This window comes from Topomyia yanbarensis, chromosome 1 (assembly GCF_030247195.1).
Source record: "Topomyia yanbarensis strain Yona2022 chromosome 1, ASM3024719v1, whole genome shotgun sequence".
Lineage (NCBI taxonomy): Eukaryota > Metazoa > Arthropoda > Insecta > Diptera > Culicidae > Topomyia > Topomyia yanbarensis.
In genome coordinates this window covers 203,149,092-203,292,176 of record NC_080670.1, presented here as the reverse complement: position 1 = coordinate 203,292,176, position 143,085 = coordinate 203,149,092, and the positions used below count along the sequence as shown (strand labels likewise).

Here is a 143,085-nt window from a genome sequence, read left to right as displayed (position 1 = left end):
CCGCAGCAATCAGTCTTCCTTGAAAACTCTGTCCCCGCCTGCTTCAGCTGAATGTGGGCTAGTAGAGAGTCGCTCGATCGTCCAATAACCGAGACACAAAAAATTGCACACACAAAAAACGCACTTGTTTTCCACCAAATCATCGCACCGACATCAATCGACGCCACGGCTCCTCGATAATCACACGGTGATTGGTGATCAGCCACAGCGGCCGCGAAGACAACGGTGACGATGATCCTCGTTTCGTAGATCATTTCGTCGTGAAATTGCATGACGTGGTTATTTGTTTGCAACTCTTGTCAACTCGAAGGTTCCCCTACGATCTTTGCAAGTTGCGAATAACGTAATAGAGCAACCCCCAACCCAACAACATGATTGAACAAAATCATGGTGACACACGTTTTTGGGGGCACTACTACTATGTATATAGAGACACTTAATTAGATTTCATTGTTGATCGTGCGATCGTGTAATGAAGTGTTTGTAAACAGAACTTATCTTGATGTCAAACCGCCTCCTGTCGGATCTTTTAAATAACAATCCTCAAACCAGCGATCACGGGTGAGGTAGAGGTTGGTAATCCATCAATTTCGATAACGGTCGTCAAATTTATTGATCGAAGATATAAATTGAAAACGATTTTTGGATAGACCAGTTCACGGTGTAAAATCTACGTCCTAAAGCACTGCTTCGAATATGTCAAAAACAATGTGATGAGTTCAAACAGTTCACAGATTGTTTGGTAGACATTTTCCAGGATTTTATTTGAAAATCTCTTCGGAACGGAATTTTTGTGTATTTTACCATTTTTCAAAATCAACAAAATTGAAACCTTTTCTCTTTTGCTTACTATCTTTTGTTTACTAAGATTTCCAAAATCCTAAAATAAGAGAAAAGGTCTAACGGAAAGGGTACATTCCAAAATTTGATTCGTTCGATACTAAAGATTGGATACTCCACGCTAACAATACGATGGGCGAATATGTGTCTGAACCGGTCTAACGCTAGAAGGTTGGGTACCGTGCGTTGCATAACCGAGCCCGCGAATAGTGCGTACACTTTGGATGTGGTGATCATCGCCGATATATGCAGCATGTGATTTTCTACGCCATCACCTTTCTTTGTTTCCCCCAGGCACCCCTTCTCGGACCCTTCTCACACTGCGCTGCCCTCGAGATCACTCTTTAGTAGGCTTAAATCGTGAGGAGATTTCTAAAGAGCTATTAGTATTTAGTGGTGTGGATGCTTCCCGGCCTTTTGTCAGAAGAATGTTACGAAAGAGCGCGCAACTTTGATTTGCCGGGCTGTCGTTCGTTTCGCGTGGAATTTGATCAATGGAGAGATGATGGGAAAATGGCAAAAGGACGGTTGTTGGGTTTCTTTCGTGTCCTAATGACCGATATTTTGCAGACAAAAATTGATTTCTTCAGTATTCCAAACTTCTGTACTTGCAGGACACTATCCTGAGTGTGAATGTTTTGAAAAAAAATATATCGGATCTCTCTAATTGACTTTCCCAAGCACAGCATACTAGCGCTGAGCAAACAAATGGGTAATAAATGACTACTTCAGTTTTGCATAACTAGAGAGAACTTGGTCCTATAGCTACTGCTCTATAATCGATGTCGATCGCTACAGAATGTTGTTTGTTGTTGGCAACGCTTTTTTTAATCAGACAATAGCACGAGAAGTCGCTTTCAGCGCGAGGAGTCACACCGCATTCATGTGATGAGCCCAGAGAAAAGATAAGCAGCACGCTTTCATGATTTTTCTATTTTTTTGTTTTTCTCATTAAAATAGATAGTAAAATACTATCTTTTTCTAATTTCCTCAATATAGGTTTGTTCAGGTTTGACCATGTTTTCAGTTAAACCTACGTAAATCTCCAAAAAAGTTTTCATTCCTTTAAACCTCGTTGAAATCTAATGTGGAAAAGTATTTCTACAGAATTTTAATATACTTTTTCAAAAGTTATAAGTTTATCTGTGCTCGTTTTCGTGTGGCTTTACTAACCTCGAAGAACGTTATCCAACTGCAAGTTCCAGGAGTGCCGACCAGGTGATATGCTGTGAGTGCCCGACACATTCTTTCCTTGTGACTTCATTTATTTATTTATTTTTCAATGCAAGCACCACAAGGAACTTTTTCACTGCAAGGGATAATTGCTAACTTTCAGCGGAGCTTCCTATTTTCCCTTTCACATACTCTGCTTTAAGCATTTTCAATTGGCACCAGAATAATCTTTTCACAATTTGCTTCCATTTTTTCCCCGATTAGACGCTCAAAATCGGAAGCTGCGAAATTACCTTCAGCAAATCAAAATCATCGCACGACGCGATTCTAAAACAACGGCCTATTTCGATCGCGATAACTGGAAACGAGTAACTAGATTTGCCTCATTCACTGATTTTTTGTAGACTCGCTGATTGATTTACTATTTTTAGCAGCTTATTGTTCACAAATTCACAGACCTTTTTTTCTTTTTGCAGCATTAAACTTAAACATTACATATAATAAACAGATTTCTTAGGCGGTATCTCACATTCCAAATCGGCAGCACTGCTGATGACGCAAACCAACGAATATAAACGAAGCGGAGCAGTATCATCCAATCGAAAATATATGACACATTTCAAGCCGAATTGCTTCTATTCACACTCCTTTTCTTGAACCCCTAGCATTCACTAATTAAAAACTTGTCACTTTCCGAATTCAGCCGACACAGCACCACCCAAATTCGCGAAGCTCATTTCAAAGTGTTAGAATGATATTTTCACAACGGTAGAACACTCCAGCTAATAGCAAATCTTCCTATAACAGAACGTAAACCCGCTGCGCGACCCCATACGAACGGGGAAGTAACCGGAACTAAACTAAACTTTGCTTGCCGATAATCAGCAATTACGCGACGCCGAACACGTTCAAACGTGCACATAGATTTGAGTTTCACTTGCTTGAGTGTACGGTGAGTGCGTGCGATGAAATCTCTCACCGCGCCTTCTCACCGCAGCTGGATTCTTCACTGCGGTACCGGTACCGCTTTATGAATAAATACAATTTTGAAAACTAAACACGAACTAACGTGATGGCGCGATTATCCATATTGCCATATTCACAGATTTTTTGCACAATTTTCAATCACAGATTCTTTTTCACAGATAACAGATTTTGGGCATTTTGATTGAAATTTCACATGTTTTCACAGATTTTTGAAAACATTGTGATTTTTCACAGATTTTTTGGAAATTTATCACAGAAGAAATCAAAGCACGTAACGATATCCGCTTGAAAGCACAATGACCATTTTGGATCGCGGTAACTTGACGCGGATAACGAAGATGCCACATTTAGCGATTTTCTTTACCCATTTTTCGGCAGCTTCGTTTCCACAGAATTTTTTTTTTCATCAATCAAATTAAAACACTACATACGATTTACACATTTTTCCAATTTAAAACAGATTCCAATTTGGCAGCACTGCTGATGATGTCGAACAACCTATATCAACGAAGCAGAGCACCAGCATCCGATAGAAAAAAAAATATCCAGCCTAAACTCCAGCCATTCATATTTGATTTTTTTTCAACCCCTAGCATTCAATATTAAAACAATTTTCACTGACCGAATTCCGCACAATTTTTTTCATTATTTTCACACTTCGGCTATCACGTACTGACGCAGCACTTCCGACAAATCGCAAACCTTATTTCAATGTAACAAAGTGAAATCAATTCACCGGTAGAACACGAATTTCAATTTAAACTTTTTCTGGCAAAAGAACGCGAACACGACCCGCGGCCCCATACGAACAGGGAAGTAACCGGAACTGAACTAAACTTTGCTTGCCGATCAGCAGCAGCACACGATCGCGCGATGACGCCGTACACGTTCGAACACGTTCGCAGCGCGCTGAGGATTGAGTTGCACCCGCTTGAGAGTGTACAGTGAGTGGGTGCGATGAAATCTCTCATCTCGTCATCTCACTGCACGCAGTCATCAGCTGGATTCTTTACTGCGGTAAGGGTGCCGCATTATGGACGTATACACTGTAAATAATGTATACTTTTTTCGAAGTGTTTCGGCACATCAATTTTTAGATTCAAAACATGGTAGAAATTCAAATGTTTAATGCGTGCCTTTTAATAATTTTACGCCTATCTATTAAGTGTATTACTTAACAACATGGTAAACTGTTACCGCATTGATTTATAAGTGTTTGTCTATGAGTTTCATGTTTTCTGCCTATTGCGGCATTAGTCAGTGTTGAATCACACTTCAAAATTGCGTTAATTTTTCCACAACATGGCTGCCCATGAATATTGTTAAGTTGAGTATACCACTCATGCTGGAGGTTTTCAACGGTAAGTTAACATAAGTAAAATTTTCATTTACGAGATTTATTCATAAACTTGTTGTTACAGATGGAATTGATGAGCACGCCGGGGCTTATGCATGGTTTCGATGCTTCTATTAAATCTACTGGAACATGTCTTCTGCGTTTTTGGAGCTGAATGGCTCTATGTGTCATTATTGATAGTTTATTAGTTTATAATTTATTAATTAAATTTTAACTCAAAAATAATTCGTTTTGAAGTGAAATACTTCTAATGTAGAGCAAAGTCTTCGTAAAACATTTCGTTGCGGTACTTAAGTTTCTGCTTCACGTGCAAGTTTCTGCAACTGAAAACGCCCTACACAAGAATAAAAAATTGATTATATATGTATTTGTGCTCTTACAATCATTAATTTTTGCATTTATTTATTATAGAAACTAACAATAAAAATTCTAAAGTGTAGTTGGATACTGGCTCCGGATTATTAAAATTAACACCTAAAATGATAATTGTTGTAGGAAAAATTATCATTTTAGGTGTTAATTTTAATAATCCGGAGACAGTATCCAACGACACTTTAGAATTTTGATTGTTAGTTTCTATAATAAATAAATGCAAAAATTAATAATTATAAATGCACAAACACATATAAATCAATCTATTATTCTTGTGATACTTAACTTTTTCCTCTTCAACTTGTGCCGTAAATTGGCATCGAAATCTTCAAGTAAGTCGTTTTGGATAATTTTTTTTCAAATTAAAAAAAAATCATAGCGTTTTGTGTTTTGGATTATCCAAATTATGCACAATATATCTAGGACGATGTTTGCAAGTAATATTCCCAGTTTTATAGAATTTGACTTAGTCACTTAGGTGCGAATGTGTGCATATTCTAACGTAGCTAAAATGCAGAACGTCTTCCGCTTGTTGTATCGTCTGGAAAATACAAACAACATGTTGCTCGTTTGGCAAGTGAGCATCGACTGATACAAAACGAGTACGCACTCATGATCTGTATAAATAATTCCCGTATGTGATGAAATGTTTTGATGCTCCTTTTTGACGGCTCTCGTTGAAATAGGCTTGCAAATTTCACACTTTCTCCGTCGTTTTCGAATGATTTTCTAAAAATCCGTTTTTGCTTTATTTATAATGGTCGTACATTTTGCGAAATTGAATACACGTGCACATATTTCCGATCAAATAGTGCAACGAAAATTATTCGCATTTAAAAACTGGAAAATTTTCTCAGCACAAATTTTTGAAACGGAACCCCAGTATTGAAACGTTAGAAGTATTCTACTGCAAAAAAAAATCATCAAATGCTGAAATTTATGCGATTTTTGGTGGGAATGGACCTAATCAATATGTTGGTACATTGTTTCAAAAGTGATGATTGGAAATCTTTGGGGATCTGGTTGGCAGAGTACTGTTAGAATGCCTTTCGTGAGAATTCGACCATCGAGTACTTCTTCGGATTTAGACACACGTTCTTGTTACGTCACAAACAGTGAAAGTTTTAAGTTGTTGTTGGATAAATCTACGATCCTAAATTGAGCGGATGAGACGAAATATATTGAGATCGTCTGCGATAGACAGGAGAGGAGATTTCAATGGTAAATACACGCCATTGAAGTAAAGCAGAAACTTCAACGGTCTCCAGTAGCTTCCCTGAGATGCTCCTGACGTAAAAGTAAATGTGTGTGTCTGGCAAGCTACAACAATTATCTCGCGATTTGTGAGCTAGGATCGAAACAACTACCGGTTATTCCAAATTTCAGTTTAGCGATTAGCCAATTGTGGTTCACTCTATCAAAAGCGGCAGATAGGTCGGTATAAAATATATCAGTTTGAGCGTAACACTTCATTCTCCCTGTTATGTAGAATGCTATATACAGCAGGTTATGCGCTGTTCAACATTTAGACGTGATTTTGATCGTCGATTGCATTGAGCCTGAAGTTCCAAAATCATCAGCTCGAGATAGTATTCAATGAATTTATTTTACTATAGTTATTGATGTCTCGCTTATTTCTCTTTTATGAACAGGAAACATATTCGCGGATTTCCAGCAAGATGGTAAGATGCCACTGCTAGAGACGCTCGAAAAGTTTTAAGAAGCGGAGTCACCAGAACGTCGATGTACCCTTTCGGAAACAGCGAAGGGAATCTGCGAGGTTCCCTATTGAAAGATGTTTCCAGGCGACATCTGTTTGATCTTTGTGTGTTTTAACCGCCATTCATTTTTGAAATTTAACATTTATAGCGTAATGACATTCAAACACAGAAAAACAAAGGTGAATTGGTGCGACGAATCAGCCTACAATTGCTGGCAGAACTATAGCAAAATTCTGATGGTGCCATTTTGAAAACTTTGGCAGCTGCCCAAATCTTGACGTATATCTACAGCCTGTCAGATTTCCTTCCAAATGGAATACTGCTCATTCACATGCTCCGTATCTACACATGAATGACTTGTTGTTTCTGCTGTCAATTGAAAAAAAAATGAAAACAAAAACAAGGCATTTTTGAGAGATCAAAAAAAAAACATGGGAAAGAACAATTGAGACATTCGAGTAATTGTTTTTTACTTTTTTCCTTTTTTATTAACGACTTATAGTAAGTCAATCTTTTTCCTTTTTTTTATATTGTAACGTCATATAATTAGCAGGGGACAGGAAGGTGAAGTATTTTTCAAACATTAAGAGCGTCGTCGTCGGTTCCGACAGCATAAGTCATTAACCCTGATGAAGGCAAGCGGGTCGAGGCCCGGCACGTTACATTTTTTTAGTTGCAAAAAATGCAGTATAAGCTTGGGCATGGAAATTTTGATAAGTAGCTTTGAAATCTATAATAAAAATAAAGAATTGTGAAATTTTCATCTATGGAGTGATGCGCAGCTATGTTCGAATTTTTTACATGCACAAAAAGGCAAGCCGGTCCTGGCAGGCCCAGTGTGCATGCAATATTTACTAGGAATACAACGAGTTTTATACATTATTATTTATCTGAAAAAAACATTTTGATGAGTTCATCTTCATATTAGCAGGATTTTTTTTTCATGTTTTGATTGATTTTATCTTTTTACCATTTCTTATAAGAAAAAAAACTTGAAAGTTTGAGCGAATTCTATACATTTCTTTTATAAGAAATGTAAAAATAGCATACGATAATGGCGTGTGTCATATTTTTTTGGGTAAATACTTTTATTTCACCCACTGTGGTCTACTTGACAATTATTTGGATACAACATAACCTAACTCTGTCGTTATTGTCTATTTTTGTTGTCTATTCTTTGTGTTATAGTTGTCGTAATTGTTCAAATTGTAGGATCAAAAGCAACAAAAAATTGAAATAGCTATAAAACGATATGCCCATGTTTTCAATCGTCTCAAAGAATCTGAAATAATGGAAGAAATTCGAGCAAATTCAACAGCAGACGATTCCGAAACTGATTTGCAAAGCGAGGAAGAAGATGTGAATGATATTGCTTCCGACGATGAATCTGATGCAGACACGGAAGAAAAATCTGAATATGTACTCCGGTTATGCATCAGAATAAATTAATAGCAACCCAGAAACATTTATTGGTCGTGTTCAAACGTAATGGAGCTCAGAATCAATCGACAGTCGACGTGATCTTCCGAGTACTCACCTTTTGGAAAAATTGACCTTTTTACATCTATCGCCTTATACGCTGAAATTTGGATTTGCTGCGTATTCGAACTCATCATCCTGTAATTCTGGAACCGGAAGTCGGATCAATTTAAATTCAACAGCAGCCAATAGGAATGCTATACCTTTCATTTGAAACCAAGTTTGTAAAAATCGGTAAAGTATTCGCTGAGAAATAGGTATGACATTATCTTAGGAACTTGGTAAGTTCCCCCGGGGCATCAAGAGCCGCCATAGCTGGCCAATGTGGTCGAAGTGCCTTCGGTGGGTCATTAATGATCTAGACATGCAAAGCCAAGTAATGCTGCACATATTTTAATATATATATTGCATCATTTGGTCATCATGGTGGTATCAGTTTCTATGGAAATTTGCTATGTGATTGTACTCTTCAACACGTAACTCCAGAACAGAAAATCGGATCAATAAAAAAATCAATAGCGACCGATGGGAAGGCTGTACCTTTCATTTGAGACTAAATTTGTACAAATCGGTCCAGCCACCTCTGAGAAAAATCGGCGAGATTGTTTACCACACACATATATCCATACATAAATACACACATACAGACATTTTACGATCTCGACGAGCTGAGTCGAATGGTATAAGAGATTTAGCCCTGCGGGTCTCGGTTAAAAAGTCGAAATTTTGACCGATTGCATAACCTTTCGATATGAGAACGGCATCCTGACTCCTGCGTTGCAAAAGACAAAGAGTTAAGTAGCCGGGTAGCTCTAAGCTTGTTCATTGACCCTACTCCACGCTTTTCTAAACTTTCTTACTTCAAATCCTTGCTCTTCCTTGAGTACTATGGCTCTTAATATTTGAAAAATACCTCACCTTCCAGTCCCTTGCTAATTACTTTTTTTTACTGGTTGGTCGTAACTGCGATCTGGACCAGGGTGAATAATACGACGACCTTATGAAAAACAAAATGTTATAAGCTTAGAGGAGGAAAACCAGGACAAATCAAGCGTTTTCCTGGATGTCTCAGGACACCAGGATAGTAAGTTGAAAACCAGGATATGTCCTGGAACACCAGGACGTATTATCATCCTAGTAAAATGGTAATTTCAAAATCGAACTTTCAGACCCCCCTTCCCTTAAAATTTATTCTGGATCCGCCTCATGACTGGGACAATTGTTATTCGCAGACATTGAAGTAGTCTGTGTGGAAATGATAGTCATCAGTCTGCAATCTATGAAGTACTCTGTGCTTACGCAACGCAATAGATTTTGTTAGTTTATCTCGTTGATATTCATTCGGAACAGAATAATTTGATTAATATTTTTCTTCGAGTCGGCTGCAAAATCTGTCGAAACAGATGGAAAAGTTTCGCAACAAAAAATTGTACTTTAGAACAGACATTTTTTAAAGCTTTCCTTATATTTTCTAATGTTTTCTCTTCTACAATCGCTCATTTTGATGAGAAAACGAAAATTGGTTGACAAAAACACAAAATTCCTATCAAAATGAAAAGCCTCACCATTAGAGATGGGCCATTCGTTCGCGAACGGTTCAAGTGAACTGGTTCTTCGAAGAGAATGAGCGAACGGAAGTTCTTTTTAAAAGAACGGTAGTTCTCAATTCTCTTCAAAGCGAATGAACTGAACCTGACCCAAAGCCGTTTGGCGAATTTCTCGGACCGATTTTTAGGCGAACGAATGAAAATGAACCGACTTGCCGTCCCACAAACCGCTCTCTGTGCTCTCCCTGAATGGAACCGGCGAAGAACGACTCATCACATTCTCTATTTCTATAGTTATACATCATGAAGAAATCGCTACCCTTGATGAACTTGTTAAGCATACAGGGGTATAATAGTTTGGGCACCATCTGTTTGGTTCCTCTCCAAGAATCGAATGTTTTGAGAGACATTCGCTAGATACAAGTAAAATATCAGCTGAACGGAAGAACGGTTCATCTGAACTAGTTCTTTTTACAGAACTGTTCAGTCGGGAATGGTTCTTCGAAGTGAACTGTTTCGCCCATCTCTACTCACCATTGCGCTATCTGTGAGTCAACACGTGCTTAGTGTTCAAAATTGCTCATAATGCGGTACCCGTACCGCAGTAAAGAATCCAACTGCGAATAGGGCGCAGATGAGAGATTTCATCGCACACACTCAAGAAGCTAGTGCAATTCTAACCTCGCTGCGAGCTACCCACTGTGTACAAGATCGAACGTGTTCGGCGTCATCTCGTCGCTCGCTGACGGGCGCAAGCAGAGTTTAGATCCGGTTATTTTCGAGTCGCGTTCGCGTTCTGTTACAAGCGAAAAAACGGGTGATTTGCAATTAAAATAAGTGTTCTACTGGTGATGTTAATATCATATTAATAGATTATTAACTGCGAGTTTTTTTTCTTTGATTGCTGCGACAGTCGGTTCGAGTGCGCGATGGGACCTCTTCGTTTCTTGACAAGAAGAGGAAAAAAATTGGTGGAAATTTGAGAGTGAAAAATCTTTAATTAGTGAGTGCTAGGAGTTAAAAAAGGAATGTGAATGGATGTAGTTTGAGTTGAAATGTAGCACGTTTTTTCGAACGGATGATGCTGTTCTGTTTGAACGTATTTGGTGCCATCAGCAGTGATGCCATATTGGAATTATTGTGCTAAGGTCGAAAAAATAATTTTACCGTCAGTAGTGCTTAAATTTAATTATGTAAATAGAGAAAAAAAAAATCAGTCGAAAAAAGTGAAACAAAATTGACGATTCTATTGAAATATTCGGCAATGTGGCAATGCTTGTTATCCACATAGAGTTTTCATGATTGAAATATGCCGTTGTGTTGATATCGTTACCTGATTTGTTGAAGAATATTAGGTGATCCCGCAGTCCAAGTGCCTTTACCAGCCTGAGTAAATGAAGCGGAAGTATGTTGTGAAATGTTGGAAATGGAAATTGAAAATTTTAAAGCAGAGTATGTGGAAGTGAAAATAAGAAGCTATGATGAAATTTTGTGATTCCTTGTAGTGAAAAGGTTTAATACATATAGCGAAAAATTCGAGAAAAAAAGAAGTGAATAAAGAATATGAGGGGTTTCCAATAACAGCAAATTGACCGACCGATGCTGTTTAGAACTTGCTGCTGGACGACGCATTTCGTAGTTTCAATGTAAGTGAACCAAATTTTGGGTAAACGAAGTAAATATTTTCGTTTAATTTCTGGGAGGGGGTTCAGAAATTTCGATTTTGAAATGAACATTGTACAATATGTAATACGTACTAACGTTATTTCTTAGAAATTTGCAAAATTTGTAAATTTGAACATTGAAATGATTTTGAGTTTAAAACAAGTTTAAAACTGAAAATACTTTAAAATTCCTCAACCAGTTTTTCAGCGGGGATCGGGTTCCCCAGAACTGAAGGCTGATAGGACCTAGTCGTCACCAGTCTAAGCATCATGAATAGACTTAGACTCGCTTGGAGGCATGAGATAGGAGACTTGTGAGAACGGGATAAAATTTCAAAGTATGTCACAGCAGAATCTTTCAGGTGGTTATTCAGTAATCAAAATCACGTTACGCCATTCGTATCTACCGGCTTACTCTGAAAAGTTCAACAGACTGTCTCAAAACTGTCTCGTTTAGCACCGGTCCAATTATGGCAGTGTTAAACAATCTCTAGGATGCCGGCCAACGTTGATCCGACGAAGGATTGGACGATTTTAAAACATCTATCCGAATCATCTATTAACAGTTGAAGCGATGATGCTAGAAGTGGTTGCTTCCTTTAACCATTAAATGCGCAATGTTGTTTTAAAAAAAACATTGCGAAGACCATCTCAAAATTATCATAGTAACGTATTGAAGTTGTGAGACAATTTTCAGAAAATTTGAGAAAAATTGGGTGGCACCTTTAAGAGTTAAAATGGCTTTTCGCTCAATTTGTTTCGATTAACAGTTTCTGTCGAAAAAAAAAACACCAGAAAAGATGAACAACATTGTCAGAGGCTCCTTAATTTTATTGTGCCCTCCCTTGCCAGAGTGCCGTAACTGCGACTCTGTGCTGCGCACTAGCGACTTCGGTTCGCCCAATATGTCTGCGCGATCAGCATCAATGACCATACACTCAGTGTCACGATAGACGTTTAAAGTCATATCCTAACTTCACCTGCAATTTGTCTTTTCAACGTTTTGAAGGTTATACGGCTGATAAATGTCAAATTTTCAACACTTACCGGGTGTTTACTTGAGCCATCTAAAAGCGCGGCTTAGATATCAATTTGCATTTGCAAGTGCGCGGCAAAGAAATCTGATCGATTAAGCTGTAAAAGTTAGTTGTGCGTGGAATTGCTACACCGCGGTCTCCTTGACTCTCGTACTAAGTGTTGTCGGGATTTTGACGAGCCGACTCTTTTCTTCGCTGACATCATCAAGCACTTGACAGTTATTATATTAGCTGTGGTTTGAAGAGGGCGAGAGGAGCAATTTGACCTATGAAGGGGGTCAGTAGCAGCTTGTCCGTCGGAACTAACTTTCTTGTGTCATATATGTTATTGAAATTAGCACATTCCAGACCAATTTCTAAAATTGAGTTTTTATGCTATATGCGGTTTTTGATCTTTTCCGATCCAGCTGACGTTAAAGATACGATACGAAAGTCTTGCAGCTCTATCAATTTATGTAATGAAAGATTATTCTTCGTCTATTAGTCCAATAACCTTCATTATATCATACTCAGTTGCGTTTCGGCTTCGCCTCATCAGAAACCGACACTCACTTATTGTCGGAATAGATTAGCGCCGGCTTGACGCAATGCTTCAGTATATGCCAGACGTTCTAGCTAGCAAATATAATTTATTAGTTGGATAGAGGTGTGATCCATCCAGCAAATCGCGATTGTAGATGCACCGAATGTTAATTTCATGACCTCGTATCCAGAATTACATTTGAAATTCAGGCTGATTCCGTCGAAGTCACGGAGATTCATCACTCATACACACATATATCAACACCTGATTCTCCCAGCCCAACCATCTTCCATAAGGACTCGATGATGTAATGAAAACCTCTCAGCAGCTCACCCATCGTTAGGAAACATAATTTATTATCCATTACATGAATGTACATACTTCGCTTTTTGCGGCGGCATCTGCTGGCACACTCGAGTGCTCATCACAGTCAGTGTTTTAAAAACGTCCAAATCATTTGCACACCTTGTCTGTGTGTGTATGTGTCTGTGTCTACACCGTAACGGTTTCCCGAGAGAAGCTATAAACATCGAAAATAAACAACAATTAGTCAAAGTTCGTGTCTGCGCGAATCGGTTTGCCGATTGCATAATTTTCTTTGCTGCGTTGTGAATACTTGTAAACCACAAATCAAATCAATTTGGTCCCCTACTCTGCTCCACCCGGCACACGATGGGCACATCGATCAACCGGGTATGATTCTGCCGACCTCGCCGCTGCACGATCTCATTGACAACCTTCTTCCGATAGGCCAACCAGTTCAAATCGTCCAAAAATTGTTTAAACAACTGCTCCCGGCTCGGAATGGCCATTTCAAGGTACATTTTAATGCGCTGCCAAACATTGCCGGTATTCTGATGTTTCATAAACAGCCAATACCGTGGGATTAACATACACTGCACGTGGTTACGGGCAACGATCGAACGATCCTCCATTCGCTCACCCAGACCGAAAACCGATCCACAGCTGTAGGAACCCACATCTATGAAATGATGCTCAACGCATTCCTCCGGAACGGTATCTTCACTACCACCACAACTCTCACGATCTTGCTGCCCGAGAACGGATTCGGACAGGGAAGCCCGCAATTTAGGGGACAGCACCGACAACAGCACATCCGAGTCCTTCCGTTGCATCAAACGCTCAGCAACGCGAAGCTGCCGTTCGTCCGATTCGGACGGCAGCAGCCGGTAGCATTCCCGCAGCCCATTCATCTTTTTCTTAACCTTCAAACACTGCAGAATCATACACTGACCGCTTAGGACAAAATATGCATACTCAAAGTTTCCACCCGTTCCGCATACGGCAATCTGCTGCTGGGAGTTGAAGTCGTTCACCTTGGCGAGGATGCAGCATTCGCGGATCTGGTGGAATATTTATAAAATTGAAATATTTCTCCCTTTTGAAATGGACTGGATACCGTACCTGATCCTCGCTCCAGTGGTCAAAGTACTGAAAGCGACGAAGCGCCTCCATCATCTGGTTCCATTGCAGCCTCAGGGTTGGCTCTAGTAGGCGCTCAAAATCGTCCTGCAGAACGCACAGTAGCTCGCAGTCGGCTGGTTGTGACGAAACAACGATGTAGTCCGTACGCCAAGCAAGCGGGAAAGGAAATAACGAATGAGTTCTCATTACTAGTTAGTTCTTCGTCGGTGGTTTAGTTCGTTTGATAAAGGTTGGTGGCTATTTTCACTCTACTAATGAAATAATGCAAACTTTCATGACCCGGTAGCAGCCAATTGTTTAAGCGTTCACATAAGATGTGCAACTGTTTGGATTTTAGTGTCTAACTGGTGCCAATTTGATGCTGGTTTGGACTTATCTAACTAGCATTAAGTTGGTGTTAGTTACTGACGAGAAGAATCCTAAACACTAAAAAACCAAATTTTTATTAGGTTGAAAAAAGAATTGTTTCATAAAAAATAACATTATACTTTTCAATTTTTAAATTATTTCCGTGCGAACGAACCATTTGATATCTGTATTTTAGAATAGTGATGATAAATCAATTTACCTCAAATTATGGCAAATCACTTATCGACAAAAGAAGCACGTTGCTTTAAGGAATATTTAAATATTGAACATTTTTAAGCGATTAGGGTTATTAAATGTAAAAACAAATTTTAATTTTATTGCATTGATTGAGCTCTACTTTCTAAAAGTAGCCATGAATTTGTCAATTGATTTTTTACGAACATGTAAACAAGCCCCTGTATGGCACTATCTCTTTCACATAACAATGGTTTCGGCCACATGAATTAGTTTAGGTTACAAAAAGTCCGTTTACCCTAATTATGTTTAGGCTTTTCTACCGCAACCACCGCCGTTCGGAAATCGTTTAAACTTTTGTGTAGGCATTTTCCCATGTAAATTATACATGCGCCGATAAACGGGAATGCCTCTGCACGGGTTTGGACGAATGGGGTAAAACATCTCTAATTCGAAGATTGAATAAAAAAAATCTCTAATTCGTTTCGCGTTGCTTCGTGACGATTTATTTGACACGGCTCAATGCGTTAGCACAACTGAGCCGTGGATCTAAAAGTAAATCTAAAAAATACTAAGAATGTCTGTCTGCCAGATCTTGTAGACGCAGTTTGCCGCTGCGTGTTGAGATCCATTTCCTTGGCGGTGAGGCATTAGTTGCCTTATCCATCGCAGCTTGGGGGTCATTCAACATGCCTTCTCTCGCGTTATCGTTCACGTCCATGTCATCATCGGTACTGCTTTCTTGCTGTTCACGGTCAGGGGTTATTTTTTTCTTGTTCTTACTGTTGTAAATCCGTCTTCAACGATATTTGCTTCTTTATTGGTGATGCTAGTTGTTGGTTTAAGAGCGGTTGTCTCGTTGTTTTTGGTTTATCTATAAGTGTCGGTGGCTGCTTGTTAGAGTTGGCTGTAGTAGACGATTTTTGACTAATTGCATCGGCGTATGTTTTCCGTAGTGGGCTATCTGGTTACAGAATAGGCATGTTGGGATTTGTCCGGAATTTGTGATCAGCGTTGTTTGCTTATAGGTTACGCCATCCTTCGGTGATTCAAATTCGATAGTCATGTAAGAAGGTATTGGTTTTATCACTCGAATCCTCACAATACGAAGGCCGTTGAGAATACCGGTGAAAAAAATTCTGCATGTGGCATTCGTTGTATTCGTTCTTCGCAAAAAAATAAGTTGGTGAGAATCGACTACTGATTCACCACCATGTGCTGTTAGACCCCATGCCAAACTGACTCAGACATAACTTCATTAAAAGTTTAATAAATTCTTCCAAGAAAGTTTGCAGTCTTCGACAAAGTTGTAGCCAACAAAACTATCAATCTTATTATCACTTTCAGTGATACACTGATGCATACAGTGTCACCTAGCGCTGAAAATGCAAGTATGTAAAATGTAGATTGTTGAAAAATCCCATAAAATTTTCGATCACCTTGGTTTGGTAGCTAAACTTGCCCGATTTGGGTCAAATTTGGAGGAGACACTCCTAGTGGGACTAGAAATCAACATCGATTACATTCCTTGTTTAAAGTTTGAGTATATCACACGCCTCCGGCACTTTCTCTGAGGTTATTGTTTTCTACGCGCTGTTGCGACGGTTCTAGTGAAGGTGCTTTCTCCGTGCCTTAGTGTGTTATTGGTAGGCCTGTTCGCCGCACTGCTCAGGCGAGTTTGCAGATGGGGGTGGTAGTGTTTTTGGCGGTCATCGGTCGTCGTAGCGAGTGAGATTTCGACGGCGACGCAATGAAGGAGACGCTCGCCTGACATTGGTGGTAGATTTAGGCCAGGTCATCGGTTGCCGTGTGGCGCTGATTTTTCGACCAATTCAGCTGGCGTTCTAGTAAGCTACAGAGCAGTTAAGTTTTTTCTTTTTATTATTCGTTATTATCTTGTTTTACCTTTGCTTCGGTTTTTATTTATTTCAGCCATTAGTTATTCTTGCCGTGTAAATGTCTGACGAGGACGACATGAATCACTATGACACCCCTTCCGAGTCTACCAACTCCAAAGAAGGACCGCGGGGCTTGACAATAGCAGGAGAAAGTGACTAAAGTAGATCTGACCTTCTTTAAAACAATTGTAGGATGGATACTCAATGTTTTTTATATCCCAGCATAGTTCAAGCGAATTATCTCTGGATGGCTCCCAACTACTATAGTGATTTAGTTAAGCTAAATGACCCCTCCTGTCTTCACCAATTAGTTCCGATGGCTAAACCGTCAAACAGGATTAAGGACACCGTCGTAATACGATGGAACAATGCGCGTACGACAGTTGGTGGTGGGAAAGTAAGCAGGAATTGCGTGTCGAATATACCTAACTTGAGCGCAGGCTAGGATGTATAATTAAAGCGAAAAAGAGAGGTTATTGGCTTAAGCTTTCAACCCAGGAATTTATTTCCCGGGATACCCGGAATTTTCGCATTTCCCGGGATTCGAAAATTTACTTTTTCCAGGACTCGAGAATCTTTGGAAAATCTCGATCAGCGAACATTTGTTTGTGAACAAAGAGTTTTGCAAACAAAGATAAGCTGCGGAAATGGTGCTAATTTTTCCAAAAACTTATTTTTTTTACTTGTGCGGTTTTTCAATTTTTTAGCCTGAAAAACTTACGGATTTAGGACACCATGTCGATCGGCCGATAAGAATGTTGATCGGAGGCTGATTTTCCTGGTTTTTGGATCGCGCTGACTTTCATTTGTCTTCAATCGTGCGAAACAGTGATATCCCAAGAAACTTGTTTGATATATTTAGAAATGTTTGAGCATTAAAAAGTACAATTTTCATTCAAATTAAAGTCCGTTCAATCAAGAACTAATTGCTATAGTATTCTGAAAAATCATATGGATGATTGGATTGGGTGTGGAGATATCGTTAGTATCAAAGCGCAGTTTAAGCGCTTCTGTATTTATAGATATATTTGGTATGAACAAATGATGATCATATATATGAATTTTGGAAGCTCTAGCGACGGAAGGTGATAGCCCTAAGAAAAAAACAAATATATTAATACGGAATGCTCTGGCGGTTTTGCGAAGACACATTTACGTATAAAAGAGTCGAACCGAGATACAGGATACCGTATATTAGGCGTTGCATTGCGCTGTGACGACGATTTTGCTGGATTACACGCTGACTCCATCTTGTTTGACTGCTGATTATTTCATAATAGTTGCTTAGGAAATGGTAAGTGGGAATTCATACCAATCCGGCCCATAATAAAACTTCAACAGCATGATAGTAACCATTGCTGGCCGCCCCCATCTCCATCGTTCACGGGGAAGGATAAAGGATAAGGCAGACGAGAATGCCTGCAAAAAATTCTTCACAAATCCTCGCCTAGAATAACTACAGGATCATACTTTCCCCTTCTTCTAGTATCAAGTCGTGTACGTATGCATTCAATCGACTGTAGCTATCGGTACTGTGCCGATCCTATTGTGATTGAACTATTTATTGATTTTTCTCGTTCCGCACACACCGATAGCCGAGAGCAATTAATGACACTGCTCAGCCAGCAGAAGTCGAATTTTTAGCTACTTTTTTACTAACTAATTCATATTTGCTGAAAATAGCCCCACAAAATCGATACAGTAGAACCTTGCGGTAGTTAAAACATAGAAACATTTTCAACATTGTGTACAGTTTACCTTCTCATCTTACACAGTAAAGAAGTGTAGTGTATCAGTAAAGCGAGTAATCAATTCTACCTGCCACTTTGTTGCTCATTCACTGCATATACAGTATCCGGCTGCGCTACCAGTACTAGAGCAAAACACAATTTTTATCGACTTCAATATTTTGCGTATTAAGTGAAACCTACACGAGACAAACATATTGTCAATAATCATTTTGACAATGTTTAGAAATCAGAATCAGAAGTTATTGGCTCGATTGGCATGCCCGCAACTGTGTACTGATAACGTTTAGAAGTTCAGCACAGGTAGAAAACTTTATTGCGAAAAACAACCTGCAACACGGTATCGAATATGATGAAGATATAATCGAAGTACGATTACACGACCTAGCACCACGCACTAAATGACAGCTGCTTTCATACCCTGAATTATCGAACAGAAGCTAGGATCGAGAGGTCCAGGTTTGTAAGTTTACTACTGCGACGTCGATTGGGCTGGAGACACTTGCGACCGGAGATCGATATCTGCATTCCCGATTTTTTCTCGGTGGTGGGGTCGTGAGTCAGGTCTCCGTGCGTGGCCCTGTCTTCTACCGAATCGGACTTCATCATTTTAGAGGAAGCGTTCTAGGATGTTCAATGGATCCTGAAGCTACTCGATTGCATTCAGAAGCAGTTAGATCTGCCTATCTCCATCCTTGAAGATATGCAAAGCGTCCCTATATCTCTATAGCTTATTTCAAGATTCATTTCAGAAGCAGATCTCCAATGCGCTTAAAAGCCAATCATCTTTTCGTACGTTTTTCACCTGATTACAATGATCTCACATTACAAGTTAACAAAATTACAGAGGATTTGGAAACGCTTAGAGCCAACAAGTTCTGATTACACCAGTTACAGAATGCATCTATATGTCGCTGAAGTTCAATACAGTCCTATATTGACCGCACAATGAGGAATAGTTTCAGATCACCAGCATACATAAGTTTGCACCCCGGGGTATAACACAGCAAACGTCATTGAAGAATAACGGAAAAGCAACGGTCTGAGATTGCTCCGTTGAGGTACACCCGCCAAGTTGATGGCAAGTTCATTTCGTCCTAAATTTAACAGACAGAGATTCTACGAGATAAGATTCAAGCCACCGTGTAAAATTTGATGGAGCGTTCAGTCGCTCGATCATGGCCAAAAGAAAAGAGTGATCTACGCGATCAAAAGCAGCTTTTAGATCAGTGTATAATTCAAAAAAAAGTCTTCCAGTCGACTGCCCGTAGTGAGTTATGAAGTCTAGAGCAGTCTGTCTTAGAAAAATTGAACTATAAATTAACACTATTCTACTGGATCACTTACTGGTTGAATCAGGAAGCCTTCTTCAACAAATCACTTTTTTTGTAAATTAGCTTCTCAAATAACAGCAGAGGATTTCAATGAATTATTTTGTTTTTTTTTGTAACTGTTTCTACGAAACGGAACAGGAACCGTTAAGAATAAGTATCTTACGGATTAATTCGGATTTGATGAACCATTTTCTCAATCTGATCTATCCCTAAAACATTTAGGAATTCAGTGACACTCTGTCTACTTTAGCAGCTGCATCCTATATCAGTCTTTCTTTGCCTGATTTTACTAGGGTTGGCACACACATACACGGTTGGAATTGACAGTACTCAGCTACTTTTGGGTCACTGTGTGCGCAGCTGTCCTCGAAGTACTGACAAATTTGCTGGTGTGCGTTGTGTCTCCTAGCTAGAGATCTTTCGCCAGCTTACACTCGGGATTCTTCAGTTTTGTTATCCTCATCGGCAGACTGCCTGGAAAGTTTATTCCACCGCTTCTCCATAAAATTCCGGTTACGGATTTTCTCTTCTTACGAAACGAGGTTTTGTTTAAGTATCGCTCGTGCATCTACCGCCGATTACAGAACCGTCTCGTTATCTTCTAGGATGAATTGCTGTCGGATCGTCTCGTTTAGCTCTTGATCGACGTTGGAAGCATACTCGTAATGTCCCAAAAATAGGCGTCCGTAGATTGTCTAATCAAGGACACTTCACTTCACTGCCATAGGCTCTCCGGAGTGACCTACACGACTCTCGACTAGGTGCAGACAGATCAAGATTTCGCAGGCCGATAAGTACTTTTGTTTCAGCATTCCAAAATGGCACGATTGGGGCGTCCTTAAGGTGCTTGCACTGCTTGGCTATTTCGTTAGGTACGGTCAACGAACTAACTTTGTGCGCCGCCACAAGTTTTTGTTGCAATTGTTCTCCTTTAGCTGAAATCACTATATCGCCTAGCTGGACAGATTCTGAGGTTGATCCTGGGTGGAAGGTAACTTCCAGTTACCAAGCGCCCCGTCGACCATTTTCTGGTGGTATTTCACAATCTACTCGAACTAGTCCCCGGCGGTGGGCCTAGCCTACTCCGACGGAAAAATTTCCCAACGTCAAAAGTTCTCTCGAAACCGTTATCTCGATGCTGGTCGGTTGAGGTGCAGAGGTCTGTCCTGCGATTCCGGTTGGAGGATGACTTCCGCTTCTCAGGAGCCCCGACGGCCTATCGTCGACGATATGTTGCGTTCAATTTTATCCTCTGCGGTGGATCTAGCCTACTCCGGTCGCGCCCGCTGGTCTTTTTTATCTCTCTTCAGTAGACTGACTTGTCGAGGGACAAGGTCGGTTCGACGATTGCGGTTGAAGTGTGACTTGCGGTTCATCGGTGCCTCGACGACCCGAGTATAAGGTTATTCGACTAATTAATTACAAATAATAGAAGTAATATTCAATTTTGATTGAATTTTGTTGAGTGATGGTTTTTACTGGCGGTTAGTTTGGGCCACGGGTAACCGCCAGTAGACCGTCTGCGTGTGGCAGAAGGCCCACGGTTGTTGGTGGGGGGGGGGGGTCCCCAGCACTCGGTCGGAGTGTGACGGGGTGCCCGCTGGCGAGGACTGGTATCTGTTTGGTGGACCCTTTGGTGGGGAGAATTCAGCCCTGATATTTTATTTATTTATTAACAGATTAAGGCCGAAGTGGCCTGTGCCGTATACAAAAGATTCCTCCATTCCACTCGGTTCATGGCCGCGCGTCGCCAGCCACGCAGTCTGCGAAGGGTCCGCAAATCGTCTTCCACCTGGTCGATCCATCGTGCTCGCTGCGCGCCACGTCTTCTTGTACCGGTCGGATTGCAATTGAGAACCGTTTTCACCGGGCTATTGTCCGACATTCTGGCTACCTGCCCGGCCCACCGTAGTCGTCCGATTTTCGCGGTATGACAGATGGGCGGCTCCCCCAACAGCTGATGCAACTCATGGTTCATTCGCCGTCTCCATGTGCCGTCTTCCATCTGCACTCCACCGTAGATGGTACGCAGCACTTTCCGTTCGAAGACACCAAGTGCGCGTTGGTCCTCCACGAGCATGGTCCAGGTCTCGTGCCCGTAGAGAACTACCGGTCTAATCAGCGTCTTGTAGATGGTCAACTTCGTACGACGGCGAACTCTGTTCGACCGAAGTGTCTTGCGGAGGCCAAAGTAAGCACGATTTCCTGCCACGATGCGTCTACGAATCTCTCTGCTGGTATCATTGTCGGCGGTCACCAGTGAGCCCAAGTACACGAACTCTTCAACCACCTCGATTTCGTCGCCACCGATGCAAACTCGAAGCGGGCGGTTCTCATTCTCTTCTCGTGAACCTCTTCCTATCATGTACTTTGTCTTCGACGTGTTGATGGCAAGTCCGACGCGCTTGGCTTCTCTTTTCAGTCTGATGTAGGCTTCCTCCATCTTCTCAAAGTTTCGTGCAATAATATCAACGTCATCGGCGAAGCCAAGTAGCTGAACGGACTTTGTGAAAATCGTACCACTCGTGTCGATCCCTGCTCTTCTTATTACATCTTCCAGCGCTATGTTGAATAACAGACACGAGAGACCATCACCTTGCTGTAACCCTCTGCGTGATTCGAAGGGACTCGAGAGCGTCCCTGAGACACGTACTACGCACATCACCCGATCCATCGTCGCCTTCACTAATCGCGTCAGTTTGTCCGGGAATCCGTACTCGTGCATAATCTGCCATAGCTGATCTCGATCGATAGTGTCGTATGCGGCTTTGAAGTCGATGAACAAATGATGTGTGGGCACATTGTACTCGCGGCATTTCTGCAGTACTTGACGAAGAGCGAACACCTGGTCCGTGGTAGATCGTTCGCTCATGAAACCCGCCTGGTACTGCCCCACGAACTCTCTTGCAATTTATGATAGTCGACGACATAGTATTTGGGAGAGTATCTTGTAGGCGGCGTTCAGCAGGGTGATTGCTCGGTAATTACAGCAATCCAGCTTGTCGCCCTTTTTGAAGTTAGAACGTGTTGAACCAATTTAGATAGGATTGCAATCATCCAGTTGACCATGGTGGAAAACCTAGTTGACACTTCTCTACAGCGGAGACTAAGATGCTAGTGTACGTCATCAAATTTGAAGTAGTAGAGCGCTGCTTTACACATCCGTGCTGGCACTCGTCAATGCTACGAGAAGCAGCTGCGCAATCTAACTTTTTAATTACTATAGTCAAATTCAAACGCCAGATTCCTCTACCGTTTTCAATATTCTCATTGTCTCCAACCGTGTGATTTGGATTCATAGCAATCATCATTCCCCGAACATTTTGATAGTAGATGGACAACAAAACCGTCAGATTTAGGATTGCGCGGATAAACGAAGTAGGTCGCTGACTGGTACGATTGCTTCAGAGCGCTCGCGGGCTTTCGAAAACCGTAGACCGTAGGTGTTTCGGTGATGGCAGCGCAGTTGTTGGTAGTTGTTGATCCAGACTCGGCGATGGCAGCAAAATTATGCTTCATGTAAATAACGGCAGATTGCGGGAGAATATAGAACTTGAGTCAGTCTTGGCGATGGTAGCGAAAATGTGATTGCTAGTAGTTTGAGGTCTATCATCGAGGAAAATGAAATTAGAGGCGGAATTATTCCGGAATAGCGTTGCGCTACAGATGCGTTCCTCTCCGTATAGTAATCCTAATAATTGGTCGTTTGGTTGTCGAATTATTCGCAAATCACGATAGTAGATGTTTTCCGGCCTTTGGACAGAACCTTATTCCTAAATGATTTGGAAGCTCGGATTTAAATGTTATGAAGATCCGAGACGTGAAACTGTGACAGCCTTACTTTTAGGAACTAAAGGATCTATTTTAGGTTTGCAAATCCTTCCCTAAGAAATCTTTCACAGGGGTAAAAACTTCATCATCCATCGTCCACAGCTCCTCAGATGGTACAACTATTTTTGTTTAGAGCGGATCATCTTCACACCGAGCTTTTACATCATCTTTCGAATCAGCTATGTCATCCTTTAGAGATATCAGGGGATTGTTGTTCTCCGGAAAGTATCTCTAGAAAACAAGTCAGCACGGCCGTTACACATCCAAAATAAAATCTGAGTGGGCTCCCAGAACGTCTCGAATATCATAATCCATCTTGACACATATCATGTGGAACGAATTTACGTACTATTCACGACAGGTGAGTTATGTATTACCGACTTTCGGGCAGTTGCTACAAGCCATGCTGTGGAAGGATTCAAAAATGCATACCGGGTATGCAATATGCGCAGGAAATTAAGTGTGCCGATAGGAGCGAATTTGCACGCGATGTTTGATAACTCAGCTATCCACCAGAAGAGGTCGCTTTTGGCAAAAATATGAGCGTGACGTAGTGCGTAGTGGTCTAGTAAAAATTAATACAAAAAATGAATTATAAAATAAAGTATCACTTTCACAAAACAACACTTGCAGTAATCATGTATGATCCTGATTGAAGTCACGAAACTTCAACAAACCCGTACAACCGATTAAAGGAAACCGCGACTGTAAAACAACTAATAGTTAAAAAATGCTTTCAGCTCTATTGACGACCGGGGTATAGCCACAGTGATGCCAGATTTTGCGCGTATAACTCCCTCGAGTAACATTTGCCTCTATTCACTCGATCGTTGTTTTCGAAATATTAAAAAAAATCATTCTGGCGTCGGAATTATCAAACAGAAACTTGGACCGACAGGTCTGGAACTTTACTGCTACGTCGACTGGACTGAAGACACTCGCGTCCGGAGCGCGGACTCTGATTTTTTCTCGGTGGTGAAGTCGTGAGCTAGGCCTCCGTGTGTGGCACTTTCATCTACCGAGTCGAACTTAATCGCTCTAGAGGAAGCATACTAGGAGGTTAAGTAGATACTGAAATCACTGAATAACTATCAGAAAAAATTGGATCTTCCTATCTCCATTCATTATTCTTTATGATACTCAAAGCTGTATCTGGCAAGTGGATAACGAAAAAGTGAATTAGGGTGATTGCAGTACGGGAATGTAAAATACTGCTCGTTCAAAGACCTGCAAGAACATGAATATTATTAGTGTACTATATATTGCTTACTGGCAGCTGTCGGTTGCCTACCTGTTCCGCGCTGGTGATCCATTGGCAATCGATCCTTGCACTTTTCAAGTACTTTTGCGGTTACAGATTTTCAACGCCATGGGGAAGCTTCAGATTTTCCATGTAAACGAACAGCAATATTTTACGCGTCTCCAATTAACTCACTTCCATCTTTGCCGCAACAGAATATTCAACTTCGGAATTCACAGGATATGAACAATACAATCTAAAGGGAACTGTGCGAAGTTTGGCTAATTTCTTTTTTTATTGTAGAGGTTTTAAACCAAATTTTCACCTTTCCGATCCGATTCAGTACCGTGCACGGACGCCAATATTCTTTCATACATTTCAAATGCGAGCATTCGCAGTTGTCCGGGACGGTGGCGTGTAAATAGTGCTTTAACCTTAATGTCATTCGCCTATTTTTGGGTTACAAAAATCTCCTTGGAAAAATTTCTAACCTTATGTACGGGGTTGGGAATCGAGCCCAGGTGAGCTGCGTACAAGGTAATCGATTTATCGACGCCCCAATGATAATTTTAGTTCAACAGGTAAAAGTTACAATGTTGAAATAATTTAATATTTACCCTTCATCTTAGGTTCTTTTCATTTCAAAATGCGGAACTATTTATAGAAAATCCTATTTTTAATAAATTTTTGAACAATAACAAAGCTGCATTCAGTACAAGTTGTTCGACCGACGTACGCTTTACCCGTTTGTCCCAGTATCGCGATGAAAGTATTTCGCTACTCATTGTAGTAAAACTTTGCAACCATAATAACTTTCATTTGTTCCACATACCAGAATCCAGTACCCTTCTTCCAATGAATTACTATCCCAAGTGGAACTCGATCGTTGTATCATAGGTTCAGTCCTGGCTGACTCCTTTCAATGGAATCTCGTATTTTATTAATTTTTATTATATTTTATTTACGTGACTTCAAATGTTCTTCATTCGTCACGTGGAATCTCGTACAGATAAGTAGTGATTTATATGTGCAGATCATACGGTGATGATGAATTCGGTAATCCAGAATGACCGACTGTAAACCGAACCCTTCATATCTGAACCGGTAGGTTGTAGCATTACCTTTACAACATAGTTTCCCAATTTCAACAAATTCCACCCCCAATTTCACCACCCAAGCATTCCCAAGCACCAATATAATTTACGGTGAAGAATTGAGACACGCTCGATTGGAGTGGTTGTACGACAAACCACAAAACTGAATCACGAATAGATGGAACCCCCGAAGCACATGGCCCCAAGAAGCGATAAAACATCGTAATCTATTAATCACGCGGTGTGTCGATGGAGTCGAGGAGCGGCGGGCATCTTCTACCTTCCTATTTCAGGAGGCACGTCTCAGCTGAAGGCGAACGGGAATCGGGTTTCGACAGTACAAATTTCGAACTATCGATTATCCAAGTTAGGGAATCTATTACCGTATGTTGTTTATGGGAAAGTAAGTTTCGAACAAAAACTCGGTTTTAATTCGCAGTCTATCAAACATGTTAGGGCGGAATGTAGAAAATTTGAGAGGAAGAAAAACAGCCAAACTTCACATGAATTGGGTCCTTAAACCATATTTTTGGGCTTTTCCTATGCTGCTGACATAAAAGATTCATAGTCAAACCTTTCAGTTACTATATTGTCCCTTATCTGTTCTCTAGGATAACTGTCAAATATGACAACCCATGTAGCTGAAACCATTGTCAAGTAAGATCGTTTGTGTCAAACATGAACTTGTTTACATTTTCATAGAAATTAAATTAAAAATTGAAGTTAGAGGTCTTATTTTTTTAGATCCCGCTTAGGTAGCAAACTTTCCAACGCATACGGTACTCCATCATGGCTTCATGAGGGTTGTAAATGACTTGCCAGAACAGTCCCCTTTACCGTATCAAAGTTGCGATAGGTTAGCACAGAGTACCAGATTAGTAAACAAACGGGCCGCTGGCACGCGAGTATTGTTGCTATCACCGCAAATTCAATGTCGAAAGCGACGTTAAAACATCGTAAAACTTTGGCTCTGTGGAAAGTTTTAATTGGGACTATTAGTCGTGCCTTTCAGCGGGCGATTTCATCATCGTTAGAACAAAAATGCTGGTGCAGAATAACTTCAGTTTCACTATTTATCAACAGTGAAACCTCGTCTCTGAAGCACGTAATGAAAGAATGTCGGAGTTTTCCTACTGAAAACTTTCGATTTTACGGAAATGTTCTTCAATATCTAAGTACTCAATCAAAATGTTACGGGGCAATATACCTATTAGTAATTGCCAAATTCAGCTTTTACGGATCTTCCAGGCAAAAATGAAAACCGAAAAAAGAACTGCCTTATACTCACTAGCCGAAACGCAGGTAGTCGTCCGAGGGCAGCCGTAAAGAAAGGCAATCTCACCGAACATTTCCCCTGGCACGCGAACCCCGTATAGCACATCCACATGCTTCTTGTAGATCTGCCAAAAGGGGTTAATTATTACTCCACAGAACCAGCGCGCGTTTCGCGCGAAAAAACTTACCGGATCCCACTGCAGCCTGCTGACGGTGATTTCTCCGTCCAGAACGAAATAAACAGCCAGCGGTTGCTGTCCCTGACGAATTATGGTTCGACCAGCACTGTAGTAAAGGTACCGTGCGCAGGCCGCCAGCTGCTCTCGAACCTTAACCGGAAAGTGAGAGAGACATTCCAGCTTACGAAACACTTCATTGAGCTTGAGAATTTGCTCCTGGGTTCGATCTTCTGCGCGTTGATTTAGAATGGCTTTTTCCTGTTAATTAATGATATTAAATCTGTTTTATTAACCTCACATGATCTTACCAGAAGTGTCAAAAGTCCTTTTTTCCCCTTTCGCCGTACAATCAGTGCAATATTCCGACGAGCGTTTTCCCCAATTTCCTGTTCATCGATGTCAGAAAGCCAGTAATTATTGCAAATTACTAATCGAACCAGAGCTTTGAACCGAAAACGTGCCACGCGCCGCCGGCGAAGCTTCTCTTCCTATAAGTCAAATGGCAAAAAAATATAATTAATTAAATTCAACGTGGTTGACCATAAAAACTTTTCCTACGTCCGCTCTTTTCTTGCTAGCCATTGTTCGCACTCCTCTTCGATTTTCGTTTAGTTAAATTTCAAATCTCTTTCGATCAGTGCCTACGTTGATTTTTGCACGCTGCTCGAACCCCAACAACGCCAGAGCTTTTTCGCCGCCGCCGCCGTCGTCGTTCGGAAAGCTTTTGCCGAAGCGTGATGTTTCTCATTCCCACCACTACACGAACGGCGCGCGCTGCCTGGCAGCGAGCACACAAACAAATCAAAAATTCAAACTGTCAATCCACGTACCACGTGCGCGTGAAAAGTATCAGTCAGTGAAAACGTTAACCGCATCAAAAAACCCTCCGATGTCCACGTTCAATGAAAGCAAGTGCAACTATACGACCCTGCTGACCGATTGCCACCTGGAGGCGCTGAAAAAGGAACTGCATCTGCGTGAACGGATTGTGATTTTTATCCAGCAGACGGATTTGTGGGAGCTGGTGAAGCAGGTTTGTGTCCGATTTCACGAGCGGTTCGTGCGCGGGAACAACGAACAGGATTTGCTGCTGGGGCCGTTGGTGGTGCCGCTGGAGTTTAGCTATAACGCGCTGAGGAAGTTTGGTGAGCTACATTTTAACAGTGAAATTTATATGTTCTGCGTTGATACAGTGAAGACCCATTTTTGTTAGCCCCTTTGGTGAATTTTAGGCTGGTAAAATCGGGACATATATTTTTCTTTCTTTTTAAAACACCGAAGCTTCCGTGCGAAATTTCGCTCGAAAATTTGTGCAAAATTTCGCTCGAAAATCCGTGCGAAATTTCGTACGAAGTTCTGTGCCAAATTTTTAATGAAATTCCATGCGAAATTTCGTAGGAAGTTCTGCGTGTGGAATTTCGCGCAAAATTCCGTGCGAAATTCCGCGCAAAATACCGTACGAAATTCCGCGTGAAATTCCGTTCGAAATTCCGCGTGAAATTTCTTGTGAAATTCCGTGCCAAATTTTGTGCAAAATTTCGTGCGAAGTTCCTCGCGAAATTTCGTGCGAAACTCCGTACACAATTCTGTGCGAAATTCTGTTAGAAAATTTCGTGCGAAATTCCGTGTGAAATTTTGTGCGAAATTCTGTGCAAAGTTTCGTTGAAAGAAAAAGTCCAAAAAAGTTAACATTCGCTAAAAAAAATTTCCGGGATTTCATCAAATCTCGACGTTTCATGCATTTTACAGTCATTTGGCATCAAAAATGCAAATTCGATTTTGAAATTTTCCTTTACTCCCCCCTTTGATCAAAAATCGTCAAAAAAGACAATTTTCGTCAAATTTTTTTTTAGATTACATCAAATTTTGAAGCTTTATGCATTTTGAAGTCATTTGGCATCAAAAATACCAGCTCGATTTTGAAATTTTCCCTCCTTTGAACAAAAAAGTCCAAAAAATTAACTTTCGTTAAAAAAAAAAATTTTCGTCAAAATTTTTTTTGCGAGATTACATCAAATTTCGACGTTTCATATATTTTAAAGTCATTTGGCATCAAAAATGCAAATTCAATTTTAAAATTTTCCTTTACTCCCCCCTTTGAACAAAAATCGTCAAAAAAGACAATTTTCGTCAAAAAAATTTTTTGAGATTACATCAAATGTTGACGCTTTATGCATTTTGAAGTCATTTGGCATCAAAAATACCAGTTCGATTTTAAAATTTCCCTCCCTTTAAACAAAAAAATCCAAAAGTTAACTTTCGTTAAATTTTTTTATTGAGATTTCATCAAATCTCGATGTTTCATGCATTTTAAAGTCATTTGGCATCAAAAATGCAAATTCGATTTTGAAATCTTGCTTTACTCCCCCCTTTGAATAAAAATCGTCAAAAAAGTCAATTCTCGTTAAAAAATTTTTTTTGCGATGTTGCATCAAATTTTGACGTTTGATGCATTTTGAAGTCATTTGGCATCAAAAATACCAGCTCGATTTTGAAATTTCCCCCCTTTGAGCAAAAAAGTCCAACAAAGTTAACTTTCGTTAAAAAAAAATTCGGGATTGCACGTTTCATGCATTTTAAAGTCATTTGGAATCAAAAACGCAAATTCGATTTTGAAATTTTCCTTTGAATAAAAATCGTCGAAAAAAGTCAATTTTCGTCAAATATTTTTTTTTTGCGAGATTGCATCAAATTTTGACGCTTTATGCATTTTGAAGTCATTTAGCATCAAAAATACCAGCTCGATTTTGAATTTTTCCCTCCTTTGAGCAAAAAAAGTCCAAAAAAGTTAACTTTCGTTAAAAAAAAATTTTTCGTCAAAATTTTTTTTTTCGGGATTATATCAAATCTCGACGTTTTATGCATTTTAAAGTCATTTGGCATCTAAAATGCAAATTCGATTCTGAAATCTTCCTTTACTCCCTCCTTTGAATAAAAATCGTCGAAAAAAGTCAATTTTCGTTAAAATTTTTTTTTGCGAGATTATATCAAATTTTGACGCTTTATGTATTTTGAAGTCATTTGGCATCAAAAAAACCAACTCGATTTTGAAATTTTCCCTCCCTTGAACAAAAAAAATCCAAAGAAGTTAACTTTCGTTAAAAAAAAAATTTTTCGTCAAATTTTTTTTTTCGAATCTCGACGTTTCATGCATTTTAAAGTCATTTGGCATCTAAAATGCAAATTCGATTTTGAAATTTTCCTTTACTCCCCCCTTTGAACAAAAATCGTCAAAAAAAGTTAATTTTCGTTAAAAATTTTTTTTCGCGATTTCATAAAATTTTGACGCTTTATGCATTTTGAAGTCATCATCAAAAATACCAGCTCGATTTCTAAATTTTCCCCCCTTTGATCAAAAAATCCAAGTTAACTTTTGTTAAAATTTTTTTTTCGGGATTTCATCAAATCTCGACGTTTCATGCATTTTAAAGGCATTTGACATCAAAAATGCGAATTCGATTTTGAAATTTTCCTTTGCTTCACCCCCTTTGAATAAAAATCGTCAAAAAGTCAATTTTCGTTAAAAATTCGTGCGAAATTTCACACAGCATTTTGTGAATCGTGTGAAATTCCGTGCGAAATTCTGTTCGAAATTCCGTGCGTAAATCTGCACGAAATTTCGTGCGAATTTCCGTGCGAAATTCTTTGCGAAATTCCGTGCGAATTTTCGTGCGGAATTCTGTTCAAAATTCCGTGCGTAAATCTGCGCGAAATTCCGTGCGAAATTCCGTTCGAAATTCCGTTCGAAATTTTGTGCAAAAATTCGTGCGAAATTTCGTGCAGAAATTCGTTCGAAATTTCGCGCGAAATTAGGCTCGAAATTTCGTGCAAAATTCCGTTCGAAATTCCGTGCGTAAATCTGCGCGAAATTCCGTGCGAAAACTGTGCGAAATTTCGTACAGAAATTCGTTCGAAATTTCGCGCGAAATTACGCTCGAAATTTCGTGCAAAATTCCGTTCGAAATTCCGTGCGTAAATCTGCGCGAAATTCCGTGCAAAATACCGTGCGAAAACTGTGCGAAATTCCGTGCGAAATTTCGTGCACAAATTCGTGCGAAATTTCGTGCAAAAATTCGTTCGAAATTTCGTGCAAAATCACGCGCGAAATTTCGTTCGAAATCCCGTGCGAAATTCTGTTCGAAATCCCATGCGTAAATCTGCGCGAAATTTCGTGTGAATTTCCATGCGAAATTTCGTTCAATATTCCGTGCGAAATTCCTCGCGAAATTTCGTGCAAAATTCCGGGTCAAATTTCGTGCGAAATTCCGCTCAAAATTTCACACGAAATTTCGTGTGAAATTCTGTGCGAAATTCCGTGTAAAATTCCGTGCAAAATTTCATGCGAAATTCCGTGCGAAAATTTGCGCGAAATTTCGTGCCAAATTCCGTGCCAAATTCCGCGCGAAATTCTGTGCGAAATTTCGTGCAAAAATTCGTTCGAAATTTCGTGCGAAATTAAGCGCGAAATTTCGTGCGAAATTTTGTTCGAAATTTCGTGCGAAATTTTGTTCGAGATTTCGTGCGAAATTTCGTCCGAAATTCCGTGCGAAATTTTGTTCGAAATCCCGTGCCTAAATCATGCTCGAAATTTCGTGCCAAATTCCGTGCGAAATTCCGCGCGAAATTCTGTGCAAAATTTCGTTCAAAATTCCGTGCGAAATTCCGTTCGAAATCCCGTGCGTAAATCTGCGCGAAATTTCGTGCGAAAATCCGTTCGAATTTCCGCGCGAAATTCTGTTCGAAATTGCGTGAGAAATTCCGTGCGTAAATTTGCGCGAAATTTCGTGCCAAATTCCGTGCGAAATTTCGTTCGAAATTCCGTGCGAAATTTAATTCGAAATTCCGTGCGAAATTCCTCGCGAGATTTCGTGCGAAACTCCGTGCAAAATTTCACACGAAGTTTCGTGCAAAATTCCGCGCGAAATTCTGTGCCAAATTCCGTGCGAAATTTCGTGGGAAATTCCGTGCAAAATTACGGGCGAAATTCCGCGGGAAATTTCGTGCGAAATTCCGTTCGAAATTCCCTGCAAAATTTCGCACGAAATTTCGTGGAAAATTCCGCGTCAAATTTCCTACGAAATTCCGTGCAAAATTTCACACGAAATTTCCGTGCGAAATTGCGTGCGAAATTTCGTGCCAAATTCCGTACGAAATTTTGAGCGAAATTCCGTTCGAAATTCTGTGCGAAATCCCGTGCGAAATTCCGCACGAAATTCTGTGCAAAATTTCGAGCGAAATTTCGTGCGAGATTCCGCGCGAATTACCGTGCAAAATTTCGTGCGGAATTCCGTCTAAAACTCCGTGCAAAATTTCGCACGAAATTTTGGACGAAATTCCGTGCGAAATTTCGTGCGAAATTCCGCGCGAAATTTTGTGCGGATTTTCGTGCAAAATGCCGTGCAAAATTCCGTCCAAAATTTCGCACGAAATTTCGGGCGAAATTTCGTGCGAAATTCCGTGAAAAATTCTGACCCTTCTTTTGACCCTTAAATCCAACGCACACCCCACAGACGAACAGGTTCTATCCCAACTCATTCGAGAACCGACGTACTGTGAAAAAGCCTTCCGGGAGGTTATTCTTAGCATCGCCAATACCATCTTCACCCGACTCGAACCTCCGTTCCGTATCCGACTGGAGCAGATCTACTGCCGATTGCGGATCAAGTTACCCCCACAGGAGCGCTACCTATTCCGTACCCAGCCACAGAACGTACCAATCGGGTTGACGGTTTTCCGCTGTGTAGTCCAAGGCTACAGTTCCCCTCAAACCTACATGTAAGTATCTGATTCAACAGCAGCAATTGATCACCAATTAACTTTAACGTTCCAGCCTTCAATCTATCTGGCTGTGCCCAAACGATCCCCACCTAGTCACCATAACCGGCGAAATCAGACGAGCTCCCAAGTGCGACGAGTGCGGTACGACGCTGCAGGAACATCAACGAATTCGGTCCGTTTCCGATTACTGCACCGTTCGGGTGTTCTCCGTCGAGAGCTTGCAGACTCCGGTCCAGGTCGGACGAATCTTCCAAAGCATTTCGGTGCGGTTGGCGGACGATCTTTGTCAACAGCTGCGACTGGGTTACGAGTACGCCATTACCGGAGTGTTCAATCCGGTTAATCAGCTGTTTAACGCGTGGGCCGTTGAGGAGATTTAGAGATGGATGCTACGGTTGGGTTTGTGTTGGATCCGGAGGAAATGGTTTTTGGGGTTACTAGTGATGATAATCAAATCAATAGTGTTCAGGTTGAGGTGTCCAGAGGTCGAGATGGTGCGAGTTGTTTGGAAGTTGTCACTAGTTTGGAGATGAGCGAGTTCGAACGTTCTCAGCCTCTTTTTAGCCAGCACAGTGCAACGGAAGAAATGAATACAGAATACAGCGATGAGGGCATTTCGGATCTCTTAACAGAACAAAATTCAATGCCGCTTCGTTTATCTTGGGAACCTACACCTATGAGTTCAGAGCCTAGTCCGAAATGCTCGGAAAACCCCATTCAACCAACCCTGGACTTCTATTCAGTTGAAGCTACTCAGACGTGGACGTTCTCCCAAAGACGTACTTCAATCGAAGTTTTACCGCCTGGCAGCACACCGAATCTACAAACTCAAGACTACAGCGAAATCGACACGAAACCAGCAATATCCCAGTCAACCACTCCGATGTACCAAGAACTTTCCCCCATCCCGGCTTCCATCCGGGATCTGTACTCTTCCGTCACCGAACAATACAGTGACTACTGCTTCTCCTACATGCTAGCCGCCCAGCTTTGCCAGGACACCGTTCCGATGAACTCGTACAACTCGCTGAAACTAGGTCTCCTGCTAAGTATCACCTCGATCCATCAATCCCCGGAAGACGCGAAAGCCTTCCACGTGATCAGTTTGGGAGCCGACACAGCTATCTCGCACTTGCTGATGACGTCCATCGGTCAGCTGGCGCGTCGTTTCGTCACGGGAATGCTGGACCCGCTGGCCGGTGGTCGTGTTCTCGAGGATAACTTTGTTGAGTGTGGAGCGACGACGTTGGCCCGAACCGGAGTTTGCTATATCGGTGATTGGTCTATGCAGAAGGTGAGTAATTCAACCCGGATTCTGCGGGAAATTGAGTCCGGTCAGGTGATTATTGAGAATCACGCGATTAGCTATCCGTTAGAGTGTGCCATTTGGACGAGTTGGAATTATACGCGGAGGGCGAAGCAGGATATTAGTTCCATGGTGACGTTTTTGAAGTACTGGTACTGTGTAAGCTTAGCGCGGGTTATTTTTAAAGCTTGTTTTCGTTTTAGCACCTTTGGAATTCCGATTGTTCTACCGGAGGAAACGACTAGCTCAGTGATTGATTTCATTCTGGAAAAATCGTTGGTGAATGCACCGGCAGAGCAGGAGGCGTTAATTTCTGAGGATGACGTTCGACAGTTTCTAGCGATGTTATACTACCAGCAGGTTTCAATTTCCGCGGATGCGGAGAAACTGCTTAGCGAATACTTCGTAGTCACGAGACTGAACACACCAGGTAAGGAAACTTAAGCTACGAGTCGCAAGTTATAACTGATTCTTCCAATAGAATTTCTCACTCAGGCCTCACTATCAGCTCTTCGGAAACTGACGGAAGCCCACGCTCGGCTTTGCTTCCGTAACGTAGCTTCCCGCCTGGATGCCGTAGTCGCAATCATAATCTGCGAACGCTTCATACATACCGTTTTCGCTAATGTCGGCAACGCAGCGCCTCTAGCGGAAAGTTTTGAAGGCATCGACGACCTAGAGCAGCACTTGTACCGATTCGACTGCTGGTTGAAGGTTTTTCTCAGAAACTCAAACCACCATTAAATACTACCATTTGTATTTATCCTTCTAATTGTACATTATCATGACCTAGATTAAACGTAATCTACCATACCTTTAATTAGCTCCAGTGTATCTCTAGCGGTAGCCTCAATACCGGAAGGAGGCAACAAAAACCCGTGAGTTCCCGTATCCGGCAGTTCCACCGTATAGCTATACTTAATTCCAGCTTCATACCTCGCGAACTGCGTCGACGTCCCGGATCTAGGATGTGCCATCTCATCTTCGCTATCCACTCGGTAGGAAACGTGACTCCCGGATCCTCGCAAAGCTTCCACCGCAACCGTTGCCATTTCGTGAACATCGCTAAACCGATCCTCACCCTGCAGTCGCTTCCCGTCCGGATAGCTGATCGTCTGTCCGTAGGATTGCAGCGAAAGGTAGATTTGAATGTTACGGCGTCCCTTCGTCAGAAACTTACTCAACGCACGGGCTTCCGGTTCGGAGAAGGCACTCTGTCCGGCGTAGAATTCGCTGCAGGCGGATTTCGAAGCTCCCGCTTCGTTCCACCGGTGATCCCAGTTTCGATCGAGATCCGCCCCGTAGCATGATTGGTCCGAGTTCATGGAGAGGGAGCTGTGGGACTGTAGCCAGCTTAACCTGTGAAGTGTGCACATGTTACAAATACTTTTGAAGTATATAAATACGACCGGATAATATTTATTAATTTTGTTTTTTTTTATTCCTCGGATTTTTGGAGACAAAGTTCACCGATTTGTCATGCGATTACATGGCCACCTGATGGTGAGTCCACCGGTGATTCGTCAATAAATATAAGTTGGCTAAATACAGAAAATATTTAAGAGCTCCATCGGTTCATTTATGGTAACCATGGCGAAAGCAATGAAGCAACTATGTTCAATGGTCTTTAATTATCGCCAGTTCCACCCCAGAAGGAAGAAGGTCGGCGTCGTGGCATACTTTGTGTCGACAGGAAACAGTCGAGCATCCATATACCACATCCAGGCGCTGCTGAAGAAAGGCGAAAGCATGGAGCGCAAGTCGGGTCTCGGCCATCCGACGGTTTTGCGGAACCGGAAGGTGCAGCAGGCGCCAAAGATGTAGACGGAAGACAGGGTGATGAGATTCTGGTGAGATGGTTAAAACGTACGTCTTTATGAGAAAGTGGATGTCGAGGCCGGCCCTGTCGCAAGCTGCCATCGAAAAGCGGCGGCTGAAGGTGGTTGTCAAAGATGTCTTTCCTGCGAAGCGGAGCTTGATTGTGATCATGGATGACGAGATGTACCTGACGCTCGAGGGCAATGACTGGCTGTGGACTGGCTATTTTACGTACGCCAAGAAGGAGGTGAGTAGTGACGTAAAGTACATATGGCACACGAAGTTTCCAAAGAAGGTTCTCTTGTAGTTGACAATCAGTGAGAAGGAGTACTAAAATATAAGGCATCCGCAGGAATTCCCTTTTGAACTGGACGAGTCGACGAAGGAAAGCTAATGATCAATTGTTAGGCTGAGATACTGCACAGATACCTAATACTGTTGCTGCTTAAGCAAGGCCAATGAAGTGCCAATTCGCTTGGAGAGTCCGGTCCAACTCTTTGTGCGTTATCGGGCGATGCATTGAAACTCATTCAGCCGATTCCAATCAGCGCTAATAATTATCCAGTTGCATGGAATTTGCTTAGCGGCCACTTCCCTACGCGTTTGAAGCAGTCGTATGTTGATGCGTTGTTCGACTTCCTTTTTGCTTAAAAGAGAGTCTGCCTCAGAGTTGCATTCACTGGTGGAGAAATTCCAGGCCAACGTTAACGTCCTTCAGCAGTTATTTAGCTGTAGAGAAGATCCAATCTTAGGACATTTCACTGATTCAGGTTCTGAATATTCACCCCGACCCTACGACGAGAAGAGACTGGGCGGAATTTTCAACTGTGAAAGGTGTCATTTCTTTCAAGAATCTGACGTCATTCATCTAACGTAGAGTCGCCGTACCGCAGAGCATTCAAACCAGTACTGTAGATGTCCCAGGGTTCCAGCCAAGTGAAGGAACCTTCCCAACGACCAGTCGCTAGTCACAATACCGTACCGTTCAATGTCTTCAACGACCATCATCCACCTTACCAATGCACGATGTTTTCAAAGCTAAATTCGGAGGGCAGGAAGAAGGAAGTTCTTCGCAACCCTCTGTCGGAACTGCGGACGTGACCAGTGACGGGGTAGACATCAGACTCATCTTTGTTCCAGTGAACCACCAGCTAGCTCAGGTTCGAAGACAACCAACTACCCAGATGAGAAATCTACTCCCGCTGCATCTACCAACAATCAATGCAGTCATCTTCGTTTCAGTTAGTCAAGGACAGAATGCATTTTTACTTGCTACTGATGTAGTCATCGTTGTCTCGACGATAGCGAAACCGAGCACACAGTACGTTACCGAACCATTCTCCCAGCGAATCAAAGCGCAGAGGAAGATTCGTCGATGCATACCTGCCGTAAATTACTCTTCACGATTCGCTCTTGCATACGATGGTATTCGACCAGTTTGAAATTTCCAGTTCTTTCCAGAATGGCCATCGACTTCCGTTGACACTTTGTCCTAGGAAATTCCTCTAGTTGATCCGTCATTCTGCGGTACCAACCCTATCGACCTCATCTTGGGAGCAGAAATTTTCTTCGACGTGTTCAAGGTTTCTTGGTGAATTCCTGCGCTGCTCGTGAACTCCGTTCTTAGCTGAGTAGTGTCGGGAAGGTCTTCTCACAGTCAGCCGATTGCTGCAATCGTAGTAAATGTTGTCACCGCTAACGATGTACATCGTCGAATGGAATGGTTTCAGTTCATCGAAGAGAACAACGCTATTCCGACGAAGAAGCTGCCTGCGCGCGGTAACCAGCAACGCTAAAGGTCGATACGTAGTTCGACTGCCACAGAAGTAGGACGTGTTATTTAACCTTGTCGGAAACCGCTCTGCATCATTTTCATCGCCTAGAAGTGGTCATCTAATCCAAAATCCTGACTTGTATCAACAGTACAGAGTCTTTGTCGAGGAATACTACGCGCTAGGGCACATGAAGCGCGTAGCGGACTACGAAAATCGTCCGACTTCATGGTACCATCTTCCACATCACGCTGTAGCGCGCGAAGATAGCGCGACGACCATATTGAGGGTATTTTTTGACGCGTCGTGTGAAACTCAACGAACCATCGCTGAACGACGCGCTTCTAGTTGAACCAATGGTGCAGGAAGACCTGCGACGAGCTGGACACTCTACTTCCGCGAATTGGGTGGTGAGGTTCCCCCGACACTTCGATGGAAACTTTCGAAATAAAGACCGTAACGTATAATACAACCAGCGCACCGTACATTGAAACGAGAGTACTTCAGCAACTATCCGACAACGAACGCGACGAGCATCGCGAAGCAGATGAAGCTCTAAGGAAGGGTTTTTACGTTGAGGATTTGTACTCTGGTGGACGCAACGTGGCAGAAACAACTATAGACAAGCAGCTTGATGCGCTATTATCCAAGGGCGGTTTCGAACTCCGCAAATGGGTATCCAAAGATCTGGCAGTATTACGGGGTGTCTCCCCTGAGAATCGTGCTCCATAAGGATCGGTGGACCTAGATCGTAATCAGTGCATTAAAACACTTTGGATATTCTGGCCAATTTAACAACTCAACCTTATTCAGCATCCCGAAGTCCTCGTAGAAGTACGAAAAGCACCGACAGGAGTAGTTTTGGCCGCCGTCGAGCCACCATTCGTCGTCCAATACGTCGAAAAATTCTCTAATTTCCAGCATATGATCCGACAGTAAGCGACGGTTTCTTCAAAACTGTCGGAAAACTTCTACAGCACGAGCGGAATCAGCACACCTCTCAGTCGACAAGTGGAAAGAAGCAGGAGTGACGATCTTTCGACTAATCCAATAGCAAAATCTCCAGCAACGAATACAAGGTCTTCCAATATGGGTAGCCAGCATCTCCGAAATCTCGCATCCGCTAGTTTTGCCCTTTCATAGGCTTCGATCAGTGTTGGGCTACAGGTTGGGAAAGGTTAATCTGCAGTACGACGGTAAACACCAGATTCTGCTTCCGGCTTTGCATCAATTTACCGTCCTACGCGTTCGCTACTACTACGAAAGGCATCTGTACGCAGCACCCCAACTTCTATTCAACCTACCGGCACTTGAACTAATGGATCACCAGGGGAAGAAGTCTGGCCAAACGAAAAGATCGCTTCCGAACACGTCCCATTTTTTTTTGTTTCGATTATAGAGGTTTTAACCTTAAGGTCATTCGCCTCTTCGGATTAGAAAAATCTCTTATGAAATTTTTTTAACCCTACATGCGGGATCGGGACTCGAACCCAGGTGCGCTGCGTACAAGGCAATCGATTTACCAACAACGCTACGCCCACCCCCTACGTCCCAAATTGTTTGTGCAATTCATGGCTAAACTTCCCCCGGAGCACGAAGTACCACAGCTTGACCATTTTCATCGACCGACGGCACCCATCAAAGTCTACGTAGCAGTTGTCGTATGCAACGAATGCTGTGCCTCTTGAACTGGAAGGTGACCTAAGCACAGCTAATGTCATCGACGCACTTCGCTGATTCGCATCCCATCGTGGATTATGTGCTGAAGACTATTGCGACAATGGCCGCAATTGCGTAGGAGCAGCCAACGAACTTCGACAAATAGTGCGAAGCAAGGATCCGACCGCGCCGATAACGGAATCTGAAGATTTGACTTTTCAATAGAAGTGCAGCGGTATTTGTCCGGTTTACGTGTGGATCACATGGATTAGAGTAGCTTTTAGGTACCGCATCGCGCTGCGTAGGTACCAGTGGTGCACAGCTTGGAGTTTCTGAAGATTCGTCCTAACTGCGTTTACAAAGATTTGAGCACCCTATTGTAGGCGGCTGCGTAGGATGGCGTTTGCGACCTTAATGAGAGTGCTTAGGTTGACACTGCTGCTTCGCTTCACGAGCATCTTGGTAATGTTAAGTTTCGCTACTGCTCTGTCCCGGATCTTTTCGATGTGTTTTCTATCGACTATGAATAGTAACTAATGATGGGAGTCGTTGAGGTCTACGTTTTCCCGAACTGCTGCACTTTTGGAGACGTTAACTCTGAGTTCTAGCTTCTCTAGGTCGGCTTGAAGTTGGACCAGGTAGTTGTTGGCTGTTTGTGTTAGTTCTCCTAGGCTAGTACCAATCACCACCACAATAAAGTTCACAGCTAGACAAGTTCACATCCACCAAGAATGGTCTGATGCAGATTGCGGGTATAGATTGTATAGAATAGGATGGGTGTCGGAAATAGTGGTCATCCTTGGGGAAGAGTTTTATTAATCTCTCTGTAAGCGGCTCTTTCTTGAGTCTTGAAGATGACTCGTCGATCGTTGAGGTAGGTGTGGAACCAAGAGGTTAGCTTTTTCGGAAGGTGGCAGGGATTTTGGAGGTTGACACAGACAAAAATCTGCTAGAAAAATACTAAGATGGTATTTCTTTAGTAGTTGGTCACCCTTTTCTTCATTGATGAAGTTGTTGGTGCAGCTCTGAGCTGAGCAGCGTTTCCGGAAGCCGACAATCACTAAGGAGAGGTCAAATTTGGTCTTCTTTTCTTCGCTAGTTGCGATCACTGGGGAAGTCTACAGAACGAAGCGGTTCTCGGAAGTGGCGACCTTCATTACGAAACACCACCGAAAGGACGATGTTGTTTTTTGGACGAACCTGGCCTCGGCACTTTACGCAAAGCGGTGGCTGAAGTAGATGGAGCGTTTGAAGGTCCCAGTCGTCTCCAAATTCGCCCAATTGAACATTTCTTGGCGAACCTGATGCGCTGGATCTTTTCGAACAATTTCCTGGCGAAAACTTAAAAGGAACTAATCAATAAGGCGGCCAGAGAATTGAAGAATATGCCAATATCTTGCTTTTCGACGGCTATGGCTAAAGCCCCGGCCAATTGCCGTAAAGCATCACAACAGGAAGTGGAGTACATCCATCCGAAAAATGTCTATTTTTTAATGCATGCGTTATTTCGTCTTTTAGGTTATTAGTCGAATACTCACGCGGATGTTATTATTCCAGAGCTTTGAATCTCACGGTGCTTTGACCGGGTCTTCCGCCACATCCGATCGTAGTCCTGGCTATATTCATACCCGTCTGGATTCAGAACCGAAAGGACGTACCAATCCATTGCCTTGATGTTCTCCAACTCCGTATCTACGAGTAAACCGTTATCAAATCAAAAACCCAATTCAATCAACGAAACCTTAACAAACCATTATTCGCTATCGCCTTAGTCAACGCATCCAATATCCAGGTAGCAACGGCCGGTCCAATCCACTCCCGCCCATGAGCTCCAGCTTCGATGAACACAGCACTACGCGGCCCCTTCTTCTTCCCCGAATATCTCCGCTTTCCCTTCATATACTTTGAGTTATGAACCTTCCCGCCGATCGATCGCTTCCCGTCGAACTTCACTTTCACCACCGTCAATGGCCTTGCTTCAAAACTCCTTCCCACATGAATCAACTCCACATTGCGTGGATACTTACGCCCCAGATAATTCATAAACTTCACAATATCCCCGTACCGATGATACCGGTACCACGTCAACGGATGTCCGTGAAGCACTTCAGTTTCGATTTGTTCCCTCCGAGTCATCTTAGGGTTTTCGTACAGAATCGCTTGTCCCAAATCCCTGATCATCACTTCGCGCGGAATATCTTCATCTCGTAGGTATTCAGTCATCCTATCCAGCATACCAGGAGGAACAAGAATATCGTTGGAACCTCGTAAGGTCGGTCCCTTCCACCACTGCAGTTTGACACCTTCCGGTGAAACGCGGTAGTCCTCTAGGGAACGTACGTTCTCCGTTGATCTCGGGAAGAGACGCCATAGCTGATACCCGCTATAGTATACCTTGGTGGGTTTTGTGAGGTGAGTCGTTGACGGAAACTTCGTTGTTTTTGGAGTTCTGGTCGTTGTAAAAACATGCTGAGCGATGACACTTAGCCAGGTTTCTGGCTTCTGAAGAGGATCGGAAGCTGGGAGAAATGGGATCAAGGGTTTCGGAGGAACTGGTTTCGTCGAAGGCCTCTCCGTGGTAGCCATATTGCCAAACAAGTTTGGAAACCAACCAGAATCGGGTTCCGTCGCTGGAGCAGTTGTTGGTGGAACAGTGACCACCATCGCTGGTTGATTCTGATTTGTAACCGTAGCAGGTTCTTCGTCCCAGGAAGACCACGGATTAAAGAAGTCCCACGGCATCATAAGCTGAAACCAGTTGTTGGTGGAATCGTTTTCCGTGACAAGATTCGTTTCAACGGGCGTTTGAATCACTGGTTCCTCTTCCACTTCGTTGAACAGGTAAGACGGATAGTGGTACCACGGTTGCTGTTTATCCGTAACTTCATGTACCCTTTCCAACTGCGTTTGTGTGTCCTGATCCGTGCTCCGAGTTGGTCGTTTCCGCAGATCTATCACCTTAGGAGTCGTGCTTCGCGTTTCATCATAATCAGAATACTCTACCGTAGTCCGAGGACCAAATCCCAGCGATCGAACGATGCGTCCTAACGACGCAAAAATGCCTGAGAAGAAACCTTCCCCATCACCGCCGTCATCACTATCTTCCTCACTATCATAATCATCCGAATCTTCCTCACTGTATTCCTCCGCGCTTACGGGTTGCTTTTGACGTTTCACTTTAACCGGTCCGGCTACCTTATCACTATCATCTTCGTAATCGTAATCCTTATCATTGGCAACCTGGTTCCCGGTCGCTTCTTCACTAGCACCGTATTCGTCACTTTCCTCCCCTTCCTGACTTTCGTCGTCGTCACCATCATCATCATCATCCGCATCGTCTTCGTAACTATCATTCGCTGCGAATCCTTCATAGTAATCACCACCATCATCCTCCTCCGAACCACTTTCCTCGCTACTTTGATCCTTTTCGTCAAATGCCCCCGGTGACAGAATTGGCAGCGTTCCCGGAGTTGCCGGAGTGTACTCACTGGTTACATGAATGTTCGTCGTTAGTTTGTTCTTAGTCGTTCCCTCACCTGGTAAACCAGAAGAGGTCACCCGTTTCACATCCGGTTGGTGGTATTGTTTCGAACTTATAGTCGCAGCGGTGGCGGTGCTGGACTCTACCCCGCCAGAATTCCTCGAATCCCGCTTTGTCTTTTTCCTGTCGTTGGATTTTAAAACTTTTTTCACCGTTCGCTGTTCATCGGTGTCCTCCACCGAAATGTACTCCGTGTCGATAAAGGCATCGTGCATGTAGTTGTAGACGCTTTCCAGTACCCCGCCAAGACTGCTGATGACCGGTGGGTAGACGTAGACTACCGGTCGGTAGGGTTTCTTACCTTTCGCCGGTCGAGCTAGTTTGTTGTTGACTTCCGGTGGTCGAACTGTAGTCGGTGTTTTGGATTTTCCACGATTTCGTAACTTTTTGGTTCCGGTTTTAGGAAGCGGAGTTGTCGACGTTTGGATCGGTGTCAGGGAACAGTTGAAGCTGAAATATTTGCGCAGCAACTCCAGAGTTTCCTTGGTTAGCTTTGTTTGCTTCTTCGCAGGTTCCGGTTTAGTTTTGGGCTTTTTGATTTGCTTCACTGGTCGGCTGGTGGTTGTAGTGGAAAATATTTCCACGGGATCAACGTAATAGTCTCCCTTAAAGAAAGGCGTTGTATTATTCAGAGTGTTCTGAACTGGTGACAAATCATCCGCATAGGAAATGATTGTCGGAGCTGGTGGCGGTTCCTGTGTGGTACTGCTTCGAAAAATGGAGGGTAGGTATGTCTTATTTTTACCCCATAGCAAATCCACGTGACCAGCAGGATCACTACCCACCAGATATTGATAGTACTGCACGGGATTGGTGAAATTCTCCTTCGTAACCAGATCAGCCTTGGTCGATTCCGTACTAGACTCCGTCGCGCTCAACAATTTGATTCTATCCAAATCAATTTTCTCGATCTTGTGATTGTTCACGTAAACCGCATTAAACGAAAACACTTGCCATAATCTAACACAAATAATTACAACTTGAAAATAACAATTTCTTCTACCCATTTTACTTTCGAAACCAGGGAAAAACCGAACCTCTCACGGAAAAAGCCCCGCGTAGACTAACCTTGATCAACCGCCGAACCATTCAAAACGGTTTGCAACGCCACCTGAATCTGAAAACGTACGCAATGAGCCGAAACGACATGCAGAGCATTTTCCGTGGGGGCCCCTTAGGCGAAACGGTTGACAAACTTTCTGGAACTTTAGTATGATCACAGTAGACCCAGTAAGGCTAGATAATCGTACCGATCGCGACATGTGAACTTGGATGCGCTCCAGTTATCCTCCACTGCTGCTATCATCATCGACAGGTTTATGATCCCTTGTCTACCCACTTCTACTACTTATGTTCTCATACCGCTGATGACAATCACGGTGATATGAAGCGGCAATTTTAATTTAGTTTTTCCCGAGTACAGAGAAGGAATTATACGTGAGCCGACATCGAGCGCGTCGGCCATTAGTTCGGGCAGGGTGAGAGTAACAGTTTGTTTATGTCTTTCTCTCTGTAGAACACGTGTTGGCGCGGTGGTAAACGGTTTGTTTTGGCTCGAAAAAAAACGGTTGCTTAGTGAAAGTGGTTTGAATGTGATGGCTTCGGTTGCATGTTTGAATTAATTCAGTGGATTTAAATAGTAAATCGGTACCGACTGTTTACTGAGAAATGTCACTAAGTATCGGCAGTATGTAAAGATTTTCGCTAGAGGAAACATTTTGATAAAACTGGTACTGGATTAATTGGTGGCAAGACAGTACCAGTTACTGATGAGGCGAGTCGGAAACGTAAATGTTATTTATTTAATTTCAGTAATTTTCTTTGTTTATTTTCAGTTGGTCTGTTCGCACGGAGTGATTCCAACTTATCAAACACAAGCAACGGTACCAACGGCTTTACTTCCTTCCTAGATGTTACCATGGAATTTTATCAACTTCAACTTCAGCAGATATGTTATAAAGTTCACCGAGGTTAATTGCAACCCTTAAATTTCAGTTTGTCCATAACTACTGAATAGAGTACTTAGGTTTACCACAACAAAAGCTGGTTCGTTTTCTCGTCGGATAGAAATTGTTCGGAATAATTTATTGCTGCTTGACAGCCCTTATCGGTTTGGAATTCGACCTGTAGTGTTCCGTCAGGCTAATACATTGTACATTGTCCAGTATGGAATTTTTTTTCCCCAGACACCGGCGGATTTTCTTAAGTGTAATTCAACATTGAGGTCGTTTTGACGTTTGAACATGTAACGAAATAAATAGCTTCTTGTCTTACGAGACAGGCGAGATTGTCATCAGGCGTAATATTAGTGTTAAAAATTGAAGCTTTTCTCAATAGACTTAGGAGGCAGTGCACAAGTAATCGATCATATTAGAAAGAAGGATTATAATATACAACAAAGTGTGATAGGGTGGAGAGTTATCAGAGATGCGGTTTACCGTCATACTCAATTCCTACTGACAAACACTAACTAGTTAAATTAGTTATGGGATTTGCCTTTCGACTTCGTCTTATCAGAATCCAACACTCAATTTAATGACATGACTAAGCTAACGCAGAATTGACGCTAGCTCCAAAAACGAAAACACGTTTTATGCTGTTAGCGCGCAAAGATGGTTTTAAATATTTTTTAATGGAGAAAACTAGAAAAACTCTAGTAAGAGAACTGCGGAGAGAAAAACAGCATTTTTGGCAACGTATGCCTTGGCATTGCATGGCAACACGTCCAATGTTATAAGGATAGGCAATGTTCGATTGGATTCGTTTTTTGACAGCTAAATGCGAATCCAATCGATCCAAAATGGAGTCTCCGCAGTTCTCTTTCCAGAGTTTTTTAGAGAAAATATAGTTTACCCATTTTTCCAATGAGGAGAAATATAGCATAGTAACAACAGGCTAGCTTTCTTAGCTAGATACATCACTGCAAAGAATAACCGGCCGCAATTAACCAGCTAAGGGGGGATAGTCATACAAAGCGATTAAAATCATACTAAATTTTTGCGCGCGGTTGAAATAAAAATTGTCCATGTTAAAGACTTAAACTTTTTTGTATTTTGAAAACTTTATTATAAATGCGTAAAATTTTTCGTTCGCTAAAACGTTTATTTGGAAATATTAACGCACAAAGTCGACATTATTTCGGTTAGCGACTAGGATTGCAAGAGAACGGCTGGATCGATTTTCATGATATGGATATCAAATTAAAGGTAAGTTTAAGCTCTTAGATGTGAAGCTATTTGTTGGATTAAAGACAGAAATGATTTTTTTTATCTTTCTTGGTTTAGGCATCAACATACCCCGCCCGGACTCAGTTTTACAATCCAACTCAACCTATCGCTTTCCAAATTCATCCCCCTTCCGCAGTCCCAACTTCTTTAATTTTTTCACGCGTTCTGCCATTCCCGCAGGCCTCGTCTGCTATGCGGACCAAATATTTAACATATACGGGTTTTTTTCCGCACCACTACATTCACCTAGTCAGCATCGAAAGATATTGACGTATCCCGCGCTTCCAGAAGACGTCCAGCTGGTGTTGTACTTGATTCCACTAGTTCTTTACCGCAGGGTCACTGAGGGCTATCAAAGGCTGAAGAACATCTGTAGAACTTCACAAAAGGAAATGATTTGGATTCAAGTCTTCTACTTGCAAATTGTCCACTACTCGGGTTCTTGTTTGCCCTGCGGACCCTTCTTGTCAGGGCGGCCTAGGTGCCTCTATCAGAATTTCGAACTTTCGTACATAAACAAAAAAAAGTAAACAAGCAAAATAAATTAAATTTACCGACTAGTATTTCTTCTACTTCTCCACTCCACTGCTACTGCTAGTGGTGACTTACTGCTGCGGGCGGAAATGCGGGTGGTTTCTTCCAACCGGCCGGAACAACAACGGACGAGCTCTCCCTGTTTACGTTGGCTGCTCCGGCAGCTATCCTTAACAATTAGCTCGGGAGGTGAGCTTGGCTCTTTTGTTGGAACCACCCTAGGGACGTTGGTGACGAATCACCGGAATCCTTTGCTCCCCGCAAGGCATCCCGGAACGCAGCAGTATTTTCCCAGGTGGAGCCGTCGCCCTACCTGCTTCCCTCTCCTTGACTGTTAGCTGTAGAGGAGAGCCAGGCTGGTTTGATTTATCCTCTACAACGAGAGGGGCGGGTGCGTCGAATCCTGAACGGTTAGCCGGGGAAGCAAAAACTACTTTGCACTTAGCTTCCCTTGGCGGCCACCACAAAACAAAGAGCACCCGGACCACGGGCCGGCACCTTTCGACAGGATTTTCACGTGCGCACAAAACTAAACAGTTACGGTAGCGGGAAACTGTCCCGAAAACAAGATAAATATTCTGGACGTCTGTTCTCGGTCGTGGTCCGTCACATTCTCTCGTTCTCACGATGGCCGCCTTCCGCACTCGACCATAACAAACCACCAACCGCCTTGTCGCATAGCTGTCAACGATGAGCAGCATAACTAGTACACACATATTTTCGCAAGAGGAGAGCGGTAGCCTAACTAAACCCTATGCTAATTATACACAAATGTGAAACAAAATTTTCTACACCTATCTGTATGCACATAACCGTTCACAAACGCGAAAATGAACAAAATTTTACAACTTTAACGTGAACGGTACAAAACAGCGGTGAGTATAATATTATGTAAACAAATACACTCTACGGAGTGTATAGTCAAAAATAGGTATATTTCCACCCAGTGCTAAATTGTTACCCTGACGTTACATACTTTAGCAGCATCTATAGATAGGTAGATTAGCGGACGGTTTTTCTCCCTCGGCTTCTGCAACTAACGTTACCTACTTCATGTCGACCAGTTACCGATCCTTGTTGTAAGCTGCTTCCAGGGCTGACTTTATCGATCGCTCCATCCTTTCCCACGCGCTTTCCTTCTGAGGTACAGCTGGCGGGATAAAACCCGCTGTTTAGTTTGGTAAATGCGTTGGTGAAAAAATAAATAGCGGTGTACGTGAATGGTCGACTAAACGAGGACCACAATAGATCAAAATACAGTGGGTCGTCTCCTACAAACAAAGAAACGAGGACAAATGTACCACAGCCAGCGGTACCATTCTTAGAGTCACCTTCTTCACTTTTCGTCACTATTCACTATCGTTTCAAAATTACCATGGCGAAAAACACGATGGAAATTGTCTACAATCAGTGTCATAATAAGATGTTTTCTTGGAAGAATCAACGGGAACCCAGCATCGAACGATGTGTGCGGTGCAGCTTCAATTCTTCCGCCGACGCGTAGCACTGGACGCTCATCGACTGTAAGTGTCAACCGATACAAGTTGCTCGATTTAGGTAGTTCTGGGTGTCCTCTCAAAGTGGAAATCGTCTCATCCAGGGACTCTTGCCATTGCGCCAACCACATTAATGTATTCTTCGTCTTCTTCAGAGTCTTTCGAATAGTATATAGCAATTCCGGTGTCTCTCCTATTCATGAAGGTGCTAATGAATATTGGCCAATCAGCGGGGTTATCCGGAAACGTAGGCAGATCGCGGGGTATCACTTCCGTACATGACATTTGTCACCATCCAGTCGCACTGAATACAATCGCCACTTCCCGATCGCGGTAAACGCAACTAGAAGATATTTGAGATTTTAGTATCAGCGGAGTTAACCATCGAATCCGTATTCAACTCCATCGGAAATGTGGTGATTAATCTTTAAGTTTTGTTCCGGGATGCGCCGATTTTTTAGCTGTTCACAAACTCTTATATTGGTGTGAGACAGCTGCATTAAGTAGATAAGTACCTTTTTTATTCTTTCCTCACTCTTCTTTCCCGTCTGCGTGGGTGCTGATCCTGTGCGATGGCGATTTACCCTTTGGATGGCCATATGGAGACCGAATCGACTCCCGAGACTTAGGCTGGCCCTGTTGGAAAAAAAAACCCTGATTAAACGGTACCCAGAGCACTCAACAGGTTGGTTCGTGGTCGTTCTATCATAATAAAGTCATTTAATTTAATACAAATTTCCAAAGATATAATTTTGTATATTTACCAGCTCACAAAGTAGAAATAGATGGGGTCGTCCACGGCGGGAGTTTGACCGAAATGATACCCCCAGTCATATCCTTTTCGGATAACCTTCGCTGGGCCTGCTTTGCCGAGCTACGTCCTCTTGCACAATATTCGTCTACGTTTGTTTGTATCGCGGCTCATGAACTGCCTAAATTACAAACAATTGGGTCACACTGCAACAGTAGCGTCAATCAGGCCCGCTGTGCGGCGAGAATCATACGGATGATTCTTGCAGTTGGAATCCTGAAAAGTATCCTTACTGTGAGGGAGGATCTGCATAATATCTCGACATTTCCCACATACAAGCTACGCGTAGATAAATTGAAGCATTGCCTTAAGGAATGTTCTAAGCTATCTTTTGCAAAAGTGCTAAATAATGCTACACCACCATCTTCAACGGACTTTTTTGCACTCTTGTCCTCTGACGACGGTGACTCCGATGACCCACAAAAGGGAGCCTACTGGACTTGCAGGAAGAGAAGAAACATTTATTCTCATAAGCTTCCTAATAAAGGTCAAAAGGTGTCCCTTGCGGGGGCTCCTTCTTTTGAAAGTGCTTTAAGAAAATCAAAGAAAGTCAGTCTCAGAAAATTAAAATCAGGCAAGGAATTTCCAGCAACAAAAATTCATTCTCGTACTGAAACAGCGATTTCAAGCGCATTAAATTTATCCCTCTGCTCGCCTTCACAACAATAGATTGCACGTGGAAGGTAATCCCCGACCTTCTACCGTTCGTAGTCCCAATGACCAACGGTTCAAGGTCAACGAAATCAATCAGTGTTTCGTATGACCTCATACAAAACATTGATTGGAAGAGCTATGCTGCCGCGATATCCAAAACTATCGACTCTACACGAGAAGACCAAGGTATTCCGGGGCGATGGGTTACCGGCTAACTATCGACATCGACAAAGCCAAGAACCATAGTTACTGGCACTGATTCGTAGACGGATTAACGAACATAACGTCGATGAGATCTCTTTGGGGAACGACCCGACGTATGCGAAACTGAAACAGCACTAAAGAGAGCGTGGAATGTTCAAACCGTTGGATGAACGATTTCGCCAAAAAAGGTCGCTCTGCTTCCGTCCCGGCACAGAAGATCTACCGTGTCGCGTACCCTCATTATAGCGCTAACGAAACACTGTTTTTAATAGTGAAGTTCTCACTTGCTCTCTTGTCATGTAACAATAACGCTCCGGGGATGGATAGAATCAAATTCAATTTGTTAAAGATTCTGCACTACTCTGTGAAAAGTCGTTTGTTGAAAATATTCAACCTGTTCCTTGAGGGTCCCTCATAAATGGAGGCAAATGAAGGTCATCGCCATCTCAAAACCAGGATAGTCAGCCTCCGATCACAAAACGTATCGACCGAATGGCATGCTGTCCTATATCTGAAAGTTGTTTGGGAAAATTCTCTTATTCCGTTTCGACAAATGGGTCGAAGCAAATTGCATACTGTCAGACACCTAACCTGGTTTCCGTAAAGACCAGGGAACGAACGGTCGCCTTGCTTTCTCTACAATAAATCAAATGGGACCAATTCTCTTAGATATTAAGGGGGCTATTGATTTAGTTTACTAAGATTAATGTCTGGAAATCATATGCATTTCGCAACATCGCGATTTAGTTACTCGTGTCGAAGAATCTTTCCGATGACGGGATGGTCTCCGTTACAGGGTCAAGAGCTGTCGATATGCAAGGGTCATTGCAAAATGCCTTGAGCAATCTGTCTGCTTGGGCCCTCCCTCCTGGTGTCGAATTCTCCGCAAAAGGAAAACTGAGTTAGTTACATTTTGAAGGAAGCGTGAACCAGCGCATCTACAACTACTACTTCATCAAATTGGAGAGAATCAAGTTTCGTTGATTACGTATTTCCCTGGGCTGTATGCAGTCGATCCATATGATGGGCCTAGAAGTGTTGGCGGGCGTCATTGCACTCAAAGGTCGTTTTGGAACTCTCATAGCGATTGCTCATCCTATGTGATATCATGAACCCGTTAGTAATTGAAAATTTCGGGAGGTCTGTCGGGCTTAATTCTTAGACGCGATTTATGTTATTGTACTTCAACTACATGGCACAGAATATAACGCAATTCTTTATAACAATTAAATTCAACTTGGTGAAGATTCTGCCCTTCTTAGCAAAAAGACGCTTGTCGAACTTTTTCAACAGATTTCTCGAGCAGCACATTGTCTCGCATGGCTGGAGACAAGTGAATGTTAACTCCATTCCAAAGCCGAGAAAATCAGCCTCCGATCATAACACGTATCGTCCGATTGCGGTGCTATCCTGCTTCAGGAAATTGTTGGCATTATCCGCCGCGTGTCGACAATTGGGTTGATGCGAACGGCTTATTAACAGATTCAGCACAGAGAACAGACATCCACGAATAAATGTATTAAAAAAAACTTGTGTAAATATTTGCACGAATGCACGTTAAACCACTAGCAGTGCAGGGAAAAATGGTCATCTTTCAAAATTACCAAACTCACATCAGTTTCTCGGAGATGGTTAGGCCGATTTTCACCTAATTAGTGAAAGGGATCTTATCCTCGTAGACTGCTATAACATTTCGTATGGATCGGTTAATTCTCGTATAAGCTGGACCAAAAAAAATATTTTCAAATGAAACGTCGAGATTTGATGTTATCTCGAAAAAAGAATATTCGACTTTTTGGGACTTTCTCTGCTTTTGTCCTACAGAAAAGCAATCACTCTGAAAATCGACATCTTAACCGAGGCCCGGAGGGTTGAGTCTCTTATACCATTCGACTCAGTTCGTCGAGTTCGGCAATGTGTCTGTGTGCGTAAGTATGTGACCAGCGATTGCGCGTCGGTTACTCGGAGATAGCCGAACCGATTTTATCAAACTTAGTCTCAAATGAAAAGTACAACGTTTCCATAGGCTGCTACTGATTTTCATTTAATTTCAACTTCTGGTTCTGGAGTTATGGGTTGAAGAGTTTGGTTGCCCATGAAATTCCCATAAATCGATTTTCTCAAATTTGGTTTCAATTAAAAGCTACAACATCCCTATTGACTGCTATTAAATTTCATTCGAATTGGAATTCTGGTGCCTGTGTTACGGGTTACAAGCCGGTATCATCATTATATCTAAAAGATGCAAAACTAATTGAAATGAGTTCTAAATTGCTTGAAATCGTTGATCCAAATAACTAATTGCAACTCAAAGTCTTTCTAACCTCATTAAGAATTGTTGAGGATTCCGGAAGATCCGAGGAAATGACCAGGTTCTGAAATTAGATTCACACCTGTTTCTCCTATATTGCTGGCTCGATGCTCACAATCTTAGTTTCAAATGAAGGGTACAGTATTTGCATCGATAACTATCAAATTTCATTTGAACGAAGTATTGGTTCCGGAGTTATGAGTAAAAGAATCCAATCACACGGGAATTTCCCATATAAACCTGTTTACCTTTCTCCTATAGCAAGGTTATGAAATCACTCTGAAAAATGACTTTTTAACAGAGGCCGGGAGGACCGAAATGCTTATACCCTTCGACTCACTTCGCCGAGTTCCGCACATGTGTGTGTGCGTATGTGTGACCAACAATCGCACATGGATTACTCGAAGATGACCGAACCGATTTTCTCAAACTTAATCTCAAATGAAAGACATAGGTTGCTATTGAATTTAATTCTGATCCGACATCCGGTTCCGTAGTTACTGGTATAGAAGCGTGGTCATACAATAAATCCCTATGTAAACTGGTACCACCATGATATATGGATGATTCCAAACATTTTCAAATGGGTGTTAAATTACTTAAAATTGGTTAGGTTCGCGTGGAATCCCAAAGCTTCGTAGTTTACTGAATGTATGGCCCAAGAACGGGGAAAAACTTAAAAATTGAGGTAATGGTGCAATCTCAAACTTTGAGATCGAATTTTTAGCCCTTTTTCCATTTTAAGGTTTCACAAAAAGTGGTGAAATAAGGAACAAACTTGTAGTGGACCTATATTTAAAACTTTTCATCATTTTATTGATCGGTTGCTGCACCATATTGACGGCTCTGTGCGGAATGGGCTGAAAATTTTCACTTTTCCGAGTCGTTATCGAAAGATTTTTCAAAACACTATTTTTCCGTTGATAATGAATGTCCTATATATTCCAAAATTTAATACAACATTGGTAATAATATTTTCGACAAAATGCCGAAAAAATTGATTAAATCCATTCAGTACAACATATAAGATATAAGCGTTCAAAATCTTACATCATTTTTTTCTTCCGAAATTTTGAAAAGAGACCCCTATATTGAAAGGTAAGTCGTTAGTCACGACAAAAAGCGACTATTGGCGCCGGTTTGTCGATGTTTTATCGAAAAAGACATCGATGAGCTCTCTGTGGAACAAGGCTAAAAATGTGTTATCGAAATGTAACGAGCGACAACGAGACATCCGACTCAATGAGTTTTTTACTTTGCAGTACCCGGACTCTGCTCCTGCATAGAACTAGGAAAACTAACCTCCAACCACAATTCGAATCGGCCGATAGCAATGCTTTTCCGCGTATCAGAAAATCATCCTACGACGCCTCGATAATTGGGTTGAGTCGAACGGCTTGCTATCAGATACTAAATTTGGCTCTCGCAAGGGCAGGATAATTTTGTTTTTGTCTAATACTGCTTTCATCAGAAATTTTACTGGTATAGGCTTGAAAATATCAAATTCAGACTCTTGTAGTTTTAAAGAGATTGAAACGCAAATACCCCGGCACCTTATAGTTAATGCACGTGCCGTGCCAAACAATCTGAGTGATTTGAAAATTTTCCCAACTTTCCAATGCAACCATCAGAACCAGTTGGATCTGCAGGCTACTCGAGCTTCGTCCGCCATTTTTTAGCCTTTTTTCCATTTTAAGGTTTCACTAAAAGTGGTGTATGGGTTATTCCTCGAATGAAAAAGTTTTTTTTCGAGAGATCAAAAGATGAAGTCTTTAAATTGAACCGTTTTCAAATGTGATTGTACGCAGTTTTGAAAAATTTTGTTTTGAGATAACGCGTTTAAAGTTTTGAGAACACTGCCGATGAATTATTCGAGGTAGAATCGAGAGGGTGAATGTTTTGACGTTTCTTTGTAAAATGAGTGAAGCCAACATAAGCTGGCTTGCTGGCTCGGTTAGTTGTTAAAAAATGACAGCGAACGCGCTTTAAGCAACGTTCATATCGCTACGAGCCAATGTTGTTAACTCGACCTGAAAGTTATCGAATGCAAACAAACTTCATTTTGATGTGCTTAACTGGTACTCAGGTGATAAAAGCGTTCGAATTTTGTGGAGAAGAAGCGATGCAAGAGAAATTGTGATTTTTCATATATTAATAATAATTACTTGTTTTGAATCCAACTTTTAAACAGTGTTGTACAGTTGATGTGAACAGACCTTGAACATTTCAAACGTAGCTAGCGCTACTGGCATTTGGTGGCAGCTTCAGGCAATAAACAGTTTTCACGGGACTGGGTAGAATGTCATTATTTTGTAACAATTACCTGGAATTATGGGTTTTGCACATCGTTGATTACGAATCTGAAGTTTTCCGAAATTCAAAATGGCCGATCGAATATGGCGGACCCCTATTAAAAAAGTAGTATTTCAGGCAAAATCTAAAAGAAAAAGGTTTTGTGATTTATAAACACGAGTTTGAGTTAGTATGTAGCAACATAAAAAAATAAATATGGCGATTCTAATATGGCGAACTAAAATGTGACTGGCAAATTTGACCAATATTTTTCGTTTTTCACCATTTTCTGTGGCCATCGATTAGTCTGCGACAGAGTTAAAAATAATCGAAGCTCTTTTTTGACGGCTAACAATGAACCTGTTGCGATTCGCGGTGAATAGAAAAAATATTCATTGAAATATCCATCTTATTCATTCAGTTGAATATCGTACAATATATTCATTACACTAATTATCTAGGAAAATGTTTTCAAATGCCGATAAAGCATATGAAACAACAATCATCATCGCTTACATTGTGCCAGGGCCTACTTTGATGCGTTTGATTCGTTGCTACACGGTCGCTTCGTGTAATAATCGGAGCCGAATGAAAATCTGCATGGATGAATGGGTGGTTTGTTCGTTTGACGTTTTCAGCTACGTCAGTGAATATTGAAAATGAAATGCGGCTGAATATGATCAATTTTCATTCAATGAATTTGAATATTTTTAACTCTGGTCTGCGATGCCTCTACAGATCAAGCAACGTGAGAACGTGCATGTCATGAAAAGGTTTCTACCTGAGGCGCGCGTCTCGAGTCGAGAGCGTCCTATAGCGGCCAGCACGCTGCTTCGAAAGTTTTTTCAGAGTAATTGGGCATTTTTTAGAAACAGTAGGTGTGTTTGATCGTGCGAGACATAAGTTAAATGCATTGAATTGTGTAGTGTTGTTAGTCGAAATTGTTATTGCGCTTCTATTTACAACCAAAACTGACCTTCCGTTCTTGGCTGCTCGAAAGTTGTTACTTGCGAAACAAGATAAATTGGCAATAAACTTAGAAATCCCAAACTATGCTTGTCTTTACTAGATCGATTTCATCTTGATTCACCAAGCAAGCTGTGATTTTAAATCATCCTCATGTCAAAAATTAACTAAATCATTTTCTGTCTATACTTTTAATTCCCGTGTGTGTAGCGTGCACATCTGGCAGTTGGCAAAAAAATGAATGAAATTCTCTCGAATGCATTTCCCAACAAACCCCAACTGTCTAAATATGTCAGCAAATTTGTCGTGCAATATGGTAACAAGTGCCAAGAAATACAAAACATAACACAATAAAAACTCTTGGCAGCCATCGCCGATTGGCCGACAAACTGACACGATGAAAAGCCATTTCAATCTCGAGCGGCCACAGACAAATGGACTGGATGTCAGTGACGGAATTGGTTTTTAAAGACTGACATAAATGTTGTAACGTGTTTTGTTCCTAACCTTAGAGCCGTCTGACTATCAATCATAATACTGATTTAATTATTTTTATCCGATTTCTGATGTCGAAGAAACGTTTGTCGTGTCCGCTTAGCTAAGGAAGCAGTTCGCGTGCGATCCCAGCCCAATGGAACGTCTCCGTTGCGATGGTCCGCGTACAGCTTGTTTGTCGCGGTACTAAACGAATCGGAAATTTGTCACCGGATTTGCATAATCTTTTAATTATCTTCTTCTGTACAGAGACTGCACCGAGACTTGACTTGAAACTGGCCAACGGCTCATTCATCACTCCCGCTGCTGCTTTCTCGCCTTCCGCCGCTGGTGAAGGTCGACCACTACCGGATGGGCAGCCACTACCGTCATAGCATTCCGACGCGATTGTCATCATTGAACGGATGGTTTAGCTGATGAATGAACCGCTGGTGAATGAATCGTAAGCTTCATCGCGACGACAATGAACAAGCACTGCACTGCGACGCCGGTTGGTTTGAAACCAACCGCAGCCGCCCCAGTCGAACCTTGTTGGTGGTTCGGTTCGGATCGAATTTCGGCGCAGCAATCGTTGGACGTGAGCACACCACCGTCAAGCTACGTTCCACCGTAGCCAGCCAGCGCAGACAACTTTCACTAGACGACTAGCGCGCAAATATTTGGCTATTTTGACGCGCGACGGGTTATAAACGAATCTTGAACCCTAAGCAGTAGCAGCATCAGCGACAGTGCATTCTCGCGTGGTGGGTGGTTTCTGGTGCATCCCGGCAGGCATTGCTCAACCGTAGCGCCGATCAGTCGCAGTTGCAGCCGAACGCGAGATAAAGGTGCGACCTCGTCTAGCGCAGGTAAGCGGGGCTTTTTTTTTCTTTATGAATGATCAGTAGGCCGTTTGATAATTTGACAAGAGCAATGTGATTGTGGTTGTGTCTATTTATAAGTGGCAGATTGGATAGAACTTCAGCACGTGCGCAAGATAATTTCCGATTGAAATGTCCATCTGTTAGAAAACCGGTTCTGCAACGTTTAAGCACGGTGCGTGGCGTGCGTCCGAGCTCTGCCTGAGGTAATCTATTACCGCATTTGTTTTGTTCGCGACATTCGCGTCATGCTATAGTGGATCATACCGCGCAGCGGTCGTTTGTTTATTTATACGATGTTCTGTTCACGTTTCCAAATGGAAAAGTTTTCGCGGGTGTATAGTGATTGTCTGTTAGACACGTTCTAAGTAGTTGCCAAATAATGAAACACGAACAAGTAGTGATTGATTCCGCTATCAAACTTGCAGGTCTCAGCAGAGATACGAAAATTCTGTGTTTAAACCCACTGCTATGACGTCTTGATCTATTATGTCATCTCAGACACACGTGTCTTACGAAGGCCTTTTTAAAGTGGATGTCGGTTTATTCAGTCAAAAATGTCTTGAATTAAAAATAGCAAAAAAGTCACATTTCGGGATTAAAGGTGCATTTAAGAGAACGAATTCAAAATAAAACAAGGATTTCATTTTAAAACCCGGAATTGTGATCGCTCGTATCAAACTTCCCCTTTGTGTATGCAACCAGTCTTTTTCCCAAAGGAAAAAATGGATTAACCAGTTTGCGCATAAGGGCACAAGACCTAACATTGAAAAGTTGGAATTTAATGTTTCGTGTTCCACTCGTCAGTTAGACGATGTATCAAGCCTAACACCAGTGCTTCGATGCTTGGCTAACCAAGACATCACTCGGTACCATCCAGTCGCGTTAGGCGTCCACACACGTTGTCTAACACACATATATCGTCTAACTGGCAGCAAGTTGATGTCTGTTACTGACGAGTGGAACACGACACATTAAAATTCAACTTTCCCATTGTGAATTTTTAAGCGCAACAATAATTCAGATACTGTTATTTTAGACGCAAACAAACCAACACAATCGAAATGCAAAATGGACGAGTTCCCGGAGGACAAACGAATCAAGCGTTCGAACTGACAGACCCCGAAAGCGCCCGAAAACCACCAGCAGATGGCACTGCGGACCCGGTAGCCGGTGATTCCGCTGCCGGAGGCGATCACGGAATCGACCACCCGACGACCTACCTGGAATCAATAATGCACATCTTCAAGGGAAACGTAGGTCCCGGACTGTACGCCATGGGATGGGCCTTCTACAATGCGGGTATAATAGCGGCGCCCATTCTGACGATCCTGCTCGGTATCACGTGTGTCCACAGTCAACATCTGCTGGTAGGTCAAAAACCAAAGCCAAAAACAATCACTACTCGTGCGAAGCTGATTCATCGGATCAGTACCGATTCTATACGGAAATTGCATTCTATCCCATTTATTTTTACAGCTCAGATGCGCCGCGAAGATGAAGCTAAAAATACCGAACTCAAATCACCTACCGGACTTCGCAGACACGGTCGAACTCTGCTTCATCCATGGTCCGACGAGATTTCAGCGCTGCGCACGTGTGATGCGAATAGCTGTAAACGTGTTCATCTGCATCACTCAGCTGGGATTTTGTACGGTGTATTTCGGGTTCATTAGTAATAACTTAAAGCAAGTAAGTATGTCTCAAAATGGTTCATCTTTCGGCTTAACATACATCTACCCCTCCTCCGCAAGATCTACGACTTCTATGGAATCTACCTGGACGTTCGAGTGCACATGACCATCATCCTGCTGCCGATTCTACTCCCCTCACTAATCCGAAATCTCAAATACCTGGCCTGGTGCATGACACTCGCCAATGCCTGCATGATCCTGGGGATCTGCATCACCGCGTACTACGCCGTCCAGGAACTACCTTCGATCCAGGAACGTGACTATTTCTCTAGCTGGCGTGAACTTCCGCTGTACTTCGGAACGGCCATCTTCGCTTTCGAAGGAATCGCACTGGTGCTACCGTTGCAGAACGCGATGAAAAAGCCGGCTAACTTTGGACGACCACTCGGGGTGTTGAACGTGGGCATGTGTGCCGTAACGTTGATATTCGCTTCTTTAGGTTTTGTCGGTTATCTGAAGTGGGGAGAAAATGTGAAGAGTAGTTTGACGTTGAACTTGCCCGAAGACGAGGTTCTGGCGCAAAGTGTTAAAGTTATGGTTTCGCTGGGGATTCTGCTGGGATACGCGTTGCAGTTTTTCATAGCGATACAGATAATGCTGCCGGCGGTGCTCCGGAGGTTTAGCTGCGGTGCGACGAATCCCGTGCTGGTAGAGTTGGCCTTTCGGACGGTGATGGTACTGGTGACATGTGAGCTTATAAAAATTGTAACATTTGTCTAATAATTATAACCGATTTTGTACTTTTTAGTTACTGTCGCTGAGAGTATCCTAAACGTGGGAGCTTTGATTTCGCTGATCGGAGCACTCTGTTCAACCGCCCTCGCTCTAGTTTTCCCACCAGTTCTGCAGCTTGTCCTAGGATTAGCGGAGAGCGAGTGTCGAAATTCTGAACAGGCCGATGAGGCGCAGAAGGCTAACCGAATCGGTTGGTTCGTGTGGATCAAGAACATTTGTATACTGATACTGGCGTTGTTTATTTTTGTAACCGGAACCGTCGAGAGTTTGGAAGCTATTATATATGCGGAGTGAGTGAGTGTAAATATAGAGTAGGAGTGTTCCTGTCAAATATTTGTCGTATGAAAGAAAGTCCCGAGGATTGCGCTGACGTTTTTTATTCTACAAGAAGCTGAGTGACTGCGGCAACGGCTTTATACCGTGAGCCGAAATGTGTAGAGGCAAAGAACGTATCTCTACACATTCCGTCCTGTGGCATAAAACCATTGCGAGGGTCACTTAGTTTCTTGTAGAAAGCACGTGTTTCCTGCGAAAAACACAGCGTCTCTATCTCCTCTCTCTCCGACTCTTCTAGGTGGCGCTCTTATCCTGAGAAAGGCGTGTCTGCTGTTTTCGGACGAATGTGAGGCAATCGAAAGGTGGAGGCAGCTTTACGATGAACATCTGAACGGTGCACAGGCGAATAGCCGGGTGTTTGACGATTTTTATACCAATACTGCCGCCGACGAAGATGTACCAAAGCCCATTATGAACAAGGTCAAGGCTACCCAACGGCTCAAGAACAACAAAACAGCTGATCGTGAGCGTTACTCTTTAAGTTGCGCTAGGAGAAACAGACGGAATGCATGCGTCGAATTATTGGAAGGATCTGGGATACAGAATAGCTACCGGAGGAGTAGAAAGAAGGGGTCATCACTCCTATACAGTCGTGATTCGCTGGTTGGGCCACATCTCTGTCCAACGAACGAATTTGATTCGTTAGTTTGACCGACTGACAGATGTCAAAAACTCTCCAAAGGAGACGTTAGTAGTGTAATTGCATCTATTCACATCTCTAATAATTGTCAGATTGATTGTCAAAGTAAATTTTACATAAGATTTTGACATTCAGATGCTTTTTAGTTGAACAACGGTCCAACTAGCGGAGGTCCAACTAAAATGCGGTCCAGTTAAAAAAAAGTCCAACCAGCGAATCACGACTGTATACAAGAGTGACGACAAATTGGACTGTGAAAACTACAGGGCGATCATAGTTTCAACTGCCGCATACAAAGTATTATCCCGGAACTTATGCCAATGCCTATCGCCACTGGTAAACGGAATAGAGGCTGTGATGTGAAGAGCGGGGTTCAACATACCGGGAACGATTTTTACAAGGTAGGTAAACATATTCGGTAGGGACATGGAGACGGTAGCAGATTTGTATACCCGTCTGAAACGTGAAGTACCAAGAGTTGGACTGAAGATATATGAAGTTCATGCTGGCTAGCTGAGTCTGAGGTGGTCGACGAGTTCATCTATCTAGGTTCCTTGGTAACTGCGGACAATACCGCCAGCCGGGTGATCGTGTATACTACGGGCTCCTCAACAGGTTGAGATCCAAAAAACCTCAACAGCGCACGCCAGCTACAAATAACTGATTTGGGCGGCGGTGTATATGAGAATGGCGTTTGGAGGAGAAGTATGAACCGCGAGCTTGCGAGACTCTATGGCGAGCCAAGTGTCCTGAAGGTAGTATTAAATGGGCGTACGTTGGGCAGGACACGTTGTAAGAAAACCGGACAACAACCTCACCAAGCTGGATTTCACCTTAAATCCGTGAAGTACAAAACGAAAAGGAGCGCAGCGCTCACGATTGTAACCCGTCAGGGTAACAATTTGACACTCGGTGGAAATATACCCTTTTTTATGTAAACACTCCGTAGAGGGTATTGTTTACGTAACATAATGCTCACCACTGTTCCTTATGACCGTTCACTTTTTCATGTAAATTTTGTTCATTCTCGCGTTTGTGATCGGTCTTGTGCGTGCAGATAGGTGTAGAAAATTTTGTTGAACATTTGTGTATAACATAGGGCTTAGATATGTCGCTGTTCTCCTCTTGCAGCAATAAATTTGCTGGCTATACTGCGCATCGGGATGACAGTTATGAGACGAGGCGGTTGGACGATTTGTTTTGGTCGTGAGGAAGGCAGCAATCGTAAAAACAGGAGTTAGTGACGAACCACGGCAATCGACAGACGTCCGTTTCAAGTTTTTTGCGAGACAGTTTTCCGCCACTCGAAAGAGGTTAACAGCGTGCGTGCGGCGTCAAGTTAAGACAGTTGAAAAGTTCCGGCCTGTGGTTCGGGCACCAGTGACAATTACGGTGTCGGTTCGCCAACAGGAGTTAGCTAAGTGTTAAGGAGTATATTCGCTTCCCGGTTAAACAAAAAGAAATTGTGACATCGACCGTTCTCGCTATAGAGAATAAGTCAAACGAGCCAAACTCCCCTCTATAACTAATTGACAAGGAGAACGAAGCAGGGTGGACAAAGGTTCCCTTCGGGGAAGAGCACTGCGGTGACTTCCGGGATCGCTTGCGGCGAGCAAGTTGATCCGGCGATAGTTCGCCAACGTCGCTCGGGAGGTTCCACCAAAGGAGCCCAGCTCACCTCCCTAGCGAAACGCCAAGGACCGCTGCCGGAGCAGTCAACGGAAAACGGCAGAACTCGGGCGTTGCAGCCCCGGCCGGTCGGAGATACCGCTCGTCGCCAGTAGCAGCAGATCGAGTATCAGCGTGCAGATAAGTTGGAGGACGATAAACACGGTAAAATTTAGTTTAGTTGTTTTTCCCTTTTTGTTTGTTTACATACGAAAATCCGAAATTCCGGTAATAACACCTAGACCGCCCAGACAAGAATGGTCCGCTGGGAAAACAAGAACCCGAGTAGTAGGCAAACCGCTATTGGTGTCCTGAGAAGTTGAGGGTAAGCGGTCATGGACCAAGTTACGTGGACACTAATTGTTAAACATATTATATTCCAAGGGATGTAAAATTTAAGAAAAACTGAAAAGAATAAGGATTGAACATCCAGAGTATGATGCATCAAGTTCGAAATAGACACAATAGAGCGACTATTATCCGAATAGCCAGGACCATTCATCGATGATATTTTCGTAGTTGCAACTGCAAAAAGGAACACTACATTATAACGGGTGTTCAATAAAAAAAAAATGAGAATGATTTCAATACCTTTCTGTAATTAATGTAAAGAGCGTAAAAGTGAATTGCTCTCCGGACTCCCTAGAAATGGGTGGCATGTTTCCTTTCGCTCGGGTGCTGTCAGTTCAATCGAAGATGGCGTTGAAACAGCAAGCACTCCACGAGCGTGTTGTACGGTTTTACGAAACGCATGGTCATCGTGGAAAAAAGTTTGCGATAGACATCTTTCGAGACGAAAACGTGCCCGTGAGTACAGTTTACTGCCGGTAGCGGACGTCTGGCAACGATAATGACGAAGAAGAAGAAGAAGGAAGCGTTGAAAAAGCTGTTCGACAACACGGACGGAACGAGTTTCCGTGACGCCGGCCGGACGAGCAGATAGCGATCATGAAATCGTAGTATCGGTGGATGACAAAGAACTACCGCGGGTGCCTGACGACGAAAGTTACTTTCCGCTCTCGAAGACTCACATTCCAGGAAATGACAGCTACTATTCCAGCGACAAGTTGGCCAAGCCCCCCGAAGTAAAATATAAGAAAAAAAAGTTATGCTGTACACCGCCATATCGGACAGAGGGATTTCAAAGCCGTGGTTCAAGCCAAGCAGTAAATTATTCTGCCGTTCTTAAAGGAGCATCATGCGGATGGGAAGTACGTCTTCTGGCCGGACAAGACGTCCTCTCATTACGCTAAGAATACGCTGGAGTATCTTGAGCAGAAAAAGATACCGTACGTGCCGAAAGAAAGGAACCGGACCAACTTGCCCCATTGAAGATTTTTTCGGCTCCCTCAGTGCCCTAGTGTACAAAAGTAATTGGTGGGCCAAGGATACAAAAGCAGTTGACCACCAGGATCCGGTAGATGGACGTCAGTGCCGTCCAGCGCTCATGTGAGAGTTGCAGCTCCACTCCAATGACTCTGGAAGGGGATCACGTCGGGCTAATCTGATGAACTCTTGGGAGAACATCTCCCGTAAGGCTACATAATACAAGACTAGATAAGCCTCAAGTAAATCGGTATCGGAAGAGACTCAAACGGCTTCGGTTTGGTCTTCTGCAGGACAGGTCGCTTAGAGCGAATAGATCGATGCTTCACAGCGTCTACGAAAACTATGTGGTTCTCGCCATACTTCGCCATGTGTGAGAGTTGCCAGAAATGGCGCGGATGCGAAACCGTACGTAATGGCTTGGAGCTCGTACGTTGCGAGCGAGTTCGTCGCAGTTGGGACGCCATAGAATACTTTGAAGTGAACGGTTGTAGAAATACAGCTGGATATACCGGTTCATATCTTCGTTGACGGCTATGATGGGGATCGGTTGTGTGCGGAACTTCATGAATATCCACCGCAGATCCTCTTGGACGACAGGTCCAACGAGCTGGTTATAATTGAAAGAAAATCCTAAAGAAGGTTTACATGATTCCGTTGAATACTGTATGACGCTGGGGATTGTGGGTTCAGATCATCTACTGGATCGTCGAACTTCTTCATGTGCCCCATTCATGTGTATTCGTCCATGAATTTACAGTATGCTTGTATGGTGTAAGGTTAGAAGCTTCAGTAACAAACCCTCCACGATTGTCTACAATTTATCAGCACACCTTTCAGCTGGCGTCGCTGGACCCTTGATCTTGGCCAACACGACACGGTAAGCATTGGGCGTCCACTTCTCTGCACAGCTCCTTATAGTCGGTGAACTAGCTCAGAATTATCTCACGTTTAAAATCGACCCTGGCCGAATGAATATCTTACACTCTTTTCTAACTGCCCCTGATATTGCTATCTCAACGCGGGGACGAGCCTTTCGTTCCACCGATACTCCGAACACCGGCAGTCTCTCGGCTTCAATTACTTCGGCATTGTTATGCCGTTATGCCAAATGCTTATCGGCATTCGGAATTGGACCGGTACTGTCTGCATAAAATGCTTCGGCCCTTGTCGAAGTCCTCAGCGTTACAGTACAGTTCCACCGACCAATGGTAAAGTGGCTCGCCTTGTGGTCGTTGTGTGTACGAGTAAGCAATTCATGTTATCCATCAGCTACGAAGTGCAGAATGTTACGCCGATGATGGATCATCGAGCGTCTTTACGGAATGTGCTGTGTGGAATCTTTGTTGCACAGCCTTACTTCCAGCTTCGCCAGGGCTTCCAACCAGCTGAAACCCACTCCACTCCACGGCCCGAGCGTTAAAGTCTCCTTCCATAACAACCGGAGTTCGTCTCACTAAAGAGTCGGTTGGTGCGTCCAGCATCCGATTATACTGTTCTGATGTCGGCCTTGGGGAGCATAACAGCTACGTTGTGCTTTCGTATCACCTCTTTATTCTGCTCACGAGTTTTCCACAATTAACTCGGAGCCTCATTTGATCCATCCACTTACTTCCCTGATTTCTTCTTGCTATGCGTCATTCTCTCCATCTAGTATGTCGTTTCAAACCTCATCGTACTTGACCCATTTAGCCACAACATTCGGATATTCTCCAGCGGTAGTCGCGATCTGCTTGGATAGTTCCCGACAGTGAGCTCACCTTAATCCGACTGAGAGTTCCCTGGCGGCGAAATTTCTCCCGATACCGATATCCGTTTCCTTAAGCGGTTGTGGGATTTCTCTCGGCACCGATGTTTGTTTAGTGAGCCAATTTAGCCACGGCGGTGACCCAAGCCGGTAGATGCCAAGGTTAATCGCCCATTTTCACTACAAGTAATTTATAAAATATTCTCAGAAGATAACTTTTTTGGCCCTTTCATGCCCAACTTTTTTCTAGAGCATGTAGGGTTTCAAAACTATTTTTCCTTGAAAGCGGTGGGGTCAAGAAACATGAAAAGCCATTTTTCATAAAGATAGGTGCTTCCTTCGTAGTGCTAGAAGCTGCTCAATGTTTACCTTCCAATGCTCAATACAATTCTCCTAGAATATTTACAATAGTCCACATGCGTGGATAACATAGCCAGACAGTCTAAATTGGTAAGTTTTGTCAGTTTTTAATGATATTGTAACATAACGAAGATATATGAAAAATTCATTTTTCGTCGTCAACGTAAACTGTCTCTGGCAGCACTGCTCCATCGGAATCCAATCACCCGAATTGCAATAACTTCAATTCTAAAGCTGATCCTTGTAACTATTAATACTGACATGAAAGGATTGTTTTCAACCAGGAAACTGCATTAGTGTTCGTGAGACCGATCGTTGAGAACTCAGTTCAATCGCTGCGTTTTCACCTGCTGTGAACAAGGAAGATCTATTCCTCGAACATATTTCACCGCAAAATGAACGCGAACATGTGTTGAATTTCTTCCTATGTTCACAGTAGACGATACCGTGAACAGTTGCAGCTGTGAACAACGATTTCACATTCAAGACACCTACCTTGTCAGAATACATTCTGATATGTGGTGGTGAACATCCAACGTGAACAGTGATGACACTTATATTCACCACATCGCATCGATTCCCAGTAAACAAAAAGTCCGCTAGGCGGGTTAAACTATATGCTGGCGAATGGTAGGCTATTGAAACTTTGTTCTAGGGTGCCCGCCGTAACTTGCCGTTTGCTGTAAAAGTAGTGAAGGTTCCGTCCACCTTTGCGTTCACACTTGCTGTGAACAACAAAAACGTCTACTACGAACATATTTCACCGAGAAATATATTGAAATTTCGGGGAATATGAATAAAATTACCTTGAGCTAAGTTTCTTTTAGATTCTTTGTAATTATTCGCTGGGTACAGTAATATGCATTTGTCATCAAAAACGATTTTCTTTGAGAAAAAGAAAATAGATTTGAATCTTGGATTGTCCACAGACAAACACACATCCTAAGTGATATCTATAGTGGTACCTTCTCAACATTACACAGGTAAACGTCAAAACGACGCCCTGATTCGTTACCAAGGCAACTAAAACTCCCAAAACCGAATATCTCTCAAACTACAATAAACACTGCGAGAAAAGTCACCACCAGCGCATGCCAATCAAAATCCCGCCGACAAATATCTCCGTTCTCGAGGGTGTGGGAAAATTCTCTCTCCAACCTGTACAGACGGGGCGCGGCATCCGCGTCCGAACTGACCGGCCAACGATCAAGTTCACCAACTTGAGCTGCATGGGAAACATTTCTGTTTTAACCGGCGGCGGCGGGCGGGTGGAAAGCGTACAATATGCGTGCACGTGAGAACTTGACCGAATGACCACCCGCCTTATTGCTTATCTCTCTCTCTCTCGCACAGACAGAAACTCGTCGTCAGTTTGTGTTCCGAAGCTACCAGCAACGGTTGGGTGGTTGCGATTCTTCGTCGTTCCCCGTGTGGTCAACAACAAAAGCGCGGTGAGACGAGTTAATTTTTTTCTTCTATTTCGTACGTTTGTTCAATTAGCTAGTACTAAATTAGGTGTTAATTGACGAAAGCTAACGACGAATTCGCAATTCGTTTGAGTCACCGTTAGTGCGAATGAGTCATTGCGTACTTGCGTTCTTCCTGGAAAGACAGTTATGTTTGTGCGCATTGTAGATCCTGTATTATTAGTTTAGGATAAACTCTGATTAAGGTCCTGAATGGACTCAAACGATGACAGATGGGAAAGTGAAAGAAGTAGGCGTAGACTCGCTTCATCAAAGTTGTTAGTAATCGGAATCAGGCCCTTTCCATAGATTTGGTTGATTGTTTTCCATTGATGATGTTTCGCATTCCAATGTTATACGCAAAGATAAACTAAGTGTAGTGCAACAAATCTCAAATTACAAATCTTAGGTGTTTGTCCGTCAGTGCTGAGGGAATTCTAAACGAGAAATTGATAAAAATAGACGAATCAACGAATGAGGAGTAGACTAAATTAAAAGAAAAAGTTTGGGGCTATTTTCCCACAGTACGGTGACATACACGTACGATACTTCATTCAATATTTTGTTTTTATTTCGGTAGTGTTTTTTTATTCCGAGGCGATTTTCGGTTGTGTTTATTGTTTTGTTTTTGATCGGATCACCGATAATGGCAACCACTAATGTAATGTTGCGCAATGATTTTCGTAGTTGTGACAATATTCCACAACGACCTTACCATATCCCGCCAAAAGGTGGAGCTGGTCAGCCGAGGGTTAAGCACAATAACGATTGCTTTCTCGAATAAACTGCTGAATTTTACGCAGTATAGAATTACGTTCATGATGAAACTGTATACAGGTGGCGTCCGTAGGCTTGTTAAACAGTAGTGTATATCCACTTCGCTGCAAACAATCATCAGTGCAAGAATACAAGTATACCGCGACTGTAGCTTGTCAATTAAGGAAAAGGAATGTGCAATACCAGATGAGCACTCTATCTAAAGTACTTTAAAATATAATTACTTAAAAAGTACTTTAAAATATAATTAATTCATCTTAGAAATTTTAAACTGTTCAAAAATACCGTAAAAGCACCACAAAGGTACCACTAATGCGCCATTAAATATCATAATATACACTGAAAGTACCATAAAATAACAAAATGGTACCAAAGAAGCAAGAAGTACCATAAATATGGCATAAAAGTATCATAAAGTTACCATTGAAATACGATAAAATATAAAAAATGTGCTGACTGCACAATAGAAATTCCGCAGAATTACCTCAAATATATCACAAAAATAACAAAACCCAGGTTTTTTACACGTGAGATACGAAACGCCTTAATCAGAAAAACCGCCGTAAAAACACGATTATTCCAAAATTTGCTTTCAAATCGTACCATTTGCCATCAGAGCATGTGTCATAGTGGACGTTTAGCATAACAGACATTGGGCATAGTTTTTATTTTGAGTAAAATGGCATCAGTGTTACTATGCTCGTTTGCAGACGAGTGAAACCCTTTCTCGAACATCACTTTTCAAAAAGGGACAGTTTGTGTTGTTTAGCGAATGACCCGTAGCGTTAATAATTATAATAATAATATTGTTGTATTTCATGATAACATATTGATTACCTTTCGAGTGAATACATTTTATGGTAGATTTTTGTCTTCTTTTAAACATGAGCTGTTCTTTTGCGTTCATTTTTTAAATTATAACATTGATAAATTAAGATAGTTTGTAAACTGTTAAACTTGCGATGTAATGCAGCCGAAATGTTATTACCCGTCTCAATTTTTTTATATTTTTAATTTTTGTTATTTGTATTAGGAACATTCTGGGAAGTGGAATCCTTGGAAAATTTTATAAGTGCCTGCGTGGCCTCTGGCTTGACCGTTCTAACGTGTGTGCCGGACGTCGATCTGATTTGTTGTACAATCTGAACGTAGGACACAAAGTCATGGAAATTAGGCTAGCACTTTCTGAAAACAGTTAAAGTGATCAATATTCTTGTTGAAGGCTCCTGGTAATGCACACGATTGTATATATGTGTTTTCCCTTTCGTTCAAACTTGTTAGGATTATTCAAAGGCAATAATTTTTCTGGACTAGCACATTAGATACGATGTATCGTAGTGCTTATCACAATATTCGTGCTACTGATAAAACTCTGAAATAAATCAACTGTTTATTTTCCTTCTTTGAAACATGAACTGTTCTTTCCACTTATTCAACAATTTATATATTTTATTACTGGTACCCTAAAAAAGTGTGAACCTTGAGATCTCTCATTGTTCGATCGATTGAGTCAGCCCCCACTTTTTGCCTTAACGCAGTCTAGAATACACCACGGGGCTGATGTAAACAGGCCATTACTATACTTAAGCTTGTGCAACCACTGCTGGTTGCTTCTCCGTTATTGATCGTAACCAGCTGAACCAGTAGAGTAGGATATTGCCTGGAGGTAACAAATTTTCCTGTAATGTCCTGGTAATACCAAGTTTTTTATTAATCAATACCAGTAGATAGCAGCAGGAAAGGGAAGGAATGTTAGTCCGACACTTGCGGTTGCTAGAGGCTGTATATACTACACCACCAGTGTTACGGAAGGAATGATGTTGTTAGTAAGGATAGGGATTCGTATACAAATTGTGCATAAAGTCGCGCGACTCGAGGACTCTCTAGGCATCTACTCTTCAACCCCTCAAAAAAGCAAGGGGTGGGTTAAAATTCTCTAGTTTTATTGAACATCCAAACCGGGAGTTCCTAAGCATTTTAATTATTCCACAAAAAATTAACAAAGCAAATAGAAGTGCCTAACATACGTTTTAGGACTAGTGTAATAGTAAATAGTGCGAAAATATCTAAAAACAATTTTAATACAGAAGACAAACTAGCCAAAGGAAAAGCTTCAAAAGTTGTTCGCAAAAGTAATTAGGAATAGTAAACAAACTGATAATATGAAATAATTTTGAGCGGCCAAAATAAGCAGTAAATGTGCCGCATGTGCTTTACTAGGTACATCTCGCCAGTTTCATTTACTATTGTAACTGCTAGACAGAGAAGCAGGCATATTTAATATGAATAGATTTAAAAAAATGGCAAGAAATTAATCTGCCCATTCAAAACAAAATGGAACGTCTAAATGATGCAGAAAATGGAATAGATAGCCCTTTTTTGTCGCTTCTTGCGCCATTGAAGCAATGGATAGAGTACGGAGTCCCATGTCCCATGTACGTAAAATAATGAAATATGCGAAACTGAACTGGATCTACTTGGAGTCAAAAGTTGTAGCTTAACTTCCTAAATGTAACAATATGTATGACCAACCCTGAAATCTTCAGCACGATTTTAAATTATTTTCTACGAAAATGTAAGCACGTCCATGATTGACACAATCGGCTTTTCTTGACAATGGTTTTAGCCACATGGGTTACCATTTTTGACAGCTAATCTAGCAAAAGTAGAGGGGTCAAGGTGGTTAAATGAAAGGTGTGGCCCTATGGATTCAATTTTACAATGATTTTTTTAAATATATGTAACAAACAGTAAAAAAAAGTTCGACTACGTGTCTTTAATGTGAGCTGATTCGAAAAAGACCAAAAACTGTACATGGCTTAATGAACCAATTCGGGAAAAAATTAATAACTGGCATTTTTCACCCGATTTTGATGATTAACAAGTCGTCAGTTGAAAAGTACAAACTCTCTGTAGCACCGTGAAATAGTTTCAGTTATTAGTATTACTAGTTATGGTGATAAAGTCTAGCCCAAATCAAAAGTTATAACTGTTTACAAACATTGTTTATAAACAACATGAACATGAAGAATTTAAACCTTATTGGTTACAATGCACTTGCAGTTCCCTTAAAATTTTCGCATTCCTATTCAAGGCTTCCGCTTAGATAACTAACACCGTGCCGTGTTAATGAAATAATCTCGTCGCAAAAATGTGTTGTACTTGAAAAACGGAAAAGTGCTGGATAGTCTATTAGATAGTTCTAAACATGCACAGCATCCGACTTAATTGATGTACTGCCACAGACAGACAGAAGATTATTTTTTCTCACACAGCTCTGCGATTCAGTTTTTAACGTGCCGCAATGGATGCGATCCATACTTTGACAACAGTGGTTTGATTTTCGTTTACTGGCCGACAAGACAAGGACTATAAATATATTACGAACATAACTAAATTGGTCAGCTATTATGACACTTAAAAGGTCAGAAACAAAATTATTTTGGCGTATATTGGAAATTAAATTTTGAAACAAAATTACTTTCTCAACACAAATAAGGTTAGGAAATTAAACAGGAAAAACGTCAGATGCGGCCACAATGTAGTTGTCAATTATCACAACCGAACCTTCCATTGAACTACCTTGATCCCTATCCTTTTGCTGGGATAACTAACGATAATTCTAACCCATGTGGCTAAATTCACTATCAAACTGAAGATCGATAGTATCAAACGAGGACATGTTTACATTTTTTTTTTGGAAATTAAAATTCATTCTGAAGCTTTAAAGGTTAAACATATGTATTGTTATATTTGGAAAGATGGCTCTATCGATTTATGAAATAAAAGTAGAAATTTATTCTTCATTTAATGACCCAATTGTGTGGCGTTAGGAGTCTATTTATCTGTGGCATTGCATTTTAATTGTCGATACACCACACGACTATTGATAAAAGTTTAATGAAAACTAAAAAAAACACTTCCGCTGAACTGTGTAACAATTGGTGCTTTCGATAACCGACCGGGGTATATTTAATATTTTTTTCATCGCAACTATAATAAGCTAAACAATCACACAGAAAAAAGCTTTGTTGTTTTTGAAGTTCTCACGGTCGCTATGATAGAACAGGGTACCGGTCATAAACGATAAAACCAAACAAATGGTGTACCTACTTTGGCAACAATTGCTTATAATTTCGCTTAGAAACGACTGCAGGTATTTCCCCCCGTTCAAGTTTTAAACGGTTTTTATAACCGGAAAGACCCATCAAGATCCACTCAATTAATTCACTATTCCTAATTGTTTCCACTAGTATCTCAGTCGGCATTAAATTACCGTGAGGAATGCACGGTAATTTAGTTGTCATCGTACGCAGCTGATTTAAGAAAAAATTCCATATCTCCATATTATTGGTTCGTTGTCAGAGCGCTGTGAACCCGAAAGCATAGACTTGTGCTGAGTGAAGCAGAGCGGTATTGCGTGCGAGGTACTCGATAGTGATAATCTTTCACTATTGCTACCTAGTAGCTTATCGTAAGTAACCTTCACTATATAGAGCACGTTTCCACAGAGATGTTGAAATGCGTGTCTGTGATTTATTAGGCCTAATTTAAAATTTTCCGTGAATGTGAACGTTAACATATCTCGCGTGTGTTTTTTGTAAACGACCAATAAGCATTTTGTCAAAATTCTGTTTAAGAGAAAATTTCTTGCTGTTAACATTTAATAAAAGAGAAAATTTTTCTTTTCGTCTACTTCGATGATTTATAATCAGCGAGTAATGGCTCGACCGGGATTTCCCCTCGAAGTGAATTTTGACAGTATGCTTATTGGCCCTTTTCATAAAACGCGCGAGATGTGTTGAGTTCTTTTCTAGGATTTCGGTGGACATTCTATGTCTTATAATTGTGGCAAAAAGTACCTAATGTTTAAAAAATTGGTTTGAAGCAGTAAAATGACTTAGACATGTGCCCTATTCTGCGAAATGTTAAAGTTTCATCTATAAAATAAATTTTTTCGGGTGTAGTGTAGTGTCAAAAGTGGCGTCCAAAATGGCGGCTTTCTCGGAACAAGATTTTTCGAATCAGCGGACATTCTCATTTTTGAACCACTCAACCAATCAACTTTGGGTTTTGCCCGGCTAAAAAAAGACAACATTCTCGGGCGCTGTAATCTACAAAATCGCAATATTTTGATCATCAACGATTTTTTGTAGCAGGCCAAAGTTGAAAAATCATGCGAAAAAACGATACTTTATTTTCAAGTGGCCGCCATTTTGTTTCTATATCGAATTTTTCCATGTTTTTAGGTTGGGGCGCCTCTACGGAATGTAGTCTTCAAGATCGTTTTGGTTTGCTGCTTGTAGACGACGAATTACTACCTTAATAAACATTTTGCAGAATAGCGCACATGTCTAAGTCATTTTACTTCTTCAAAACAAAAATCAAACATCAGATACCTTTTGCACAATTACATAAGAGGACCCCCTTAAGCATTATTTAGACTCTCCGTGGAAATTAACGTGAAGATGTGATGAATACCTTTCATTATTGAAGTCCTATTTACCAGAGTTAAAAACAATCGAAGCTCTTTTTTTATGGCTGGTGGTGGTGAATAGAAAAAATATTCATTCAAAAATCAATGTTATTCATTCAGTTGAATATCGTACAATAATATTCATTTCGCTAATTATCCAGGCAAATATTTTCAAATGGTAAAGCATGTAAAATAACAATTATCATCGCTTACATTGTGGAAGAGCCTACTTTGATTCGTTGCTACACGTTTGCTTCGTGTAATAATCGGAGACGAATGAATACCTCCATGGATGAATGGGCGGTTTGTTCGTTTGACGTTTTCAGCTGCGTCAGTGAATATTGGAAATGAAATGCGGCTGAATATGATCAATTTACATTCAATGAATTTGAATATTTTAAACTCTGCTATTTACACCCTCAGTGAAAATGAACGTGAACACGATGCGCGTCAAATTGTTTTTTATTAGTGCACAGAAATTGATGAAAATGGAACTAAACTATAGTACCACAGAGAAATAGTACATTAATATACTTAGTGAATCCATGTAGAATTATTCGAAAGAATTGAATCAATGCAATTATATTCATATTTCCGGATCATTTCAAATATTCCACGGTGAAATATGTTCGCTGTGGATATTTCACTTTTTCACAGGGAGTGTAATCGCGATGATGGACGGAATTGATGCGGAATGGTGAATATAAATGTCATAGCTGTTCGTTGGAGAACGTTCACCTTCGAACACAAGATTGCATTTTGACAATCTGTAAACTGGCAGTTGAGCGTGAAATCGTTGTTTGCGGCTGAAACTGTTCACGACGTCGTCCACCGTGAACAATGGAAAGTATTCAACAGCTGTTCACGTTCATTTTCACCGAGACCGACCGACCGTCCTTATTTTAAGGGCATGTCCTTAATTTCGACGACTTTGGGGAGCGTCCTTTATTTTACTTCAAATGTCCTGCATGTCAGTCTCATACCACGACATATTTCAAAAGATCAAGTTAATTTCGAGAGAAAAAAAACAACTCAATGCTTATTTTAATTGGTCATATACTTCCAATATTTTGTCAATAAAGTCACTCCTACATGTATACCCTTCGCGACTCAAAATCAAAAAAATGATTCTGCTTCACTTAGAATTCGGACGCATTATTTATTCTTTAGCAACGATTTGCTCGGAAAATACACGTTTTTAGTGATAAAGGCTTCGCCTCGATACGGTCAGCCTTAAAAAAGTTGTACAAGATGGAAGACGAGAGAAGAAAATTGGTCCAGCACAGGCACGTCGAAACCCGACGACCTATCAATCTCAGCATCATTGTGCTATAACATCGAGCTATTTGTACAGCGTACTGAATCGTCCTTCCAGTTTTCTTTAACATCTGCTTGATAATATACAATACTTTTCGATTGGACGAAATTGCGAAATAGAATATCCTTGTGCTCGAAATCCATTTTATTGTCTAGATACTAACTGTAGTACCTCTCGGCTGTAGTGGCAGCTTGACAAATCTAACCAGAACTTCATTGAGCATTTATGAGCCTTCATGAGATAATACATTTCTCTAGAAACTCTCGCTTATAGAGCTTCGAATACAGAGCTTTTATGAGAACAAAAAGCTGGTTTTGAGCGCGTAACTGCAAATTCCTTGCCAGATTATCAGTTTCTGGACAAATTTATCGACGAAAAAGAGGTTGAATTTTCTGGGGACCAGATAAAACGCTTGTTCGGGAGCACGCAAAAATGGGTTTTTCGACGTGGGTGTGTGCAGGATCAATTTTCTGTTCTTTTTACTGGTCCTACCAAGACGAAACTTTCACCACCGAAATATGTGTATTATACAAACAAATAACGGCTAGAACTTTCCAAATCCGACCACTAGAGGTGCTGTTACAGAATTAATGAAATGTCCGACTTCTAAGTGCAACAGAATTTAACATTTGATTAAACATGTCCTTAATTTGCCATCAACCAATCTGATAACACTAGCTTAAATAGTACTGTATTCGGAGGCGAGTGTTCGCCGTGAACAGCGATGACATTTGTATTCACCACTCCGTATCGGTTCCATCCGTCGTCGCGTTTACACTTGCTGTGAACAAGGAAGAATGTCACCGCGAACATATTTCCCCGTTAAAGCCTCACCGTTCAAACTATCAGTGGACGAGAATGTGAACTCAACTCGAACACAAATATTTAGTCAAATATCTTTTTTTTTCTTCGTATATAGTCCCACTAAACGAAATGGCGACTAGGCTGGTCAAAATAAATGCCGGCGAGTGGTAGGCTAGTGAAACATTGTTCTAGGTAACCCGTCGTAACTCGCCAACAACCCGCTCAAATAATGTGGAGTGTGACAAACCTATAACTAAATGGCATATTACTGTACCCATCGATTCATTATAAATAGGGTGACCATATCAGACGAGTAAAAACCCAGGACAGCCGAAAGGAGAATCCCTCCCTCCATTACCTCTCGCTCGAACATGCCTGGCGAAACTCTTGCCATGAGTCTGTTGGAACTTCTTTCGTGAGAGTTTGAACACCGCTTCTTCAGATTAACACAAACGCTACACTACAATAAGCCAAGATTTAAACTTCAATTGAGTGGATGAAATATTTTAAAAATGGTCTGCGAATGACCGGCGATGAGTCTTCAGCACTAAATACACGGCATTAAAGTAAAGTAGAAATATCAACGGCACCAAGTGGCTTCTCTGGGCTATTCCTGACGTAAAGGTAAATGTAGATGCCTGACAATCTCCAATGGCAACCATTACCTCTCGATCTTTCGGCTAGGATAGAAACAACTGCACAAACGACCATTGATTCCAAATTTCGCCAATTTAGCGATTGTTATATCATGGTTCACTCTATCGAAAGCGGCAATAAATAATAAATAATATTAGTTCGAGTCAGTCTCTGTCAAGTATGATGTTAGATACGCACCTTAGTCGCTGAAGTGGTTCCATTATCACCAACTCGAGACAGCGCTCAAAGAAGCTATTCCGTAATAGTTATTGATGTATTGCTTATTTCTGAAATAAAGGTGGACCAGTACGGCTGAATTATAGTAGAATTCCGACAGCACTATTTTGAAATTTTTGACAGCTGACGAAATCTTGACAGATAGCTGCCGGCATTAAGAGACATCGGTTGGTATATTGGTAGACTAGAGTATATATGGTTTTGTTTCTCGTACTCTCGTCGGTCGCAACTGTCACCTAGTGAATAAAACGAGGACTCAATGAAAAAAATATTTTAGGCTTACAGGAGAAAAACCAGGACAATTCAAGCGTTTTCCTCGACATCTTAGAACACCAGGACAGTCAGTTCAAAACCAGGACATGTCATGGGAAACCAGGACAAATGGTCACCCTAATTTAAAAAAAAAAAAAAGGAAATCTTTTTGATGGTAACTTCATACATATTCCTCGATGTTTTAGTACGTTTCACAGTAAAATATGTTCGCAGTGGATATTTCCCTTGTTCATCGCGACGATATGGACGGAACGGAATCGCTGCGGAGTGGTGAATACAGATGTCATCGCTGTTCACGGTGAACGTTCACCATCGAATATCAGATTGCATTTTGACAAACTGTATTGTACCGATAGCAAATTTTCAACTGACGGAAGCAATGACACCGCAGAAAATGCTTCGACAATAAACTTGTGTCCGGCTATTGATGGGACAGAATTGAATAAATCTGCTCAGAGGACTTTTGATTTGTCGGTATCGGAATAACACACAGCGGGAGGACATCGAATCGAAAGCTTAGTTGGAAATTTTTAATATGTATATAGAACACTTTTTCACAATTGTTAAATGCTACTACCATTTTGAACTAAAAGTATTCGTTGTGTTCAAAAAAGGCTAGTGTTAGCCTTTGTAATTTACAGAGCCTATAAGCAAACACACGCAATAGATCATAAATCACTGACTTCGCACATCCAGACGAGTACCCTGATGCCTTGACGCACGCTGAAAAGAAGGAGATGGTCGTACTCCACCTCGGACCTTCCGATTCGAACACCACAAAACATCACTTTTTTATCTCAAAACTTAAAAAAAAAATTATGACTGAACCGCAACAAAACTTACGACACAAGGTTATTTCTTTATATTCTCGACAAACTTATGATTACGGCGTAAAAACCAACTGTCAAAATTCTGTTTGAAGGGAAGTTCTGGACAAACCGTTACGGGCCGAACACAGTTCGCAGCACTTAATGAAAAAGAAAACCCTTCTCTTTCGTTTACTACAAGGATCCATGATTATCCGTTTGCCCGGAATTTTCACTCAAAGTGAATTTTGGACAGTTGGCTTATAAGCCCCAATCATATGTTTGTCGAGTATTTTTCTTTCTGTTTTGTCAGTTTGATCGAAAAAGATCTCACTCATATGTACATAGAAAAAGAAATGTGACTGTGTTGAGTCAGTACGCCATCTGGTATTCGAAGGCAAACTTTCACCGTGAACATGGATGACATTTATATTCACCACTCCCCACGCCTGTGCGCAAGGGCAAGGTTTTGGGGGCTCAAATCCTTCCCATGAGACTTTTGAATTACTTTTGAAATTTGTTTAATTTCCTGATGAGGAATAAAAAATTTATACCGCGCCTTTTTGACACACACAATGTCATTTTCAGCCACTCTCACAGGATTTTTCTAATGTGGTTTTCGTTTGAGGCGAAACTGAGTCAGTTCCTAACCCCAACTGCTATCAAAATGTATGAACTGACAGCGATTGGAGTTAGAACCTGACTCAGTTTCAGGTTCAAGCGAAATCACCATAAGACTTGTTCCTAGAATGACCGACAATCTACAAATAAAGCTTTGAAAAAAAAACCCCTGTGAGGGTGGCGGGAAAAGGATGTAAGTCGAATTGGTCGGCACCGTTGGAGCGGTTTACGTCTCGAGTTTAGATATTAACAACAGTTGTGAGTAGATCAATTAAAAAGCAAAGATCGGTCAGCGAGCTAGCAACAACAGTTATGGAGAAAAATAAGGAACGAACAACACGTACTCGGAGCAAATCGGGATATCATTGCCTAGAGAAAGTTGGCTCACGAAAACTGGCATCGGTATCGAGGAAAATTCCGCCGCCGGGAAACTCTCAGCACCAGCTGGTAGATAACAGATAGACGAGCCTCTTCCACTTCAACGTAGTTCAGTAGAGCATTTTTTACTAAATGAGCCTAATGGGATTGAATTGAATGAATACCTAAACTAATTGAAGGTTCCAGCATCGCTAACTACGCCATCGATCTTCACCTCGTGTGCAGAAATATAGACGCGATTTTCTATCGTAAAGGGACTACTGCTAACGATATCAAGTCAATCACGACTGCTCGCAGTATGTGTGACTCTTTTTAGTTTCATAATAAAGTTACGGCCGAGTACCGTTTGTCGGCTACCGCGCAATAGTTATTTTGTTCAGCGGTTTATTTTTGGGCCAAATGTATACCGCTAAGGACCACCAGAATCATCCTGGAAGACACTTGGGCATAGGGGCTGAGTAGCCTTATGTTACAATTGAATGACTACTTTAACACAAGAATAGAAATCCATCTGATATCAAACATTTGATCTTTTTCCAGATGACCATCACCGTCCCAATCGACGATCGCCATCAAAATGGAACCCACGGCACCCTATCGGACGGCATCTTCAACAATGGTTTCGTGCTGGACGATATACGTGGAATGAAACAAAACGGTGCCAACGAACACCATCACAATGGCAACCACCACGGACACGATCACCACTACCACGTCCACCATCATCACCTCCGAGAGAAACCCGGACACGACTACACGGACGATGTGATCACAAGCCACGGTGTCCAACCGCACCACAAGACGACCTATCTGGAAACGATGACGCACCTGCTCAAAGGTAACATCGGAACCGGTTGCTACGCAATGGGTGATGCGTTCAAAAATGGAGGCCTTATTCTAGCGCCGGTACTTACCGTATTTCTTGGATTCATCTGCGTGCACTGTCAGCACGTTCTGCTCAATTGTGCCAGTAAGCTTCATCTCGATCAGCAAACCAAAGGCCATCCACCGGATTATGCGGAAACGGTTGGACTTTGCTTCAAAACCGGTCCTCCCCGGTTTCGACGCTTTGCTAAACCGATGAAGATGGCGGTGAATATTTTCATCTGTGTAACGCAGCTGGGCTTTTGCTGTATATATTTTGTCTTCATCAGCTCGAATTTCAAACAGGTTTGACACGGTTTTTTTTATCTAACTGAATTTTGACTCATCTATTTTTATTTTCAGATCTTCGATCGCTACGACCTGACCCTTGACGTACACTACCACATGGCTCTTCTACTGATCCCCATCATTCTAACCGCAATCATTACCAAGTTAAAATTTCTATCCTACTGTTCAATGATTGCCAACATCTTCATGTCCCTAGGCATAGGCATCACCTTTTACTACGCTGGACAAGATCTTCCTCCGCTAACGGATCGTCGCTTCGTTGCCAACTGGGATCAGCTACCTCTGTTTTTTGGTACAGCAATTTTTGCCTTCGAAGGGATCGCCCTGGTCCTTCCACTTCAGAACGAAATGAAACAGCCTCAGGATTTCAGCAAAACATTTGGCGTACTGAATCTCGGTTCGGTGTTTATCGTAGCGCTTTTCACCAGCTTCGGTTTTGTAGGTTACCTCAAGTGGGGCGAAGATGTGGAAGGAACCATGACGCTGAATCTGCCGGATGGTGAGATGTAATTCTATCACTGTTTATATTATCATTGCACATTTCATTTGATGGTTTCTTCTATTATATGTCTACAGTTTGGCCGAAAGCGTCAAGGTAATGATCGCACTTGGTGTATTGCTGGGGTACGCCTTGCAATTCTTCGTGGCGATTGCCATTATGTGGCCATCGGTGCAGTGTCGCTTGAACATCACCAAGCACAAGACAGCGGCCGAGATGGGTTTCCGGGTGGTGATGGTATTTGTCACGTGTAAGTTACAGAAGATTTTATAGTCAGAATTTCTTGGTTGGACACTTTTTAACTGGACCGCGTTTTAGTTGATCCTCCCCTTGTTGGATCCATTATTCAACTAAAAAGCATCTGAATGTCGAAATCTCATGTCAAATTTGCTTTTCGACAATCAATTTGGCAATTATTAGAGATGTGAACAGATGCATTTACACTATTAACGTCTCCTTGGAAGTTTTTGAAATCTGTCAGTCGGTCTACAACTAACGAATCAACGTCGTTTGTTGAACAAAGGGTATGGCCCAACCAGCGAATCACGACTGTAAAGCCTTCACCAACTCACAATAATTCTTCAAGTAAACCATATTGTTCGTATCTCCACAGTCGTCATCGCCGAATGCGTTCCAAAGCTTAGCCTGTTTATCTCGTTGATCGGTGCACTGTGTTCGACGGCGTTGGCGCTGATGTTTCCACCGATTATCGAACTGATCGTGGCGTACTCGGACGCAGAACAGAAAGTGGGTTCGTTTTTATTGGCTAAAAACATTTTCATTCTGCTACTGGCGTTACTGGGGTTCTTCACTGGAAGCTACGAAAGTTTGACAAAAATAATTCAAGGGCTGTTATGAGTTACTTTAGTGGAAGCTGTGCCGTGTAATTGTTGTTTAGTTTTAACATTATTGATATTTTATTTATTTGTTTTGTTACGAGCAATAAAGTATACAATCTATCGTTCAACTGTTGGTGACATCAAATATGAACAGAAAAGAATCACTGTCGACAACTGTCATTCGTACACGGGTTTTGTTAAACTTTGGAGCGAAGCTTCCTTGATCGGATTCAAAAATAAAATCAGTAATAGTAATAATAAAAGCAGGCATTCTGCTCAGTTCCACTCGGCTTCATTTTGACGTGATCGCTAGCGTTGATTCGGCGCTAGCTTAGTCCTAAGTCACTAAGTTAGTGTCGGATTCTGATGAGACGAAGTCGAAACCGCAAATTCCATGACTAACTTAGTTATAGGTTTTGTGTTCTTCACGCGCAAAGATGGTTTTAAACAATTTTTCTCTGTAATGGAGAAAAAATAGGTTTTTACTAAAATTGTTCTCCACTAGGAGGAGAAATATAGCATAGAGAAGGTTTAAGACTACTGTACACTTTGGCAGCTTGATCACGTAATTTGGGCCGAGATTTTGCGCCGGGTTTTGATCATGAAAGATTTTCCGCCGTTATCTCTCCAAACTGTTAAAATAAAAGTTCGGATGCTTCTAAAAAAATACTGGCCGTTTCAGAAAAACACATATTTTCAAACGTAATAAAACTAACAATTTTTCCGTCGGAAATATTTCATGTTTAATTGTTTCCAGCCTGATTTTTAGCTTGTAGAATTTGTGAAATCCGTGACGTTTTCCGTGGTTGGGTTTACCCTTCGAGAATTTTGATTTTTCCCTGTAGGCTTTTTTCCGTCTTGGCAAATGGGTACCAAATCCCGCGATCAAATTCTTGAGTTGTACAGTAACCTTTACATTTCGGAAAAGTGGATTTTTTGTGTAAATGATAATCCATCTCCCATTTGAAATACACGGCTACCACAGTTCCAAAATTCGACGTCAAAGTGATCCCAGTAGATATTCAATAAAACTGCATTCGACAATTAATTTCATTATCCCATAAAACTGATACAGTAAATTAACATTATTCGTTGTTTTTGTTTCTGAGAAAAACATTGATTATTCTTAAACTTTTTTACTGTAAAAATGTAATTTTACATTGAAATTTGCTGTAGAAATGCTATAGTTCATTGTTTTTGTACTGTTGCATAATATTAGATTTTACTGTGAATTATTGATTTGTCACAGTGAAAATTATAGTTTATTTACTGTACATTTCTATTTAGTATATAATACTCAATATTGATAAAATAATATCCCTGTTCATATAATACGCAATTTCCGATCCAACGAAATTATACCGTACTGCACTGTATACGCAATCCATCTCCGCCCTGAACTTTTCGCAGTGGGTTCAAAACTTCACCACACCTGAACTCGAGATTTGATGTCATGTGGTGATTTTCCACCCGAAAAAAGCGAAGAAAACGGAAAGGAAACGCCAAACGCCCAATAACAAAAACAACGCAGCATCAGTGCCCAACAATCGTGTGTAGTGCGTGTGTGTTTACATTTTTTCTGCCGTAGCCAAAATTTTCCTCTTTTAGCCAAAAAAAAAGCTATCATTTAATTCGATCCTGATTGTGTTTTTTGCATTTACGTGCAGATTTCCTTCGCGAGTGAAGATATAGGGTATAATCAAAAGTTTGCCGTTCCGTTTCCTGACGCAATTGCGAGCAATCTGCTGCGGTAAGCAGCGCGACAGTGCATGTGCTTTTTGTCCCGTTTTGCGGCTTCCATCAAAAAACGTAAATAGCAATCCGATTTGTTTTCAGATCGCTATCAAAGGAAAATAATCGTGAAGTAAGTTGACTAGTTTTTTTTTACTTCTAACATGCGGGTATGGTCGGATGTAAGCTAATTGGGCGAAACGACCGAAATATTTTCATTGCATCGAAGGTTATATAAACAAATAATAGAGTTTGACTATGGAATGCGATATTAAATCCCGTTTGGCTCAGAAAATTTCACTTTTTGACTGCCGCAGTTACATTCATAATTGGCTCATTTATATATTGACACAATAGAATGACGTCTTAAGTTAGTGGTACAAAAAAGTTCTTTTCTATACGCAAGTTCCACGCAAAATAGATTTTACTAGTTCTTACTAGGGTAACTGTACTTTGATGCATCTCAGTAGCTTATGGACACGTTATTTTCAGCATGAGAGTATAGTAATATCCAAAAACGTGCTAGCGCACAGATGCCGTAATTGAGGCTAATTTGTCATTTTGCATGAAATTTTGCTTATATTTTTTACATTTTAAAGTAGCTAGAGATTACTGGGTAAGAAAAGTTATGAAATTTAGAGCCATAGTACTCAAGTGAGAGCAAGGATGTGAAGTAAACAGATCGGAAAACTAGAAGTGGTAGGGTCATCAGAACAGGCTTAATATCGTACGGGCTTAACTTTTGTCTTCTGCTGATGAGGGTCGAGCTTAGGCAGCATAACTACGAATTGATTCGTAGTTTAATACCGGATAATTTTCAAATTTATCAAAATATCCTCGCCGTTGCCCAATTGAATTATTGTCGCTTGGACAGCGCAAAAAATATTTAAATCAGTGGCTAAGCTTGAAAGAGCAACGAAATTAATTCGTCATTCTTTCGGTGATGCATTCATTCAGGTATTTTCGATGTAAATTCAACCTCAGTAGCATACTGAATTTTCTTTCTATGCTGGCTCTGTGAGGGCCTATCAAGCAAAAATGCACCAGGCATAGATTACACAATTCATTTACGGTCGAAAATGCAAAAGATACCACCTTCTGCCTTCAATTTGTCCACCTATAACAAACGAATGCTCTAGTTCAGCGGTTCACAACTTTCTCGCACGACGGACCCCTTCAAAATCGCTCTGGATTGTTACGGAGCCCTTTAGGTCAGCATCGATCTGGTAAGCCATTAAAATATTTTCAATCCGTTGCAAAAAAAAATCTTGAAATTTCAATATCGATCCGGAAAAGATATTCTTTGCCAACTCTAAGTGTTGCTTCAGCAACAAAGAAACAAGGCTCCGGGATTTTCAATATGGTATATTTTCGTACCAGGAATTTAAATCTCCTGCAAATTATTTTTAAAGTTATAGCACAAATTCAATTTTGTTGAAAACATTAGCTTACGTTTTGTGGGTTTCGTAAACGTCGATTCTCGTCAACCCGAACGGGAGTTTTTTGCGTGGATGCCTCCTTATTGTAGGATAAAGCTGATACACGTGTCACTGCCTAACAGAGCCTAACCTCACTCACCCTGAGCATACAATAAGTTTTAATTTATTTCATAATTCAGACCTTTTTTACGTTACCTCAAAATAGTTGTATGGTGTATATATAGATGTTTAATTCTAATTACGTTATAAGAAACAATATTTATTTATAACTGGCGAATCAATGAACTTGTTAAGAACGAGATTGAAGGCGATTTATCTTACTGACGTTTTTTCCAAGATCTAATTAATATAATTAATACCCCTTTGGCAGTTCGCCTTCCGCTACGAGATGTCAGTTGTTCATTGAGCAATTTGCTGTACGAAAAGGTGCGCTGCGCCCGAGGGGTTCGCGCAACACTAAGCAACTATCTAACGTCCCCTAGGGATTCGCGAACTACCTCCTCATGTTTTGTATTACTTCCAGGCGTCGTTCCTGATAAAGGTCTGCCATAGCGAATACCTTCTTGTCGTACACACGTTTCTTACAGCGATGAAGAATTTTCGCGACTACCCTCATCTAACCGTATCTTCTGTTCCATCGTATAGTCAGCAAGTATTCGTCTTCTGGCCTAGTTTTTCACGTCTGTCGCTCGTCATCGAACCAGCCTTCCGACCGGTTCCCACGTGTGGTACCCAACACTTCTGTGTCTGTTTTACTGTTGGTCATTCCACGAATTGTGCATCGAATTTCTCGGAATATTTCTCGGCAATACCCGCAGCCGGCAGTTGCTATTTTCAAATGCAGGTATTCTGAACCTTCTTTCGTGAATCAAACACATCACTAGATAGTCGTCAGAATCGACGAATCGGTTCTCAGAAGACTTGCAATAACATCGTAGAAATATCGACTGTCTTTCAAAACATCGATAAGTATAACTTCAACTGCGGCGGGATTGACCAACTTTAGACCGTTGTCGTTGGTGGTTGAGTGAAAGCATGTTTTTCGAAGTTTTCACAGGTCAGATGATCAAACTCATTTCACTTAATCGGGTCTATCGTTTTTAGGTTGGTATGCGATGATTAAGCTATAGTTGAAGAACTGACTCTTTATACTCTTACCAAGTACTACAAGCTCTGCCTTCCCTTCCACATAATTTACCTGGTCCGAGCAATCCAACTGCCCGAAGGGCTGCAATACTCGACCTTCATTTTCGGCAGTTGTCTTATTGGATAAAGCTGACAGGGTATCGCATTTCCCCTTTAACGTCCTATTCCGGGACAAGCGCTATTTCGAGCCGCTCTTAATATGAAGTACAGAGGCTCTTCGTTTTCCCCCTCCCTGTCAGCATACTACAAAAGATTCCACCGCGGCTGGTTGCACGATCTTTACTAAGATTACTCGAATCACACACAGAGAATGCCCACGAAGTGCACATCATTTGCAAAAAATGCAACGATCTTAATACGATAAGCTGTAGCCAAAATGCTAATGTTGAAATCATATTGGTGCCGAAAATAAGCCAAACTCCATGCAAAATCACCACTTATGCGAGGATTTCATCGTAATCAATGCCTTATTGCTGTAAGAATCCTGGTGTAACCAACCTGGCTTTGTATAGTTTGACTTGATCACTCCCGTCCGCTTTCTTTTTGTCCGTATCATACCTCCAGTTTTCTCCTCGTAACGCGTCCGGATCTTCTCGGTACACGGCCAAGAGTAACGGAATCACTAGTACCGCCAAATCCTTGGATTAGCGAACCATCCATTGAAACCCTCGAAATTTGCATCTTCGTACTGTACGGAACGGCAGATTTCATCCTCTACTGGTGTTCCCTATTCATCACGGACGTCGTTTCTGCTTGTCGCTCACCCGGGTTCTTGCAGTCGTTTTTCGGATCACCTGTTTCGTAGTCTTGCTCTGTCCGGTAGCCTCCAAAGGTGAGTTAATTAGCAGTGGCCGGGAGCTTTATCTTTTCTGTCGGCATCCATGCTTCACTTTCGAAAATATTTAGATTTTTTACATTTTGTTTGGAGCTGTGCCAGACGACTTTAAGTGATTTTGTCGTGCCCAATACCGTATCGTTATGAGCTTTCGCCCAACAGCCCTGTGACAGATTGGCGCTAAACAGGAGGCATCGAACCATCTCGAAAAGACATCGCTTCTTGTGGTCTGCTACGTTTTGTTGCGGACTATATTCCGTCGTAAATTGCCCTGATCTACGAAAGCTTTCTACGGTGTATTTTTCTTCTTGATCGGAACTCACAGCCTTGGACTTTCGGACGAATATATTTTTCGCAAGCACCGTATTCTTGGCAGCTAACTCTTATTTCTGTGGCAGTAGATAGAGCAGGCAGTAACAGGGGTCGTCATCAATTATGGTTGGTTCATAAAGTTACGATACCCGCTCACTAATGCTACTTCAACCGGGCGGTAGACATCGTTGTATTTCAGGTCCAGTGTCGCTACCGTCCTCGAAGACTATTGCTAGAGGGATACAGCTCGCGAGCTCGTTGCTTCCAGATAATACTCGCACGGTTCTTCGATGCCCCATCCTAACAAGTCTAAACATTTTCTTTCCCATTCAACAAATTGCGGCCGGGTCCCAGGGTCTAAACTTTCTGTGCTATAACATGCGCTTATAGTCTTTATTGGGATTGCTACTGGCCGCCTAAAACGACTTCCTTAGTAAAGATTTGCATCTGCGAGCATATTTGCATGCGCTTTCACATTCTTCTCTATCAACTCGGGTACCCACAGCAGATTCATGGAATGGCTAGGCTCCTGACCTTCAGCCTTCGCCAATTATTCGTCTGCCAGTTTAGCACATTTGACAATTTGTATTCTGTGTGCGTGTTTATACCTTACCATTTCGTCTAATGGCTTTCACTTTACGAGTTCCAACGTGAGATCCGTATCAGAACGACCTCTATTGTGTAAGAAGGGGGTCATTATCATCGTGGTATGCTTCCTCTGTCCGGCTTTCACTAATTGCTTACGGTCTATCTTTCCGACCCTTTTCGCCTTCTTATTTCGCACACCAATTTCGTCATCATACTGATTCATTAGAACAAGGCACTCCCACGAACTAGATGGATAAGAGATCGCGTTCTTTATTTATCTAAAATTTACCTAATTTTAAAATCATTGAATTAGTTGAAAAATGCCGATAGCATGAGACTGTGTTCACTGATAATAAGTTTTGATAAATGGATGAGGGGTAAAATGATCTTTTGTTCTAATCTTTGTATCAGAAACCGAGGTGGTCTCATTTGGTAATGCTTTAACATTTTGAAACCTAAGACAAGCCAAGATAATAAACTTTAACTTTGGAACCTGTGCGTGCTTCTTTATTCTACGAAACGAGAACGATTGGGTTTCCTGTTGGCCCAATAATATTGTGATATTCCTCAGTGCCGGGCAGCAAGTTCATCTCACTAATTTTGCAGAATAAGGACTGCTGGTATTGTTTTTTTTTAGCGACAGACAAATGTTTATAGGTTAATAAGTCATTACTTTTGATTGAAACAGAAATTGCGCGCAAATGTCGAACGTGTATCAACCATAGATTAGCGGTAAAAACAATCGATCGACTCGAACAACATAAAGCAATGTACGCTTGCATTATCTAAAAAAACGTAAGAAAATAATTTTATCAGCCGGTTTAGATTTCCTTGCCTTGATAAAATGCCTTTATTGATATAACAGATTCAAGGCCCAAAATATTACAGATCTAAAGTAAACAAATTTGAAACAATATTTATTAATAAACGTGGCAATACTGTTCAGAGTTGTAATACAGCAACCGATCTTGTTTCCAGGTGTGTGGTAAAGTTTGCGAAACAAGGATACTTGAATGAAACATAAGAAGCCCATTATCACGTCTTGTCTTAGGATAAAACCAAGTAATTCGCAGAACATTTTTTTAAATCTTAAAATTCGTATAGGCTAATTATTGAAAATATTCCATATACATATTCTGATTGCAGTTGAAAATCGAAAAATTAACTTGCGCCTTCCGTTTTTTCCCCGTTTTGAATATCGTTTTAGTGGGTCTACTAGTATATCTTTGCACTAAACTATATCGAAACATTATTCATGTTTATTGATTTATCGTTTGTGAGTTACTAATTTCATCCCGATTTGAAATGTACAATAACAAAATCCTAATTTTCACTGCAACAATACAGTATTTTGCGATAATTTACCGTTAAGTCCAAAATTAAATATATTCGCAATTCTTTTTAAACTCTTATCGGTCAATTCGTAAAATTTGAACCACATTTTTCTCCGTTATTCAGATACAAACAAGTTCCACGCCACCTAGGACCTTTTGAAATATTGCCCTTATATTGCGCAAAGCAAGCAAACACACATCGTCGTGGTGAATATAAATCCACACCAACAGCAAAACTGTCAGCTCGGTGGTTTTCTACACTCGCGTGCGTGTTTTTCTTTCCTGCAGTTGACCTTTTTTTCCCGATAGTGGCATTGCGTGCGAATTTTCCTTCCTTCGTCGGGCACCAAACACCGGAATAAAGCAAGCGCTATTTTCTCCGTGGAAATCCAAATTCCAGTTCAATTACCAATCCGGTAAGTACGGTAAGCAAGTTCCCAGTGCGAAGCACCAGTCGGATGTACTATTGTGCTAAATTGTAAACAAAGGCCTACAGCTTGCGGATGCGATGATGATGGCTGAGCCCCTTCGTCCGGGCGGTGGCGTGTTTTTGTTTAGCAAAAGCAGCAGTTCGCAGTATTCCATTTTTTATTTACTGTTTTGGAACGGTGCCCGCGTTGAGGCTTTCCGGTCGTATAGCTGAGTAAAGGGTTGAAGGGATAGAAAAGCAGTTTGATCGATTTTCTTTTTTATCGAAGCAAGAGTTTTGATTGTGTAACTTATCACACGCCGATGGTGATTTTATATGTGTTGAACCTGTCTGATGGTGCGTAATACTGGAATCGATGACCTGTAATGGATGCAAAATTGTAAATGTAAACAAATGCGTCGGTCGTGCCGTAGTAGTTGTTTTGCATGGATTTATTAGTGATAATGTCAAAGCTGAGTGGCTTATTGCTGATATGAGAGAGATTATCTTAACCTCATTTGCATGGGGTTGTAAACGCTCAGTAGGTAAAAGAGGGACAATAGATTGATACGACCATATTGAATACATAATAGATAATCGCAAAGCTTACCAGAAACCAGTCAAACTGGCTTCAAAACAAAATAGCAAGCGAATATTATTGTTTTGCTTATCCCCACCAGTTGAGCGAGCGAATGTTCTTATCAAACGAGACTAGCCTGTAGCAGTTACAACACCTCTACGTGTGGCGATTATTTAAAAGAGTGGCTCTCTCATCCATTCATTCGACCGACTGAATGGCTCATTTTTGCTGGCTGTAATGCACAATTATAAACAGTAATTAGTATGGTGTGTGCATAGCGTTTGATTATACTACAGTGTAACTTCATTGATACGGCACCAAGCGATTGTTGTTGCTTGTGTTTGAATAACAATGTGCCTTAACGTTGAACAATAATAATCTGTTCTTTGGTCCGTCAACATATGCAGCATTGAATGGGTCAGTTTTGCTCTGATAGCATCCAGTGTAAATCATTTTGGTCCTGTTTGGTGATTGGTGGTGGCTAGTACTAATATTTTTCAACATGGTAACCCTTCCAGCAAGAGGACACTAGAAGATTTTTCCCGGTAATTGAAGGACACTCGGTAGTGTTGACAAAAGGCAAGCGAGATTAAAAAGACGCCATATGCAAGTCGATCCTGATCCACAAAGTTTCAGATTTTCAGTTGGAGTACATCCGCGGAAAAACGTATTCAAGTGAGATTTGGTCCCGCAAGGGCTGATAGTGCTTGTATAATACTGTTGTGTGAACAATCAGGATTCCGGAAAAATCATTCGGGTGAAACTGCGCTTAATCTATTATTGTTGAAATGGAAGCAGTCCATTGAGAATGAGTTGTCTTGGCAGTTTTTGTTGACTTGAAGCGAGCATTTGAAACAATTGATCGCCGTAAACTAATTTGTGTTTTGGAGAAATATGATGCAAGCGGAAATGCTCTTGAGTGGTTTCGCAGTTACTTAGAAAGACGTACGCAAGTTACAAGGTACAACTGCGCTACATCAGCGGAAGCCGAAATTAATCTTGCTGTACCGCAGGGTAGTGTACTAGGACCAGTTTTGTTTATCCTATACATTAACGACAGGAGACATTTTGGAACATGCGGAAATAAACCTGTTTGCCGATGACACCGTTTTGCTTATCATCGGTAATAGTTTCGATAAGTGCATCAGGCTTATGAACCTTGAACCGACGAAGTTTAGTGATTGGTTGAAGTGGAAAAAACTCAAACTGAACATTTCCAAGACCAAATATACGATTGTAACTACGTGACAGATGAATGAAAGTACTGCAATAGTTGGAGAGTTAGTTGAACAAGTTGCAACTATCAAATATCTTGGGGTCACATTGGACGAAAAATTATGTTTTAATGAGCACGTGAACTATACAATCCAAAAAGCTGCCAGGAAGTTTGGCGTTCTTTGTACGATTAATAAGGTTCTTATATTTGACTCAAGGATAACTTTACAAGACCATAATAGCTCCCCATTTTGATTACTGTACTTCTATTCTATTCTTAGCATCCAAGAAACAACGTAAGCGACTGAAGATCCTACAAAATAAGGTAATCCGTCTGTTACTACGGTGTGACACTAACTCCGCGACATTTGATGCTAAATTGTTTACAATGGATGTCATTTCAGCAACGTATTGAATGTAACACACTTGTTTTCGTCTTCCGAGTAATTAATGGAATGACGCCGTAGTATCTGTGTAGCGCTGTTCTGTACGGAAGAGATGTGTACCGGTATGAAACCAGACAAGCCGGCAATCTGAGTTTGTTGAGCGCTAAGAAGTCTTGTACGCAGAACTCCTTGTTTTATAAAGGCTACCATTTGTTCAACACATTACTAGAATACTCCAAGCGGACAAATAAGAGAATTTAAGCAGATCTGCAGAATATTTGTGAAGCAGATGCCTTTGGATTTATGAGAGAGAAGGATGGGCATACACTGAAGTGAAGTAAGATTGAAGGCATCTCTCATGAGTGAAAACTATTATCGAAAGATATCTGTTCGTAAGCCTTCCACACTACAAAAGATGTGCATGGGTGTGAGGTGGGCCATCCCAGGAATAAGCAGAAAAAGGAGAGTAAAGTGCATGTGGCGGAAACTGGAACTAATGTGGCTCTCATAACGATTGATCGCGTTTCAGCTGGTAGAAAATGTTGGATTTTGTATAACGGCGCGTCAGAGCACATGTTAAGCGATAAAATATTTTTTGCAAAATATGCACGGCTTAGATAGGCAATTGTATAAATGTCGCCAAATCTCGAATGTCGCCGACTAGCCGTTTACCAGCGTTTAGAGCAAGCAGTTAACCGGTTCGATATACAGTGCCCTCTATGTGCCTGGTTTGCGCGTCAATCGGTTCGAAGTACTTAGAATGGAAGTCACGTTAGACACGGACGATGCACGAATCACACGTGGTATCCAAGTGGTGTAAACTGCAAACCGGCTGTACGTACTGAATGCAGAGATGCACCAAAGATCGAAACTGCAATGGGCGCAGATCAAGCAAAGTGACGTTGTGGCATCGTAGGTTCAGGTCATATTGGGAACGCAGCACTGACAAAGCTCAACCAAAGTAAGATGCTCGATGTCAATGGAAATTTGAAACCAGATGCAGGCGTTTGTGAGCTGCGTTCGATGGGGAAGCAAATGAGGCTGCAGTCTGTGCACATCAGTTTCCTGGGATGGCCAAAAGTTTTTTTTTTCTCAGTTTCATCGACGAGTTCATTTCATTTCATGTATTAAAGTCGAAGAGTGATGTTCATGATGGTTTTCAGGAGTATGCGTATTTCGCAGCAGATTGAAAAGCGACAACGGCGTCGAATACTTTAATGCCACTTTCATTAGTTACTGTAAGGAATTAAGAATCGTGGAACGTTCAATGTTCATGCTAGATGATGCGGACTTCAAACGGTCAATGTACAGTACATTTGATCAACAGGAGTGCTACTGCGGCCTTGGCTAAGCACAAATCACTATACGAGATGTGGTTTATGGGCATAAACCAAATCAGTCCAGACTGTTCTTTTTCAGAAGTCAAACACGTTTCCAAGAAAAAGCGGGCGAAGCTCAATGCAAAAAGCCTAGTATGCTACCTAATTGAATACGGAGAAAACGGGTATCGTGTGCGACGGTATATTCTCATCGTTCGTGACGTGGTCAGAACGAGTTCGATGCGTTGGGTGGATGGTGTTGGATCACCTGGTAACAACAACAGCAGATCCAAATCGGAGCTCTGCCTTGAACGGTCTGAAAATGAAGCTGGTGGTGGTTACGGCTCATCAACTGAAGAATTTAAAAGTACTGAAGACGACAAAATTCTTGCTAGACGAAGCAAGCGTCATCGCAAACATCCCACCCGTATCTCAGATTTCGATATGTGCGTTGCTTTTGAAGCGAATGCATAGAATTATGTGGAAGCTGTGGCGAACGACATCGAAGCACTTCGGGATCGTGATGATTAGCCGGAATGGAAGCATTCAGTCGAGGTAGAGATGCATGCGCTCTAGAAGAATAATAAATGGGCCTCGTAGACATCCCAGCTTCCGATCATTCGGTTCCCTGCAAGTGGGTGTACGAAATTAAATATAATGATAATGGCAACTCGTAGACAAAGGATGTTCGAAAAGTCTCACATATGCTCCGGTGATCTGTATGACAACCGTCCGGACACCAGGTGGATGTGCATTCTGCTTGCCGTGGAATCCAGAGCTTAAGCGATTCCGCTCCAGGAAGGGATCACTTACTCTGAACGATGGGTGCATTTTGTGTGCTGAACGATTCGCTGTTTCATTGGAGCATCGACAGAAGCTACGTCTACTGGCTATCGTTGGTTAAGTGAAGGCTAGCCAGTATTGGGCTTCTTCTTCCAGGTCCCCTTCTTGTGCTGCTCCTGTACCACGGTCAAAAGCATTCGGTTCGTGGCAGCGCATTCACGTAGATTTTGTCAGTTCTCTGGATTTCTTATCGCTGAGGACTCGTACTCCAAGTGACTGGAGATCATTCAAACCAGAAGAATCACCTCTACGGCTACAATCAGTATCTCGTGTGGACTTTTTGCTCGACTTAGTATGCCAGTAACTCTCGCGTCTGACAACGGCACCCAATTTACAAGCGCGGAGTTTTTTTTTTGTTATCGGCATCGATCACATCCCAACGGCCAAGCTGAGCGTTTTGTAGGCCACTTCAAAGGGACCGCCGAGAATTTCCGAGGGGGAGAGGATCAATTACTTAAGCACTGGATACCTTCTGGCTCGCATTTAGAAGGACCACCTATCGGCTACTAAAGGCACGTTCTGTTCCCGTCGCCAGATCCGGACTTGCCTCGAACTACTTTAGCTACACCCTGCAACAGTGCCGAGGCCAATCGAGGAGCAGCAAAGTCAGTTGAGATTTTTCAGTGGAAATGATCCAGTATTCGCCAACGAGTATACAAAAAACAGTTAAAAATGGTCTCCAGGTGTGGTCATTGGAAGAATCAGTGACGTGTTGTACCACACCAGGGTGGAGGGCCTTCAAATACTACGTTCGCATCATAATTCGCAACTCCGTAGTCCGGATCAATTACCAATACAGTAAGGTAGTAAGCCAGATATGGTTAGCTGCTTTTGGACGTTTGAAAGCTGTCTACTTCACAATGTGCATCGTCGACGTGTCGTTGTAAACAGCCTGGCCTGAATCGGTGGCTAGTTCGTCACTCGCTCTGCTATCTTCGTCATCACACATCTTCAGAATTCGACTCAGCGATTGAAGCTGACCCAGTGGCAATACTACAGCGCCGATCTTCCAGAACTCGAAGAGCGCCAAAGTAGTTTATGCCGTACCATCTCTACTAAGAGGTGAGATGTTAGAGACAACTGCCATCCACCACTCTCTGCATTAGACTCGCTATGGACAGTCTTGTCGCTCTGAGATGCCGACATTAGCAAAAAATCACTTCTAGGATCAGTTGTAAAAAATCACCAGTCAGTTCAGTCATAACCTTTTAGTATTGATTTTAACAGTGCGTGAGCTTTGACGATGAGTCCTGGTTTTGGACTCTTAAACTTGGAGAGTCTCGAAACTGAAAAAATCCCGGATGATCTTTGACAGCCTTAGCGCACACGCTTCGAGTGGTGGAAAGGAAAAAAAAACACTTAAAGAATTTTCTAATTCCCGTGGACCGGATCGTCAAAAAATAGGCCTTGCCAAATTTTTAAAAAAGCGTTGCAACGCTAGGACAGGCAACAAAAACGTTAACATACAAGCGCTCGAGCCCCTCACCGTAATACACAAAAGCGAACATGCAATCGCGAGTATCCACGCACATATGCGGCCAAGAATTAGGAAACACCGATGATTTAGTGAACGCTACTGTACTTATAATCTGATCAACGCGGTGTGGGTGACATTTCCCATTTCGTCTGCAATTGTATTTCCGATAGGGAGCCCTTCCGAGAACCCAGCTCTACAGCTAAACTTGAACAACTCTAAACAACAACTTAGCAGTCCGTAATTAAAGTATTGTATGCAGTATGTACGTGAGTGTCTTCATTTGTTACAACGAGAAAATTCCCGACCTGCCTCGGTGCACCAGCTTACACAATAACCAACAACTTTCAATCGGAAAAAGAATTCAAACAGTGCTACCGTAGTTATGACGACTCGGGATCAAGTCGGTCTCCCGCACCAGCTTAAGGCGAATTGCTAAGGCCGCTGCGACCTGACAATTCTTTAGAAAGGTTTTCAAAAAACAAATATCAACATCACAAAAGCCTTAAAAATGTTTAAGACAGTTCTGAAACGTAAATAATTAGAAACCTTTCGGTTGAGTTCTAGTAAAAGAATTTGTGCTTCAGTTCCTTGCAAACAGTGTAGCGAGAAAAAAATCAATGAAACTTGAGTAACGTTTGAAAAGAAGCGTGACGGTACTACGGTGAGGTGATCGGGGTTCGAGGGAATTCATGTCGATGTTTCGAAGAGGAAATTTAAATTTTTTGGGTGTCGCTTATGATGTGGGTCAGGATGGAACTGGAGTTGGAAGGTGCAACTTACGAATTTAAAGGTACAGTTTGGGGAGCGAACATTCAAACGCCCGTTCCCACGCCAACGAATCGCCCGTGCTCGAAAACTCCATCGCTCGATATTAGCAGCCTAGGTACCTGCCTCCAATTGAACCACACTATAAAAATAATTATACGTTGAAATAACTGTCGCAAAACATACCAAAAGCCCACGCAAATATTCAAACGACCACACGCTAGCCGAACGAATTGAACACGGGACATACAAACGCTTGTACGATGCTCCATCGTATAAACCTAGTCACAAATGCGAACATGCGATCACGATCCACTCTCAGTCGCAGTGCTTAAGCCCAGTTCTACAAAAAAAACCTTATAAATTAGAGAGCAAGTTCCAGAGCACCACGGCCGAAGTCTTGTAATAACGCTTGCACTAAAGAAAAGGGACAAAGTTCACCGATTTTCCATTCGATTATACTGCCACTTGGTGGTACAGTAGCGCTCAAAAGTTTTGTAGGTGGTATTTCGTCGGTAATATTGGCCTCTCTGTTACCGACAAAGGAGTGCAGGAAAGTCCAACGAAAAAAAATCCTACGTACGTCGCTTGCTATTGTTACAAGGAATCGCAAAAACTTTAGTTTTAAGCTCTAGTTTTAAAATTACGGGAGATAGGTTTCCGGCTGTGGACCCTATCCAAAAAGAGGTGTCAACGGGAAAATGCTGCACAGCCGCCATCTTGACATAATCACTTAAAAAAATATTTTTTGTACTTCACAACTAGTATTATAAATCCCATTTTACAGGATTCCGATTTACCTCTTTATTTCTTTTAGAAAAATCCCGAAATATGCCTAATTTTTCGTGTTCTACAGCGCCGCCCTAGCGACTGAATTCCGAACTAATACGAAATGATCAAATAAAGCGCTAGATGCCATGCAACAATTTTGCCAAAGACATCATAACTCTAAAGCGAAAGATAATGGAAGTAACATCATTTTGCAGAGAATGTTGGAAATGAAACACCTACAAAAGATTTTTGAGCGCTACTGTAGGTCCACCGATTAGTCGTCAATAAATCTGAGAATGCTACTAACAGCTCCATCAGTTCGCTTACGACAACGATGGTAAGAGCAATGAAGCAACTACACTAGATGAGTTTGTAATTGCCGCTTGCTCCACTCCGAAGCGAAGAAGCTCGTCAACGTGGGTGGCACTCCTGGAGAAAGGTGACAGCATTGAGCGCAAGGTAGTCAAAAAGTATTTGGTCAACATGGACATCGCCATGAGCGGAGCGGAGGTCGAGCCCGGGCGTGTCGGAAGCGCAAGCGGCTAAAGGATGTCCCTTCCCTGCAAAGACGTACCCGAAACTCAAAGGCATTGACTGACAAGAGACCGGTTATTTAACGTTCCCCAGAAGGGAGATGAAGTTCCCAAAGGTAATTGCTTTCCGGAAGTTGCAACCTTCAATAAGAAGCTGGAAGGACGGTGTCGTGTTCTCGGCTTATTACACGAAGCCGTTGCTGGAGGAGATCGAGCGTTTGAAAATCTCAGTCGTCGCCGTCAACTGCCCCTGAACATGCCCCAGCTGCGCCAATTAAAGTTTTCTGTGCGAACCTGAAGCGGAAGATCCATTCGAATGATGGTGAAAAGCTTACATCTTTGTTTTCGACAGCAATGGATAAAGTTCCGGTCTACTGTCGTAAGGCTTTCGGACAGGGAGTGGAGGCATTTTTGTGAAATTATGAATTAAGACAGGAATCAATGAAATTTTGTTCCTGGTGGATTGCCCTACAATCCTCGGACGCCTCGATCTCCAAGCTCGAGTTTAAGCTCTGCGCAATAACTCTCTTCTGCGAGTCCCGTTCAGAAGAACCAACGCCAGAGCGCTGTTACCGGACTCCAGCGTGTGTTCAACAGTGTGACGACGGCATTTGACTTCAACCTGACGAGGAATTCGATAAAAACTAAGATAATGTGTATTCTGAAATGTAATCAGTTCAGGGAACCACCATTGGGGCCAAGTGGTCTGTTGGTGACGGTACATAAACTAGTACCTAACATTTTCTAGGGCACCATAAATGCCAACTGCTCCCATATAAAAGTCAAAATCTTTCAAAAGTAATTGACTACACCTCGTGTTTAGGATAAAAGAATAGGTTAAATCCCTTATAGTCTACGGCCTCGAACGTTGGACAGGTTGCAAACGTAAAGGACTCCACCTCTCTGTACTTCGGCATGATGCTTGGAATGAACTTCTCGGAAGCACCCGATGAAAGAACGCATAGTCGTAATGTTCCGTTGCTCTGCTACACTATTTAACGTTAATAGTACAGAATTTCGTACATGATGGAACTGTTCATTGACATCCACTTAAGCTCAATTTTCACCTTCAATTCTTGTTTCAAATAGAGAACAGAAGGACGGACACGGCAATATTTAAAATCAATAACAACTATCATTTTTTTGTTCAAGGGACCTAAAAAGTCAGTGAAATGAATTGACACCCTTAAGCTTCTGTACAATTATTAACCGATCTTTTCTTCTTCCAGAACCACCGCGCCCAAACGCCACCCTTTGCGACGTACTCGGGAAATTTTAAATGCGTCACCAGTAGAGCACCCAGCAACACTACAATGACCGACAACAACAACTTCCACATCCCGCAGCACGTCATCAAGCACGAAACCATCCAGTCGACGTCATCGTCCCCGCCGCAGCATCAATTCCAGGTTTACTACCATCACCAACCGGTAGCGTCGTCCGCTGTAACGCCATCAACGACCCCATCGTCCGGTCAACCGAAGCTATCCACCACCACCCTGAAGGTAATCGAAACGACCTCCGTCGAACCGAGCACCGGAGCTTCCGGTGGTTTAGACTACAGCACGCATCACCTCCTTCCGCAGCAGATCATCGAATACGATCCGGTCAGTGACCCGAACCATCCGGTCAGTGTGGTGATCGAGCATCAGCCGTTCGGGGAAACTCAACCCACCATCGAACAGCAGGAACGGAGTGTGATCGAAGCGCTCTGCCAGCAAGCTCACCAGAATCGGATCCAGCAAGAACAGCATGTGTCAAACAAAGGTAAACGGCCCCGGTTGGACGGTCAGCAGCAACAGGAAAATGGTTCCGACCATCTGAGCGATGAAGATCACGATGACGATCGTCGACGAAAACCGCATCACGGATCGGCGCAAGGCGGCGGCGGCGGCGAGTCGATTGAAGAACAGGAACAGAGTATTATCGAAGCGCTCTACCAGCAGCAGCAACAAAATCAGCTGCGAAAGCAGCTCACCCATCAACAACAACCTCTGCCCTTTCACCGGCATTCGTCCACTCCGCCTTCACGTTCGATTTCCCCCTCCCAGTCACCGACCGTATCTGGAACTACCGATAGTGTCGCCTCCCGTATCTCATCTCAAACCCTATCGGGCTCCGGATCAGGTCAGCAGCAGCAGCAGCAATCTGCCCCGCACATCGCCCAAGCTATCTCATTGGCGCACATCAACCAGAGCAACTTTATCGCGCGACTCATCAGCAAGGATAACATTCTACTCATTTCGGAAGACCTGATCGAAATCGGACGGAACTCGTCACGGGCGCAGGTTGATTTTCACGTTGGTAGAAACAGTTTCGTGTCCCGGAAGCACCTGCTGTTGCATCACGATCACACCGATGGGGAGTTTTATCTGTCCTGTCTGAGCAAGAACGGTGTCTTTATCGATAACGTTTTTCACCGGAAAGGTGCCGAGCCGTATCAGTTGCCAAAAGTGTAAGTAAACTGGTGCTTGCTCGCTGATGATTAGAACTAACTTTTTTTTCTTTAACTTGCAGTTGCAGCATACGCTTTCCCAGTACAAATATCAAAATTCAATTCGAGAGCTTGTATCATAAAAGTTCTTCTGAATCGCGTGACCTGCTGGATGCCTCCATTGGACCCTACCCGGCTGGCAACGCTGGTGTACAATCTCTTGGCAATGGTCCTGGATCTGGTCAGGCAGCATCTAGCACGGGTGGTGGCGGTGGTGGTAACATGTACGCCCCGCTTAAAATTTCCATCCCGGCAGAACCACCCAGTTCGTCGTCGATGGAACACATGGACCTTAGCAGCCGCGGTGGGGATAACGGAAAAAGTCCCTACCCGTCACCGACGGGAACGATCAGTGCGGCCAACAGCTGTCCGACCAGTCCCCGCCAAGGCTATCATGACTTTTCCGTGTACGGTGTGGGTCACGGTGGTGGTGGTGGTATGGGAATGGGACCGGACGGTGGTGGGGATATTGGCGGCGGGCTGGCATCCAGCAGCGGAGCGGTACATAGCTTTAACGATTTTCAACCGCCTGCAACGTCGCAATCGCTGGAGAACGAAAAACCACCGTACAGCTATGCCCAGCTGATTGTGCAATCCATTTCGGCCTCGCCGGAAAAGCAGCTAACGCTGTCTGGAATCTATTCGTTCATCTCGAAGAACTACCCGTACTACCGGAATGGGGCCAACAAGGGCTGGCAGAACTCGATTCGGCACAATTTGAGTTTGAATCGGTGAGTACTTTTTTGGAGGATGAAATTTAAATTGCCTATTAACGAAGACTACATATCAAGAGAGCTGACAGCTTTTTCTTTCCCCCATACAAATGAGAAGCCTCTTTCAGTGCTTCTATTGTACTCGCGATAGTACGTAACGTGTTACGTTGGCCGTGAAGAATCTCCCTAATAACCTGGTTGAAATTGGCGGAGATCCCGCTTTGCAAGAAGATTAAGAAGATTGAACAGGACTTTATCCCAGTTAGGCCACAGTATAGCAGCCTGATGGAGTGTTTGTGTTTGAAATGTTAGGGCTGTACATATGACAGCGTAAAAGAACTGAACGAGTTGATCTCTCTACGTAACAATTAGAGCAGCACGAAAAGGTGGATGTTTAAACATTGCTGGGTTTCCCTCGCACTTTGATGAGCTAAAGCTTCTTGTTGACCGTATGAAACCAAAGTTTATCGTATTGACAGAGACCCTCTTTGACTTAAAACAAATATGAACGAGTTCTCCATCGCAAGGAATAAATGGATGAGTTGTTTTCCCAGAGCGGTGCATAACTGGTGCTTGGCAGTAGAAATTAAGCATCCTAGATTTCCGGGTATCTACGGAGGAGTTCATCATTCAAGTGAAAAACACCGATATTTCTTGGAAGCATTTGATAAATGGTTAAAGCAAATTATTTCAGAGGAGAAAATAAATATCGTGGGTGATGAAGCTCCCGTAGGAGTGAATCAGAAGGTTTTGGAACTACATACCCGTGTTTGCCTCAGGAGTATCATTAATTTGATTTTTTCCAATATTGTGGAGTGCAAAGCTAAAATTTATGGAGAGTGAAAAATCACTGACCATGCGACAACCAGAGTAAGTTGCTGGCACTGTCAGTCCCATTCCACCTCGTGTACGAACGGATTCTGTTGTGGCTTTTCTCGTTACATGTGTGGCCAGCACGCATCGAACGAGTTACTGGTTTGAGGAAGAAGAGCAGAAAGTAGTTTTCCCACTTCATCATGAAGGAATCGACCGAGGGAGGAGGACTGTCCCTACCTCTTGGATATACAGTTCTCGCAATTCTTCCGGCCTTCCGCCGGTGAAGAATCATCTCGCGTCAATGCCACATGGTCTCCAACGTACCGAGTATCGACCACATCGTCGTCAACACAGTCGATCAGAAATGGTCGTTCCAATGGATGTTTTGCACTGCAGTGGAACCTGCGCCGTCTTAGAGCGAACATCTGCGAGCTAAAACTGCTTATCTCCGAGCACGAACCTTCCGTAATAGCGCTGCAAGAAACAAAAGTTAACCAGTGTGGTAAAATCGAGTTTTGTTGGCAGGAACCATACGCTGCTACTGAAATCGAACTCCCAAAACTATTGGAAACATGGTGTAATATTTGCGATCCGAGAGGACATACCCTTTGAACGTGTGCAACTGAACACTAGTTAACAGGTCGTCGCCGCGCGTATCTTCCTGCTAGTACAGGCAATAGTTGTGGCTATATACATCCCACCTTCAATGCTAGGCAGCAGTGATTGCTGCCTGATGAACTGGAAGGTTCAGTATTGTTCCTTGGAGATTTCAATGCACATCACATCGATTGGGGATCTCAGTCATCGAACGCCCTTGGTCGCTTCATCGCAGAAACGACACTTACTAGAAAGCTCGTGATTCTGAACGACTGTTCTCCAACTCGCATCGACCCCACAAAGGCCTATATATCTGCTCTTGATATTTCCTTTTGCTCGGAAAACCTGGCTCGAAAGTTCACCTGGCAAAGTCTTCCGGACATACGATCATTTCCCGATCACGGTCTCCATCCCTAGTTGGCCGAATGTAAAAAAAAACTCGACAAGAATGGCTCTATGATCGAGTAGACTGGCCTTTGTATGAACGCATCACGGTTGAATCTATCAACGCTACAGATGAGTGGGACATTGATAAGTTCGCGGATACAGTCGAGACAGCCGCAATTTAATGCATACCACGAAGTAGTCGCTGAACTGGACCAAAAGCTGTACCATGGAGGCGCCCTGGAAGCAAGCCGTTTAGGCAACGTAGAAAACATCCCTGTACCCTTCGACATCTAGATATACCGGATCCAGACAGGCCAACAGGCGCTCAGATGATTCCAGGAATCACGAGAAGCGGTTAAGCTAGCGAAACAACAGTCATGAGAGAATTTCGTGGCTAAGACTGAACTGTGGCGTACAGTGAATGCTCTGCGTGGTAACCGGCAGCGAAGCACTGTAGTATTCAAGCGATCGAACGACTTCACGAAAAACCCCGAGATAGTGTAAGAGCTAGCAAAACACTACAGTGAAAGATCGGCGACATCGAGCTACTCTCTATCCTTTCAAGCGACGAAGGCACGAGCCAAGCAGCAGCGCGTAAATCACTCTGGTCAAAGGGCGAAGTGTCTCGACAGGACCTGACATGATACAACCTTGATGTACCAAAGGGTAGTGTACCAGGACCACATTTCTTTATCCGGTACATAAGAAAAATCTGGGAAGATGCGGAAGTAAACCTGTTTACCGACGACACAGTTTTGTTCATCATGATGATAGTTTCAATGATTGCATCAGGTTAATGAACCTTGAACTAACAGTTTAGTTATTGGTTGAAGGACGATGTCAAGAGTTGGTGTTTCCGCGGTGACCCTGGTCATTATGGATCGCTGGTCGAGGGAGATCACTCTGCCTCACGATATTTTTTACAACATTGACAAGGTCTTCTCGCTCATGCAATCTACTTACCTTACCGTTCAGGCTAGAGCCTTGTCGTCTCTTGCTGTATGCAGAAGCCGTCTCCACCCCACTCAGTCCATTGCTGCTAGTCACCAGCCTCGCAGTCTTTGAAGGATCCGCAGGTCTTCCTCTATCTGATCAATCCACCGTGCTCGCTGGGCGCCCCGTCTTCGTGTTCCTGTAAAGTCGCCCTCAAGAACCATCTTCACCGGGTCCTCGTCCGACATTCTTACGACGTGTCCAGCCCACCGCAAACGTCCTATTTTTGCGGTATGCACGATGGATGGTTCTTCCAGCAGCTGATGCAACTCATTGTTCATTCGCCAGCACCACGTTCCGTCTTCCATCTGCAGGCCACCGTAGATGATACGCAACACCTTTCGTTCGAAAACTCCAAGGGCGCGTTGGTTCTCCACGAGCATAGTCCAGGTTTTGTGGCCGTAGAGGACCACCGATCTAATCAGTGTCTTGTAGATAATCAACTTCGCGCGGCGGTGAATTTTGTTCGACCGGAGCGTCCTCCGGAGTCCAAAGTAGGCACGATTTCCCGCCAAGATACGTCTGTGAATTTCTCTGCTGGTGTCATTGTCGGCGGTTACCAGTGAGCCCAAATACACGAATTCGTCGACCATCTCGATTTCGTTACCGTTCTTCCTCTCATGTAGTTTGTCTTCAAAATGTTTATGGCAAGTCCAATGCTGCTGGCTTCAGCTTTCAGTCTGATGTACGCGGTATCCCCGCTCTCCTTATAACACCTTCTAACGCAACGTTGAACAGCAGGCACGATAGACCATCACCTTGCCGTAACCCTCTTCGAGATACAAAGGGACTCGAGAGTGTCCCTGATACTCGAACAACGCACATCACCCGATCCATCGTCGTTTTGACTAATCGTGTTAGCTTATTCGGAAAACCGTACTCGTGCATTATCTGCCATAGCTGATCTCGATCGATTGTGTCATACGCTGATTTGAAATCGATGAACAAATGATGTGTGGGCACTGGACTGCCCAGAAAAATAATGAATTTTTGAAAACACAATCGGCCCACCCCTGAGTCGATTCCTAGTCCCACCAGGAGTACTTGCTCCAAATTTGAAGCAAATCGAACAAGCCTAGCTACCGGACCAACGTGCTTGAAGTTTGTATGGGATTTTTCGACAATTTACATGGAGAAAACCCTCTTGCTCACATTTTCGCTGCTAGGTGGCAATGTATACATCAGATTATCACCAAAAGTGAAACTTAAGAAGATAATTCTATTGTCTACAACTTTGTTGAAGACTGCAAAGCGATCCGACTCGAAAAGGAAAAGTTATTAAACTTTTAACGAAGTGATGTCTGAGTCAGTTTTGCATGGGGCCTAGCAGTGCATGATAGTGTATCAGTACTAGGTTCTAACAAACTAAACATTTTTGTGGATTAAGGGTTAGATTTAGCTGAATAGTATGTTCGGAAGAATTGCAGTACATAATACGAGCTATGTTTTGGTTAGAAAATTTTAGTTCAATCTGTGACCGCATAGATGGCGCCATCACTAGCTTTTCAACGGAGAGAGATAGAATATCGAAATGTTTGGAAGAATTACTGCAATATTCTTGTTCTACAACTTTGTAGAAGACACCTAATTTCTATCTCTCTTCGTTGAAAAGTTAGTGTTGGCGCCATCTATGCGGTCAGATGTGGAACTACAATTTTCTAACCAAAACATAACTCGTATTATGTACTACAATTCTTCCGAACATACTATTCAGCTAGATCTAACCATTATTCCATAAAAATGTTTAGTTTGTTAGAACCTAGTACTGATACACTACCATGCACTACTAGGCCCCATGCAAAACTCACTCAGACATCACTTCGTTAAAAGTTTAATAACTTTTCCTATTGCAGTCGGATCGCTTTGCAGTCTTCAACAAAGTTGTAGATAATAAAATTATCTTCTTAAGTTTCACTTTTGGTGATAATCTGATGTATACAGTGCCACCTAGCGGCGAAAATGTGAGCAAGAGGATTTTCTCCATGTAAATTGTCGAAAAATCCCATACAAACTTCAAGCACGTTGGTCCGGTAGCTAGACTTGTTCGATTTGGCTCAAATTTGGAGCAGACATTCCTGGTGGGACTAGGAATCGACTCAAGGGTGGGCCGATGGGGGTCATTTTTTTTCTGTCACTCTAGTGGGCACGTTGTATTCGCGGCACTTCGGCAGAACCTGCCGAATCGCGAATATTTTGTCCGTGGTGGCGTGGGAACCCATGAACCCGCTTGGTAGTGCCCTACAAACTCCCTTGCAAATGGTGACAATCGGCGGCAAAGAATGTGGGAGAGGACCTTGTAGGCGGTGCTAAGTAGTGTGATCGCGCGGTAGTTACAGCAATCCAACTTGTCACCCTTTGGGCAAACGTCATCCTCCATCCACTCCTCCGGACGAGTCTCCTCCTCCCAAATTTTGGCGATTACCCAGTGCAGCGCTCTAGCCAATGTTTCACCACCGTATTTTAAAAGCTCGCTGGGTAGTTGATCTACACCGGCAGCTTTGTTGTTTTTCGGCCGACCGATCTCCTCCTTGACTTCTTGGAGATCAGGGGCCGGCAACCTATCGTCTTCTGCGCGTACTCCAAGATCCGTTGCCATACCGCCTTCGTCCTCTGCTGTTTCACCGTTGAGGTGCTCGTCATAGTACTGCTTCCACCTCTCAATCACCTCACACTCGTTCGTAAGAAGGTTGCCGTTTAAGTCCGTGCACATATCGGCTTGCGGAACGTAGCCTTTGCGCGAACTGTTCAGCTTCTCGTAGAACTTCCGTGTGTCGTTTACGCGGTACAGCTGTTCCATCGCTCCGTGCTTGTTTGTATCGCTCCACATTCTGTCTCGTTCCGTGCTGCAGCATCCGCACCCGTGCAGCATTCTTCTCCTCTATTAACTGCTTACATTCGTCATCCAACCAGTCGTTTCCTCGCATGCGGTTTGGCCCGATTACTGGTCTAAACATTACCTCCCGTCCTACCTGAGCGTTCATATCACCGATGACGATTTTCACGTCCCCTTGCGAACAGCCGTCGTACACCGCTCGTCCAGCTTCGCATAGAACGCTTCCTTCTCGCCGTCGGGTCTCCCATCGTGTGGGCCATGTACATTGATGATGCTGTAGTTGAAGAAACGGCCTTTGATCCTCAACTTACACATCCTAGCGTTGATCGGAGTCCATCCAATCACGCGTTGACGCATCCTAGCCAGCACTACAAAGCCGGTTCCCAGCTCGTTGGTGGTGCCACAGTTGCTGGTAGAAATGAAACCGCGCGATGCCCGTTTTTCCATACCTTTTGTCCTATCAAGCAAAGTTCCTGCAGTGCTACGACTTCAAAGTTGTGTGGTTGGAGTTCGTCGTAGATTATCCGTCGCAAGCTGTAAAACAGAGTGACCTGCAAATTCATGTTCCGAGTTTCCAATCGTAGTCCTTATTTCGTCGCGTGGGTCTTTGCCGATTGTTCCGATTCGTATTTTCTTCTGCATTGTTCGTAACGGTTAGTTTTCCAGGGAGGCTTGTTGGGCCTTCCCCAACCCCCTGTCTCGCCGGAGAACCATCGTTTCAGTTCTGTTTAGAGTCCCACGCTGACACGAGGATGATATATCAGCCGCCCCTAACATGAAGAACAGACGCTGTTTTGAGCCGCCCCTAACATGGGGAAAAGACGCTCGGATAGACTCACTCTCCGAAAAGAGGAGCCCCCCTTCCCTGTCATCATACGACCATGGTCTCACCGGGGTTGATTACCCGATCATTCCTATGGTTATTCGTACCCCAGCTGGCAGCGCAGGGAGGTAAGGATAGGAGTTACTGGACAAGTGATCAAGGACCACTGTGGCGAACCATCGGGTCTATATTACGCATTTACCAACCAGCAGCTTAAACAATCTAGCTGGAGTGTATTCTTAGATATTGAGGGGACCTTTGGCAATGTGTCCTTCCAATCTCTTCTGGAAGCGACGCGCGGTCATAGAGCATTTGCATGTATCTCGGATTGGATTACCGCAATGCTTAGTAACCGCATTCTTCGCTTGTCACAGAGATAGGCAGATATAAAGAAAGTTGAGTATTTGCGACTGTCCTCAGGGTGGCGTTCTGTCACCTTTGCTATGGCACCTGGTTGCCTATGGCTTGTTGAAGAAACTCAATGAGTTGGATTTCCAACCTACGGATTTGCTGACGACTACCAAATACTAATTACTGGACTATGCATCGTAACAATCTTTGACTTAATGTAACAAGCATTGAAAGCTGTCGACAAGTTCAGTTAATTCAAACAAAACTTCAATGGTTCTTTTCACGAAGAAGCCAACAACAACCGGAGTTCGTCCCTTGCAGATCTTTAATTCTGAGCTACTGCATGCAGATCCAGTCAAATACGGTGGAGTTATATTAGATTCTAAACTGAGTTGGTCTGCTCACATTGAGTTCCGAGTCAAGAAATCGTGCATAGACTTCAGGCAGTGCAGACCAACTTTTGGAAAGATCTGGGGCCTCAAACCCAAATTCATATAATAATTTTACCGTACGTAGAATCTGATTCAGAACGAAAACTCAAAATAAGTGCTCAAGAACAACACGAAGGCCGAAGGATCTCTTTACAGGTACAAGGCGACGAAGGGGGTACCAACTGGTGAGAAATATCAAGTAATGTTATCGCCTATTAGAAGATACGCGACGATCCGGTACTTGATGGCAGTAACAGCCAAACGGGACCTAAAACATGAATTGGTTGCTGTTAGTGTATTTCTCCAAAGCGATTTCGAGAACGAAGAGATTAAAATGCAACAACTGTAGACTAACACTGAAACTGAACTAATGAATTGCGGAAGATTGGATTGACATTTCCGCATAGATGATGAGAAATTACCTACTGTGGCGGTATATATAGACGATCTACCCATATTTACAAACGATAAAGAGCTCGTAGCAACAGTCTAAGATCAACTTATGAGAAGATTTCTAATGAAAAATCTACGACTAGTGGGGCAGGTCCATGGTATTTATTTGACACGATCCAAAGAAAGGATCTCGGATCAGGAACAACACGGTGTACACACGATTTCATCTGAACCAGCGACTTACCAAGAAAACTAGTGAACAGATGAGATGGACCGCATAAAGAATGTACATTTCAGAAAGCTCGTGGGCAGGTTACAGTTCATAGCCCAAAGTATTAGACCCGGATATCAAGATATCAATAGTTTTATCAGGTAGCAATCCTGAAGCAGTTCCTGGAGTACTTGAAAGAATTCAAACATTACAAACTACGACAAGGAGTGGATAAAATAATTTCATGGATTTAGCGATACTGAAACACGACAGATCATGCGTTTGTTCATGCTGAAGGAGCCTTTGTTTAGAGTGGTAGAAGGCAATCAACAGTAGCTTTATGTACAACAGAGACGGAGTATATGGCACTCTCATGAGTCACGCAGGAAGCTCTATGGTGATGGTATCGTTTTGGCCCGAAGTGTACAGAATCTGGAGAAGGCTAGCATAACTGACGATTCAATTTTAGCACGTTGAGTCAAAACCTACAAGCCACAGATATTCTAACTAAGGCAGCGAAATTATGCCAGAGTTCGTGACGCTGATGAATTTCGAAATTTTCACCTAGCTCCAACTCCATAGTGATTATTAGTATCCATTTTCCAGGATGGACATAATATATGCCTCTTGTTGAGAATTAACGGTGAATTAAAAGATTTAGAATATACTTGGAAAAGCCGCCAAAAAATCTTCGCAAATATGGTTGGACCAGTAGCGTTTCTGGCCATATCTATCGGTTAGGTCGCGTCCCGTTGGGGCTACGGTCATCAAATAAAATGCAACGTAAGCGGTTTAAAGCTATTAACGTGTATTCATACTACTAATCCATTCTACAAGTTGCAATTAATTAAAAGGACGATAGGTAAATGAGCAATCAAACGTGTTGGCGTCTATCACAGTGATCTCGTGACGGTCAGTGAGCAGCCCGGCAGAGAAGCGCTAGGGTTGTGTAAAGCCGTGTTTCCAGAACACTGTTTTTTTCCTGGTAGTAGCGCTGACCCGGTCAGCGTGGCAAGCAGAAAGTTAGCAAAAGTTGAGCAAAGCGAAATTGATGCTGGCAGAGTTTCTGCGAGCATTTTGCGCGATTTGTGCGAGAATTCTACCAGGTAGGAATTGCCAGAATCTTTGCACAGTTTATGTCCGAGCTATGCCAGGGTTTTACTCGGTTCCTGTCAAAATTTGCCAGAAAACGCGTGCGAAACCGAGTTCGCCCTAGCTCAACTAACCCGACAGGATACACGCAGAAATCTGACAGGGCTGCCAAACCAAGACTTACAGAAATCTAGCAGACCGGTCTCTGCCAGAAAATTTGCTCACTGGGGACACAGGTTGAAACGCAAAGGGAAGTTTTTGAACGCTCGAAGAGTGCCAGGTTTACACTGCATAGTGATGTGCTTGCTACTGCAAGACGTGGTTGAAGTCGAGGACGAAGGCACTGTATCCGGGATTTTGACCGGACAAGCGAAAGCCATGGCGACAGAAACGTACTTCGAAAGTCGCTCGATGTTACCGTGATTTGTGATGGGCTTGTTGAGGTTAGCAGCTCTCCTTACTCGGTAGGCTCACTGTAGATGCTTGATCCGAATTGGACGATGCTCGAACCTTCAAACACTCGACCAACTTTCTCGATGATGGTTCCCTGGAAGTCAACTCCAGAAATTCGCAAACACAATATCACCTTTGTTAAGGAACCGAGGGCTAATTTGTTGCTGCGGAAACAATTCTACTGAATAATTCGGCGGAGGTCGTAGAAGTTTCAAGCTCATCCTGAAAAATCGACTGCGCATTGATTTCGACGTCATCAGGCCATCCGGTACTGACTGGTTTCTAAGTACTACACTGCCCATAATCGCAAGTAAGTCCCATGTTCTATGAGATTCCCTATCTACATGGGACTGACTTACGATTACAAGCAGTACAGTACTGTCGTAAGTCAGTCCCATGTAGAACATGGGACTGACTTGCGATTATGGGCAGAGTAGGTCAGCAGCAAAATTATCCAATGCGACGTCCTTCAATTCTTTCCTCTTCCGAATTTTCCAAACTGCACTTTGCAACTATCGACGAATTGTTTTGACCACTTGATTGTGGGTGGAACCGTGATGTGGCAACGTGGCCAATACAAATTTCGGAGTGAATCGGCTCGACTTCCACAATGTTGAACTGGGTACCATTGTCGGGAATCAGCTTCTCCAGCATTTCAAGGAGGACGAACAAACTTTGCGGAATACTGATCGTTGCGATGCTTGTGATACGATACGTCTGAACAATTTCTGGCTACTTAAAGTAGTACTATTAACGTTCAACTCCTTAGTCGAGATAGAACGCTGCGTAGCGAAAAACAACATGCAACACGACGTCGAATATGAAAACGCCGTAACCAAGATCCCCTTGTTTATGCGTAATAATCTTACGGAAATTCGCCTCAAAAATTTGGCACTGCGGATTATGTTAAAAGATTCAAGGAGAAGTGGAATCCGTCACAAATGACACTTGGAGAAACTTTTCACCTGGTAAACTAAACTAAATGTAATCACTGATCTATTAACAGGTCACTGCTCACTCACAGCTCATTTGGTCAGATTAGGAAAGGCTCAAGGTAGTGCTTGGAGGAAACCTTCAGCATACACATACTGTCGGGTGTACCCCATATGGCATAATGGACGTTTGGCATAACGGGTTTGGCATAAAGACGTTTGGCATAATGGACATTTGGCATAATGCTTATTGAGAGGTAGGGACATTTGGCATAATGGACGTTTGGCATAATGGACATTTGGCATAATACCTATTGGGGGTTAAGGGACATTTGGCATAACGGACGTTTGGCATAATGGACATTTGGCATAATATCTATTGGGGGGTAAAGGGACATTTGGCATAATGGACATTTGGCATAATATTGGGGAGTGAATCCAAAATTATCATAATCAACTTTCGTCATATATATGATGTTTTATTTTGTTACTTGTTTTGTTATCAACAGAAAATAAATATTTTTCATATTATGTGAATCACGCAATCTGTAAGTAGTTAGATGGATCGCAAAGAAAAAATGATTAGAGATAGGTACATTTGAACATATTTTTAATAGGTTAAAAGGGTCCTTTGGATTACGTGATGTAAAGCAAGTGAAATTTCCTAATTCGATAGCTTGAATAATGGGTAACATGTAAACTGTACATTGTACAGTACTACAGTAGAATACAGAAGTATAATTGCGTTCTTTGTAAAGAAGGGCGAATCACTATACTTTTCATATATTCTTTATTTATTAATATGCACAGAATAGTATACATATTGCGCGCACGAAAAGTTCCTCCATGCGCTTCGCACGCGCTGACGTAAAGAAACTCTTGCAGCCAAACCCGCGTGTTAGCGAAGAGTGTGGTGGTATGCTTCGCGCGCGCAGGGTTCGACTGAAAAATTCATAACGCCGAAAATACTCAAATGTTCTTTCAAAAATGTTAAAGGTGTTAAGAAAAATATTTTAAGAGAAAAAAAGTCATCCAACTTTTCAATATTTTACATTACATAAGCAGCATGATTATTTTTAATAAACTTCATTCGAAAACTGAGAAAAGCACACATTACATGTTTTCAACAATGTTTAATATCTTTTTCAGTTATTGCAGTATTGAAGATTAAATAAAAGTATTTTAAAAAAATTAAAGCAAATTACTATTTGAAAGAAAAAAATACGTGTCAAATATTTTAGACAGCCAAATCGAAACAAATGGTAAACAAAATTTGGGGTGGTAAATTTTATGTGGAATGCCCCATATATAATGTAAAGTAGGGTGCATCACAATTCTGTGCATAATAGTAATTAAGTATTATATGAAAAGCATAGCGATGCAGCCTTCTTTACAAATAACACAATTATACATCTGTATTCTGCCGTACATGTTACTCTTTATTTAAGTTATCAAAAAACGGAAGTCTTACTTGCTGAATTTACACCACGTAATCCAAAGGACCCTTTTAACCCATTAAGAATAATGTGTGTAAATGTGCCTATATTTAGTCGTTTTTTGCGATGATCTATCTAAATACTTATAGATTGCGTAATTCATACAAAATGAAAAATATTTTTTTGAGTTGATTCCAAATTACGAAATAAAACATCGTACATATGACAAAAGTTGATTATGATAATTTTGGATTCACTCCCCAATAAATACTATGCCATTTTATGCCAAATGTCCATTATGCCAAATGTCCATTATGCCAAATGTCTCTTTACCCCCAATAGGTATTAAGCCAAATGTCCATTATGCCAAACGTGCGTTATGCCAAATGTCCCTTAACCCCTAATAGGTATTATGCCAAATGTCCATTATGCCAAACGTCCATTATGCCAAATGTCCCTTCACCCCCCCAATAGGTATTATGCCAAATGTCCATTATGCCAATCGTCCGTTATGCCAAATGTCCCTTAACCCCCAATAGGTATTATGCCAAATGTCCATTATGCCAAACGTCCATTATGCCAAATGTCCCTACCTCTCAATAAGCATTATGCCAAATGTCCATTATGCCACACGTCTTTATGCCAAACCCGTTATGCCAAACGTCCATTATGCCATATGGGGTACACCCCATACTGTCTAGATCTCGCTAGAACCAGAATGAGCTCAGTGATCATTGGTTAAGAATTCACAAACCCTGAAAAGATCAGAGAGACTTCTTCACGCAACATGTTGATGTTCTTTAGGAAACGGACGGTTAAGAATCGTCCAATTTCGTCCCGTGTACTTAACAGTAACAGGTGTGGAAGTCAGTGGTCTCTGCATATCGTTGGAAGTTGTAGTTCGCTCTGGTGTCTGGAGTAAATGTCGTGGGCTTCTTATTGAAGTGTCCCACAATATTTGTTTGTTAGACCAGAACCATTTCTGGGCTTATCTATCTATTAAGTCACGTCCCGCGGGTGTGACCGTGACCCAAAGGTCATTAAATAAAATGTGACAAACGGTTTAAAACTAGCCATGTGTATTCATACTACTAATCTATTTTACTGGCTAAAATCGATTAAGGGGCAATAGGTAAAATCGCGGCCAAACATGTTTAGGCATCTTCACAGTCCTCGCGTTGATGTCAGTGAGGAACCCAGTGGAAAAGCTCTGAGGTTATGTAAAAGTATGCCCAGAGCACGGTTTTGGTTTCGTAAAATTTCCCTCCTAGTAGAGCTGGTACGGATTGAGCTTTAAAGGTAGTCTGAACGCGCGAAGAGTGCCAGGTTTTCTGCATATTTGGAGTGTCTGCTACTGCAGACTTGAACCTGGAAGATGTGGTTGAGGTCGAGGATGAAGGCGATGGACCCAGGATCTCGACAGGACAGGCGGAAAATACAGGAAGAGGTGGCAATAAAAATGGACTTCGAAATTCGCTTGAGGTTATCGTGGTTCGTGATGGGCTTGGTGCAGTTGGCAGTTTCCAAGCATCGAGCGGAACATTCATCGGAGCTTGTCTCTGCTTAGCCGGTTTTGCTTACTGTAGTTGCTTGTTCTGAATTGGATGGTAAGGCGAAGGACGTAAAAGTTCCTCGTCCTGAAAAGTCGAGATTCACTAGCGACAGACCATCCGGTACTGACTGATGTTTAAGTACTACGGTACAGCAGCAAAAAAGTATCTAGTGCAACGTCTATCGATCCTCTAACCTTCCGAATTGTCTTGACTGCAGGTCAACGAGGTGTTTTTTTTTACTTCGTTTATTTGACACGGCTCTTTTATATGTTTACAATACATGTAAAAATAAAAATCCAAACTAGAATTATTGTAGTATTATTGGATCACGCACGCGCAACTTTATATTGCGAGCGGAGACCTTTTTTCGCGAGGTCTGTTGGCAAACAGCGTCAGGGGGGTCATTAAATTCTCTCTTGTTTTTCACGTCCCGGTCGAAGCTGGCTTGGTGTCCGCGATCAGATGTTCTCCCCTGCTTCTTGCACTTATTGTTGATCAGTGTAAATCCGTCGTCATTGTTACCATATTCGTTGCCGATGTTGCTTACAGTTGCTTGTGGGGCGCTGGATGCTTCTTTTGTGGTTGTCATTATGGTCTGTGCAACTGCTGCCACAAATTTGGCCACCGCTTGTGGTTCAGGCATTGGTATTGAAAACTCTGTTTTGGGTTGGTTTGCCGTAGATGAGTCAGCAGTCGGTTGAGATGCGTCTTCCTCTGCACCTTCCGCGCAAGGTTGTCCATGATGAGCTGTCTGATTACAATACTTGCACGTAGGAGTTTGCCCCTCATGGGTGCATAGCGTAGTTTGCATAATTGTAGTTCCGTGAGTTTTGAGTTTTATTGTCAAGTAGGAGGGTATAGGCCTTTCAACCCGCATCCTCACTACAAAAACGCCGTTAGGAGTACCCGGGAAGAAGTTTCTCCAAGTATCAGGTGTAACAGATTCTACTTATCCGTATTGCGATATGCATTTTGCAATTGTCTCAGGAGGAGTACGAGGTGATAGGTCATATAACCTTACATCTATATAATCATTCTCAATATATACGGGAATCTTAATTCCAACGTTGTCACTTTCAACCACGTGTTTTAAGTTGTTCTTCAAAACAAAACGCTCGGCATGTGCTAATGTGTTGAATGATATTAACACTGCACTGCGAAGATGATGATACTGGAGGTACAACACTTCCGTAAGTCTAAGTTGCATTTTTTCGTTCAGAAGGTATTCCACTTCACTAAAACTCGGTCGTTTTAAACAAAATTTAAAGTCAACGACCGCAGCGTTGGGTCGGAGTAGAGCTTTTTCGTCAACTTTACTCATGATGACAAGAATAATCCGATGTTTCCTTTGTTCTCGAGACAATGCACACTAGATCGATTGGCCTGTTGTTCACTTAGCTTGATTGTATGTCTGACTGCGGCAGAAGTAGAAAGAAGAGTGGTCAACGAGGTGTTCTACTTGACCATTTGATTGTGGATGGAACCGTGCAGTGGTTACGTTGTCGATGCCGTTTTCAGCGCAAAACTGCTTGAATTTCACACTGCTGAACCGGGTACTGACGTCGAAAATCAGCTTCTTTGGCATTCCAAAGCATGCAAACAAACTTCGCAGAATACTAATCTTTGCGATGTTTGTGATCCGATACGTCTGAACAATTTCTGGCTACTTGAAGTAGGAAACGACGCCCAGAAGAATGTATTTGCCGTAGATGGCTCCGGCGTTGTTGACACGCTGCCACGCTGAATTTGGTCAAGGCATCGTTGGCGAAGCTTCGAGGGTATTACGCGAGGGTTGCTGGAAAGGATGCACCCTTACACTGGCGCCGTGAGAGAATCGCTTTGGACAACGAACCGTAGTAACTCACGGTCTGAGTTTAATTAACGGGTAGACTTTCCTGAGGACCGAATCGTTATGGGTGCCGTCTCGATATTGTTCTAAAACTGAGAGAAAAAATTTCAAATGATTCGAATGCTACCTCACCTGACGTTATTCTCGAGTGTTACAGTTGCCATCACATAGCCTTCATTGAGCTTCACAGCGTTGGATAGGTTTGCGGAGTACGCTGTGATGACCTTAGTTGAGTCGAATTCTGTCGGAAGATTCAGGGCCAAACTGCAACGGAAAGTTCTTGTCAGTCCATCTGGCTGTAGTTACGATCGGAGGGTGTTAGTGCTCTTGAAGCATGCTGCAGGACCTTGACTAATCCATTTGTGAAGCGTTGGATGATAGTCGATGATGCATTGGCGGAGACGAGTATCTCTAGGAATGAATCCTAATACGTCGGAAGTAGATCAGAAGAGCTATTCCTTGAACCTGTTGAAAACTCAGTCCCACTTGGGCGACCAATTGAAATTGGTGTAGTAATATTACTATTTCGCGGGATTATACAAATATAATAAAAAGGTAAATTTAAGTTTAAATTGAGACACTTACCCTAATTTCCAATGCTAAGTGGGTCCATGCTTATATTAAGCGTTATAGTGACACGCGGCTAACGTTACGGTAACGGGTATAACAAAAAATGAAAATGTCGAAATATGACTTTTAATCACAGCAGGCTGGTGAAAAAAGTGCATTCGAAGAAATTCTTGTAGCGACGAACAGTTGCACGTGTAGTAAAACCGAATTAGAAAAAAGAAAGATTTCGTTACTTGGCACCCGTCTTTAGCAGTTCATCTAGGTGTACAAATATTCAACACAAACTTCTGATATTGATTTATTGTCCCGAGGATCCGGGTGCACACGTGGTAAGTTTTCAACGTACATAATCTGAATACAATCGATGGCACTTCTCTAGCTGGACGGTGAATCCGAACTCTCTCTAGCTGCAGGTTTACTTGAGTACAGCCAACATGGTGTTTGCTAGTTACCGGAACGCTCCCGGTCATGGAATTGACCTTGTAGATGCCGCTATGAATAAACTTGACGCGTTGTCAATCACCAGTTGTAGGTAAGAACCTAACCTATCTACGATGCTGACGAACTTGCAACTGGCGAGTTTCACGAATATGTCTTGTGGCATGGCAAGGGCTGTGATCAGCCCGGTTGAGTAATCAGCACAGATCCTATTGGCGACATTTGTCTTAAGAAAGTCCATGATTGAAGTCGCCCACTCCGAGTAACCCATAGGTAAAATGGTTTTAACCAGGCGGTAAACGACGCGACACATGGCGCACGCGCCCGGGCGCTTTCGTCAAAACACTGGTTTTTGATCCGTTTTGAGATGCAGCTTCAATTAACCATTGTGGTACACTGCAAAAACTGATTCCGGAGAAATAGATCTTCAAGGTTTAGGTCTCTTAAAAATAGAATGTCCTAACGTGTCATCAGTAATTTTCCTCGTCACGCTTTATAACCACCGTTTTCTGTTTCTTCCTCGTTCCAGATACTTCATCAAAGTCCCCCGATTACAGGACGAACCGGGCAAGGGCAGCTTCTGGCGCATCGATCCCAACAGCGAACTGAAGCTGGTAGACCAAAGCTACCGAAAAAGACGCCAGCGGGGCAGCCAATGTTTCCGGACACCGTACGGTATGCCCAAATCGGCTCCAGTTTCGCCCACTCCGATGGATCCGGAAAGCCGGGAGGGTTCACCACTGAACGAGCTGATGATGCAATCGGCACCCGGATCACCCGGTCAGGTTGCAGCGAATACCTACGTGCACAGCAGCACCCACGGCGGTATGACTGTCCATTCCGGGCAGGAGGGTAAGTGAGAATCTCTAGCGAGTGATCCAATCCTATATTCCATTAAGGCAGCCGCAGCATGAGCAATTTTGTATAATTTCGGTTTGTTTTACTTCTAGACCACCACAACTTTTCGATGGTTTGAGTTCAATTTTTGTTGTATTCGTCGTATCTAGAGACCTAAATAGCATTTATTTTCACCATCTTCAACCGGAGGTTTGTTACTTTTTTACATTTTCTTCTTCTCCCTTTTCCTATTAAAATGCCTCATAAATTCAAATGTAGAAAAAAAATAGTACGAATCGCATTCCTTCCGTTACAGATACTTCTTTGAATCAAACACCACCAGCACCACCCACCCACAAACGAGCGAACAATTCCCAGACGAGTAAGAAGATCGCCAAGCATCCGGCAAATGCTAAGACACAGCCAGCAACAACAACAACGTCATCATTGGCAACGGAAGAACAAAAACCTCTGTAGATAGGTCGCAGCCCCACTCTGGCAGTTTGCACTTTTCTGAGATTTTCCACAACTCTTCGTTACAACCAACATACAAACCCAAAATTGTATGCTATATTTATGTACTGTAGAGGTGTAAGAAAAGACGAATACGAACAAACCATTATTGTGTTCGTATTTGAAATTGTTAGTAAGCAGCATCAAACCCATGGATGGAAGAATACAATGCAAAACAAAACTGTTTCAATGAGGTGATTTTTATTTTTGAAGATTGCCTTGGTTACAGACAATCGACGTCCATCTCGAGTATTTCAGAATAAAAGTTTCCTATTACTACACACAATAAATTTTACTATAACGTCGTCTTACTTCTTTGTCGATTGAGCTTTTGGCAACGGAATATGCTCCCTGTCACTTTCTCGAAGTACACCCGGAGGCAAAAAACCCAACAAAGCAGTTACATGCTCCTTCAGCAGTTTAATACGCTCCTCTTCGATGATGTTCTGTCGACGCTTTTCTTCCTGTTCGAACATGGTCTGCCGTTCCATCATTTCCTTTACCTCATCCGCACGCCGTCGCCTTCGATCCTCGAGCAGCTCTTCGATCGCTCTCCGATGCTCCATGATCATCAATTTTCGCTTTGCTGTCGTCATCTGATCGATTCGATCTCGTTCGGCCCATTGCCGAAGCTGGTCTTCTTTAAACTTGCGATCTTCTTCGGCCTCCCGTTCTCGGCGACTCTGAATTTCTACTAACTGCCGTTCCAGACCGAGTCGTGCTTCAATTCGTCGGCGTAGCTGTTGTTCCAGGTCCTGCTGGATACGGTTCTCCTGTCGTTCTTCTAGTTCGGCTGCGTAAAGATCTAGCAGTAAATTGTCACGTTTGCGGGCTTCGTCCTGTAAATGATATTTACGTATAGCACATTTATATGAAATTTTAAATAAAAATTCTACTCACAAACTCCGCCTGTAGTTTGGCGACCATCTTCTCGTTCAAACGCTCTCTAGACTGCGCACTCTGCAGCTTTCGCCTGTTCAATTCCTGCTGCTCCATCTCCCGATTTTCCAAGTACCGACGAATGCGTTCATTCTCCTCTGCCAAAGCCAATTTTTGCCGTTCCTGCCAAACTGCCTTCGCTTCAGCGAAATATTCCATTTCTTTGCGGGTACGTTTCTGCAGTTCAAACTTCCGTTGAATTTCCTCAAACTGCTCTTCCTGTATGCGCTTACATATTTCGTCCAAGTACATTTTCTCCTGTAGAAATTCTTCATACTTGATCAGCTTCTGTCGGTGCATGGTTTCCATCTGGTTTTGCAGGACCTGTCGCAGTTCCTGCTTTCGCTGGAACTCCTCCTCCTGACACTGCCGAATGTAGTCCACATTCTTGAGCCGTAGTCGTTCCAACTCTTCCTGCTCCCTTTTAACGTCTATCATTTCCTCTAGCTTTTTCGCTTCTAGTTCCGCTTTCTGTGCAGCAAGTCCTTTTGCTACGTAAGCAGCTCGCAGTTTGGATTCCAGTTCTCTCAGTTCTTGGCTCGAATCGCGAAGTTGCTGGCGGAACTTTTCCTCGTTTATTCGACGCCGGTTAGCCTCGAGAAGCTGCGTGGCTAGTTCCTGTTCTTCCTGGGGGAAAATGGTGTACCTTGTACCTACATGCATTTCTAGTAATCTTGTAAATAATAAACATACCACCAACTGTTTCTGTCGAGCTGCCTCCTTTTCCTGCGCATCCCGTCGGCGAGCTTCCGTTTCCCTTTCTCGATGGATGGCTGTTTGCTGTCGCTTTTGGAGACTGAGCTGACCGTTTCGCTGGATTTGATGAAAATCTTTGTGATAGTTTTCGTGCTGTTTGGCAGTGTGTACGTCCCGGCAAAGGGTCGTTTGGCGCAACTGTCTGCGCTTTTCCGGGGCCGAAAACTATGTATGATATAGGATGTTTGTAGGTAATTCCGGTAATAATTCAGATTTTTACGAGTACTTACCATTTAGCTAAATATTTGGGACGATTTTTACAGGTGAAATTGCATAGAAATTAGCAGACAAATCGTACAACAAACATACCGGTAACTATGGAAACCATGCAAAATTCAAAACAAACTTCAAATTTAGAGCACCAAGACATTTAATTAAAAAGGTTGCGTCGTTCAAGTTCTACGCTGTTCCGAAATCGATTCAAGATCGAACAAAATAATTTAATCGATATGTGATTCCGGCGGGCTGAACAATGCACTGAAAGAAAACAAACTATGCACAAATGACTAATGTTCGGTTTTATAGTTTCGTTATTATTTAATGACAAAATTATGTCGCATTAGAGATTGTATTTAACTGATAATTTCGCTACTTTCATAAAATAATAAATGAAGAATTCCGTATGTTCTGTTACCGAAACTCAGTTAGTCAATAAACAAACACATTCATAACCTGTTCGTTCTTTATTGATGATGATGATCGTAGATGTAGATGCATGTTTTTTCTTTCTTTTTTCGATTTCGTCCTGTCCTAAATTTAAACCTTAAATTAAACCAAATATATCAGTACAATCAATATTAATTCGTCAAAAGGGCAAAAGTGTATTTTGTAAACAAACTTGTTTCGCTCATTAGTCTGCTGCAGAGTGGAATTTCATGAAAAATATGCGTTAATGTAAATTTTTACCCTTCGTAGAAGTAATTTCAATTGTTTTCTGCTTTGAAATTATAGTAAATTAAGAGAAACCATTAAAACAAAAGTTTGTCTACAAATCTTATTCACCCTCACCCAAATTTAATATGGAAATAATTCTCCGGTCTCGTTTCTGGTTGTACATGGATGAAAATCGAAATATTAACAGCCAATTTCTTCACTTGGATAAAAATCTAGAAATTCTAGCCAGAATTTATTTTGAAATGGTCAGATTTCAAAATTTAGCTTTCGTCACACTGGAATTCGAATCGAAACTGGTTTTCAGAAAATGATGTTCTGTGAAAACAAGGTATTAACAAAACCCATAAAATCGCGTTTCGCGCGTTGAAAACCGGTTTTCGAGTTAATTTTATTTCTTTAATGCAATTTTTAACATTTAACATAACATCAAAGACAAAATATTCACTGTTAATTTTCTTTGAATGGTGTCAGTGCTAGTTTTCAAAAAAAGCGTTGATATACAAAAATTTGCTCCGAGCTACTTTTTGGGTTCCACTTATGGGACCTAAAATAACTACGCATTTTCTAAGCTCGGTCGGTGAAACTATCTTTTTTGCGCCGACGGTTTAAAGTTTACATGGGATTTTGTATAGGGAAATCGACTTTTGCCAAATAAATCATCCAAGAGTCGCCCAGTGCCGCCTAAAAATAAATCGATGTGAATTTTTATAGAAAATTTATCAAGGAAACAATGTCTCGAAGATCGCAAAGCAATTTGACGATTGTGGAAAAAGTTATTAAGCAAAAATCGATTGATGTTCTGAAGATTAATAAAAATTTCAATTTTCATAGCACCGCTGCTACTGACGATCGAATTATATAACTTTCCCTTATTGTGCAGGAAAAAAAATTTAGACACAATAAGAGAAGATCAAAACCAAACTTTCATATAATCGGACAGCCAAATGCAGTGATGCTAGAAAAAGTGAATATTTTATCAATCAAGTATCAATAGGTTTCTGCTTAACCTTCCGGCAGTCGCGCACTAGCGCGCTGAGTGCACGCTGCTTTGAAAATCTAGCGAAATCGTTTTAAGGCACCAGCGGGCGGGTGCTCCTTCAGTGAGCCATTTGTGCGACTTCCGGAGGGATAATAACTTTTTCCGCAAGTGTCGGATCGTTTCGTGGTCTTCGAGACTTTGTTTCTTTGTTAAATTTTCTATAAAAACCACATAACGATTTATTTTTAGGAGGACGACTCCTGGGGAATTTATTTGATGAAAGTCATTTTTTCCATACGAAATCTCATGTAAACTTTAAACCGTGGGCGCAAAAATATCACAGATCGAGCTAAGAATTTACACAGTTGTTCTAAGACTCAAATGGTACCCAAAAAGTGGCTCGGAGCAGAAATCTAATTTTTGTCCCACCCTAGTATTCATTCTTTATAGATGATGATGATCGTTGTTATGTTGTATCTGGGAACACAGTTGGCGAATGAGAAGGGGAAAAATAAAGAGACATTAAATGTATAACCACGCGTTTATTATGTGTCCTCATAAACACAACATTTTGCGACGAATTGATGGGTAAAAGAGTGGTAAATATACGGAAACAATAACTCGATTGCACTATCGCGATAATTCGGTCGAATGGAAGTAGCCCGATAAGCGGAAAGGCGAGAAAAAAATTAAATTATCGGCGTGGCGTCGAACGATTGGTGTTCGCGGTAGAGGTGAAAACCAAACAGAAAAAAGAACAAATATATGCAAGTGAACAGGATCGAGTGAGATGAATCATAACATTGCACCTTTTGTGATCGGAGATACTTCATCGGTGGGAAGGAGATGGCAGGCATGGAAGCGATCGTTCGAGCTTTATTTAGACTGCAACGCTGCAGCGACTGCTGGAAAGAAGAAAGCTTTGCTTCTGCACCTAGCGGGTCTTGAGGTGCAAGAGGTATATTACGATGACCCAAATCGTGATGCCGCTGTTCCTGAAGGAAGCGATGTTTATAAACAAACAGTCGCGTTGTTGGACCAACATTTTGAACCGATTGTATGTATTCCGCATGAGCGGGCAATGTTTAGAAAAATGACTCAAAAAGAAGGTGAAAGTGTTACTCATTTCGCGAGGCGGTTGCGACACCAAGCTAATTTGTGTGAATATGGTGACGCGTTGAATATGCGCATAACAGAACAAATCTTCGATGGAAGTTGCTCAAATACGCTGCGTGAAGCAATTTTGAAAAAGCGGCTTGTTGATTTAGCAAACATAATCGAAGAAGGGAGAGTGCTTGAAACGATCAACTCGAACCAACAGGAGGCCGTTGGCGAAGATTCTGCTAGTGTAAACAAAGTGAGAAGTGAAATGAAAAGTGCTGCTCATCGTTGTTTCCGTTGTGGGTCGTCGGGACATTATGCGAATGACAAGAAATGTCCAGCCCGTAAGAAGACATGCGACAAGTGCGGGTTGATTGGACATTTTAAAAAGTTGTGCAAAACGAAGAAACCGGCCGTGGATAAAAAGAAGAAAGTGCGTCAAGTAGCGGATTCTGAAGAGGAGTCACATTCTGAGTGCGAAGATTATGTAAGCGATAATGAGAGTGACGCGAGTGATATCTACCACATATTTTCGACCGCGACGCGCGAAAGAAAAAAATTCAGCAGTGGAAGCGACGACAAATACAACACCAAAGTTAAGTGCCTAGTAGGTGGTGTTCCACTACAGTGGACGGTGGATTCAGGGGCATCGGTTAATTTGATCGACGAGTACACGTGGAATAAGCTAAAACAAAATGGATGTAAAGTAAGTTTTGAAACGAACGAAACACGGAAAAAACTGGTAGCATACGGTAATCATAAGCTACACGTGAAAGGCATGTTTAAAGCGGATATAAAACACGGATCTTTAACCGTGCACAGTGAAATCTTCGTAGTTAATGGCCAAGGCGCAAGCTTGCTGGGAAAAACGTCTTCAATTGACCTTGGAGTGCTGAAAATCAATTGCGACGTGTTGAAGATTACGGAAGAAAAATCAGTGAAAATTGGAAAAGCAAAGGATTTGTTGGTGACAATCAACATCGATCGGAAAATATACCCGGTACAGCAACCATGTCGACGATTGCCAATACCGTTACAAAAGACTGTGGATGAAGAAATCCAGAAACTTCTTGAGCAAGGTATTATCGAACCAGTTACAGGTAAGATCACCTGGGCATCCCCTTTGGTTGTGACACCTAAAGATGGTGGACGCAGAGTACGGTTATGCGTGGACATGCGCAGAGCGAATGCTGCTATCATTCCCCAGCGCCATCCATTACCTACTTTCGAAGAGCTGATGCCGTATTTGGATGGCTGTAAATATTTCTCGAAGATAGATTTAAACCAAGCATTTCATCAGTTGGAACTCGATCCGGAGTCACGAGAAATCACTACGTTTGTTACTACGAAGGGGTACTATCGTTTCAAAAGATTAATGTTTGGAATGAATTGTGCCGCTGAAATTTTCCAACGAGAGCTTGAGAGAATCCTTAAAGGTTTGGATGGAGTAGTGCACTTTATCGATGACATTTTAGTATTCGGACGTTCAAAGGCTGAGCACGATAGACGAGTAGCTGCGGTCATGAAGCGACTAATAAGCTGTGGACTAACCATTAACGAAGACAAATGTCAGTGGGGACGGAAGAGCGTTACATTCTTGGGTCACGAGCTATCACAAGATGGTATATTACCCACTGAGCAGAAAGTTAGTGCAGTTAAATCGTTCAGATGTCCAGAAACATCAGAAGAAGTACGTAGCTTTTTAGGACTTGTTAATTATGTGGGCAAATTCATCCCAAATTTGTCGACTATCACTACGCCGCTCCGCGCAATTACACGTAAAGGAGTCAAATTCTAGTGGACTGACGAAGCAAACAAATCATTCGTTAAAATTAAGGACGCTCTTTCCAATCCGCAACATCTGGGATTCTACAACGCGGAAAGCGATACTACGCTAGTCGTCGATGCAAGCGCGACAGGTCTGGGGGCGGTTCTACTGCAGAGTGATGAAGGTAAACGGCAGGTAATCAGCTACGCTAGTAGGAGTTTGTCTAAAACTGAACAGAAATACTCGGTGTTAGATAAAGAAGCAATGGCAATTTACTGGGGAATAGGCCGTTTTGAGACGTATCTGAGAGGGAAAGACTTTACAGTGGTCACAGATCATAAACCGTTGGTCAAAATATTTTCTGTCGACTCCGCTCCCAACGCCCGTCAGCAAAGATGGGTGCTTCAACTACAAGGATATCGATATAAACTAGTGTATGCTCCTGGAAAAACTAATATAGCCGATCCGTTGTCGCGATTAGCGCAATGTAGTGCATATCGTAGCAGTGATCGTGATTGTGAAAGCGATCTATGTGCTACTATTGAATGCGCTTTACCGACAACGATGTCGATGACGGAAGTCATCCAAGGGTCAGAAGATGATGAAGAGTTCCGGAAAATACGTGATGCAATCAACTCAGGAAAATGGAGCAGTGAACTGAAGCGATATCTGCCATTTCAAAACGAACTATGCTGTATGAATCAAATTATTTTGCGATTGAATAAAATAGTGATTCCGGAACGACTTCGTGCAAAAGTTTTGGATCTTGCTCATAGCGGGCACCCAGGCAGTAATAAAATGAAACGTCGATTGCGAGCATCCGTGTGGTGGCCAGGAATAGACAAGGACGTGGAGAAAAGGTGCAAAATGTGTAGAGAATGCCAAGCAGTTGGAAGGAGTCCTAATCCAGAGCCACTTCAAATTCGAGCTATGCCAGCGAAGCCTTGGAGTCATCTGAGCGGGGATTTCCTCGGGCCGCTTCCTAACGGCAAATTTCTTTTTGTTCTAGTAGACTACTATAGCCGGTATTGTGTTGTGGAGATAATGTCTACCACAACATCTGCGATGATAATACAGCGACTGGAGCGCATTTTTACTCGGCTTGGACTGCCAGACGTGTTGACTACAGACAACGCAGCTAATTTCTGCAGTCAAGAGTTCAGGGATTTCTGCGTAGATAACGGAATCAAACTTGCTCACACCACACCGTATTGGCCAGCCGCAAATGGTGAAGTGGAGCGGCAAAACCGGTCGATCCTGAAAGCGCTAAGAATTGGACAGATGAAAGGAGAAATTTTGGAACGTAGTCTACAAGAATACCTGTACATGTACACGGTCACACCTCATTCTGTGACAGGCGTATCACCAGCCGAGTTAATGTTCGGCAGAAGGTTCAGAGACAAGTTTCCACAAGTGAGCGATAACTCAATATTAAGGGATGAGATCAGGGACCGAGACCTGATTCACAAGTATCACGCAAAAATGTATCGGGACAAAAGGGTCAATGCACTGGAATCAAATATCGGTATCGGAGATCAGGTTCTTATGAAAAACCAACATAGAGTGAACAAGCTAGCTCCGAACTTTCATGCAAAACCGGCAGTGGTGATCGGTAGAAATGGGAGCAGCGTAACAATTCAAACTGAGGAAGGAGAGATATTCCGCAGAAATTCATCGCACTTGAAGAGGATCCACCAAGACTCGAGTAATCCGCAGAGTGGGCAGAGAAATTCTACAGGTATACAGGACGCTACAAGTACGACTGATTTAACATCCATTATTGAAGGAAGAACTCAATTACAAGGAGTAGATGAAGTGAACCGTAAGCAAACCGAACCCTCTCCTACTCGTATGACAGAAACTGCGGGGGTTTCAATACGTCCTAGGCGTCAATCTAAAGTGCCTGTAAAATACCAAGACTACGATATGTAGTAAATGTTTTATATAATACTTGTCTTGATTTTGAGAAAAGGAGAAAATGTTATGTTGTATCTGGGAACACAGTTGGCGAATGAGAAGGGGAAAAATAAAGAGACATTAAATGTATAACCACGCGTTTATTATGTGTCCTCATAAACACAACAATCGTGATGTTTTTTCTTTCTTTTTTCGATTTATTTTATGTTTTGTCTCATGAACTGGCTGTGTTTGACGTTAAGCTTTTTCATGTCCGCGAGTCCTGCCCCAGAGTAAAACCACAAATTGAAACAAATATATCAGTAAAATAATTTTACGGTCTCGATTCTGGTTGTACATGGATGAAAATCGAATTATTAACAGCCAATATCTTCACTTGGATAAAAATCTAGGGTTTCCAGCCAAAATTTATTTTGAAATGGTTTGTTTTCAAAAGCTAGTTTCCTTCACACTGGCTTTCAAACTGAAACTGGTTTTCATAAAGTGATGTTCAATGAAAACGAGGTTTTAAGGAAACCCACAAAATCAAGAGTTTGGCGCATTGAAACCCGGTTTTTGGGGTTAATTTTATTTCTTCAATGCAATTTTCTAACATTTAACATAACATTCTGTTGTTTGTAGTGAGTGGTTGGTTAAGCTGTATCATGGTACATTATGGGACCACACCAGGGTATGAACCGCCTTATGTCGTTTTTGCTTGAACCTGCGGGATAAGTTAGGCTGGGTCTCGATAGCTCCGATCACGACAGTAGGGTTCTAGTCCCAACCGCTGTGGGTTCATACATTTTAACAACTGTTGGGGTGGAGCCTCTCGCTTCGCTCAGTTTCTTTTAAAGCGGAAGTGACATTAGTGAAGATCAGCGCGGATCCTGCTGACAATGAAAGGTAACAACAAACGCGTGCGTTAAATTGCTAATGTATCCGCCATATAAAGTGGAGCATTTGGTAAGGATAATGCTTATTTTGGGCCGCTCAAACTTATTTCATATTTTCTTCACGAATAAAACCGATAATTTTTCGGTTGTAGCTTCCATTTGTCTACTAGCCTCAATTATTAAATCTATCTTTTTGGACGAAAACCAAAAAAATCTGGAAATGATCTATGGAGTAACGCGGTATTGAGCACACCAGACAGCCGCCTGTTCGACATTCACGCAGATTTGTGTCTTTAGCAATGTTGTTCTGGTGATCAAAATCTAGGTGGAATGCGAAATAGTTCGATATTCTGCCACTGACCATGCCATTTTTGGCCTAATGTATCACGATTCCTGAAGAGATAAAAACCTACGAAGTGATACACTGAATGGTTCTAGGTAGCGCCAATAAACATGCACATTCATGATTTTTGAATCTTAAGATTGCGACAATTTAGAAGTGCAGTGTCTTTGCCAGGGCTGTTGATTCAAGAATTTTTAAATTCTGGCACAATGCGAAATCTGTGACAGGACGCGCGATGCGGTAAAAGTAAATATCACCATACCCTTCTTGACGATTTTCGTTAACTAAGTAGTCCTAGTATCATAACTACATCCAAAGCGTCTTATGAAAATATTTTGGACATTTGATTCAGACGTATAGACGCAACCAAATTAGTAAAAGGAACGGATACAGGTAAAATTGTTTTATTATATTCAATAGTTATCAATATTGTTCAACACAGTATGATAGTATAATTCATGTTATGAGTTGGCTATACGATTTTCGAATCAAATCAGTACGTTGAACAAATTGAAGAACAATTGTGTTTGTGTAGCATTATTCTGCATTTAGGAAGATTGTGTCATTATTTCTGTGCGTGTCGAAAGATGCCCCTTTTACCAATTAGTTTTAGTTCGAAGAAAAAAGAGAACAACATTCCAAAGAGTCAAGAAACCCAGATATAGTATGACCACAGACTTGTCACTTTTAGTGGTAGAATCCCATACCATTCGATACACCACCTCGAAGGTTTTGATCTCGTGATCAACTTTGTTGAAAGTATTGACTCGCTAAAAAATCAGGAAATTGAGATTAGGTTGAACAACTGATATACTCACTAGCGCCGCCCAACGGTAGTTTTCTGAAGCAGCCGTTACACCACCTCATAGGTTTTGATTTGCTTGGCAACTTTGTCGAAGATACTGACGTTCTGAAATATCTAGATCTTGAGATACAGTAAGCTGAAAAAATAACATGATCACTGGCGCCACCTAGCAGCAGAATTTTATTTCAAACTATTCTATCTTCCATTGACTAGCTCTTGATCGTCTGAACAAGTGTGTCGAAGGAAATAATCCTCCACATGATCGAGATCACGATATATACTGAACAGAATATTGTTTGGACGAACTACCCACATCGCGCGTTCTATTGGTCTAGTTTTATCAAACAATTTCAGATTGTATTGTTACACTTGAGATATACCAGTGCACAACAATGGTTGTATCTTGTCCTGAGGAATATATAGTGGTTTGGCATTGATAAATGATTTTGCAACCAATTGATAACGATAAATCCCAACGTATTGTACAAAGTAGAACAGCGCGAGTGCTCGATGGTTAAAGAAGTTTTTTTTGTATACAAATAAGCAATTAAAAATTATTTTTTACGACCACACCCTTCATTGAACTACATTGATCCCTATTATTCTGCAGTCATAACTGTCAAAAAGGCTAACCCATGTGGCTAAATTTATTTTTTTTTTAAATAATCAATTAAAAATCATTTTGAAGTATTAAAGGTTTAAAGTATATATTGTTATATTTAGAAAGATGAGCTCTATCGGTTTATGAAATCAAAAAAGAATTTTGTTCTTCATTTAATGACCCAATTCCGCCCAGTCACTAAATTTTCTGGCAGAGACTGTTCTGCTAGATTTCTGTAAGTCTTGGTTTGGCAGCCCTGTCAGATTTCTGCGCACCTCCTGTCGGGTAAGTTGAACAAGAGCGAACTCGGTTTCGCTCGCGTGTTCTGGCACCTTTTTGACAGGAGCCGAGCGCAACCCTGGCATAATTCGGAAATAAACCGTGCAAAGATCCTGGCAATTCCTACCTGGCAGAATTTGGCACGAATCGAGCAAAACATCTGACATCTTCGCTTTGTTCAACTTTCTGCTGGCCACGGTGACTGGGATAGTGTCAGATGGTTTCGCCAAGATTTCTGTACGCTTCCTTCTTGCAAAATTTTCCAGAAAACGCGAGCGAAACCGAGTTTGCCCTTGTTCAACTAACCCGATAGGATGCTAGTAGAAACCTGGCAGCGCTGCCAAGCCAAGACGGACAGAAATCTAGCAGAACGGTCTCTGCCAGAAAATTTGCTGGCTGGGATCGCGCAGATACACACTGATACAAATTTGTATGAAGCAAAATACGCTGTGTTAGATAGACTTTCCAAGCCCCACTTCGAACGAAATGACATTTGCAGAAAACAAAGAGCGCAGCAAATGTCATTCCGTTCGAGCTGATACTTGGAAAGTAGCTCTATCTAACACAGCGTCTTTTGCTTCATAAGTGCATACTGCTGGATGAATGAGAACTCGAAAGATGGTGTTGGGATCACCAAAACGATGCAGTCGATGATTTCTCGCATGTTTTTTTGTAAACGGCCAATAAGCATACTGTCAAAATTCACTTTGATGAGAAAATTCCAGACAAACCGTAATTCGTCGATACTGGATGTTAACGTTTTATGAAAGAGAAAAGTTTTCTCTTTCGTTCGCTGCTATGATTTATAATCGGCGATTATTTTTTTTTCTAGAATTTCCTCCCAAAGTGGATTTTGACAGCATGGTTATTGGCCCTTTAAAAAAAAACGCGTGATTTGTTCCAGTACACGCTTCTTCCTTTTCTCCGGTACAAACAGGAGCAAAAAAACTTGCTGTAATCCAGTTTACTACCAGAAGAAGAATACAGAGTAGGTACCCAGAGCATACAGGGTCAAAAATGTTCCTGTATTACCTTCTGCTCCTTTCTTTTCTTCTGTTAACAAACCAGCGTAAAAACAGTAGGTTGCTTCTTGCTATAGAGCAACCGGAAGCAAGAAGAGTGTACTAGAACAAACACTTTAACCATTGAAACGATGGAGGCACTCAATTTGGTGGATTCTATACTGGTATGGTAAAGCCTTTTCACTTTCAATCTATTTCCGTAAATTTATAACGTTTCAATTTATCCATACTTCGATTTTTCGATTACTAAACATTTAAATATGATGTTCATCCACACCTATTCGATGCAATACATTGGGTGACACTGATTGAGCTAAAACGAAAGAAAACCTGAAGGGCTGGCTGAAGCTTGAAAACAACGACGGGTAACAAATTATCTTGAGAAAGCAGTTGACAGTATAGGCAGTTTCCGCTAATCCGCTCAATCAACACGGCACTCGTCTCAAACACGCGGAACGAAATGCGGAAGCGTTTTCGGCTAGCTGGAAATTCTTTTGCTGACGTTGACGTGAAACCGGCATGAATCGAAAAGAAAGTGTACGCGTGTGCTGTGAAGTAACTCGGTCGGGCAAACTCCCCCGATATTTGGCTATCGTCGCTTTTCGTGTGTGATCGTCGGTACGATGAAAATGCCTTTTTCGTTCGTGTAAAGATTTTTTTTTGTGTGGATGGTACAGTGCGGATGGATTTTTTTTCTGTGAATGAGGTAGTAATTTTTCTTTGATGAAGCCGAAAAAACAAGCGAATATGAAGAAGAAAAGCACAAACAAGTGACGTAGTGGGCCTTTCTGTTGCCACAAGTTTTGTTTCGGTTCGGCCATAGTTAATTTAATCGTTTTTTTTCGAGGTAACTGTCGCTAAGTGTTCTAATCGGTAGATCCAAGGTGAAGCTCGGTCTTTTTTTCACTTTTCATCGTGCGCCAAAGAATCACAATGCTCGTTCGGATATGTTCCCTTCTTTCTCTCCATTAATAATCTGCGAAATTCAATCAAGTGTGTGTTCAGCAAGAAAGAGATCAGGAGTAAGCCAATTCTAGTGTTTCGGCGAATAGGTTCTATTGTGCGGTTGTGCCTCTAAAGCAGAGATAGGTGAAAAGTGAGTTTAAGATGGTGTAAGAAGAGGAGTATGTTTGAATCAAAGCCGTGTTTGAAAGGTTTTCAATCGTAATCCTGTAATGTAACGGGTGATACGAAACGAAGCGGAAAAATAGTGCTCGTGTTTTAGCTTTTTGTGAAGTGAGTAAAGGTGAAACAAAATCATAATCGATTTTTCGAGAATTTTGTCCGAAAGAGGTGTGAGTAAATTTGGTAAAAGCGGAAATAAAAGTTCGAAACCCGCAGATGTTCGTACGATGAATACCGAGCAGTATGCTGCAAACAGCAGTTGTAGAGTTGGGGAAGAAGTTAACCGGGTATCCTCTGCGGTGCACCTTCAACAAATAAGTTATGGTAAAAACCATGACCTTGTCCGGTAAGTCCGTGCTTCTTTCATAGCTACTCCGCCACCAATTATTTGAACACATTTTGACAATTCTGTGTCCCATAATTCCTTCGCATGGATGCTTACGTAGGGCTAGCTGGGTATAAATTATACGACTTGTTATGAGCTTGCTGTAATGGAAATTTGCTGGATTAAACCAGTATTTACATAGAGCTTAGCATCAGTTGGAGACCGCTGAAAGACCATATCGTTGACGTCGACTTTGACTATCATATGGTGGTGTATATGATTCGTGCAATACTATCCAGCTTCGACGATTCTGAGCTCAGGATGTGTCGACCAGCTAGAGATAATTAAAATGCAGCGTTTGCTGGTTCATGAAATGATTAATTCTACAACAACAGAAGTCCACAGGGTACTGCACCATGGATGGAGTGCCGGAAAGCGATAGATGAGCGGCTAAAGGTTAGAACAGCGAAAAATAAAATTAACTGAGAACAACTAAGACACTAATTTACCGACGTAATAAATTCTGAATATGACGAAAATATACCATTGAAGGCAGAGTAAAACTATGACAGAAACAACATGTGAAAATTTTACAAAAAACCTAAAAGTATAACGGCACCGGTTATGATCAATGACCGGGACGTAAATCTATTTACAGATTGTATTTGTTAGGTGCAAGGAATTCGTTGTTATTTAATGGAGAAGGCACAAATAGAATTAGGATTTTGGAAAATGAACAAGTTGTGATTCAGTACCGGTAGATCTGAAAGTAGGAGCTGATTGGCTGTATGGAAAAGTTCACGATGATTGATTGGGACTGTACTCGCCTTGAACTGCGTGGATGACTTCATATACCCAATCTACAAGAACGACTGTAAACTCAAATGTAAGAACTATCGAGGCATTACAAACCTCAATGTCGCATATAAGGTACTCTTCCGTGTTCTGTTTAGCAGACCGCGTCCGATGACTGAATCCTTTGTCGGAGCATACAAAAGTAAGTTTCAAGAAGGACGATCATTGACGGACCGGATGTTTACCGTTTGAAAAAGCTTGGCTAAAATTCGGGGATATAACTTGTAATCTTCGGTGATATGAGACCTGGACGCTGTCATCAAAATAATCATGAATTTGGACAGGAATTAGGAATTATTTCCCATTCTTAATTTAATTCTAAGAAGATATTTTTGATACTAGAGTCAAACTTGTGTTTGATAAAAATCACTTCACTTTACTGCAATTATTGTACAACTCGACAGCGATGTCACGGCACTTTCTTCGCACTACTTTTCCCGAAGGCGTCATCGGCAGTGTATCGACTATGTACACGCCTCCTCGCAGATGTTTATAATTGCTCAGATCGCTCTCCACTATTTTCATAATATCGTCTTTAGTGATCTTCACTCCAACAGTACTGGTGACCAACGCCGCCGGTAGGTCATTACCTGGAACCGGAATACCCACTACACAAACATTCGCTACTCCCGGCACTTGTAGTATCACCCTTTCGATTTCGCTTGGCGAGATCTGATAGTTATTGTACTTGATGATGTCCTTTTTTCGATCCACTATAAACAAAAGTCCGTCCTCGTCAAATCGTCCAATGTCTCCCGTATGCAACCATCCATCGCCGTCCAACATTTCCGACGTAGCTTCACTGTTTCCGTAGTATCCCAGAAACATGTAATCCAGTTTGACAAGAATCTCCCCTTCCTGACCAATATCCAGCGTATTTCCTGCGTCATCGATCACTCTCGCCTGGCAAGTGCCTTTCAGATATCCGGTACACCCCTCCTTGTAGCTATCATAATCGGACAAAGAAACAATCCCTCCAGCTTCGGATAACCCGTACCCGACATGGAACGTGGCAGCTGGCGTAAGCTTCTCGAATGAATTTTTCAACGAACCAGACACCATACCGCCACCAGAAAACCATAATCGCATACTGGAAAAATCCGTTCCCGCCGTACGTGGATGCTTAATCAACGCGGTTGCGTTCGCCGGCGGAAAGAAGGCTAAGGTGACGCGGAATCGTTCGATTATGTCCAGAGCCAGCGTAGGTTCGAACGGGTGTCGAGTGATGATGCGCGTAGCTCCGCTAACGGTACCCAGCAGCAGGAAGGCTAGTCCCGATAACCAATACAGTGAGCTGAATCCGAGCAATATGTCCGTAGAGTTGCAGTCAAGCATACCGACAATGCTGGCGATGCACATCGAGTGGGAGAAGCAGACCCCCTTGGAACGACCGGTCGTTCCCGAGGAGCATACGATAATGGCTAGTTTTGATGAGGCGTCCTCGAAGTGGACGGGGCTGTTGGGTGAAGATAATAGAATAAATCGTTTAATAATATATTAAAAATACTTACACAAATTCATGTTCTTTTCCTGTCGGTTTAATAAGTTCTTCAATGTGTAGAAAACCATCTACTTTCTCGCCGAAAATTATTACCACCGCATCAATGGCGGCCATTTTGATAGCTCCCAGCATTTCATCGAGCGTCTCCCGGTCGCAGAAAACAAGCTTTGGTTTAACCGTTTCCAGCATAAAGCTAAACTCATCACGTTTAAACGTACCGTCCAGAGTGTTCACCGGGATACCGAGGGCAAAGCAGGCAAAAATGGTCGGAGCAACCAGATTTCCATTTCGGACAGCCATCGCAAAAACATCTTGCTGGGCGTAACCCATGGCGGTTAAGTGCTGTGCTACGCGGATCGTCCGCAGACGCATTTCCAGGCAGGTCACTTCAGTTCCACAGTCGGCACTAATTTGTGTTACTTTCGTTGGGTTCTTTTTCAGGATTGCTAGGATTAGCTCGCCCAGCGATTGGTGCGGGTTGTACAGGGGAGGTGTTTTGGAACCGCTCCAGGTTTTGGTTTGGGGGTTGTAGAACGTGTGGATGTTTCGCGGGGAACGCATGGTTGGAGGCTGCAAAGAGATGACGTGGATACTTGTGACGTCGTTCAAGAAAACTTGTATGTTGTGTGGCTGTTACTTTTTGGCCAAAGAAGATGTTAGTAGTGTAAATTAGAAAAACTATAAAAAGAGCTGCGCAGAAAAAACAGCGTTTTTTGACAATGTATCCCTCGACATTGTATGGCAACACGTCCAATGTCATAAATGACAGCTAAACCAGAATCCAATCGATGCTAAATGGAGTCCCCGCAGTTCTCTTTTTAGAGTTTTTCTAGTGTAAATGTATCTGTTCACATCTCTAAATGTTTCATTGCCAAAGTAAAAGTCAGCAATAAAGTTATGACAAACATTAATCACGGATAATTTTTCCTCACCCTGTAGAGAGGATTCTTACTCAAATACTCGTGAAATAGCAGATTATTTATTGTAAATTTATTGTCTGTACCCAAACAGTTCGCAGCGCCATCATAAATACATCACATGAAACATAATTGTTATCATTATCTCTTTTGTTGTTCGCTGCTGGTAGCCTCCCATCATCATGACTGTACGGCTTATCGTTGCTGTGAACGATTCAAGTGTGTCATTTGAAGCCCTAATGGTGTACTTAATGATAATTCGAAATGTGCTACGAGATGCTCTGTTCACGAGAGGTGACCGTCATCGTCTACCGGTTGCCAGGGTTTCAGCGTGATGCTGCAAAAAATACCGGCATGCAGAACACGCAGTTGTAAATAGGGCAAACCGGAACAGGTTCGTGTGTATGTTGTTTACCATGACCACTCACCTTATACAGTGATGTTCCGTGTTTTGTGATATTTTCCGCAGTAACAGTAAATAATGATTAATCACTGCTTTGCAGAATAATTTTAAATTAATCAAGATGCAATTCATCGTGACCGATGTTTAATTTGTCAACGCATGACATGAATTAGTGGTATGAAGATATCTTGCTTACTATTATAGTTTGTACGCAAAATCACCTCGTTGAAAGTTCCAGACGTTGTGAAGTAAAATTAGTTAAGGAATTTACGTTTCGACTTCGTCTCATCAGAATCCGACACTAACTTAGTGACAGGACTAAGCAAGCGCCGGATTGGCGCTAGCACTATAAAACGAAAACACTATTTGTGTTTCTGAGCAAACCCCTAGTCCTGCGTGTTTACTTATGGCGATTTCGCTTGAACCTGAAACTGAGTCAGGTTCTAACCCCAACTGCTGTCAGTTCATACATTTTGACAGCAGTTGGGGTTAGGAACTGACTCAGTTTCGTTTCAAACGAAAACCACATTAGAAACACATTCATTCCGGCGCTAGCTTAGTCCTGTCACTAAGTTAGTGTCGGATTCTGATGAGACGAAGTCGAAATCCAAATTCCATAACTAATTTAGTTATAGGCCATGTGCCCTTCACACGCAAATATGGCTCTAAACAATTTTCTCCTTAATGGAGAAAAATAGTTTTTACCTAAATTTTTCTCCACTTAGGAGAAATATAGCATAGTGTATTGTTGAGTTGTTTAGTTTGAAACACTTTTAATTGGACCGCTTCAGTACCGTTTTTACGCATGGGCACACTGGGCCCTGACCAGGGGCCCCGGGAATTTAGGGGCCCCGCGATGAGGAGAGGCGCATGCTAACTGTCTGCACTGTCTGCAATGTCTAGAGAAGATAGCGGCCCAATATTTATTTAAAGTTATCTCAATTTTAAAAGAAGATGAAGTGTTTAATCGTTTATGATGTTTAAAAACAAATCTGATGTATTATATTTGGTTTGGAAAAGTTGCATAATATTTTAGAAAATATGTGTTTAAATCCATCTCGAAGATCTTTTCGCAAATGTTTTAAACGGTTGTATGAGATCGTCAAACTAATTATATATGAATATTTTTAAGTACGATTATTTTCCAAGGGCTTTTGTCTAGAAAAACACATTTTACGAACACAAAGTTTCATAGCACATTCAAAAAAAAAAAAATAAAAATTCGGATTTACCATTATTCGTAGCTCTTAGAATTCGAATTGACTACAAGATGGCGAATTTTGCAATTAAAATTTATATTTCATAGAAAAGTTATGAGAAAAAAACAAAAGTGGGATCAAGCGTACCCACTCTTCCCTACCGATCAAAAGTTGAATATTCTTCAGCGGCTGATTTCAGTTTCGGTTAAACCAGATTGATGTCAAAAGCAAAGATAAACTATGAGTCACGGCGACATATACTCTACAGAAACAGGCTTGAAAAATAATCATCCTGATCCGTCTGAAAGGGCTTCGCCAACACAGTATTGATTGATTTAAAAGCTATCTTTTCGCAAAGTAGAATGTTTATTGAATGACAAAATATTACTTTTCTGAAGCCACATTATATCCAATTTCATCACATCAGAAACGTGGTACTGCTAACGTTCAGTATGTGAAGAATAACTCTTTTGTAAGCCAGAGAGATCAATAAAATGTGTTGGCATCCTCTATGCGGTCACAGGTGAAACTAAAATTTTCTAATCAAAACCTGACTCGTATTATTTACTATAATTCTTCTGAGCGTACCATTGAGCTAAACCTAACGATTATTTCACAAAAATGTTTAGTTAGTACGAATTGAGTACTGATACACAACCATTCATTATTAGGCCCCATGCAAAACTGGCTCCGACATCACTTTCTTAAAAGTTTAATAATTTCTTTTAACAAAGCCGGATTGACAAGCAGTCTATGGCATACAGTGCCACCTAGTGACGAAAATGCGAGCTAGTGGGTTTTCTCCATGTAAATTGTTGAAAAATCCCATACAAAGCTCGGGCACGTTGGTCCGGTAGCTATACTTGTCCGATTTGCTTAAAATTTGGTGTAAGTACTCCTGGTGGGACTAGGAATCGACTCAGGGGTGGGCCGATAAAAGTCATTTTTTCCTGTCACTCTATTGTCCACGAAATTAGAAATTATCGCACTACGTAGAAACCGTGGCCAAAAATTAATTCGCTATCCAAATTAGGAAAAATATTCAGTTTGTAATATGTTATGTTTAAAAACAGATTTGAACGGTACTCATAAATTGTTACACTGTAACTTCTCTCCTAACTATATTCTACTTTAATTACATTTTCATTTAATTTTTAGCAACATCGGATTTTTAGCTACTGCTTCGAAATGGCTCAGTATCTTTCGATTTACTGAAGTTCCGGCTAGTTTGGCACATTGCAGTCTTTGGGCACAAAATTTATTTTGATGACTCAGTACAATTCTAGAACTGATTTAGCATAACGGCATGATGACGAATCAGGCCAAAACATCGGAGAACCACAGTCTTGTCTAAAAGAAGTAGTCGACGTTTGTGAAGGTACTCTTTCTTGTAGGCTGCTTGCCTTGGTTCATAATCCCGGTTGTGATAGAAGCAATCTGCAGTTGTGACATGTCTTCGATTGCCACAACTGCAGATTGCTTGCCAGATCAAAAAATTCCCGAATTATTGTGTGTTTATTTTTTCAACGTTATTGAATCTATCCATAGTAAATATCAGGCACTTTCGAAACTGTGGCGTCCACTGCCCTGAGTTGTTTGTTGCATTTGCGATGGGATCATTTTGAGTTCATGCGATATGTGAGCTGAATTTTCTAAAGTTTGCTTGGCTAAATATTGGGGTTATGTTTATCGAAAGAAAACTCACCAAATTTCTTTAACTTTACAAAGATATTTCACCAAATGATATATGAACATTACTCGTTAAACTGTGTTTCAACTAAATATGTTTATTTTGCGTTATTCTGAGAAAGAATTGTGCAATATTTTCGAGGAGAGCACTAAGAGTGTGAAACCCAGAAATCTGAAGATCTGAACCAACAAAAATCAAAATGAATAAATATGAATAGTTTCCGTATCTAATGTTTCAAAAAGATTTATACTTCAGCTGTAAATTTCTAAACTAGTAATGTCCGGCCATCTATTAATTAAAATTGGCATCTTTTGACATATATAATAGATGTTGCAACATTCTCGCAGTTATACATTAAATACTTTACGATGACATCACAAATGAACTCAAGTGTTCATTTTTGACAGTTCGCTTGTACTATTTACATGGATTTGGAAAATATCTTTGTGATTTTCTTCGAGCGAATCTAGTCACCCACAAAATTTTTCCAAGTCCATGTAAACAGTACTAGTGAACTGCCAAGAAAAGTGAGGTTAACTGTATCAGTAAAGAACCTAATAGCTGAGCGCATTTTCTACGAAAATAGCCTTAAACGCATCATGAAGTACGAAGAACTCTGCCACTTTTGCATGAAGTCAGATCCATAGATTTTGAGTTTAACCCACCAATATCCGATTTTTTTTTTGAATTGCTTCATGTGAATTTCCATTTTTATATTTGTTCCGAATTGAGCTAGCGATTTTCTTGGTAGTAGTTTCAATTTTTCGTAATAATGAAGAGCTATGATGCTTCGGGGCGTTTTCAGTACCTTCGTTCAATACTTTGCCATTTTACATCAAGAAATAGTTATGTCTTTGGGCCAGGCATCGGTTATTCTATTTTCACTCGAATCATCAAGTTACCAAACAACAGAACTATGGGCAAAATCCTCTCTTGTTCTATTGCGATTCTTTGTATTATCGTCCAATATATTTGAAAATTATTCTTTACATGCAAAATAACGAACACCGACTCTTGTACTTGGCCTGCGAGCGGAATAATTTTCATCGGTACGCGAAAGAGAAGTACTGCTATTTCACGCTGAATGCAAAAAGATTTGAGCTGTGCTGCTCGTCCGAAACCGAAAATATTCAGGTTTCATCTCTAAGAATTTGTACTTTAGAAAGATCCCACGTCCTGAATTCCACATTAGCATATTTACGATCTTCAAAAAATAATAAATCAACGACATGCGCGGCAGAGACCGGCTTGCCAAGATATCACGAATAGGGACAATGGGTGGTCTGCCTCGGGCTCCTAAGAAATAACGTCCAAACAACGTGCTCGATGTCTTGGCAAGGTTTGCCGCAAGTGCATAGTTTACCATCAGTGAGTCCGATACGAAAGAGATGAGCGTCGGACGTAAAGTGATTGTTTTCGACTTCAGGATTATTGAACCTTTAAAAGACAGATAAATCGTTGTTAAAGATAACGAAGCTAGTGGACTCTTCGATAAGTGATTCATGAGGAGTATTTTCTCCTGGTGGAGGTAGATAGAATCAATTTTTCCTTCATTTAGGAGAAAATTGGTTAAAATTATCTTTGCGCGCAAAGAGTAAAATACCTATGACTACATTAGTTATATAATTTGCGTTTCAATTTCGTCTCATCAGAATCCGACACTAACTTAGTGATAGGACCAAGCTAGCGCCGCTTAAACCTGTCACTAAGTTACTGTTGGATTTTGATGCAACGTAGTTAAAACGCAATTTCCATAACTAATTTTCTGGTAATCAATATGTTTGTATCTATTAGTAAAAATGTTTAAGGCTTTCCCGCAAACGTGTATGATCAAGAATATCCCCTTTGCGTGCCATGTATTCCAAGCAGAACGTGTAATCTGAATCTTGAAGAATCACAAGTAGAAGAAACAATCTTACGTATGTGGCTGAAATACGCTGTCTTAAATTTAGTTTGCAATTAAAACTCGACAAACCAATAAAACTTTCACTTGCTACAGAATCGTCAACATTCCTATTGACCAAGAATACTGAAACCATTTGCTGTTTAGCGAGTATAATAGTCGATTTTTTGTTATAAGCAACACAAGACAATCGTTCGTACCCTTCTCTTTGCGAAGGGCAAGTTGAATTTTGACAAGCCTAGGTGCCGAGGCGTAATAGAATAGCATTTCAATCGGCCAATACGAATTGTGGTCGAAAGCGGGGTATCTTTGTTTATATCAATGTCACTTGTCTCCTGTCTCGTGGATCAATGCTCTCTGCTACAGAAACCAGTTCTATAAATTAAATTATCGACTTTTTGCTGGATTAGGCAGATTCTTCAAAAAACTGAATTTGATGCTGTCTGACCCAAACGATTTATGTTTGCATGACACTAGTGCACCTGGTAATTCATCATTAAATATTTCTTGCAAAGTCCAAAGTTTATCGTGTCGAATATTCCTCGCTCACACCTATTCCTCGACTATGGGACACAATTTTAGCTGTCCTATCCGACATTTTAGCAACATATCCGACCAAGTGTAGTCTACAGTGCTTTATGAGTCTTGCGATCTTAGCATGTTTGTATACACCAACCAGTCGATAATGTCTCCTTTAACGACTACTCCTCATGTCCGTACAGAGCAACAGGGAGTATCCGCGATGTGTAAAGAGAAAGTTTTTTACGCGATTTTTGGAAGATTCTTCAAAAAAGCACAAAAGTCTCGTCCACTGCGGTACTTGACTCGAAAGGTTCGGAAGCCAAGTATCATGTGAGATCTCGTGATGATAATAATTCCGTTCCTTGGCACACCAGATTTTGGCATCTCTTGAACTCTTGAACAACAAATCGGGAAGTGAAATGCTCCGCTTCAAAATATTCAATGTGAAAAACGGGTCGGATGTCTGGATATTCTGCGCTCGATTTTACCCATCGAGCGTTATATGAATCAGTCTGTTCAGTTTGATGGAAAGTCATTTTCAAGCATTATCACAGTTCGTTTCGTTGCATTGAATCGTGCGCTGCTTTGTAATCCACACACTGATGAGTTCGCAAGCTATATTCCCGCAACTCAGGATTTGTTTTCCAAGGAGCAACTTACAAGCCATTACTTCGTTGTATTGGTCCGTATCCATGTAAACAGTTACACCCCAACACTGATCAATTTTCAGTTTATTACATTTATAGCCCTAAACATTCCATCGTGCCAAATACCTGATTCCGGAGTGAAAAACCGGCTATTATTTACATGGAAAGTTTGCTAAGTCGCATTCAGTAACGTACTACAAAATATACTTGATAGAGATTTTTTTTAAATTACGAGAAAATGTGAAGATTTATAATATCACAAAATATCCCAAGCTTTGTTCACTTTCTTCTTCAGTATACTTTCCTGTAACTCTATTTGGGACCTTTCCATAGGTTAATCTGTTGCTCAAAATGCGATGATTTAACAATTGCTCTAAATATAATTTTCTCGATTTTGTTTCAATTATTCATTATTTTTATGGCGCTTTTAATGTGTCGTCACAAATACTAATGAAACATTCGTGTTTTTAATTAAATAAAATTTGAAATAAAGTCTCAGCATTGCGATTAATCTGTTTTATTCTAAGAAATGAACAACTCGTATAGCAAGCATCAGCCTCAAATTTATACCTTTATATTTTAAGTTTGAAATACTAGATCATTAACTTGAATCTTTTAGTTCCCGAACATATCTTCATCATCCTAATGATCAGTTATTCAAAAAAATAGCACTTGAGGAATTACTTTATTCCGATACTTGCACATATCATCACAACAGCCTGAACAGACCTGTGCTTTACAGTTCGGACTAAATAAAGTAGAAAACACTATGGTCAGTTTCGAAATCACTGATAATCACCACCGAGATGTTGACCTCCAAATCCTTGCACACACCTTCTTCCATGACATTGCACATTTTACACTACTCCCTAGATCTTATCACAGTAACCCACCCGGTATCTGCGGGATAATTACTTACCCTTGTTTTAGCTGAACAGCTGCGATCTCGACTCGACCAAGTAACGGTCGGAAATGACGATCGTTTGACTAGGTCAGTGGTATTAATGGTCTCCCTTTATCTTGATCTGCGGAGATGCGGAAACTAAATGCACAGACAAGTAGACGTATTAGTTCATTTTATTTTTGTTATTCAAGTCGCTATTTTGTTTCAAGATATCATCAACGATTTGTGCTTATTCCCATCTAATGACTTCTTCTCATAGACTACATAACGTGGGGCTGATAACTCCCAAGCAAATGACATAAAGAACATCATTACAGCAGCAGAGTCCAAATATATATCCGAAATATTGTACGGGCTAGAAACCTCTCTCGCAGGTTGATGGGACTGACGGTATTGTAAACATCATCAAGTCACAATAGATTCAATAGAGTTAACTAAATATAAGGACCTTGGCTCTTTTTAGTTTTCACCAAGTTCTACTGCTAGATGTTAATTAGTTCTCATGTTAATAATACACCAATTATTATGATTACTTAGGATTCTCAAACGCGGTCTCAAGCGGCACCTACAAAAATGCCCGCGCGCATGCGGTTACGAATCGGTCACGTCCGGAAGTCTATACTCGATCCTAAAAGCATAGGCCTATGCCTTCAGTGCCTTTAGTTGGTACATGACTGGGCAATGCGTAATATAGACCAGTGGTTCGCCACAGTGGTCCTTAGCCTCTTGTCCAGTAACTCCTATCCCTACCTCCCCGCGGTACCAGCTGGGGTACGAGTAACTATAGGAAATATCGGGTAACCAACCCTGGTGGGACCATTGTCGTATGCTGACAGAGAAGGAGGGGCTCCTCTTTTCGGAGGGTGAGTCCATCCGAGCTGACACAATAGTCCTCCGGCGAGACAGGGCGTTGGGGAAGGCCCAACAAGCCGCCCTGGAAAACTAACAGTTACGAACAGTCACTCTGCTTTCCAGCTTTCGACAGGATAATCTACGACGAACTCCAACCACGGAACATTTTGAACTCGTAGCGCTGCAGGAACTTTGCTTGACAGGACAAAAGGTATGGACAAACGGGCATCGAGCGGCTACTTTCTACCAGAGCTGTGGCACCACCAACGAGCTGGGAACCGGCTTTGTAGTGCTGGTGAGGATGCGTCAACGCGTGATCGACTCAAATCAACGCAAGGATGTGTAAGTTGAAGATCAAAACCCGCTTCTTCAACTATAGCATCATCAACATACACGGCCCACACTATGGGAGACCCGACGACGAGAAGGAAGCATTCTACGCGAAGCTGAAGAAAAGTGTACGACGGCTGTTCCCAACGGGACGTGAAAATCATCATCGGTTATATGGACGCTCAGGTAGGACGGTTGGTAATCTTTAGACCGGTAATGGGGCCAAACAGCTTGCACACCTAACGGCTAACGATGCGTGAACTTCGCAGCCTCCCGTGGCGTGGTAGTCCGAAGAACCTTCTTCCCCCGCAAAGATATCCACAAAGTCATCTAGAGATCACCTGACCAACGTACCGAAAACCAAAGCGATTCCGTTCTAATCGACGGCGATTCTTCTCTGATATCACCAACGTT

At 42.0% G+C, this 143,085-nt stretch overlaps 10 protein-coding genes across 16 annotated transcripts; 6 read left to right on the top strand and 4 right to left on the bottom strand.

Moving 5' to 3' along the window:
- Positions 1–13,047: 13,047 nt before the first annotated feature.
- Positions 13,048–27,928, bottom strand: LOC131676477 (cAMP-dependent protein kinase type I-alpha regulatory subunit-like). The gene is made up of 6 exons (XM_058955541.1): positions 27,847–27,928; positions 27,597–27,776; positions 27,298–27,546; positions 27,123–27,234; positions 14,126–14,259; positions 13,048–14,064 (listed from the first exon to the last, which is right to left on the bottom strand). Exons 1-6 carry the CDS (start codon positions 27,868–27,870, stop codon positions 13,336–13,338), a joined length of 1,428 nt encoding a protein of 475 aa, XP_058811524.1. The 5' UTR covers positions 27,871–27,928; the 3' UTR covers positions 13,048–13,335.
- A 249-nt stretch (positions 27,929–28,177) lies between these two features.
- On the top strand, positions 28,178–33,446 carry LOC131676174 (uncharacterized). Its single transcript, XM_058955295.1, has 3 exons — positions 28,178–28,433; positions 32,799–33,063; positions 33,119–33,446. The coding sequence occupies exons 1-3, from the start codon at positions 28,178–28,180 to the stop codon at positions 33,444–33,446; spliced, it is 849 nt and encodes a 282-aa protein (XP_058811278.1).
- Positions 33,447–33,448: 2 nt separating this feature from the next.
- Positions 33,449–35,116, top strand: LOC131676173 (minichromosome maintenance domain-containing protein 2). The gene is made up of 3 exons (XM_058955294.1): positions 33,449–34,518; positions 34,576–34,802; positions 34,854–35,116. Exons 1-3 carry the CDS (start codon positions 33,449–33,451, stop codon positions 35,114–35,116), a joined length of 1,560 nt encoding a protein of 519 aa, XP_058811277.1.
- A 50-nt stretch (positions 35,117–35,166) lies between these two features.
- Positions 35,167–56,546, bottom strand: LOC131676172 (uncharacterized). Its single transcript, XM_058955293.1, has 5 exons — positions 56,400–56,546; positions 44,231–44,279; positions 41,373–44,111; positions 41,160–41,313; positions 35,167–35,731 (listed from the first exon to the last, which is right to left on the bottom strand). The coding sequence occupies exons 1-5, from the start codon at positions 56,544–56,546 to the stop codon at positions 35,167–35,169; spliced, it is 3,654 nt and encodes a 1,217-aa protein (XP_058811276.1).
- Positions 56,547–56,669: 123 nt separating this feature from the next.
- LOC131688682 (neutral amino acid uniporter 4-like) lies at positions 56,670–59,763 on the top strand. Its single transcript, XM_058973135.1, has 5 exons — positions 56,670–57,000; positions 58,052–58,382; positions 58,492–58,704; positions 58,767–59,394; positions 59,455–59,763. Exons 2-5 carry the CDS (start codon positions 58,077–58,079, stop codon positions 59,733–59,735), a joined length of 1,428 nt encoding a protein of 475 aa, XP_058829118.1. The 5' UTR covers positions 56,670–57,000; positions 58,052–58,076; the 3' UTR covers positions 59,736–59,763.
- Positions 59,764–66,901: 7,138 nt separating this feature from the next.
- LOC131676476 (proton-coupled amino acid transporter 1-like) lies at positions 66,902–80,917 on the top strand. Of its 2 annotated transcripts, none has more exons than XM_058955540.1 (5): positions 66,902–66,969; positions 78,851–79,480; positions 79,538–79,989; positions 80,060–80,232; positions 80,596–80,917. In XM_058955540.1, exons 2-5 carry the CDS (start codon positions 78,851–78,853, stop codon positions 80,838–80,840), a joined length of 1,500 nt encoding a protein of 499 aa, XP_058811523.1. In that variant the 5' UTR covers positions 66,902–66,969; the 3' UTR covers positions 80,841–80,917. The 2 variants fall into 2 exon arrangements, with proteins under 2 accessions (XP_058811523.1, XP_058811522.1); XM_058955539.1 differs by lacking the exon at positions 66,902–66,969 and adding an exon at positions 72,100–72,235.
- A 1,427-nt stretch (positions 80,918–82,344) lies between these two features.
- Positions 82,345–117,409, top strand: LOC131688659 (forkhead box protein K1-like). 5 transcript variants are annotated; one of them, XM_058973086.1, is made up of 5 exons: positions 82,345–82,685; positions 97,734–98,959; positions 99,022–99,729; positions 116,399–116,721; positions 117,023–117,409. In XM_058973086.1, the coding sequence occupies exons 2-5, from the start codon at positions 97,818–97,820 to the stop codon at positions 117,181–117,183; spliced, it is 2,334 nt and encodes a 777-aa protein (XP_058829069.1). In that variant the 5' UTR covers positions 82,345–82,685; positions 97,734–97,817; the 3' UTR covers positions 117,184–117,409. The 5 variants fall into 5 exon arrangements, 4 of the variants coding, with proteins under 4 accessions (XP_058829069.1, XP_058829062.1, XP_058829087.1 ...); XM_058973079.1 differs by lacking the exon at positions 82,345–82,685 and adding an exon at positions 88,421–88,622; XM_058973104.1 differs by lacking the exon at positions 82,345–82,685 and adding an exon at positions 88,421–88,631.
- Positions 117,404–119,301, bottom strand: LOC131688680 (meiosis-specific nuclear structural protein 1-like). Its single transcript, XM_058973120.1, has 4 exons — positions 119,145–119,301; positions 118,852–119,079; positions 118,120–118,785; positions 117,404–118,058 (listed from the first exon to the last, which is right to left on the bottom strand). The coding sequence occupies exons 1-4, from the start codon at positions 119,145–119,147 to the stop codon at positions 117,528–117,530; spliced, it is 1,428 nt and encodes a 475-aa protein (XP_058829103.1). The 5' UTR covers positions 119,148–119,301; the 3' UTR covers positions 117,404–117,527.
- Positions 119,302–121,577: 2,276 nt separating this feature from the next.
- Positions 121,578–125,588, top strand: LOC131676171 (uncharacterized protein K02A2.6-like). Its single transcript, XM_058955292.1, has 2 exons — positions 121,578–123,533; positions 123,687–125,588. The coding sequence occupies exons 1-2, from the start codon at positions 121,578–121,580 to the stop codon at positions 125,586–125,588; spliced, it is 3,858 nt and encodes a 1,285-aa protein (XP_058811275.1).
- A 6,496-nt stretch (positions 125,589–132,084) lies between these two features.
- On the bottom strand, positions 132,085–141,558 carry LOC131688645 (probable 4-coumarate--CoA ligase 1). Of its 2 annotated transcripts, none has more exons than XM_058973061.1 (3): positions 141,505–141,558; positions 133,315–133,874; positions 132,085–133,259 (listed from the first exon to the last, which is right to left on the bottom strand). In XM_058973061.1, exons 2-3 carry the CDS (start codon positions 133,863–133,865, stop codon positions 132,170–132,172), a joined length of 1,641 nt encoding a protein of 546 aa, XP_058829044.1. In that variant the 5' UTR covers positions 133,866–133,874; positions 141,505–141,558; the 3' UTR covers positions 132,085–132,169. The 2 variants fall into 2 exon arrangements, with proteins under 2 accessions (XP_058829044.1, XP_058829050.1); XM_058973067.1 differs by lacking the exon at positions 141,505–141,558 and adding an exon at positions 141,156–141,175.
- Positions 141,559–143,085: the final 1,527 nt, after the last annotated feature.

Bases quoted from the DNA above. Each gene is read 5' to 3' on its own strand.
- LOC131676174 (XM_058955295.1), top strand. From the start codon at position 28,178: ATGTCCACGTTCAATGAAAGCAAGTGCAACTATACGACCCTGCTGACC. The intron at 28,434-32,798 runs GTGAGCTACATT...CACACCCCACAG, and splicing joins TAACGCGCTGAGGAAGTTTG to ACGAACAGGTTCTATCCCAA. The intron at 33,064-33,118 runs GTAAGTATCTGA...TTAACGTTCCAG, and splicing joins AGTTCCCCTCAAACCTACAT to CCTTCAATCTATCTGGCTGT.
- LOC131676477 (XM_058955541.1), bottom strand. From the start codon at position 27,870: ATGGCTAGCAAGAAAAGAGCGGAC. The intron at 14,260-27,122 runs GTGAGTATAAGG...CGTCACAACCAG, and splicing joins GACTACCTGCGTTTCGGCTA to CCGACTGCGAGCTACTGTGC. The intron at 14,065-14,125 runs GTACGGTATCCA...ATATTCCACCAG, and splicing joins ACCACTGGAGCGAGGATCAG to ATCCGCGAATGCTGCATCCT.
- LOC131688682 (XM_058973135.1), top strand. From the start codon at position 58,077: ATGCAAAATGGACGAGTTCCCGGAGGACAAACGAATCAAGCGTTCGAA. The intron at 58,705-58,766 runs GTAAGTATGTCT...CTCCTCCGCAAG, and splicing joins TTAGTAATAACTTAAAGCAA to ATCTACGACTTCTATGGAAT. The intron at 59,395-59,454 runs GTGAGCTTATAA...TGTACTTTTTAG, and splicing joins GGTGATGGTACTGGTGACAT to TTACTGTCGCTGAGAGTATC.
- LOC131676171 (XM_058955292.1), top strand. From the start codon at position 121,578: ATGAATCATAACATTGCACCTTTTGTGATCGGAGATACTTCATCGGTG. The intron at 123,534-123,686 runs GTTAGTGCAGTT...GTCAAATTCTAG, and splicing joins TATTACCCACTGAGCAGAAA to TGGACTGACGAAGCAAACAA.
- LOC131688659 (XM_058973086.1), top strand. From the start codon at position 97,818: ATGACCGACAACAACAACTTCCACATCCCGCAGCACGTCATCAAGCAC. The intron at 99,730-116,398 runs GTGAGTACTTTT...TCCTCGTTCCAG, and splicing joins CACAATTTGAGTTTGAATCG to ATACTTCATCAAAGTCCCCC. The intron at 116,722-117,022 runs GTAAGTGAGAAT...CTTCCGTTACAG, and splicing joins TGTCCATTCCGGGCAGGAGG to ATACTTCTTTGAATCAAACA.
- LOC131688680 (XM_058973120.1), bottom strand. The intron at 118,786-118,851 runs GTATGTTTATTA...ATTTTCCCCCAG, and splicing joins CTCGACAGAAACAGTTGGTG to GAAGAACAGGAACTAGCCAC. The intron at 118,059-118,119 runs GTGAGTAGAATT...TATCATTTACAG, and splicing joins CCAAACTACAGGCGGAGTTT to GACGAAGCCCGCAAACGTGA.
- LOC131676476 (XM_058955540.1), top strand. From the start codon at position 78,851: ATGACCATCACCGTCCCAATCGACGATCGCCATCAAAATGGAACCCAC. The intron at 79,990-80,059 runs GTAATTCTATCA...ATATGTCTACAG, and splicing joins AATCTGCCGGATGGTGAGAT to TTTGGCCGAAAGCGTCAAGG. The intron at 80,233-80,595 runs GTAAGTTACAGA...GTATCTCCACAG, and splicing joins GGTGATGGTATTTGTCACGT to TCGTCATCGCCGAATGCGTT.
- LOC131688645 (XM_058973061.1), bottom strand. From the start codon at position 133,865: ATGCGTTCCCCGCGAAACATCCACACGTTCTACAACCCCCAAACCAAA. The intron at 133,260-133,314 runs GTAAGTATTTTT...TTCACCCAACAG, and splicing joins GGAAAAGAACATGAATTTGT to CCCCGTCCACTTCGAGGACG.
- LOC131676172 (XM_058955293.1), bottom strand. From the start codon at position 56,546: ATGACAATCGCGTCGGAATGCTATGACGGTAGTGGCTGCCCATCCGGT. The intron at 44,280-56,399 runs GTACAGAAGAAG...GTACGTTTTCAG, and splicing joins CAAGTCTCGGTGCAGTCTCT to ATTCAGGTGGCGTTGCAAAC. The intron at 44,112-44,230 runs GTTAGTCTACGC...GATTATGGCAAG, and splicing joins TGGTTCGGCGGTTGATCAAG to TGTTTTCGTTTAATGCGGTT.
- LOC131676173 (XM_058955294.1), top strand. From the start codon at position 33,449: ATGGATGCTACGGTTGGGTTTGTGTTGGATCCGGAGGAAATGGTTTTT. The intron at 34,519-34,575 runs GTACTGGTACTG...TTTTCGTTTTAG, and splicing joins TCCATGGTGACGTTTTTGAA to CACCTTTGGAATTCCGATTG. The intron at 34,803-34,853 runs GTAAGGAAACTT...TTCTTCCAATAG, and splicing joins CACGAGACTGAACACACCAG to AATTTCTCACTCAGGCCTCA.